The sequence below is a fragment of the Embiotoca jacksoni genome, unplaced genomic scaffold (assembly GCF_022577435.1).
Source record: "Embiotoca jacksoni isolate LCO1_2020_lvr unplaced genomic scaffold, fEmbJac1.0.p SCAF_36, whole genome shotgun sequence".
In the NCBI taxonomy this organism is placed as follows: domain Eukaryota; kingdom Metazoa; phylum Chordata; class Actinopteri; family Embiotocidae; genus Embiotoca; species Embiotoca jacksoni.
The window spans coordinates 3,419,932-3,563,501 of record NW_027185388.1 but is presented as its reverse complement, the minus strand read 5'-3'; the positions used below and the strand labels follow the sequence as shown (position 1 = coordinate 3,563,501).

The following is a 143,570-nucleotide window of genomic DNA, read 5'->3' as shown; positions in this document are numbered from 1 at the left end:
AAATGAACCAGCTGGTGATACAGCCAACACAATACAAACACATCGACTACCGCCACATTCTTAAATAAGAGGTCTTCCTATCACAAATAACCCTAATATGAACTTAATGCGGAGTAATGAATCTGTTGGAGTTTCATTCCGGCATACTGGGAAGTTAATAAAACAATATTGCGATTGGTAGTGAGAGAGAACTCTGCGGACCAAGCTTTAGATTAGGCCCCTAATGGCTCTGAAGCCGGAGGCTAAATTGAAATGTAAAACCCAGAGCGAGACCCTAATTCACCCTTATCTGTGTGAGTGACGAGCCTGCCTCCCCCGACTGAGATTGGGGCCATTGAGTTGGATGAACTGCAATTTGCTTTGTTAGGAGGTAGGTGTATATGCATGCGCGGCCCGAATCACAGTATGGAGATACAGAATGCGTGTTTGGAATGCGCCGCAATAAATGAATGAGGTTCAAAGGCGATCGCTCTTCTTTTTCTTTTCTTTTTTTCTCCGTCTTTCTTTCTTCACACTCCTCAGTGAAGCGAGACTGTTGCAAAGGGTCCATTACAACGCAACACGGGGGGGGGAAAGCAGCAGATTCAAATGATGAATTCAAAATAATTGTCCATAATAGCATCCAATACGATGTCAAAGGGAAGAATTGAATGTTTACTGTAGGCTAGACTGTGAAACCTTGAGATTTCGGATCTTTTTTCCAAGATACTGGCATGATTATATTTCATAATACACACAAGAACCGCCCCCCCACCGGTAGCTTACATTAAACATCTATAGGTTCGCTGTGGAGAACGCAGTCACGGCTGCAGTTGTCTGTACAACCAGTCCTTCAGTAGCTCCTGCAAAATTTCAAATGTCATCTTGTAGCGAACGGACCGAGAAACATTTATAAAGTCTTTTCATCAGCGTTTCAAAATAAATTGTGTCATCTTGAATTGTCCTTATTGAAATGCTCAACAACAAAAAAATAGAATTCCTTCCAATCACTTCAACCTCTCCATTTTAGTTGCTTTATTCTCAAACGTTACAAAGGAACAGGGCATGCTGGGAAGGGAAGGAGCCCAAGAATAACATGCACCAGGGGCCAATTACAATTATGCACATAGTTTCACTAAGAGACCGACTCATGCTGTTCTGCACAAACGTTACCGGCACAACACCATCATAAAACTCTGATTCGTCTGTTTACATCATAATGTTGCAGCAGCAACAAATATGACAGAATCTGCGGTTGTTATGATTTCATTTTCCAAAATGGATGTTTAAAAACTAACAAACAAACAAACAGAATCCTAAAAGAAAAGAAAACAATGCATGCACGGTGTGTGCAGGATTACGGCTAGAAGACTTTGTGGCCCTGAACTGGTTGCACTAAAACACACAAACACAACATCACCCCCCCCCCCCCCCCCCACCACCACCACCCCTCCTCCTCTTATTCCCTCAGTCAACAGGCCACTCATCCACCTGTTCCCATTATGTTACCTCGGTGATATCTCTCTCCTCCTCCTCCGCCTACGACTCCCTCCCTTTTCTAGTGCTCCTTCCTTCCTCCCCTCTCACCCCTAATATCCTCCTCTTCCTTTATCTCTCCTCCTTTTACCACCACCGGTGCCTCCATCGCTGACCGTTCATTACCCTAATCAAATCCAGCAGCTGAACAACCGCTCACTGCCACTCCACGGGCTGTTATTTTTTTTCTTTTTTCAAATCCCCGGACTCATTTGCATATGCGTCGAGTTAATTAGCGTGGGGGCGCAGGTGCGTGGTGATAATCATTATTAAACATGACAGTCACCTGTGACCGCACTGCCCTCCTCAACCACACACACACACACACACACACACACACACACACACACACACACACACACACACACACACACACAGGCTCTGCAGCCCAATCTCAGACCTGAATATCTGAGACCATCAACGGGCAAAGCGGCTGATGATGTAATTTCCTGTGTCTATTTTTGTTGTCAGCTTGTGCGTTGGATCAGTTATAACCACAGCTTATAGATTGTGGACACCATGAGCGGAGCAGCTTTAAGAGGTAGATCAGCCTGCAGACCAGTTTTGTATTCAGTGTCTTTTGGCAGAAAAAAAAAAAAAAAAAAAAAAAAGATAAAAGAAAGTCATTCCTACTGAGAGCGGTAGAGAGTGATGTGTGTGTGTTGGACCGCTGGTTCCTTTACTCCATTAACCAGTCCAGGATTTTTCTGTTGGTGCGTGCCAGTGTCAGCACTGTCTGCATGCAACTTAACATTTTGTATTTTTGTGTGTTTTCTCATATGTGTGCATATTGCTTGAACTACAGAGGTGTGTGTGTGTGTGTGTGTGTGTGTGTGTGTGTGTGTGTGTGTGTCTGTGTAATATATTACATTAAAATGTAATATATTACACAGACACACAAACAGAATTGGTCTGCTTAATTTATTCTATTAAAAATGTCAGGTCAGTGGCAGTGTTTTAATTAGTGCTCCTTTAGGTTGTGTAAGAACAGAGACTGGAGTGAATTATTTGTATGTTCAGCTGTTAAACTTTGTGCTGGTCCCATCATTAATTCTGTTGCATTTCAGGTAAATGAGTTCAAGAAACTTTTATATTGAAAATACATTCCTAGATAGAATTGACACATTTGCATATGAACCGTGCTAAAAATATATATCTAGGGGAATTTTTGTATGCATATCTGCAGAAATCAACGTTTACAGAAGCAAACCTAAAAGCATTCTTAATCTTGTTGATTTCTCTTTCAAATCATAAAGCAATATTACGAATTTCACGTCAGGTGTCTAAACTCAACAGCGTCTGTCTTTTTCTTTACTGAATTTCCCCACTGTGGGATTAATAAAGTCAATCTTATCTTTAAGTAGATCTGTACTGCCCTCTGCTGTATTGTTGTAGAAGTGCAGCACGTCGTTGTTGGACGTGAACACCTCATACTCCCCCCAATCTCAACGGTATCGTCTTAAATATCAATGTTTTCAGATGCTTTACACTTCCAAATACTTTCTCAGTTTGTGTTGACTACATTAGACTGTTCAAAATATGACCACACTGTTCATAAAACGCAGGAATCCTGTGTGACAGCTGACTCCTGGGATGGAAATTAAAGGTTTGTACATTTCAAATGTTGTAATCCTCAAAAGAAAACATCAATGTGATATCTAAAAACACAACAGGCAGCAATTTGGACATTGAGCTATCACCACTGAATACTCTCATACTCCCTGCAGCCCTGTTACAGTGATAAAGAGCGCCCTCTGGTGGGTCGAAGTTAAACAACTCATCAAATACACCACAGGAATACTAAAAAGAACAAATACAGACGCTTTTAACAATTAAATTATATATGATAAGTGTATAAACCATCTTCCCAGACCGCACGGGTTAAAAGAGCAAAACGGGAACACGGCAGCAAGACACACTTCCCCAACCGACCGATGGAAGAGAGAACTATCTGAAATAAATGTCATGCGCTCACTGTACAATGAACACGAATAAAGTCCACATTAGATCAAGTGCAATTAGTAACGTGCACAATCCGAGTCCACGAGGTTTCTCCGTCTCACCACTCGAAATAACACCATGTATGATGTCAGGCATTATAGGAACAATAAACAATAGATGTGCTGTAAAAATGCACATTTTTGTGCATGTTTTATTACATACATGATCAAATACGTTTCATGAACATAGAATATTTGTCTGTGTCAGAAATCACAAGAAAACATACACAAACTACAGCAGGGCACTGACTCACGGTAGGTCAGATTTACACAAACATTACATACACCACAGCAGGAGGCAGATTTATCAAATATATTGATGACAAGAGCATCGAGCAGAGACATAGTCGGTCCAACCTCTGGAGGACATTCATTTGGGAGGTCTCAAAGGGTTAAATGGCATTTAATGACATATAAAAGCACCTTGAAGTGCAGCTGTGTGTAATGTGTGCTGTATAAATGAGTCGGCCTCACCTTGTCTGTGTCTTGAGCCGCTAGTTTCCTCTTCTCCTCGAGCTTCATTAACTTTAGCGTCGCTGCTTTCACGTGTCCATCCACGTCCATCCGCGTGCAGGTGTTCCAGGTGCTCCAGGTGCTCCAAGAGGTTCTCCAGGTGTTCCAGGTGCTCCAGGAGGTTCTCCAGGTGTTCCAGGAGGTGCTCCAGGTGCTCCAGGAGGTTCTCCAGGTGTTCCAGGTGCTCCAGGAGGTTCTCCAGGTGTCCCAGGTGCTCCAGGTACTCCAGGAGGTTCTCCAGGTGTTCCAGGTGCTCCAGGAGGTTCTCCAGGTGTTCCAGGAGGTTCTCCAGGTGCTGCCTTCCGTTTTTATTTGTTTTTTAAAAAAATCCTGAGCCGCCAGTGCTTCGCTGTTCATCACAGCTTCATAAAGTAATCCGAGAGTCGCTTTTTTTCGGGTCGCCGTTTTCCTTCAGATGCTACAAATGTTTGTGCGTGATTACGTCACGTGACTTGATACGTTTTACCTGCCTGTCTCACCGTGAACGTCATTTCCCTCCGGTATTAACAAAAATCGAAATACCACTAGAATACAAACGTAACCAACAAAAGTTAAGTTAAAAAATGAAACTTAACTGAAAAAAATAAATAAATTGAAAACGTGTAGGTCCTCTCCCATCCGCCAGGGGGCGCTGCAGCTGGTTAACCTGCACACCCCTACTTTCTAAAGCCATGTTTGTGTGCTTTCATATAAATTTGTTCATCTGGTCAGTGTTTGTGTATTTTCTGTGCTTCACTTTACTTTGCTTGTGTATGCGTGCATTATTATCTCAGTCTTTTGCAGTAATCTGCCCACAGAGACGAAAATTTAATTACAAGAAAAAAAAATTAACAAAGCATATTCTTATTGTAGAAAAGGTCAAATTCATGATCAATAAACTTTTCAGTTAAACTTTTCAGACTGAACCATCTGACTTCCTCCAGCATGCTTCTTAGTGGCAGTGAATCTCCAAAGAAGATTAATGATGGAAACTATATCACGATATTTTATTAAAAACTAGAATTAGAATAACTATGTTCTCAAGTACTGTACCAACTACTGTATCATACAACTGCAAGGTCACTGCACAACACACACTCACAGGCTTTGATGTAGTCTTTTGTTGTATTATTTTGTTTAGTGTGGTGGATACTCAGTTTTATTTGTGACGTAGCAGTCGTGTTCATGACGTGCTCGATTCTTTCGTGTCTTCAGGAAGGGTCACTGTGTCTGTATCTCACCATATAAAGACGCTTCACCTCAAATCACAGCAACGAAGGTTCAACAAGTACAACAACAAAAAAAGTATATATTTTTAAAAGTAAAGTAAAAAAAAAAAAAAGATGATTTTTGTTAAAAAACTGAAAACACTTTCAACAGTCAAGATGTTGTTGCTTACGCAAGTAGTAGTTACGGTTTGTGGTAGGTTAAGTTTATATGACATAACTGTCTGCAGCTGTGTGGTTGCCATGGTGAAACACTGGCTGCCTCGGCCGGTGTTGAACCGGTGACCGTCTTGATAAGCTGTGACCATCACGCTCAGATCTGGAATACAGCAGCAGCATTCAGACTGATTACTGATTGGTACCTTTGTAAATGCTGCTCTGTAACCACTAGATGGCAGCATGTTTACTTCATCTCGCCCTGGCAGTTAAACCCAGGGGAGCCTCTCACCCCCCCCCCCCCCATCCCTCCCCCATCCCCCCCTTTCCCCTCCCCTCCTCGGAAGCTGTCTCTGATGCAAGTCATCTCTAAACTTCAAATACTAAAAACAAACACAATCTTTTCTTCACAAGTTTGAGTCTCACTGTGATTATTATCATAAACAAACAAGAGAGCGGAGGACTTATTTTATTTCAAAACAATTTCAAAAAAGAAAACCAAACAGTATCCAGGTTATATATTCTACAGGAGTGCACACATGTTTAATGGAGGCATTTCACTGTACATGACTGCTCCGTTACACTCGCAGCACTGTAACGTGGGTGTGCACCCATGCGTGGTGATGGACGCTCGGCTGGCTGGCTTCCATTCACATACACTATAATGTAGAGCTGAACCACAGGAGGAGGTGGCGTGGAGGAGCGTGGAGGAGGCGTGCAGGAGCGTGGAGGAGGCGTGCAGGAGCGTGTGTGGCAGCTGGGAAGGACAGACGTTATAAAAGTAGCTCTTGGGGGACTGAAGCTTTCGAGCCTTGTTAATTATTGAAGCAACAGCATTTGCTGTTGTGCCTCAGTCAGCAGTGTGTCGCTTCACCCCCCCCCCGCCCCCCCCTCACATATATACATATACTGTAAATACCAACAAGATGTTCTTTTGTTTGTCCTGTGTGTGTGTGTGTGTGTGTGTGTGTGTGTGTGTGTGTGTGTGAAAAGTAACGATGAATGGAAACACTGTTGTTTACAGTCAATTGGATGTCAATAGGGAAATTCGGTTTCCACCAGCCGTTGTGTAAAGGCACATTGATTACGTCCTCTGGCTGGTGTGTTTTGACTGATTCTGTTACAAAAGAGTCGATAGATCAATAAGTGATTTTTAGCAACTAAACATAACAATACAAGCAGATGGATTTCAGCAGCAAAGAGTGAAGAGAAAGTTGGACATGGCATGCAGCCTAGAACAAAGATCTTTTTGAATGTCAGCTTGTATCTTTTATTTATTTTTTTAATCGTATTTCTTTTTCAGAAGTGAATAAAACCGTCATTTCTGCCGGCTGAATATCTTCCTGCAGCCGTGGACAGCCTGACGGCCACAACCTCATCTCGGTCTGGTTCTGCGGTGCAGCGTGTTCTGGGATCTTTTCTTAGCCCTGTCCACCGGCGCCTCGGGCGGATCTTACTCAGGTGGAAAATGGAGGTTAGACCTAACTGGACAGAGCACACGAGGAGAGGAGAGAGGAGCGAGGAGAGAGGAGAGAGGAGCGGGGTGGTGGTGGGGGGAGGTGTGAGAGGAGAGGGGGCACACACCTTTTGTCTGCTTATAGCTGATGTTGGTGATTCTTGGTGGAAGTAGGTCACAGGTGGGTCAGCTTCCCCACTTCAGGAAGAGTCCATCCAGTCGGCATTATTAAGCGTTATGATCCCTGTGGGTGAGATGTGGAGGGGAGGAGGTCAGTACGTCATCCGTGGGATGTGATTGGATACCAGCAGGTGTATACGTTCATCCTCAGGCGGTGCCGGCTGCTGGACCAGATCACGTGTTGTCCCGTCGTTTCCTCATCCATCACCTCTCCACATTCAGACTCTGGGTCTTCACCAGCTGAAGCTCATTCCTGTGTTGGCAGATGTCGTAAACCAAAAGGGCTTCAGCATAATTTGCTGGTGACAGCAGGACTGTCTTTGAGTGCGTGACGAGGAAGGACAGATGGATTCACCGTCTTACCTGCGTCTCTTATTTCCGCTGCTGAAGACGTGCTGTAATCATGGAAGCAGGCGTTCCCTTTTCCAGGTGGCACTTAATGCGATGAGTGTGTATTTTCAGGGCTAAATTGTGGCACATCGCCGGGTATGAAAGTGGCTGTTTGAATACAGAGTGGGTTGTAATATCCTCCTCTATCATTATCTCCCTCTCCGAGACCGACACGTGTAACACTCAGCAAAACAACGGAGAACTTTGAATGAATCCACGCTATCGATCGCCTCGAGCCTTGAAACTAAATCCGGTTGTTTAGATTATTGATATTTATTATAAGATGTTTTTCCCATAAATAAGCAAAAAGTGAAATAGCCACGTTTTGGGCTACCTGGGCATGAAAGTTACACGTTTTGAAAGCCTGAAACTTACACGCACGTAAATGCCATGTAACACGGGATCATGTGACCAAGGTCCCAACAGAGGCAGTAAAACAACCATGTGCTTATTTTGCAACCACAACCACATGTTTTATTTATGAGGTTCATTTTCCTGTAAATCACATGGCTGTATGTATGCGGTTGGTTTCATTTTCATCCACTACAGGAAAAATGTGTAACTTTCACGCCTAGACTGTGAAAAGCGTGACTATTTCACATTTTGCTGTGATACTCCACTCTGCACTTTCACCTAAAGGTTAGCTTAGCATAGCTTAGCTTAAAGACAAAGTGACAAGGTTACAAAATCCACCTGCCAGGAGTCTGAGTCAGGTGATATTACATTTGTTTGATCTGAACAAACACTAAAGTGTAAAAATGATTCTTTAGCTGATAATTTCTTATGATGTATTTGAATTCGAGCTAATTTTACCCACATGTATAATATATATGTGTGTCTCCCCTGGTCAGAAAAATAATATAACGTTCCATAAGTCACAATAAAAGATGGAGTTTATGGAGCAAACAGCAGATGAGGTGGCCAGATAAGAAGATTCTGTCAACACATCCATATCTACTTACAGTGTGAAACTGATGGAGACAAAAACAGATTCCTTGTCTCCCCGGATGACCTTGGTGGCAGCCGAGCAGCGACTCGAGGGCAGAAACCCAAATAACCCAGCCATGAAAATAAAAATCAATGCAGGAAGCAGATCTGTTGCCAGAAGGTAGTCCTCCAAGGTCAACAGCCCCGGCTGGCTGGCGATCACATCCAGCTTTCCACCCGGTCACACAGATGTAGACAACAGACATGGGAAGAAAAAAAAAACAATATTCACTCCAAGTCAGATCAGCAGTTAACTTGTTCCTGGAAAGAAGAAGTGGGAATCGGTTTACCGCTCATGTTTGGACAGAAATAACCCAGTGAGATGCATGTCGCCTGTTTGTTGTTGTTCTATCACAGCTGAATACTTCAACTAACTCGTCCACTGGTGCTAAAAAAGTCACACAAGGCTGGTTAGAGAGTCTAAATGAAGAAGTAGCTCTTGTCGTCAATGTTTATTGGGTGTCTTTACTGAATGCATTACATTTTAACGTCACATTTTTTTTCTGTCTTTATGTCTTCCAGTGTGCTGCACTACACTAAAATATACAATTAAATATAATTGCATTGCTATATGTACTAGAATAGGAACCATAACCGTTATAGCAGAAATAACAGGCTTGTTTTGGTCATGAATATTTTTCAGTGTTGAAGTCAGAAGCAACTAACCAAAAGTTGCATGCAGCGTTGAAGAGAGGAAGCTGGATCTACTCAGTTATGTGTATATTTGAAAATGAATTATCCACTGATGTGAGACGTCACTAAACAAGGTTACGTTCCTAATCCTGCAGGTTTATACCTGTCACACAACAGATTAGCACCGTTTACACAAGCGGGGCTGTGTCCAAAATAACCTCCTCGTTTGCTTTGTATTTTTCTCTGAAGTCAGAGTGGGTGATTTATGCATTTTATCAAAACATTTTAAGTGTCTCAAGACTTAATTTGCAGCTACAATAAAGTATGATCGAATGAAGGAATAAATGAGGGAGTGGTTTCAGACACAATTTATGCCTTTTTAAAGACACGTATTTGGACCAGATGGATGACGTGTCACTTCCTCCCGCAGTACAAAAGCCTCATTGTTGTACAGTTGGAAGGTGCCATCTTGTGCTGGTGATGCCATTTGCAACAGTAACGTGGTATCAAGGTCTTAAAACAGCACCAATCAACTGACCTTCCTCACAGCTGACACTGATAGTTCCTTTACCCACAACAACTGATGAGCAAGTTTCATTGGTTTCCATCTGGGCTCATCAGCTTATAGGTTTGCATCCAGTACAAAACAACAAGGCAGAGATGAAGCAAAAAGCAAAATACAAAAAAAAGGCCGCGGTCAAAACGAATCAAAATGAAAGAAAACAGTATAAAAAAAACAACAGGAAATGACACCAGAACCGATGAGCTTGAGACAACGAACTGGCACCAGAAGTATGCAGACTATTTACACAAGAGGGTGGGCAGACAATTGGACACAGGTGGAAACAATCAGGGCAGAGGCATGTAATCACACGCATGAAGTCAAGACACCAGAAACGAAGCGGCGAGGACGAGAAACCAAAACACGACAGTAAATAAAGTAAACTGACAGAAAACTGCAGACTTTGTTGGCCGTGTTCCCAAACTCACGATTCATCCAGTTCACAAGAGGCTCCAAGTAGATTTTCTGCAGACTTCCAGACAGTCGGCTTGGGCTGCATGAACACTTCACATTACAAATGGGTAAAACTATTACTGTATCAAAACTTAACTTGAATAATGTAGGCTAGAAATATTATTCAACCACAGTCGACATCCTCCTCCCTTCTTGCTATCTGTCACCTTTTTTTTTTTCTTCCAAAGCAACTGGTTTTGGTTTAAAAAAAAAAAAAATACAGACAGGCCAGCACGTTTCCCCCCCAGAATGATATACTGGTGCAGCTACTATTCTCAGTGTGGTTCTGGTTATGTGAGACTAACAGTCGGGCTAAATAACATCTTAAAACTGACAAGCCTCTAACTGTGGGAGAATGATTTTCTCTATAATTTCTCTTTGGCTTAAACTGCATTACAGTAATCTTGATTTATCATTTTGTTTTGTTGTTCTGTCTGGAACGATGAATCCTGAAGCAGTTTTATTGATGCTGAAACAGAAGTTTTTCATTTGGTTGAATTGGCATCAGTTCTAGCAGTTAAACAATATTACGTTCTGCTTTAATCACCTGCCTCGCTTAACCCATCATTTCTCGGAGCAATTAACTCAGCAGCCCGACGCCCTCTCAGAGGAAACCTCGGGAAGACTCTTAAAACTGAGCGACAGAAATCTTCAGTCACTAATTATCTCAGTCATTATTGAAGGTCAGGTTAAGGTCACACTAGTAATTTGTTGGGGGTTAAAGTAAAGAAACGGAATAGTAAAGGTTAAGATGGGATTTAGAGGATGGACGGAGCAGTCTGAAGGAAATAATGGATTTATTGGGATTCGAGTCTCGAGTAGCTTTCGGGATAAATCTTTGGGAACTTTCATCTGAAGAGGATTTTCAACATAATTCCTTACTTACTTGCAGGCAAAAATACACTCTAGAAATCCTGTTTGGTCTTCAGGTACAGGTGTTTCACGTCTTATAAAGCGCTGTATGTTGACATGTTTGTCACGCCACTAAAACGTGTGCCAATCCTGCCGTAGCTTACAGAACAGAATGGACATTTTCGACAAGCGCGTGAGCAAGGCAGAGATAATAAAACCACTTAATGCGAAAATTCTTTAGAGTAGCTTAACAGGCACGGAGCCTGACAGAGCTTTATTACTGCCATTCATATTATCGCTCAGAAAGGGAATTCCAATTTAAAAGTCTGCTCCAATTTGGTTGTTTGGTTTGTCAGATGTTCTGCGCATAAGGTCAGAGCGAGACAGTGAGTGAGTGTTAAACACAGTGATGAAGCTCGTGCAGCACTGGAGGGGTCACAGCTGTCAGAGCAGCAGAGAGGACCTTTTCTCTGCAGAGACTTAGTCTCTCTTCAAATAGCTCTTCTCCGGGAAAAATGTTCTTTCTCCTTCAGAGAGAGGAGCGAGGAGAATTTGTATGAGATTTACACAGTAATGTTTTTTGTTTTTATTTGCATCAACCATAATCTGTAATTCTAACAGTAGAATAGTAGATCTAAGCTTCATTGGTTGTTTTTTTTTCACATACAATTCAACCTCATTTGTGGCTGAGAGGCGGACAGCTCACAGAGGTCCAGTGCAGCTCCGTGCAGCACATGAGCACTCAGCTCCTTTCAGCCAGCTCAGTCCCTTAATTACTTTTCAAAGGTCAAGACAGGCAGCCCTGAATATGCTTTGCTTATCTACCGGCATCTTTGGATGCTGCACAGGTGAGCACTCTGCAGCTGACAATCAATCACGGGCCACCTGGGACGGGCTCCCGAGTTCCTGCCCGCCACGTCACCGGCACAAAGCACGATGCCACGGCGGTGACGGAGCGAGGGGAGGCGCCGCTTCTCTGTGCAGTTTCTCCTGCACAGTAAATATCCTGATTTATATCAGTGTGTTGTCACTTGAAGGACATTATATTCACCAATCAGGTGACATCAGACAGATATATGATGATGGGCAGGCATTAGCAGGACAGTGTCAGCAACTGTGCCTTGTAGTTTTATAATAAATCCCAATCTTAAAAACACTCACACGGGTGTTTGCAGTCGCTTGATGTTTCACAGGCTCCACTTCCCCGTAGCTGCATTTTCAAAGCTGAATACAAAGCAAAACCATTTTCATTACCAGGACCGGAGCACGGCTCAGTGGACGCCATTATCAGTTATTCTGTCTTGACTGTTGTCTGGTCCACCGCTCTGCCCCGGACTCAACCACTATTAGAGAGTTCGCGTTGACATTTTGTCCAGATATTCGCAGTTCAAAGAGAATATGTCATCCTGACTTTGGTACTTCTGTGACTCCTCTGACACCAGCAGCAGATCAAACTTTTTCTCCCATCGTCCGAAATATAGATATTTCTGCACGATGGATTGGCACAGATGTTTGTACGAACATTCATGGTCCCCAGAGGATGAGCCCTGGTGTTTAACGGATCTTTGCTCCATCACAACCATGAGGTTAAAATGCCTTAATAACTGTCTGATAGATTAAAATGAAACCTGAAAAAAAAGTTGATCCTGCTGCATCTCAGACTTGTTTAAATGCACAACCTCAAAACAACTAATTTGCTACGTCGAAGCTCAAACACATGCAAATTCAATTCAAGTAAAAAAAAATTATGTTAAACTTGACTCAAAATAAATGCAGCTCAGTCATTTGGTATTTTAATCAAGCGTCGTGACCTCCATCAAACTGCACATCAAATGAAAAGAGAGCTGGCAGATATAAAAATGTGTGCCGTTTTTAGGGGGTTCATTCATTTAATGTATTAGTGCGCTAAGAAGTTTATAGGAAGTGGACAGGCAATCAGTCACATGGCGACAAGGTAATATCCAATGCACTGAGGGCTCCTGGTGGACAGACGTGCGAGAAAATAAGTTTTATTTCTGAACACCACCGTCCTGCAATCGCAGCGTGTCGAGGCTCATTGTGTCTTTTTTATTTCATTAGCAGCTGTTACAGGACGGTAAAGTCGACCCCCTACGTTTGATACAGATGCTTTAGGTCTAACATTCGTTGTTTTCTTTTTTTAATACTGTAAACGTGGTGCAACGGAGCAGCGTGTGATGCGTTAACAGACAATATGATGCAAAGGTCGGAGTCTCTGTCAGCAGTTAAGGTCACGTCTCCGGAGAGTTGTTTTCCAACTAGACAGAATGAACAATAGCTCTTCGGGGGCATGTAATCGTGACTCAGTGCTGTGTGTGGACGCCGTCCTCGCTGCATGTAAATGTGAATGCCTCCGTCACCCTGACTGACATTCTGATTCAGCAGGACCTCTGCACTGCGTGGGACGATGCAGTCAAACCCACACGTCACAGTTACAGTCCCGTTTTTTGCTTCAGTTGAGTGGATTTATATGTAAAACCACTACGATTTATATGCACATATTTTATGACAAGCTCATTTTTGCTAAATGAACAGACTCATTAGGTGACTAAGTGTGGTGTCACTACTGAATACTGATTGAATAAACCTTTCATTTAAAACGATAAATGACTGCAGAAACTTTTAAAGTAAAGTGGCACAAACTTTGAAAGACTGCTGAATGTTTGAAACACAGCAGAAAGTAAAGTGATACTAAATCCGGCCGTGTCCTTATTATCCTGTCCAAAATGAAGATATTTGAAAAGTAAATTAGGAAGTTAAAAATTCTACAATATCCTTGAAAAGTGGCAGAAGAATTGGATGTGCAGTCGGCTGCAGCTATAAATTCACTCATTAAAGTACATAATGTGAGCAAGATAAAGGACGCCACCTCTCATTTGCCCCGAATTCCCCCTGGACATAAAGAAGCTATATATAAAGTGAAGCTGAAGCACACTGTCTGTCTGTCTGAATGCATGTGCAGGGAGACTCACAGAGGGTTAACTGACCTGACTGCTGGACTATGATTCACACTCTGCTGGGTTAAAGACTACATGCAACTGAGCAGAACTGGCCCTCGGGGCCGGAGACGCCCACAGTGCACAGCTTGTGTGTGCATTTGTACGTTGGTGCACATGCTTATTCAATGCAACATTTGCATGTGTCACATTTTTTTGACGAGATTCTTTCCACTGGTCTCTAATGTAAAACTCAGTCCACTGACCAAACTGGAATATTCCCAGGATATAAACTTTATTCTTTTCTGATGAGCACACACTTATTGTTCTCCCCGGAGTGATGAGCTCGTACCTGTATGTAGACCAGCGTTCAGGAGCAGCCTCGTGCAAAGGATTGTGGGTCAGAACCGCCAGAGAAGCATGCTGGCCTGTAGACTGAAAAATAAGACCGGCTGCAGTAGGAACATCCTGGTACTTTTGGCATCCTGCATTTAACATAGTATGGACCGGGACGTACTAAATCTTTTTAATAGTATGGTAGTGTGGATACTGGAAGGCAGGATTGAGTTGCCTGCTGCTATCAGAGAGGAGCTGGAGAGTCAATCCCAATGTTAGATCATGTCAAAATGAAAGGGATAATCAATGAATGTATTAAAAGGAAAAAGAAATAAAGTCCTATTCAGAGAATATGAGACATTAAAATGAACAGAAAGAAAAGAGATACGAGAGAAGCCGAGCGGGAAGAGTAATTTACGGTCTCGGTGCGGCTCAGACATCCATTCGGACGGCCGTAACGAATGGTTGGTCCCTGGCAGTGACGCTCGGCTTGAGCTCGGGCTGATTGAGCTGTGATCACTCCAGCGATGCAACACGAACCTCAGCGGACGACATCTGAACACCACCGTGGTGAAGTGTCTCGCTGTCCCGCTGCTTTCTGTGTTTGTCTGTCTGCACCTGCTCCAGTATTACTGTTTCCGTCTGTGTGGATTAAGGTGTCTGTCTCTGTTTAAGTGCACGCTGTCCAGCTCCAAGGCGTGGCCCTCCAGCGACTCCGTTCACTTCCTTCCCTTCTGAGGTGCTGATTCTGACGGTTGCCATCTTTCTTCCTCTCCCGACTGTACATGATACCGAAGGTCAGGTTCCCTCGACTCCGTCCTCCTCGCACACCGACCGCTAACCTCTATTTATCTTCATTGATAGAAGTTAGTTAATCCCATAAACAGCGTATCATACAAAATGTAAGCGTTTTCCTGTTCAGTAGTCTTGAGATTTAAAGCCGAGACAAGAGATTTTCTTTTGGAGCCAGCCCCTGGTGGCCTTCAGTAGTATTACACTTTAAGGCACTTCTGCATTGGCTTCACTTCTCAGACCCAGAGAGTATAAAGGTTTTTATTTACAGTCTTTGCTACATACAAAGTGTGATAGACAGATTTTTTTGTGACCTTTCACCTTTGAAGCAACATCAACCCTCCTGGGTAGTTTGCTCTCAGCATCTTGGAGAACTTGCCACAGTTCTGTGGATTAATTATTAACAAGTAATTCATTATCTAATTGGGCTGTCTCTGCTGCTTCTGTCTGAAAAACGTTGCCGTAGAAAATTGTCCAGAAGCTGATCTTAAAGTTGCTTTAAGACTCGTTGACTTCCAGAAATAATGTCTCTTAAAAACGACTTGTTCTTGTTTAATATTCAAAAATGTTTCATTAGCTTTTGCCACCAAGTGCTAACGCAGCATCTGTGTCAAATGGAAGTGACATTGGTGGGCCGGATGCTTCACTTGCTGTTGATTCATTTGGGCAAAAAAAAAAAATTCAAATTAGTAAACAACATAAATCCCCTCCACCAAAAAAAAACCTGTCCATCATGATGTCGGCGGGGAGAAGTTATATATTTCTACTTAAAAATTTAATGTTGCCACAATCGTACTCCTCGCAGCCGAGGAAATGAAGCATTTCAAATATTTTGAAGCTCATGATGTTCCTTCAGCTCCCGCTGGATTCGGACATAAATGTCAAGAACTATCTTTCATCCTGTTCAGTGGCATTCGGTGTCGGAGCGTTGGGAGAGGAGCGAGCCAAAGGTTGGAGCCGGCACCTTCCTCTCCGGAGTCGCCCTGCCTCTTGTTTTATTTGTGTAATATGTGTTTTGGCCTTGGTCCAGAGCAGGGAAGTGCAGCAATAATACGATTATGAATGAGGCCAAACTTCATCACCTGTCTGCTGCAGTGCCAGGGGAGATGAATTGATGAGGTGATTTATGGTTTGATATGACACAGGGAGCACGGTTGTATTTGAGAAAATGATATTAATCCAGTTTATTAGGGAGATGAAAGAATATTGTGCATGCTAGACTTGTTTTTGTTTCTGCTGCAAGAATATTATGAAGAGAGAAAGAGAGGAATTGTTATGTTTTATATTCTACAGTCGCCACAAGCTTTTTATTTTACCCCCAAAACAATTAACCGGATAATTAGTTTTGTTTGTTTTGTGAATTCTGGTCTTTGCTTTTTGGCAAAAAGGATTTATTGTAGGAAACACTGAAAACAGCAGCTATAATTTAGGAGAATCCCAGTGATGTATTTAAAGTAATCAACACGATGAATTATGTGGGAAAAATGCTTTAGAAATTACTAACTTCCAAGACTCATTGATAATAAGAGAAACTCTCAGTAAGGACATAAATCCTTATATTATATTACATATCCCAAAATGTTAAATTTAAAAAAAGTATGAGTCAATGAATGCAATGAGCTCAAAATAAACAGCAGGCTGATGAATGATGTTCCTCATGACTCATTTAGATGTTTTTAATAGTTTGAGAAAGAATGGAGGTCTATGGCTCAGACGAATAAGCTCATCGGTTTCAGTCTGCTCATGGTCTCTCTTTTTTTTTTTTTACAATAATTATAATACCAATGAAATCCAAACCCTGTTTCCATTATCTAATTGTACCAACTGTCAGGAGGTTTTTGTTTCACAATCAAAAGTTACGCCATCAGAGGAATTTAAATGATTGTACAACCTCATAAAAATGAAAACGTGGAGCCTTCAGAAGACCAAACCATCATTCCCTCTTTGTGTGTGTGTCCCTGTTGCATGTGTCTGCATGTGTTTGTTCCTCCTCTGTGTACCTTCCAGTGGCTCCATACAGTAAGTAAATACAACGATCTGCCAAAAACAATTACCTGATTTTAAGATCCTACTCATCCACCGAGCTGACTTTGCCTTTGAGGAGAAAAGAAGCTGACATTCGGATTTGCATCCGAGCAGGGTTCTTTGCTGGTGGAGTGGAAGGGAACAGCAATCCCTCGCCCCCTCCACCCCCCTCCGCCCCCTCCACCCCCTCACCACCCCACCCCACCCCTGTCAGAGCGAGGCTTGTGTTTGTGTGCGTGTCAGGACCGATTGGTGCGTTGTGGCTCTGAGGAATGCACAATGTTTCCTCTATTTAAGCGTTAGACTGCGTGGCTTCGCTGGGAGAAGGGGTGGAGAGATAAATAGGAGTGGAAAGGTGGGAACGAGAAAGACTACCGGGGAAGAAGAAATAAAAGAAATGTTAACATTCACACAGAGAGAAGGAGGCAAAGACAAAACAAGGAGATAAACAGGTGAGAAGAATGTCCTTCATCAAAACACACGATTGTATTTGTGAACATCCTCTTTTTTCACCACCAGCGTTTTCCTCCGTAAATAAATAGCTCCATCACATACAGCAAAACTGCATGAAGCTATGAGAACGCGTGGCGTTGTTGTGTGCTTTGAAGAATATGGTTCTCTACGCGTTCATTTAGGAGCCAGTCTGCTCCAGCATGATATGTCACTCGTTACCAGGTTACTGCTGGTGTTATTTTATACCTTTTAAAGGCCTCATTAATATTCTAATATGGCAACAAGATGGTTTCACTTGAGTCTATTTCTACCTGTGCTGCTGTAAAAATGCTCACAGGATGTTTGAGTATTAAACACAACACTGTTGAATTGTCACAATTCAATCTGGCCAAGTTGTAAAAATGCAATTTTTTGGGAAGGTGTTGTTGATTAATTTGTGATTGAGTAGGACGGTGTGCTTTTCTTTGAGCTGCACTACCACCTCAGCAGTAGGACCGATCTCTCTCGCCCTTAATCACTTTTCTACCTCAAAACACCACATTCTTTTCTTCTGGTCATTCATTTTGTGGGAGTTCACGCTTGCCCACTGCAGCAAAAAAAATAAAAAATAAAAAATCAATACAGTCCAAGCTGAGCTCAGTGGGTGGACAGAAAATGGCTGTTTGGTTCTCACTGACCATGAATGACGGTGGAGAAGAGAGTCAGCTCTGCAGTCAAAATTCACCTCTGTTGTTTATCTTTTCAAAAAGATTTAAGTGGCTGAAATCCACCTAATCCTCACCACAAAGCTACCGACCAACCAAGAGGAGGATGAAACCTGTCATTAGTGGCAGAAGCAGAGTGAGATGCACAGCTCAGCTTGTGCAGCCAATTATCTCTAAAGCTCTTTCTCCGGAAACAACAGTCACCGAAGATTTCACGGTAAATGTTCAGAAACAGCTGCAGATAAAGAACGAGGCAAATCAGCAAAAACATCATTTTAACAGCTCACTCCCATTAGTAGATCCCCGAATTGCATGTTAGTATTTAGCTGTGGAACATGCTCTCAGGGAGTGTGACCTCTGTCGGAGTGAAGCCCAGTGGTGAGTGTGCTGTGTCGTAATGAGAGCTGGCTGTGGGATGAGGATGAGGAGAAGGAAGATCAGAACACAGCGTCTCAGAAGACCGACCCAGGCACACTGAGTAGGATAAAGAAAATATCTCTGGCTCCGCGATGACGGAGAGTTCTGTGTGTTTGTTAAAAGAGCTCAAACAGGTCCTCTTTAAGGACTGTTGTGGTAAAGGATCAATCATTTCATCTACAAGATCAATCATTTGATCTACAAGTTCCTGCTCTTCATTATGATGCTTTTTTTTTTGCTTCACTCTTTTTTACGTCATTGCAAATTGTCTTTAAGTTTTGAACTGCTGGACAGATTTGTTCATTAAATGATGAACTAAGGATGTAGCTGGTACAATAATCAATATAGAAAATAAATGTTAAAACATTTTAAAACAAATTAAAGTCATGGGAATAATGGGGGATATTTAAATTATGTAACACCTAATACAAGACTCAAAGTGAAGATTTCAGTTCTATTTATCAGCTGATGAGCAAAGCAATAAAAAAAAAAAAAAAAGAGATTTATTAGAGAAAGTCCTAATAAACTGTTTTCATATTATTATATACAACATTTAAAACAAAACATACTGTCAGGCAAAGTGATGGTTGAGGTTTATTGTGCTTGCCTGACAAAAGTGCAGATTAGTGGCAAACATTTTATTACAAAAAGGAAAAACAAACAACAAAGCTAATAAGCTCATTTGCAGGCTAATTGATGACGTAAGAGACAAATTAAATGTAGTTTTCTAAATCCAAGGTTGTAATTCATTTTCCCAATACAGAAAAAAACATATAAAAACATATATTTACCCAATGTCGAACAATAAAAGCTCAAATAATACAAAAAATATCATTAATTATTATTAACCGTTTAAAATACTTAAGTCACGTGACTGTTACGTCATCTCACTGCACCCCTTCGCTCCAATTTAACAGCTGATTGGACTGCGCTGCTGTTTTGTTTCAGAAAACCCGGAAACATTCACACAGGTAAGAAGACCAGCTGTAAATGTCACGTGCTGCAGGAATGAAAGCTTCACACAGCTTACCAGACAGACCAAAAATAAAGTTGGACTTTCTGTTGCTGTTGTAATAAGAGTGGAAATAGGTGAATTTTATTGCTGTACATTTTTATATTTAAATGTTTACCTACTTTACTTTTTTTTTTTTTTTTTTTTTTTTTTTTTTAACTTTATATGTATTGGCAAAAAAAACCCAACATGCTCCCAAACTTTGAAAGAGATTTTATCCAGATGAAATGTTCAATATGTAAAGCTTCATTGTGCACAAAAACCCAATACCTTAAGTGGTTGTAGCTGCAGGTTGATTGCCTTTATTTAACATTTTTGGATTTTGTGCTTTCATCAAAAAAGATAATTAATCACAATCAACTTATTTCCTCTCGTCAACTCTCCTTACTAACTACAATGTGCGCTCATTAGTGTGTCACTCTTAAAACTATATATCCTGCTCAAGTGATTTCAGATATTTTGCTCTCGCTGTCTTTTTTTTAAATTTAATTTTATCTTTTTTTTATAAAGAGTATTGGGACAATTTTAGTTTTGACCAGAAATGACCCCTTCCCCATTTCCTCAATTGCTCTTTATCGGCTACAGCAGGTAATAGGAAGGCGGCGGAACGAGCGAGCGTCAAGGTTGGCATCAGTGCCGTGTCGGGACCCTTTATTGCAGCAGACAGGCTATTTAGATGTGCCCCTCAACCCAACCTGATCTGTGATTGGTTAGGACTGGCTCGGTGGGCCGTCCTCCTCTGGCTGTCACCGAGAGGACAACATCCTCCTCAGAAACTACAAACGCCCCAAGTGAGAGAAGTAGTGGGATGCAGGAGTGAGGTGCACCCTGGGAGGAGGAGAAATCAGAACATGTGGTTTTTTTTTTAAGGATAATAATATGATCATATAAATAATAATGATAAGCTGTAGTTGCTGCGTAATTTTTTTTTAACACATTTCACAGAGAGAAACTTGCAATGAAAGCACAAAACCGCTTTATTTTTGCTCTTCTCAGGCAGACTCTAATATACAAGATAAAATATAGGAGACTCAAATAAGATAATGAGGAGAGTCATCAGAACAACGATTAATCAGAATATTGTGGTTTTGGATGGATGATGTTTATTGAAAACAGAAGAAAACTAAGAATAGATCCCTGAGGGACACCAGAGCTTTTAAAGGAAACCGACCTCGACTGTTGCAACACATATTTTGTTGTTTAAGTTGAGGAATTTGTCATTTGAGAAGAATCCAGCAGTCAAATAGAATTAGATTAAATAAACTAACAAAAAGTAGCAGGAACATTTGCTGAAACTGACAAAGGTTTGGAATGGTGGACACTTTGCAAAGTCAAAGGTCACCGTCTTGGCTGCTTTAAAAGGAGGGACCACCGACGTGAAGGATGTTAATGTTTCTCTAAATACCATCATACCGCTGCTGCATAGAAGGCATCAGTGTGTTTAAACGGAGGGCATGAAAACATGTTCATTTCTGGGTAAAATAATTCAAACTGGCAGATATGTTGGCGGATGATACGTTCAAATGCTGCAGTTATTTCCGGTAAGTATAGAAACAGCAGTGTGTGCGTTTTGTGACGACGCTTAACCTGTTGAAATTCAAGTAGGACACATGGAAGATTAGGGCACTATTTGTTTGTGTACTAAGGGAAGTATACGTCATTGGGAACACAGCCTATAACTTGAGATAGGAGAGACTATAAAAGCTCTTTGAGACAATAAGAACGGGTCGCTGAAAGCTATAAGACAACGAAGAATGGAAAGGCAGCAGGAAATGTTGTTTCTCATCGTTATTAATAGCCCTTTGTCATATTCATAATTAATATTTTGGTTGTAGCCCATTCATCTTCTCTGAATCCTTTGTATGTTGTTAAAAGTATGGGTCATTTTATTTTTGTACTAATGCATTCTGGGTGCTGCTTAAATAATGAACTCGTTACCTTTTTTTTCGCTTACCAGTCATTAATCATTTCTCTTAAACTAAAGCTTAGCATGTTTACTTCTTTTTTTGTAAAATATGTCAGCTTTGTCTTTCACCTAAAAATATCATTGTTTTTTTTTTTTGGGCCGTCACTGTAAAAAAATGGATTATTAATATATTTGCATGACTGAATAAAGGAGGAATGAATATGAGTTTTACTCTTCTAACCTTCCCTCCACCTGTCCTGCTCACTCCAGAGCTGCCGGTGATGCTGCAGACGTCCTCATCAACCAGTCAGCTCTACAAGCAGAAACGTAAGTGTGCCTGTAAAGCTAAAGGTTATATGTAAATGAATGCATCATAAGGTCAAGCATCACTCTCATGAGGGAGAGCGGGAGAGAGGGGGGAGTCGCATGTGTTTTTAATGTGGAGGAGAAATCCTTAAAAATCAGAGTGTAATTATCATGTTTAAATTTATCTTTTAATTTCTGAAGACGGCATTATCTGCTATTCTAGAATCTCAGAAATCTCTGCGTGCAGCTCCAGAACTGTTCGTCCCATCTGTCTCAATCTCGGTGGGCGTGTTTTGCTGGGGACAGGATATGAGAGCTCCTATTGGCCTCCGTGAGGTGTCAATCAAACCGGCAGCGTGCAGACTCAATCTGACTTCATTGCTAACTCCGTGAACAACTTGCAGGGAAATTTCAAATGTGTTTTGGACTAAATTCTTTACTGGATTTGATTTAGTGGACTTTTGCGGACCGTTGTTGAACTACGAGGGTTTGTAAAGTTTGGAAAGTCACTACTACATCGACCAGGTTTTTAATTTTCTTTATTCTGGGGCTTGTATGCAATCTACCAATCATGGCTCAACATGTAATGTGTTGGCACTTGCTGTAACAGAACATTTTGTTTGTTTGTTCGATTGTGGTCTGACAAAGCTGCACCTGCTACAACCTAGAACCATGTACATATAAATGTACTTTGTTAAAGTCTATCGCTGGTTATTTTAGGGGTAAAATGTTATTTTCAAAGTTAACTTTAACTTGTATGACCTGTTATAATGTTGTAAAGTTCTGCTGTAAGGACTTTAATGTGTTAAGTGCCATGAAATAACCTGTGTTGTGATTTAGCATTATATAAATAAAATTGAATTGAATTGAATTCTGCAGTAGCTGATGTTAAAAATATTGGTGGCTCCTCGATAAACATCAGACAGTGAAGCCTCTCCATCTCCACGATGAAATGCTCAAAATTACACAACATGAATATTTCTGGCCACGTAGTCGCGCTTGTCTTCACTTACATCTGCAGATCACACTGGACGAGAACGTTTAAACTCCACCAGCAACGTTTCCCCAATATTTTTATCTGCGGCTCTCAAACCGCAAAGTGCTCTTCTTCTAAAATGCAGTCTGAAATCTGTGCCAAGAGCAGACAGAGAGTGTATATCATTTCAATAAATCTGAGTGAAGGAGACAAATTCACAGCTCTCTATCACGACTCTGATGGATAAAGAGGAGGAGGAGGAGGAGGCAGGGAGCACTCACGGGTCTGTCTGCAGGAGCTCTAACTCACTGTCTGTATTGTAGGTGTGGTGATGCTGCAGGAAGAGACCTGATACGCACACACACACACACACACGCACACACACGCACACACATTGATAAAGTGAATACAAACGCGCAGACATGCACACACTTACACACACTTGAGTGCATATTTATGCTGGCAAAGCATCCATGTTGGACATGAATGTTAAACAATACACACCTGAAACGGTCGGTGTCTGCGATCATTTGGAGCCGTGTGTGTGTGTGTGTGTGTGTGTGCGTGTGTGCGTGTGTGTGTGCGTGTGTGTGTGCGTGCGTGTGTGTGTGTGAGGGGGGGGGGGGTTAATGAGTAGTGTATTATCTGGGAACTGCGCTCGGGAAGAAACTTGTAAATGTAGTGATTTACTCATTGAAAAAGTAGTTATATTATTTTTAGTTTTTTTTAAGGACTATGGAATCAACAGTTTGATCTCTTATGTATTGGTCTCCAACCTTTTTTCCCCTCTGAGAGCAACTCGTGTCTCATAACATTTCACATAGCTGAGCTCCACCCAAACCAGCTGAGTAAGCTTCTTTCATGTAAACAATAACAAATTGTCCCTCAACACACACTCACACACACTCGGCTCGTATGAGCGTTTGCACAGCCAACCAGTTAGAGACAAGTGTTGGTGCTTAACCGCGTTTGTCCCGCCCCTCCTTCACCGTGATTGGACGGCTGGTGACGGTGACGGGCGCGGCATTAACATTTTTAAACTGTCTGTGACCGGGGAAAAAAAATGGTTCAGCGCAGAATAAATGCTCAGCACCTCATTAAGCTGCTGTGCTGCTGGCCTCGGGTAGCTGCAGCGGTGGCAGAGTGTCAGCTGGTTTTGGCGCGTGCTGATTGGTTAAAATGAACCTGAGGTCGACCCCCAGTAGCATGGAAGGACTGCAAAACAGCAGGCTGGTATTTAACTGTAGAAAAGGAAGAGGAGACGCTGTAGTTCAACGAGCTTCCAGTCTTAAAGTAGGAGTCTAAGATCGGCTACATTTAGCATTGCTGTGATTAATTCTTGGTTAGAAGCTCAATTAAAGACAATGAAAAAATAACATTTGTTGCAAATAGGGCCCGAGTTATTAAGCTCATGTACACTGCCGGTCTGGGACTTTTCTGTACTTAACTGAAATGAACCAATAAGAGACTGAAACAACTACTGAACTGAAGACAGAATCGCTGTTTAAATACGAGTTAATGGTACAACGGTCTGTTCTGGGAGACGTTGTTAGTGTTGCACTCGGCTGCACTCACCAAAAAAAAAAAAAGCCCTGATAGTAGAAAACAGAGGCTGAGACCAGTTCATACTTATTTAACTACACACACACACACACACACACACACACACACACACACACACACACACACACACACACACACAGCTACTGCCATGAAATGAGTGTGAATGTCAGTTTGGCTGTTTTTGAAAGATTATTGAACATTTTCATAATAATCATAATAATAATAATGCATCGGCGTATATGGGAGTATCCTCTCCAATGAACTTACAGGGACGCTGAATGATATAAGAAGCACTGCGATCCAGCATGCTGTCATATTGAAACGTGTTGCTGTGATTAGTAGACTCTATAATGTACTTCATTTCAAATTATGAGTACGTTGCTGATAAAGTAACGGCACTGTGGGAAGGTTTTATTGTATTGTCTGGCTCATGACGCCTCCTAACTTCTTTTTATTTATGTAGGATCCCTTTACTGCCTTGTTGAGTGTTTTGAGGTTGTAATTATCAGATGAACATTAAATTAATATCAAATATTTGTAGACGTGTGTGTGTGTGTGTGTGTGTGTGAGTCCAGCCGGAGGTGTTGCAGTGTGATGGGTACTGAAGATACTCAAGAAAGTCTTTGTTTTGTATTTGCTTTCCAGTGCATTATGATATGATATTATATCTCCCGTTGCCTAGCAACACGAACATCACCAGAGGTAAACACGTCAGTCCAATTCATTGGCTCTACCGATGATTCACTAATAGTGACATGTTGCGACCCAGCTTTGGGGGTAAATGGATACCAAGTAAATTAAACCAGCTCCCGGGGGCTGGGGGGGCTGGGGGGGAAGGGGGGTCTGAGCCTGGCGACACACCAATGGAAATCAATCGGGGGTCTTTCTCATTAAAGCGATAGTCAAGTATGTTTGCCGAAGTAGCATTGATTGGAAAACGGTTTGAGTGACAGCCGCGCTAACCTCGGGGGCAGTCAGCGATGAGTCATGGTGAGTGAGACTTCTGAAGCGTCCTCCGTGTCACTTGTCATATTCGGCAGCGTCGCGTTGATCCGGGGGGACACGGCAGGGTCACGTGTCCTGAAACTGTCCAAACGATCCACGAGGTGACGACTGGAATCACACGCTTAGTTACTGCGTTTTATTATGAGGCGTTTGATGACGAGTGGGAGGAAAAAGACGCGAGTCTTACACACAGGTTGACTTTCTATACAGTTTGTTTTGAGGGGATGATGCTCGATGGGCTCTGAGGCGTGACGTGTGATCGGTTCTCCTCATGTTCCCGTTACTCTGCGTTTTATTTGCCACGTCTGCTTCGTCTTTGTGCCTTTTTCTTCTCCCTCCACCTGTCGAAGCTTCAGGCCACCGATCTCTCTCCGCCCACAGTTTACTGAGAAAGTTGCTTCCGCCCACCTACGGAAACACTTTTCCCCGACTAAGTTATTAAACACAGCCCCCCCCCCCCCCCCCCCCCCCCCCCCCCCCACCACCACCACCACCACCACCACCACCAACAACCTCTCCCCGGTCATGACAGTATTGGCTCATCACCTCTGTGTGTGCTTTCATTTCGCTTTCATAAAACTAAACAGAATTCCCCGCGGTGAGGAAAATATTTGTTCACCTTCTCGGTGTTTGGAGGAGGATGCATGTGTGTGTGTTTGTGCTGGTTGTCCATATTGTCCTGGGGGTGTAAATAAATGGAAATAAAAGCAATGTCAAGGCTCTGTGGTGACTTAAATCAGATCACAAATACAAAATCTGTATTATTTTTTATTTTTTTCTCAATGCCAAGTGTCTCCCTCTTAAAAAGTTGTTGTAAAATGCATTTGGCAGGAGTCCCAACACACAAGACAAATAACCACAGATTTTTAGGAGAGGCACATTAACGAGCTGTGAGTAACGAGCTGTGAGCCGTGTCGGTGTCTGAGCCGCCGTGAACAATAGCATCTGTCCAAGCCAACGTAAATGTTCTCTCAGCCAAGTGAAACCGGACTGCAGTCCTCTCATTGATTTCTCTTCCTGGATAGTGACTAACTACCTGAAGGCTGATGTTATTGCTGAGCGAGGGTGTAAAGTTTGCACTAAACTGTTGCTGTTTGAATTGAGCAGCTCGCAATTTACAGACTTGACAGGATGTTTGTTTCCTGAGTTCAGCAGGAAGTCTCCTGAAAACGCTCCCGTGTCTCTGCTGGGATGGAAAGAGAAGCAGAACATGTTGTCAAGTTTAATTTTTAATTCAGATTGGAGCTCTAATTTGTTTGTATTGAAGGAGTCTTTCTTTTTTTGTTTTGTTATTTTATTATCTGCTCGAACAAAGAAAAGTGAGTAAAATAAAAAGAATAGTAAATAATGCTGTTGCATGTTATGAAGAAGAATTGATTTGTTTTTTCTTTCTTTCTTTGTCAGCATTCATTTGCTGTTGATGCTTTATTCTTTTCTCTTTTATTGGTAATTTCTAAAGATCTCTGGTGTTTGGCCATAAATTAAAGAAACCAAAGCGTAACTGGAATTTTGACCTGATGGTGGCGCTACATGAAACGTCAGAGGATCACAGCAGTTACTATGATTCATCCTCTGGGAACCGTGAATATTTGTACCAAATTTAAAACCATTTAATGAGATCGTTGTTCCAGTTCCAGAGGTGACGTCGGCGTGACCAAAGCGGTCGACCGACATTAATCTGCTGCTAAAACATTGTTGAAGAGCTGTAAAGTTTCTGATGTATTTGTCTGTAATAACTCTCAGATTGATGATAATATCTTGACTAAATTATTTTCCTCTTGTTTTTACCCTCCTTAAAGTGATATGTTAGTGAATCTGTGTGAGACAGAGAGAAGCTCTATTTCAGTGTCTTGGTGTGTCCCGTCACCACCAGTAATCCCCTGGTCTCAAAGGCCCAGCGGAGGCTCACAGTCGCTGCCCCTGCAGGTGCCTGTCTGAATATTCCTTTTAAAGGACTCGGTGTTGTGCGCTCCCCAGGTCCCTGTGCAAGGAGAAGGCTTAACACGTGCAGAGCCAGACGCCTTATCGAGCCAGCGAGGGAGTTCGGTCAGGCAGTCGACAGATTGTTGCTATAACTTCTCTTAGAAAGAGGTGAGCTGGCCTGCCAGACATTTAGGGGTTGAACAGTGAGCCGAGGCAGCTATCCAAACACACCGGGGAGCCCGGCCGACGGGGATGGAGAAAAACCCGTAAAGGCAGGTGTAGGAGGTCCGTCTGTCCGGTTACCTGTCGGCCTGTCTGCTGGTTTTGTGTTTGGGTGGAGTGGGCGGATGGATGAGGGGGAGGGGGGAAGGGGGGGAGGGAGTCACATTGAGGTGACAGCTGCATAACAGCACACGAGAGAAATCACTGTCAGAGTGCAGGAGATGCGTGTCAGCTCCGACCTCGGAGATGACCAGTCGGATTAGCAGAGCCGCGTCATGGTTTACACTCTGGACACATGGGGGCCAGCCCTCGTTGTGTTGGTGTGTGTGTGTGTGTGTGTGTGTGTGTGTGTGTGTGTGTGTGTGTGTGTGTGTGTGTGCAAGGGATATGAATATCAACTTGTCACATTATTGACAGAGTGAAATGTTGGTTCCAAATTATCCTCAAGTGTATTGGTGCTCACGCATGTGTGTCTCCGGGGTAACATGTCAAATAAATAGCTGTTTGTTTGCTTCTAGTATTTCACAAACTAAACCTACCATCACATACACACACACACACACACACGCACGCACACGCGCACACACATACACACGCGCACACATATACACACACACACAAGCAGGCGATAAGCTCAGTGATGTCAATGTTGTGCACTTTGCTGTTTTAATGCTGTTTGCTGTGATTGCAGCGATCTTCAGCTCGGTGTGAGGTCACTACAGTATGTAAACTTAATGTTTAACCTTGTCCGCCGCCCTTCCTGCTGCCGCCAAGCAGCGTCACATGATGTAATATCTGTGAAGCAGGTTTGTTTCATCTGCAACGCGACCATAAGTGGTTCTAAAAAAAAAATAAAAAAAAAATACAGATTAATGAATTTGATGTGATGTTTTCCGTTAAAGATGATGACGCTGTGAGACCCGGAAACATCCAGCAATTTAATGTTTTGTACTGCAGAGCTAAAGTGGAGACTAAAAATCTAAATTTAATCTATAATACAGTTACTCAGAAGGGATTTACTAAGAAATATCTTTCTGTGGAAATGTTCATTTATAATACATTTATTTGTCTTTACACGCAAGCTTTTCTTGAAGTTGATTCACTCAAATCATAAAATAGCATATTTTCACTCATGCAAAGTGGGTTTTTTTCTTAATTCTCCAATTCATAACTTGATGCATGAAGTGTGAGAAGAAATGATCAAACCAGACGCCCTCTATAGGGCTTGAAGCTCGAGCCTTCATTTGCTGCTGCTGGCAAAACACTTAACTGTCAGTGGTTGTGTTGAACTGTGTTTTTTTTTAGATGACACCTTTTGACAAGGAAAAGGACTGGATGAAATAATAGATTTTAATACTTAATATTCTTAAGTTATTCTTTGGTATATACATGTCTTATTAGGGTGGCACGGTGGTGCAGTGGTTAGCACTGTCACCTCACAGCAAAAAAGGTTCCGGGTTTGAATCCGGTCCTGGCCCTTTCTGTGCGGAGTTTGCATGTTCTCCCTGCGCTTGCGTGGGTTCTCTCCGGGTTCTCCGGCTTCCTCCCATCATCCAAAAACATGCACCTCAGGTCAGGTTACCTGGCGCCGCGCTAGTGGCAGCCTGCTGCAGCAGCTCCCCCCTGAGAGCCCCCCTGCTGTAGTGAAGAAATTTCCCCTCGGGGATTAATAAAGTGTATAAAATAAAAAAATAAATAAAAAAAAGTCTTAAGATTCAGTGGAATATCAATGCTGCAGTTCTCTAACAATCACATTATGCAAAACGACGTCTTCTTAGTCTTCTTGTTAATGTCAACAGCAGCACAGCATTTTTACAATTCTTGAAAAGGCTTATACAAACATTCAGTCACTGCCTGCCTGCAAAAAGAAAGCTTCTGTTGAACTTCCTGTGAACTCTTTCTTACCTGAAGTTTCATGGATGTCTGCGACTCTTGGGGGGAGGATCAAGATTCAAGAGCGAAAATTTGCTCATGAAATACCCAGTGATGGAAAATGAGCGCCTGATGGCATAATAGATTCTATAATGCCTCGCTCTGTGGTACCCTGAGCTTGTCTGATAGAGCGAAAGTCTCTCAGACGTCATTGGACCAGCTGGTAGCTCTGTGTGCTATAAAAAAAAAAAACACACATTCTGTACGTTTGGTAAAAAAAGGAAAACGGCATGAAATGAATTTTAAGGAAAGGAAAAAAAGGAAGATGTCAGATTAAAGCCTGAAAGCCAGGCATCAAAACCAAATGTTGTAAAGCCTGAGTTGGTGTCTCGGTATGAGCACTGCGTCTGAATGTCCATAGAGGAGGTGTCAGGTAGCCTCTGCAGTAGTTCCTATCCAGCCCTCCACTGTTACTGGATACCTGCTACTGTCACAGCCTCCTCTCACTGTGTGTGTGTGTGTGTGTGTGTGTGTGTGTGTGTGTGTGTGTGTGTGTGTGTGTGTGTGTGTGTGTGTGTTCTGGTGTTTGTACTGATGTATGCTCCATTTCATATACACAAATATAATGCTGTCTTTGGAATACACTCCTGCAGTACGTGTACATGCGTTGTTGTTTTTAGCCCGCCGCTGGTAAACACTACCACTGGAGGACAATAAGCGATCTATGCTTTTTTTTCATGTGCTTACTGGGAAATATGTTTGAGTTTATGGACTTCATTTCCACCTCCCTCTGAAAGAGGCAATACGTCATAGAAGTATATCAACTCAGGCAGACTGTCGGCCCTGATGGTGAAACAGACAATAGCCAAGCCTCTTATAGCTCCTCTGGAGGGAAATAGCCATAAAAGGTTAACAAAAGTCACCTCTTAGACGGCTCTCACAGTCTATTAATCATGTTAAGATGATTACGTAAAAGGGAATTATCTATCGAAGTGGGCACAGTCGGGTCACAAGAGTAATTTAGGCTCCTTTTAGCCCAGGAACTTGGATGGACATGCTTTTCATTTGTACAGCAGGGCCCAGATTATCTATTCAAACAAAGCTGGCTTTGAACATCTCGCAGAAACCAAATGTTCAAAAAGTGGAAAGTGCAGAACATCGATCAGATCAATATCTTTAAGTTTAGTTACAAATTAGTTTGCAGATTATAGCTGCACCAATCAATACTTTAGTATTTAAAATTGATCAAATGCCAGCGCTTAATGTGAGACGAGCTAACCAGTGACAGACTGACAGAGTTCTCCTGCCTTTTAGCACCTTTCCTTGTTTTGGTTTTAGAGCCCTCTGCTGCCCTTATTATCAACCTATGCTGTGTCTTAAATCACGAATTTCCAGCGGCACACTAACATTTGTAGTTCGTAAATTTCGACATCTCTCAAATCACGCTCTACCATTTCGCCCTTACCAGAAATGACCGTAATGTTTTGTTATTTTATCAAAAATGAATGTGTATTCATGCCCACAGCAAACATACTGATGGACTCCATCCAACAGATGTGTAGCAGGATTTATTGGAAAAATAAACGCTTTGGTGTGGACGTGTTCAACTCGCATTGGTTCATTCTCCAGTAGCTAAAAGATCGGCCAGCGGTCCATAAAGGCTCCTGTCGATGATGTCCGGTGTTTCATGCTCAGTTTATGGATTCATATGAATACGCCATCCGGTTACAAGCGTCCGTCCTTTAAAGCGCAACCCGAGTGTCCAGCAGGAGCAGGCAGCTGTTTTCAGAGAACAAAGACATGACTCCAAATCAGTGCTTAATGTTTCAACATATGTCAGTGACATCGGCTTGTTCTGCCGGCTGCAGGTGGCCACGCTGCATACATGTTAATGCAGCAGTCGTAATAACTGAAGGATACATGAAGTTAGACGAATAAAACATTCTCCTTCAGTACTTTTATTTATGTACTAAAAATCTTCTTTTTTCCTTCTAATGCCAGTTTGGAAAAAAAAAGAAGTAAACGTAACCAGATATTAAATAAATACACCTTTCTTTAAATGTTTTTTTTTTCTTTATTCATTTGTTAACTTAAGTCCAGAAGCTTTAGTTTTAGTTTGTTGGTGATTCATTTGAAGTCTGGTTTAAAAAAAAAAAATTCTGTTGTCGAAACCAGCATCTAGTTTAGTTCCAATCTCTGGAGTTACTGCACAATCTGGTGAAATCTCATCTTCCTTCTATCCATGAAGTGTTGCCGTACAACCCCGTCGCAGAACATCGCCCTACTGCCCAACTAATGTGTCGCTTTATGAGAAAACATTTTCTTTGTCTTCCAGATTGTGTCTTTGCTTCCACAGTTCCTCTTAACTGCCATCTCTTAACGACATTTCAAACAGTCGAAACGGCGAACTAGAAAGGTTTTAATATCTTTTTATAGCCCCTCTGCTTTGTTGGCATCAATTAGCTTGACTTTCAGATCCTCAGCCTGTTGCCTGGTGGAGCCTGCGGTTGTTAAGTGTTGCCGGAAGGTTTGACGAGTGAAACAACCCACTTCTGGAAACGTCGTCCACCGACGATTCTTAATGACAAAACTCAACACGCTTCAAAGTCCCAACGAGTCCATCAGGACACGATGAGTTCATGTTATGAGACTTCAGAGATTTGACCGAACTTTGAGCACAATTACAGTTAAAGTTCATTAAGTAAGTCCAGACCGAGGTTTTCGGTAGATTGTACACATTTATCCAGTTAGTTTTGGTTTTTGCACTTTGCATGACATGCCAACGTCCTGTCGTCATCACCTGCATCTGCCTGAACTTGAACCTGATTGGTTTGTAGACAGGTGTTGTCAATTATTTCTGTTTGAATGGAAAAGTGGATGAACAGCTTCATTTTGCTTTAACTACGATTATTATTCTTATGATTATTATTCTGACATTTCTACCAGCACTTTTTTTTTGCTTTTTAAAGCATTTTAACAACTTGACTTTTGATTTCTTCGTCGGACCAGATTACATTGAAATACTTTGTCTTCTCTCCCCATGTGCTCATTTTTTACTTCACTTCCATTTATTTTCCTCTTTTGGCCGGACCAAATTTTGCTCCTTTTTTTCCACACTTGCTGTGACTGAAAAGTCCGAAGGTCCGGACCAAAGGAAGCAGGTGTGAAAGCAGCCTCAATGTGAGTCTCAGCACCCCCCCCCCCTCCAACCCCCCACCTCCACCCCCCCACAGCCTTCATCTGACTGCACGGTGAGAGTCAGCGGGCTGTTCCTGCTGCTTCTCTGATGTCATCACCACTCCCCCACAGAGCAATTGTCGTGGCATCCTCCTCCCTCTCCTCCCCCTCCTCCACCTCCTCCTCCTCCTCTTCCTCTTCTTCCTCCACACCATCTCTCCTCCATCTTTGACTTCTCAGTGACAGTCTGAGTTGACATTACCAGCCTGCCTGAAGGTTGTCAGCAGGACATTGTGTTCCTTCTCCACACAGGAGGGCTGATGAAAAGGGATCCCACCTCCACGTGCAGCAACACAAACAACACATCCTCAGGTTCATGATGATCTCAGATATGTTATTATAATGAGATAACACAAATGAGAAGAGACTGATCGTTATTCTGTTCATAGTTGACTTCTCACTGAAAGAGAAAGCCAGTACCTGCTGTGTGATCTGTGGATATTACTTGGAAAAAGACTCCATTATTGATTAAAAAAAAAAGAAGCTAATTGCTGTGTATTGAAGAGATCTTCTTTAATATTATACAGACATTAATATCTTTATCTTTAAAACCAATGATTTGAAGTGGACGGGGAGAAAAATAAACTACATTAATACTACATTAAAAACAAAACTGCAAAATGCGAAACATTGCATTATTCATGTTAGAAAACATACAGTTTATTCATGATTATCATCAGCTGGGACTGACCTCGTTTTCCTACTCACTGCTGATTTCAGTCACATAACTGCCCCCTTTGTTCCCCTCCCATGGGTTGTTTGCCTGATTGATATGAAATGCATTCCTTTTGAATCTTTAATTCTCATTAAACCAAAGCGTTCAAGGCCTGTATAATGGCCAGCAAATTAAAAATTGCCATTAATTATCTCTGTAAACCTCTCATTAGAGATTCTGGCCACAGATTTGGGCTACTACTGCTGCTGCTGCTGCTGCTGCTGTCGTCCCCGACAGGACACACTGGCAGGCCCGCCTCCACTAATAAGAAGAAAAGTGCAAAGTCATAGAGGAGGAGGGAGAGGGAGCACCACACCACACTGTTCCTTTCTTTTTCTCTCATTTACTCCTTTTTCTCTCTCTCAGTTGATGGTAGAGCTGTTACATTATGCCGGAAGAAGATAATAGTGGTTATAAGCTCATCATTAAGATGCTTGGTATTTGTTTTTAAAAGACATGAGGGTGGTTTCTGTTAAAAAAAAAAAGAAAAGTTAAATTTAGAATTTTAAAATCTGCCTGTCATATTTGACTGATGCTTCGTCAAAGCAGATCCTCTCGTAGAGCCGCTGGAAAAATCTGCCATCGGACGAAGCTGCGTCATTAAAGTAAGACGAGGCGTATCGTTGCACTTGTTTAGAGATATCATCGCAGGAATCACGCTGACTTATTTATTACCTCATTTTAAGATTTTATTTCCACACACTGACAGAATGTTTCACTCCACAGCCGGTGAGTTTCCTCGGAGAGGTCGTCGTCGAGCAGCCAACTCGTGATCCGTTGACTCACGGTCGTTCTGAATCGCAGTTACCAGACTAATTGGATACATCAGCTGAGGGCGATGTCCTCTGCTGACAGTCGGGACTTTCAGACGGGTTTCTGGGAACTTCTGAGAAGCGAATGGTCAAGACAAGTTGCAGAACGTTTGCCTTGATTTGGCTCCGGGGGTCCTGGATCGCCTCTCAGGACGCAGATCAGCATCACCACTTCTGTTACACACACACACACACACACACACACACACACACACACACACACACACACACACACTACACTGCCAAGCCCAATCAACAAGGCCCCCGGGGAGCATGGAGGGGAGAACCAAATTCAATCAGGCTATTGATTTGAGGGTGTGTTTGAAAATGGTGGGGAAGTGTGTGTGTGTGTGTGTGTGTGTGTGTGTGTGTGTGTGTGTGTGTGTGTGTGTGTGTGTGCGCGTCTCCTCACACTCAACACCATGTCAAGGCCCACTTTTGTCTAAAACAACCATAAGTACTTCTATTTAAAGCTCTATCAGAAGCCAGCGCGGCTGCAACTCGAGAGCCCTCTCGTCTTGTGCGCTGCAGCTGCACAGCGATTGTTGCGTCCCCGAGCGCCGTCCTCCAGGACACCGTGCGAGTTAAACTCGAGCTGACACGCTTAAACCCGAGCTTTTGTTGAATATCGGCATTAATGCGAACCATCGTGGCGTTAACAAAAGTCCGTCGTCGTGTCGTAGACACTGAAGGGGATTAAAGGACAAACGTGAACTGACAGCTGGTTTTCTGAACCTCCAGGATCGCTGCTGCGACCCGCTGCGTGTTCTTTTAGAGCGGCCCGTCTGCACAAGTCCTCCCTGATCTCTCTTTTCAGCCTCCTGAAGTCGGTGCTCGGATTTACCTCGACTACCGTGTCGTTTCGCCCGCGAGTCAGCATCAACCTGACCTGTGTGCATTTATGCAAATCCGACGCTAACTGTAACCGACGTTGTACGATTAGCCGTCACTGTGGCTCCTGTCCGACAAGACATCTGTAGCGATGCATAAAACCGAGCAGTAAATTTTCTTGTAACTACACAACAGCATGTCTGAGAAGTGGCAGAAAGTGTGCCGTGATAAATGTTGCACCCCTTCGGCATGACATACCAGTTTATGTACGAAGGAAGGGGGGAGAAAATGATCTCTTTTTACTCGTGTGCAGGTGGTGTGATAAATCTCCCACCCTGGTGGCCATTTTAAGAGCAGCTTGGCCTCTTTTTTTTTTCTTCTTTTTTTAATATTTTTACAGACCCTCCAGTCACGGCTCTCTGCAGAGGAACAGGCGGGAATCATCCTGCAGGAGAAAAATCCTCCTCATATTAGACGCGTTCTCTACAGTATTTTTTTAGACATTATGTTCAGATCGGATCCGAGGCCTTGTTGGTAATCACTTTACTCCACACTGTTGGCCTCATAAATACACCAAACAGGTCTCGCTTTACAGGCAGAGTGTTGGACTGTTGCCATAACAACAGCAGGACTCATTTACATGATGGAGTTTTGGGGTCTGGTTTCCCTTTGAAAAGTCCACATTCAGAGGAATTAAATAAAATGTAAGGCCACAGAGGACAGTTTTTCTAATCAATAAAGACCTTCAGAGGAATTATTTAACATCTTGGGAAATGGGGAGATATTAGCTCGTTTCCCAGAGTTAGATGAGAAGACGTACAAAGCTGCAGTGATTCGGGTTTTTAGCTGAGCAAGACATTGGTTTTTAAAAGTAATATTTAAACTTGTGTACTTTTATTTCCACCACTAATACGACTCTCGTATCTGTGTTAAATATCGGGTAGTCTCACGTGACCCGTTTCCACCAACGCTGGAGAATGGTCCGACTGAACCCAGATATCCCTGTATTGGGCCTCTGGTTTATTTAATATTTTTTTAAACCAATCCTCATCATCTTGGCCCAGGATGCAGCAAAATAGTGTTCTAGCATTAAATGAGCTAAATCCCCTGCAAAAGACCAAAAAGAATCAAACAGGACTGCGTTGTTGTATAAATCCAAATCTTTGTCAAACCTAACTTTATTCACCCTTCACATGTTTTTATGGACAAACTTGATTTTTGACTACAATGTGAGAAAATTGCTCTCTGCACTGTGTTTTTTTTTTCATGCTTGACTCAAAAAGACGCAAAAGTACTCTGACACAAAAACTTTTTGCTGTGTTTGTCTCAAGTACGTCATTGTGCTGTCATGGTCACATAATGTGACCTTTGCCACTTGACCCCTGATGTGAAGGTCACGATGACGTGACCTTCACATCAACTTCTGCTCTTTATTTGATGCATGTTCAGTGAGCTCAGTGTAGTCGCACAGATGTCCCAATAAAACAGTTGTCATTTAAAATGGGAGTTTGAGCCCAGCTATTAATTCCCAGGTGATAGAACAATGTACTTTCCACGCATGTTATTGATTCAAGATCTCCACATGTGTCCTATTCACTTGTTTACCTCTTTGGACTGGACACAAGGGGAAATCAATACTGCTCTCTGACAGGTTAGTAAACTGCCTCTGTCCAGTATTTACTGGTGCTGCCTTCCTCTTGCTACTGTCTCCATCTACCCCACCCGAGTTTAGATTTCTGCCGAGCCGAGTCACTCCATCACGGGGCCTCCTCCGCTGACATGTCCCTCCTTCTCCTCCTGCCGCTATCACCCATCACGGTGGCAGAGTCTTTAATCGATGTGGAGCCAAATGGGTCCTGGAAAAGGCCATTTAGTCTGGGCTGTTGACACCGCTGCTCAGACTAAATGATGAAGCTTCTTGTTTGAGATAAGAGGAGGCGAACATAATAGGGGATCTGGGCCGAGGCCTTTACTGTGTACAGTGTGTATGTTTTAACACGTTATTCGGGCTGCACAATTTATTGAATTAAAAACACGATCTTGATTCATGCTTCGATATGCTCTTATTTCTAAATGACAACGAAAAATACTTGTTAGGGCCCGAGCACCGAATACCTATTGTTATTCGTAAAATCATGATTCTTTTTATCTTTAAAGTTTAAATGCATTTTTGGAGGCTTTATCATATTCAAAAACTCATGAAAGTTGATCCAAAAATTTCGTATTTTAGTGGAGTTGCGAGTGGGCGTGGCCAGATGGCTTGCTAGCTCCCCCTGCTCAACAGGAAGTCCGCCATTTTGAATTTAGTCGTCATTTTTGGCGATTCACACGTTGTACTTTAACGAACTCCTTCTACAGATTTCGGACCGACTTGAAATTGAGTCTGTGCACTCTTAACATGTTTGGAATTAAAAGTTATCAAAATAATATGTTTTTGTCGATCGGTGTGGCCGTTGCGTGGCGGCCAAAAAGTGACCCAAAAGTCATGTCGTTCAAAAAATGACATACATTGTTTTTTAAGTCATGACGAGGGGGGGGGATTGAACCCCAAACCTTCTACCTGAGAGACAGCAGTGCTAACCACTGGACCATCTATGTCCCCAGGAGTTAGACAGCATTGTGACAAACTTTGGCTCACTGCAACCTATACCTCCACCATCCATAAATATTCATTCAAATGTGATCAAAATTCCTACAGACATTCTTTGGATAGTAGATATACGTGTTTTTAAGGAGGTCTGCAGTGATATTAAATATCTTCCTGTAATGTGTAGTGGATGCAAAACTTTTTCAATTTCTCCAAATGTTTCAACTTCACTAAAAGTTGAATCACCATCAACAGGTGGAATTTGAACCATTAATAGCGACCTTGGTGAAGTAGAATCCCCCTACGGTGAGTCCCTGTAAGGGTCAGCCACAGAGTGCTCAAGGTTTCAAGTTTCGAGTTCGTGTTGTACATAAAGTCCTAATAATACCAAACTAAAGGTACAAATACAAAAAACACAAACCCTACAAAAATACAAAAACCCTTATACAATTTTTTTTTTAAGTATACCTTTTTTTTTTAATTTTTTTTATAGAGTATAGAGTATAGAGTATAGCCAGGGGGGCAAATAAAACAATTTGGTTTCATATCAAGCAGAAGTGATTTGAAGTGTCATTACTGAGGGATGAAGCGCACGCACATTTTTCTGCAGAACTGATTTTAGCTGCCGAGGAACACATCCCGTTATTTCAACTTAGGTCATACATTTTTTTTTTTATTTATACGGTCGAGACAAAACGGCCTGAAAATGTATCTCGCAAGCTGCATGTAATTCTCAGGGGGCAAGCAGAGCTCTGTAATAGTCCGGTCCTGTATCAGGCATCGTTATATTTAGGTTTCTGCTGTATCTAGTAAACGAGTGCAATAAACATTTATATATATAAAAAAAATAAACAAATCAAGAAAATGCTAAATTTTAAGCAACATTTTTAAAATTTGATCCAGAATCGTGCAGCCCTAATATGTATACATGCGTATGTGTTACCTTTATTTAAAGCCTGATTAGCTGCATTTTCAAGATTTCAAAGGCATTTGTATTATTGATATGTAAACACAGATCCAGCTCATTTTTGGAGGATGAGTCTTTCCTTCAGAAAGAAGCTCAGTATGATGTTTGGTTTAACAATCAGAACCCTCCCTGCATGATAGATTGCTTCTTAAAGGATAACGTTGTTCTTCAGTGGTGTGTCAATTATAGTTATTATTTTTCTGATGTTCTGGACTCGTCTCCTATATTCAAATATAGGCATTCATTCTTCTGGCGGTAATGAACAGCTTTTTTTTTCCTGCTTTCACAGTCCTGCGTCCTGGTTTTATTGTTAGTTGCTGCCTGTTATCAGTGTCAATTTCCCTTTCTGGTTGCTGTCAATCAACTCACATCCACGGAGATAAATAGAAAATCTCTGCCTCCGAAAAACAATGTTGCCCAACTAACTTTATTTTCAGGCACACGCCTCACTCGGGGCACTGTTGTTGTTGTCAGAGCAGCTCGGTGTCACACTGTGAGCAACTGTGATCGGGACCCGACGACGCAGGCGTAGCAACGGCCAGGCTTTCATATGACAGGGACGACATGGGGAACGGTGCTACCTTGATCAAACGGAGGTCTGAGGTTTGTCACTGTCTGCACGGTGCCGTGGTGACATAACAGCCTCGGAGCTGCAGCTTATTACCTTCCTATCCTGCTTTCTGATCTACAGAGAACTGGCTGTCTTTCAAACGGTTGTTCTTCCGGTAGTACACTCGCATGTTAGGACTCCAACGTAAAACAGAAAGAGCCGTGACATTTGAATGCATCACCCACCAACATATCGGATACCTTTTATTATTTTACCCCAGAAATTAACATATTTTGTGCACTCTGTACACAATAAACACACCTGATGGATTCAATCCGACAGCAGTAAAAAAACAAACACATCTGGCAACCACGGATATCCAAATTTATGCCAATCCATTCAGTGGATATTTCGTAGGGTCATAAGTAAAAAAGATTTTTCCTCTAAAAGAAAAATCGGGATTCACTAGAATACATCTTCTTGGCAGTCTATCTAAGAGTAGTTGAGTTATTTCCGTCTGGTCCAACCATATCTTGATCCATCCGAGAGCCGTGCCAGCATCATTAAAAACGAACGGTTCCCAGTGTGTAACTTTTTTTTGTATGGCAGTAAACTTTGTATTTGCAAGTATTTTGTTACACTGAAAATAAATCTGAGGCAGATCAAGAAAATGAACCTGAAGGAAAGAACCAGGCGTCCGAAGTAGAAATGTGTCTGAGTAATCCCAGCGATACGCAGCGTCTTTCCAGTGGCTGACAGTTGAACTTTTAAAAAATAGCACCTCCACCCTTGTCAACTGCTTGACCACACACGTTGATGTTGAGCCAATCGGGTCACTGTGATGTCAACACCACTCACGCTGGCCAAAGATAGGCTGGAGTGCGGCCATTTTAGTGTGGGTCAGTGCATTAACCCTCTGCTGTGAGCGAGCAAAATACAGACGAATGCAGCCTAGTAGGACACACTATGGCATTTCTGCTTTTAAAAAACAATAAAGTTCAAGTAAAAGGCAGATTTATATACAGAGTGTGTGTTTTAAGAATAAGTGTGACGTAAACTAGGACAGCAGCTTTGAATAAAAAGGTCTTTATAACATCCAGAATCATAGACTGTTTATAAAAGTGTTTGAAGCTTCCAGGTCTGAAAAATGGTTCCAATACAGAAGTGTCTTCAGCTGCAATACCAGCGAGTGCCACTAGAGGTCGGCTCCAAAAAGCCTCCGGCTCCATAGACTCCCATTCAACTTCTCTCATCAAATCCAAAGTGAATAAAATGTGTCCATCAGTTATCTCGGTGTTGTTAGCTAAAGTCACTCCTTCTTATTAGTTTTCTGGAGGTCCATCTGAAAATAATCTCTCATTTATTAGAAAAGAAGATTCAAAAAGGTCTATTTTTGGGGGGGTGTCTGTTTGATTGACAGGCCTGTGATGCAGTCAGGTTACAGCTATCGGTGGGAAGTACTATCCACAACTCTTTCCCAATGGAAAACCAAAAAGAAGGGTGTGACGGGAGCTGATTGTGTTTGTGCATGGACGTTGTTTATTGGGCCTATTTAAAGTGAAAGCTCTGCGTATCAATTGTACATCTGCTGTTACATATATCACGAGCTGAAAGGGGCAAATAGGAGCGAGAGAGGCAGCATGCAGAGGCCTTACTCACAGAGAGATAACACACTCTGTTGGGGGAGCTTTGAGTGTGAGGATGGAGCATCTGCTGCTGCCCACTGGGCCTCCCAGCTAGTGCATGCAAACACTCGCACTCTCAGACACACACACACACACACACACACACACTCACACTCACACTCACTCACTCAGAAACCAAACTGCTGCTGAATCTAATGAGGCCGAGGCCTGTTGGGCTGCAGGACGGTTGCTCCAGCTTGTCTCTGGCTCTCTGATTCTTGTCCCAAAGCTCCTCACACGTCATCTGCTGTTTCACACCCTGCGCACTGTTTTAGACTCCAGTGTTTCCTCCCAGCGCATTAATACACCCAACTAAACTGAACAATGGAGTGAAATACAACACAAAAGGTATTTTGGATCTGTTATTTTCCGGTGTCGAAAACATTTTAGAGTGTAATTTAAATTTGCCCAAAAAAAAAAAAAGATTCACCCATTTTTTTATTTTACTTTTTTTGAACCAGTAATATAACATCAATGTAGTTGCTGTAAGAATGTGCAGTCTATGAAAAGCTTGACATTTTCAGAGGTGTGAGTGTCAAGTGAATGCATACATTAACAATGTAATAATCTGCTGTCATACCTCACACTATACGCCACTGATCTGTCTGTCACATGTTCATTTGATATATGTAAAATTGGGAGTTGAGTTTTTCACTGGCAGCCGTGTGAAAAGAAGTGCATAAAAACACCATGTATGTTTGAAGAAATAAATTTCTTATCCACGATAAATAATATTCCTCATTTTAAATTTATGTGTTCCAAATCTTATTGAGCTGATTTAAAAAATAAATATTCCAGATGACAAAATAATTTTCTCTGTCGTGGAAGTGCTCATCTAATTTTAAACTATCCATTTTTTCCCCCGAGCACTTGAAGTCTTTTAATCCACGTTGCTGATCATATATTATTTAGAAGTAGCTTTCAGGTCAGATAGAGTTTTGTAGTGGTCTGATTTTTGGACATGCTGGTCACATGGCTCCAGTTATGACGATGTTGATTGGTTTGTTCGTGAACCACTTTGGTCCAGACTGAAAACAGCTTAAAAACTGTTGGATGGATTGCCATGAAATTTGGTACAGCCATTCATTGTGTCCAGAGGATGAATCCCACTGAATTTGGTGATGTCCTGAATTATTTTTTCTCGAGTTTTACCAACAAGTTGACATTTTTGGTCATTGAAATACCTTAAAAAAAAACTATTGGAAGAATTGCATTCACAGTCCCGTCAGAAAACAAACATCTATTTAAATTGGATGCTTTGTTTCGATGCTTTGATTTATGACCAAATACCTACAAAACATTCCCATCAGCCTCAGTTGCATTATGCATTTTGTGGTACTTGTTAAACTTGTGTTAGAGACCAGTCTATTGCCATTGTGAGCATGTTATTTACCATTTAGCTCAATGCACCACTCTGCAGCCTCAGAGAGCCATGAGGATAGATGTGAGCTCTTAGTGTTGTTGTTGTATTTCTAGAAATCACAATAGTGTTGTTTCACCGACTAGCAGTTTATTTTGTTCGACGGTAGCTCTAGATTACAGAATATGTTGCTTGTTGACAGTAGGGGATTTATTTGCTGTGTCAAGCCTGAAGTTAGTCTTGAGAAAGCAGCAACAATGGCTGCAGTCTGGGGAAATCAAACAATAACTAAAAGCCTATTAAAAGAAATATCCTTTTCCCCCTTAGATATACAAGCCCCTTCTGCAGGCTCACTGATGTGTTGCAGTGCTCCACACAGACCCGCCTATCTCATTCAGCCTCTGAGCCTCCTTACTCATAATTCATTCACTGCAACTCTCTTTCCTTCTCTGTCTCAAAGTCTCTCCATCATCAGAGGGGATAAGCCCAAACAAATCTGCCTAAAGCTTTTCCCGGGGTGATAGTCTCATAGGAATGATACCTATTCCCGCTCATTTCAAACGACACTAATGGCATATTGACGCGCATGCAGATTAACAGATTATTGTATTTGTGTAGTGAGTGCACATTCATATCAGTGTAATTTAATCCAACTTTTCAGCCTTCTTTATCATTTGAGGTCTCAGAAAGATGTTGTCCTTTTTGCCCTCCCACAACAAACTGACCCACATTAGCATATTCTGTAAATTCAAAGAAGGTGATTCAAACTTTATTAATATTTCATCAGGACTTTTTTTCTTTTATTCACCGTTAACTGACTCCGATTCAAATCGGCTGAATCATAAACCATTCAGTGTCTCCTGAAAATCGGCACCGTGTGATCACAATAAACAATGCAAATTCAAGCATGAACAGTATTTTAAATTTTGCAAAATTCCTGCGATTTTCCTGCAAAATAATGTCGTCAACAGAGGCTCTGCTGAAAGTATTACGACATAAAGGAGTCTTTTCAAACAAAACACGCCATGGTTCTCTTAATTTCAATAAAAAGATTAGAATTGAAATATTGCTGTGGTCTGCACCAAGTTTATTATAACGGGAAGTGATAACATATTAGTCTTTATCAAGTAGTGTTTAAAAATCACATTATTTTTTTTTTCTAATTCCTGCAATTTTACAGCGAAAAACTAATTTACAGCTCCACAAATTAAACGGCAATTTTTTTTGAAAATCCGCCGCCAAATCAAACAGTTTTTAATGCAGCAATCACAAAAAACTTATTAAAATTTTATTTATTTATTCTATCACTTGTGTATTTATAATCATTACATAAAAACTTGAAATCAGCGCATTGCACGGATATCTAATCTGTTCTTGTTTCCTATAATCATGTTTGAACGTACATCTACTGATGCCAACCTTCTGCTTTTGTACATCGTTGCTGCGGCTCGGCTATTTTTAAAGTGATAATAAAACCACAGAAAAAAAAGGGGACTTGAAATGTCAATGTGGTAAAAAGCAAGATGGGACAAAGGCATCAAAAACATCCCCAAGGAGTCGTCTCATCCTTTATTTCAAGCCCTGTAGCTAAACTAATATAGTGAAACGATCCCAGATTGCCCTGTATTTCTCACCTCATCTTCTGGGTGAATGCGTGTGTTTGTGTGTGTGTTTGTGTGTGTGTGTGTGCATGTGTGTGTGTGTGCGTGTGCGTGTGTGTGTGTGTGCGTGTGCGTGAATCATGGACATGAGTGCACCCTTGTGCCTGGTCATTGTGAGAGATGAAATTGTACCCTCTCTGTTTCTGCTTTTTGTCCAAAGCTCACCTCTCTGCAGGAGAATAAACTTGATGGCAAACTGTGGAAACATTTTGCACTGAACTCTTGTTACATGTGACAACCTGAATTCATGATGTTTTAAATCATCGGAGATATTTTGCACTTAGTTTGAGCAGGTTATTTGTAAAAACGTATAAATATTCAGTTTTCAGAATAAGGACAAAGAATAGAACGATGAAAAGAGAGAGAGACATAAAAGACAGAAAGAACAAGAGGAACGGGCAGCGACCCTCATCAAACGCTGCCCGACCAGCATCTGTCGTCTCTTTGAAGTGACTGAAAAGCTGCACACATCCAGCTGCAGCTTGGCTGGCCAGTGTACGCGTTGTATTGGGTCAAATGATAATTACATTGTGTGTGTGTGTGTGTGTGTGTGTGTGTGTGTGTGTGTGTGTGTGTGTGTGTGTGTGTGTGTGTGTGCGGCTCACTTGGAAGGCCTTTTGCTGGCATCATTGCTCTGGTAGCGAAGGTCTTGCATTAATTTGATCTTTGACAGAGATAGATTGAGAGTAATAATGTCGGATGTTAGGAATTCACAATTTGCCAAGCCGATGCTACAAAACATGTGAACGATAACAAGCGAGCGATTAGACAGAGAATCATCTACCAGAGGCATTTCTTCCTTCACCGGAGAATTTGTCACTGTACCAGGTGCTGTTTGTGCATCTTAATACACAGCATGCCTTCCAGCGGTGCAGCGCATTCACATCCACCTCCTTCAGTCGCCGAGTCCAGCTGAGGCTCTCTCTGCCCGCTCTGTCCTGGTTCACCTCCTGAAAAATGTTCTCTACCAACAAGCAGGATTGTGGGTTTATTTTGGTGCCTCAGTTTTCTGTCAAAGTATTCAGATAATAAATATGTGCAACTGTCTATCACCAGCTGCACTACAACACTAGATAACTGCTCGGGCGTGCAGTTTACCTGAAGTAATTGCGTGCACTGAATGTTGTATATTATCACCCTGTTTGTTACCAAACAGTTGCCTATTTACACATTCAGCAGACACCGAGCAGAATTAGCATTCATTTAGAGTCGTGTTTCTGGCCGCCTCATTAATGCAAGTCCAATATTCACTTCTCTGTTTTTGGTGTCCACCAACTTTTGAGGCATTAGGCTCTTAAGTTTCTAAATCGTTCTCATCGTTCATCAGCTAGTTGCTAACTTTCTCTGTCAGGTAGCATACGGCGGGTTTTTATATTCTTCTTTTTTTTAATTTTTTTTTAACAAAAAGCGGCTGCCTGCTCTTTATGGAAATAGTGATGTGAGGGCCAGAAACCAAAACAAGCAGAAAGACGCTAAAATACTGAGTGAATCTGACCTATTATAAAGCCTGTTTCAAGTAATGTCACTCCAGATTGTGGTGGATGGATCTGAAGACTACATAAATCTAATAGTTTTGAAGAAATTAAATGATCGTCGATGATAACATGGATTTTCTTAATTTACTATTCTGCTGATTTGTTCAGAATTACTGAAAATGAGAGGATTTTTTATAACAACCTGCTCCATGTTGTTTCAGTCAACAATTATGTCTCCAGAACAAGAAATAGAACTACAGACTATATAGAAAAGTGGACGTAGCTTTGGGGTCTAAAAAAAAGTAGGCCGACGTAGAAGTGCCATAAAGTGCAATACCACCGAGGCCCACTAGGGATTGGCTCCAAAAAGCCTCCGGCTCCATAGACTCCCATTCAACTTCTCTCATTAAATACAAAGGCAATTAATTTTTTCCACAATTCATGTCAGTGTCATTCACTGAAGTCTCTCCTTCTTAATAGTTTTATGGCGGTCAATGTAAAAATAATTCCATCATTAATTAGATAGTAGGCCTCAAAAAGCTTAATGTTTGGGGGCGTGTGTTTGATTGACAGGCCTGTGGTGCGATCAGGTGTCCCCGGTTTTTCCGATCAGATCGATTCAGATTGACTTCTCGCTCGTCCCCAACTTGTCCAAATATGGTCACTTCTGGTCACAAAATCTGAACTCGAGGCTTCAGAACGGCTCACAAACCGTCACGGTTGGTTTCCACTTGAATAGAACAGAAAAAGCCTACAACGACAACTGAGGAGTTAAGATTCGAATAACTTTGAAACAAAAGAAATAAAAACAGCAGTGAAAACAGGAGGAACGTCAGTAGAAAAGATGTGGACAAGAGGTCACGGAAGTGGAGGCGGTTTCATGTGAGCTCGGCGTAAAGGTCCGGCCTCCCGTTCTCACCCCGTCTCAGTGAGTCACGCAGTGGGTCTCTACCTCCGCCTGCCTCCGCGGCTGTCACTGCACATCAGCTTTGTTTTAATGCCAACATCTCACTCCACCACTCTGGACTCGGCTCACCCACTCAGGAAACAAAAAAAACAAAAAAAAGAAACTGTGAAACAAAGAATGAATGATGAAGAATGCAGGAAATAATGCCAGATATCCCAAAAAGCTGCCAGATAAACTTTGTTGGATTGTAAGGGAACACATCTTCATGCATCTTTTCTTGTATTTCATGCTGCAAAAGGAAAAAGAATGAACAGATTTTGTGAGAAAAATCTCCATCATCTCCATTTTTGAAAAGCAGGTGCAGCTTGTGCAGGTACACACAGTGAAAGACAGAATTTAATTACGTTTTTAAACCACCCCCAAAAAAATCCGACTGGTACACTGTGAGCACATCACAAAAAGTCATTAGAGAACCGAGAAGACAGAAGCGGTTTTCACTTAAATCCCTCTGCTGAACTGCAGCGTTTCACCGTGAGCTCTGGTTGCGTAATTACCTGCTGCCTTTAGTAAATCAGAAGCTAATTACACACAGATTGCTACTGCAAATAGAATAAATGCTTTCTGGCACGAGTCCTCGCACATCCATCAGTCGGCCGCGCCCGTCTCTCAGTCACCGAAGGCCTGTAACACCAGTTGGTGCTCCGCCTCGTTGCCTCGGTATGTTTTGCCGGTTCGGTAGTTTCATGAAATGAAAGACTAAATTGTTTTAATACTTCTTCCTCCAACTCGACGCTCCGCCGGGGAACACGGTACTTTGCACACTTAACGTGAGACATTGAGGATTTTGGGGCAATTTTTTGGTGTCAATCTTTAGGATGCTCTTTTGCAACATGGCCACTGAGCAGTCTGGATTTTGATTGGCTGGAAGGTGTTGATTAACTTTTAGTTACCAGAAAGGTGATGCGAAGGTAGCACGACATGATTTTGGATAAAAACACAAATTCCTTTTTTTTCTATAGAAGTAGTTGTTGGATTTATTTACCTGATACAGAAGGGAAAGCAACAAAAAACAGCTGATGGTGTCTGATGTAGGAACGACCGGCAGAATCAACTTTGGACAACAGAAAAGAAACGCGTGCAGCAGCTGAACGTGAAAACACTCAACTTCCGCCTTCTCGTACTTACACAACCTTTTGAACGAGTATTTTTCGGTTTGTTTTTTGCCGCCGTCTCACTCACTCTCACGGTTTCTTTTTCTTCCTGTTGATTTCTGCTGCTCTGCATCACGTGATGTAACGTCGCATCGTAACCTGATGATGGAGAAAGTCGGAGCGTTTGTTTTGATGCACCGGACGTCCCCAAAGAAAAAACGTCGCATGTGATGTGGACGGAGACCAGCAGAAAAAAGTTGGTCGAGAGGTTTTATTGTGACACTAATATGTTTAGTGCTGATGAACAGCTGTTACAGATGTTGACTGTGGAGCAGGAGTTATTTTCATAAAGACTATGGACACACAAAAAAAGACATGCGAATTTAATTCATACCTGTTTGATATGTGAAATAAACTGGACATCTGAATCAACTAAAGTCAGGAGGAGAAAAAATACTTTCTAAGTAACATTTGACTAAGATGAGCTTCCAGCTTGTGATTTAAGGGAATGAACTGAAATCAAGTCAATGTTTTCACAGTATCTCATCCAAACAGAACTTTTTTTCTGTCCCTGTGTAGTTGTGAGTTTAGTCAGCAGAATATCTCAAATAATAACTCCCATAATACACTTTTGATGCATGTTTTTGTTACCAATCGAGTCAACGTTCAGTTACTTATCAATTACTAAACAGTTTTGCTCATAACGCCCCAAATATGACACATATTCACATTTTCAACACTTTTCATATTTCATTTACGCTTGTTTTCAACGATCCCACATATCAAAGTTATCAAAGTATTTTGATGCACAGTTGCGTGTAAATTTGTATTTCTTTTAACATTTTCTATTACTCAAAAAAACAATTGTGCTAATTGTGCAGTGTTGGCAGCGACATATGAATCTATGTTTCTTGTATTGTGCTCCATGTGTAAAGAGCAGCGTCACAGATTGTTTTTCTCGAATGTGAGTTGAAATATTTTGCTGGCTTTCCGTGTCTTAGCATCCAGCCGCTGCTGCGTCACTCCCCGTTATAAAGAATCGTAGTTACCTCGGTGAAATATGTGTTTCGGCGGCTCTATCGCTGCACGCCAGACAAACACATTAGTCACACTCTCTAAATGTTGCAAGATGTCCTCACAATGGAGCGCGAGCGGCCCGTTTAATACGTCCTCCGTTCCGGCGCAGATATGTGCAGAGTGGTAATGACAGATCCGTTATCTCTGTTGGCCATTCGCCTCAGTGTGTGAAGTCATTAGAGGATGTAATTAACTCCTATTGTTCCACAGACGGCTCGTTAGCAAATGAGTCGAAGACGTACGCGGCGTCGACTTGATTATCTGATGGTGACCTACGAGGAGGGAGAAGTTGAACACGCTCTGCTGTGAGGTTCTGCAAACTCAAACGAGTCTCCGTATGTATTTTTGGTTCGTGATGGCTTACGTTGTTTTCTCACTTCAAGATGCGAACACAGCAGAAAGACATTTATCACTTTGCAGAAGTGTCTGCGGTGAGAGAACGCTGTGATGTTGAGAGTCACAGATATATGGAAAACAATGAAATAAACAAAAATGCCTGCACAGGTCTTACGCTCGTGTGCACTTATTCAAATCAGTGTAGCTTCAGGAGGCAGAAAGAGTGCACGCAGAGCATCACAAATGATGTGATGTGGTTCACATGGTGCACCACGAGGCTCGCTGGCACGCCACACATTTACATAAATATACATGGATTTTTTTTTTTTTTTTCCTTTTTTTTTAATGCGAGGAAAATTTGAGAGTAATCTGTGTTACAGTAACTCACGGGGGAGGTGGTGGGATCCATTTGTTTGTTTCCGTTGTATCTGGATGACGAGTCACTGATAGCACCGTTGAAAATCCTGCTGCTGTTCCACGACAGTAATAAAACCTCAAACATCCTGGCAGATGAGCCGAGGCCGAGTAGTTGTACAACAAACCGCTCCTCATCAAAATGCTCCCTGAAGTCACATCGGCAGAGACGTACGGTCGGAGAGGCGACTCGCTCCGTCAGCTGTCGCAAAGCGCTTCTTGTTTCATGCATTCTTGTGACGGCACAAACTGAAGGACGTGAAGTTTGTGCTTAGCAACATTTCATGGACACTGAAGGAGATAGATGTGTTATAAATGGCTTGGTTTAAAAAATATATATTTTCTGAAGCAATAATCTGGTTTTGGTTCTTAAAATTCAGATACTGATCTTTTAGTACGTCCCTGAAAAGCTTTAATCATGTTAACATCACCTGACCAGCTGCTTCACACGAGGAGATCTGGAACGTGAGACTTAACAAACATGGCGGACGCTGTTCCAATGAAGGCGAGTCTAAATCGTTCTGTTTCATATGCAAGCAAAACTGGTATCGTATCTAAAATATCCTTCATATCCTCAATCAATACCTTGTTAATCAAAACTGAATTGATTTAAGAAATGGTCGAAGTCGTGGTTGCACCACGTCGTTTGCAGGATACTTGAAGTTTTATCATAACTTGAATTATTATGTTGATTATTCAACATTTTTCTCTTTTAGTTTCACCTCCAGCGGTTCGTTTATACCTCCTGGTGACGTTTTTTAACACTCGCTGATGTTTCAGCCGTCTGGTGAAGATCTGGAGGTCCAATTTTTAGTGGATATAAATTGAATACAAATTAAGAAAGCTTTTGGGTCTGTTTTAATTGTTCTGTGTTTAATCAGTCTTAATGTTTTAGGCTGTGTTTCAGCAGTGCAGAGAGGTTTAAAGGCTGTCAGGTTGTTTTGCTGTATCTTGTAGGTTATAGCAGAAATACTTGTGGAAAAAGTTCAAATAAACAGTTTCTTTTGATGGTGGTAGGTTGTGTTTACACCGAGAGCCGAGGTTTAAAGTCTGTCGACCTGAGGAAAAGAGAGAGAGAAGCTTTGAGTTAAAATGTGCCTTTAATGCTGCAGGCTTCCTGTTCAGGCTGCTCACAGTCCTGCAGTATGTTTTTCTGATTACATGTTGGTCCTCAGTCATCAGTCAGTTGCTTGTGACTACAAAATAATAGTTAAGTCTTAGTCTCCTGTTACCATTCGTGCTGGAAGAGAGAAACCCATCCAACACTTAGGTCCCTGTTATGGTACTAATTATATTTGCTGTACTAATGAGGTTTAATCAAAAAGTTCCCAGATAGTTCCTGTTGTGCATAAATGGCCTGCAGCACAGTGACGTGGACGGAGCAGGAGGAAGCAGTACGTTTTGTGTTACACACATTTTCGTCACCACTGGTGCATTTTTGTGAAACTTGAGCATCGAAACTCAAGAATTCAGGAATTACAGGAGGGGAAGAACGTCGCTGTCCGAGACTGATGACTGCACGTCACGTCGGGAACAACCAGTGGGGGTTGAGCACCATGAATTCATCCCCCAGACTCAGACTGTAAAGGGCGAAAACCTTCGGTACAAACGACCTGATCTCTGGTGTGATGCCAGTTTGGGTCTCTATTTTATGGCAATGTGAGTTTATGGCCAACAGTCCTCCCTCTCCGCCCTCCCTGCTCACCAGATCTGTCTCCCTGCGACGTCCTGTTCCTCTAATAGAAGGTCCGTCTGAAGAGTTTCACACTGTGGAGAAGATCCAGCACAAAGTCACAGCTGGTGCTCGATGCAGTTTACAGATCGGGACGTTCAGGAGCGCTGCATCGCTAAGCAACAGGATGCAAACAGATTTAAATCAAGTACAGTTTTTGCACCGTCTCTGAACTTTCCGATCGAACCTCGTATTTACTGTTTATATAATCTGCCATCAGAGAAATTTATCATTTAAATCGGCCAACATAAAGAGCACGTGAAGTCATCCCAAGTTAAAGAGCTGAAGTGAAGTCAACGGTGTCATTGAGTCATGTGACGTGAGCTCGTCTCTGGATGCGGATCATCGGAGATGAAGCATCACTCTGGAAACATTAATCACGTCCACGTTTGATTGATACTCAATAACAAAACAAACAGATACGACCGAACCGTTTCACCTCTCAGATCAGTTCAACTCACCTGAGACTAGTTCTGTGTTTTCAACCACGACGTGTTCGTGTTTGGAGCTCTTAGGGCTTTTGTGCTCAAACATTTCAAACGCGTCTCTCTTGTATGATTCTGTCCTTGAACTCGGAAACGTCCTCGACAGTAAAACCCACGAGGACGCCATCTGTTTTTACCGCTGCCACATTTACAGATTATTGCGCTCTTTCTGTTTGTTTTTTTTCAGCATGTGTTTTTCGAGAACTCAGCCGGATTTATTCTCTCTTCATTTTCTCTACGTTATGGCAGTTAGTAACATATGAGGCAATAATATTCTTTTGTTATAATACATTAAGGGCTGGGACGTTTGTGCAGGTCATAAAGCCTTGGCTTCATACGCCTGTTGACAGCTCCAATAAAAGTCTTCATCATCCCCAGATGGACAGTAAACTCCACCCGGCTAACAAGCTCCCCAGTCAAAGCGTCACTGCATCCGACTTCTGTTGCGTGCGCTGGATTTGCATGTCGAGCGTGTGCGCGCCGCAGCAGTTCATCTTGTGTTGACAGGTTTTCCCAGTTGATCGACTGGTCATCCAGGTGGATTACATGTTTGATCTCGGAGTTGATAGATTACTGTAACCACGCAGATCTCAAGGTCTGGTTCTTACTGGTGTCTCGTTGTTACAGCAGCCCGCAGATCTGGTGTGGCGTTTTATAGATTTCCCTTCGCAGCGGCTGGTTATGCAGATGGGGAGGATTGACCTGCTGCGACCTTGGAAGAGTGCCCTGGCGGAGGACGACGGCGACCTCGGGATGGGCAGGACGTGCTGCAATGCAGCAGAGCAGATCAGGGCGCTGCATGCTCTCACCCACGCAAACACACACACACACACACACACACACACACACACACACACACACACACACACACACACACATAAACTGCAGCCTTACTCCGTGAAACAGCAAAACCTGCACAGATGCACACAAATCAATATGAACACACACTTTGTCTTCGTGGAAGAGCCAGCAGGGGTGTGTCTTAATCAACCTGCCGCTGGCTGGCTGCTTGAAATGCACACACCACCCACATGACTGTGCATATTGAGCAGCGCACACACACACACACACACACACACACACACTTTTATTTCCACATCCTTTCGCAAGATCCCACATAGACACTGAGACAGGAAGCGTGTAGACGTTCACACAGGACTACAGAGTGGAAATAACAATAAGCTCGAGGAAAAACTGTCCTGCACGTCCTGAAAGTGAAAAACGACAAATAAACACATTTCAAAAACTTTCTTTCTCCTGCTGCTTCAGATGATGTAAAAACATCAGCAGCAGCATCAAAAATAATTGCTTTCCTCGCGTCAGTTTTTCTTTCCTGCACTGCAACAACACTCGCTGCATTACAGATCAGGCAATCACTCGATTCCATCAGCCACTATAGATCCCATAAGATGACAATATCCAACAGCAGCGCCAAGACACGTGATTGAAACAGCAGCACGGCGCAAAACCCTCATTAAGGAGATTTTCTGGGGTAAATAAATAAAACGCTAACGACAGAGCGATCCAATAAAACCAGTTTATTTTCTTTTGCACTGAGAGTGTAGCTGGTATTTATGACCTTGTAGTGACTCATTCATTCCCTGGAGGTGAAACCACACCTGACCTTCACTGACCTTGACTTACAGCACCTTACTTCAACACTAATATCAAAGAATAAGCCTCTTAGTGTCCACGAATCCCATTAAAACACCAAAAACTAACACGGAATTGTCTCATCTTCCTTCTCGGTGCCATAAAACACAGTTTATTGGAATTAAATGCGAAAAAAATACAACGGCTGACATTTCAGTTCATCTTACTGAAGATCCAAATGTGTGTTAATCCACCACTGAAAGTAGTCCCCAACAAATTCCCCATTTCGTCCTGTGTGATGTAACTGCTGCCACAAACTGCAGTGCTCAGCGGTTTCAGGAAATTGTTGAGCTTTGTGACTCATTTTTAAAGATTTATAAGTACAAACCAGTGTTTTGGAGGCTGAATGTCACAAGACAGAGAAGTCAGGAAGTAGTAAGATGGGTCTTTCATGGGATGTGTTGATGGAAAAACCAAAAAGAAGGTATCGCCACCCGTATCCTCTGATCAATACATGATCACACACACACACACACACACACACACACACACACACACACACACACACACACACACACACGCTCAGCGGTGTCGGAGATCCTCAGTCGTGCAGCAGATGTTGCAGGATGTGAGGGAAGGCGACGGGTTGCGGAGGAAGGAAGAGCCGGCTGCAACAGTTCCAGTGATTGAACAGGAAATTCCTTCCAGTTTGATGTTGTTGTTTCCATCTGGCAGGAAGAGATGTGACGACGTGGGATGGTCTGCACGCTGCTGATTGATTCCTTTAGTTCAACGCTTCGATGTTTGGTTTTGTCATCTTCGGGGGGGGAGGTTATTTTATTTGATCATCAAATCTTCTGAGAAACAACACGTTTTATGTCAGCTTGTATGCGACTTATATATTTGTTTGTAATATTTTAACTGGCTTCACAACACGTCCGATGTGACCTTTAACTGCAGAATCAGAGGTCATCTTCGGAAAAAAAACTCAAACAAACAACGCGCTTTTAGATAAAGAAGTCTGTTTATTATTTGATATATATATCATATGCATTTTCATATAATAGTTCTAATACCAGTAAGTCAAAAATAATAATCATATAATATTTGTATATATAGATATATAGAAAACTAATCCAATAATCTACTTTTTACTTGGACTTTATTTCCTTGTAAAAAAACAACATGGAGAAATGTAGAATCTTCTCCCCAGCTTCAATATAGGCGCTTTAAGGGAGCGAAGAAGATAATACAAAAAAGAAAAGTTACACCTGAACATTGCATCTCATAGAACTAGAACATCTGTCAGCAGCTAGTAATGTCGACCATCTCGGTTTAAGACACAGGAAGAGTTGTTTTTTTTTTTTTTTCTTTGCTAGAACATCTTTGACAATTTTTTTGTTTTGTTTTTACGTTCAGTTGAAATGGCAGAAAAAGTTGTGACTTTTTTTTTTCTTTTTTTTACGAGGAGGAGAGAGGAGACGGCAGCGATCGTGTGATGATCTGGATGTAGAGAGTCGGGGACGGAATTACACCAGTCTCATTACACACTTTGAAAGATGATGAATCTCTAAAGATGGAGAGGAAGAAATAGGGAAGGAAACAGTTAAAAGATTTCAAACAGCAGGTTTAGAAAGTTGGATGTGCTTCTCCACCAGTGATCTTCATTTGTAAACAGAAGGTAGCAGCACAAACGGTGCAAAGTCCTCTTCATCTCCTCTCGCTCGTCCTCGGCGTCCCTCCCTCTCTCTCTGTCGGTGCTCAGCGGGAGGCGGCCGTGTCGGGACAGATCTCCACTCTGATCCCTTTCACTGCGGCAGTCTTCACCAGTTTTATAAACCGTCGCGGTAGCTTCCCTCCAGAACAACAAAAACAAACCCTCTCTCGCCCTCAACCGCTCAGACTCTGGATATGTAGAAATGAAAACATGGAGGCAGGTTGTTTGTAAGGGCTGTGGACATGGATGAGGCCGTGGACTACGGAGCGTCCGGACCCGTGGAGGGCGGCGTCCGGGGGCCCTCGTGTCTATCAAGGCCAGAGACGCAGGAGGGCGGGGCCGCTGCAGCCCCTCCTCTCTGGGAGAGGCGCCGGCGGCTGAGTTGGGGTCAAGATGAAGCATCGAAGCTGTTCGGGGGAAACAGAAGGAGAAGAGATATTTTGATAAACACCTGAGTCGCCGCACGGTTTGAAGTGTAGGTGGTGTTTCGGTAGTTTGTGACCAGCTGGAGGAGAATAGAAAGAACGACAGAGTGTACGGAGGTCAAATAGAACAAACGGTGTTCGTGAGAAAGCACAAATAAACGCTGAATAGGTTCGTTACGTCAAATAACCTCAATGATGGAGATTACGTTATTTACATGAAACTACTTTATTTAACACAAACTCTCAAAATCTGTTCCAAAACCTAACCACGTCCTTCTGTGTGCTTTAACCTGAGGCTGTATTATAAGTACACACTTCTCACACTTCTGAGTTTGACCTTGACGGATGTCTTTTTGTGGGAGTTCCCATAAAATCTGCATTTGTAAATGTTAATAAGTTAATAATAAAAGTATTTTTATCCTGATTCTATACATCATAAACACCAACCAAAAAATATGTATTTCACATTAGCGTCTTACTGCATCATAAAGAAAGTGAGCAGGTGATTAATCAAGCATTAATGGAGCAGTTACAACTTGCCATGTCCTCATTAAAAAAAAGACAAAGATAGGTGAATAAACCTGCAGCAGTCTGCGGAGAGAAGTGAGACAGAGAGCGCTTGAGAGAGTAAGATGTTCATCTCTGCAGGCTTTTTCTGTTGGTTATCAATGACAGATCCTTTTGTTCTCGCCTGCGTCTGTCTTCGCTGCAGCCGAGAGCCGAGGGACGGCCGCGAGACCCGACTTCAGTCTGCGCCGTTAGCACATCCTTGATGCTTCCCTCTGAGCTCGCAAATCATACGCTGACACAAAGTACACTTTCTTCTTGCCCCTCTCACCTGAGTCATTGATATTTTTGTATGAGGGAAGTGGGAGTTGGCTCGGGCACATAGAGGAAGAGACGGATTGTAAATACTAACGTGAAGGCAAATATTAGAAAATGTCAGCATGTGTGGGAAAACACCCGTGTTACATGTGTTTATGTGTGCGTGCAACAACAGGAGTGTCCTGGGTGTGTGTGTGTGTGGGGGGGGGGGGGTCCCAACTGTCCTCCAGAGGGAGGTGTGTCTTGTCTTGCAGTCATTAAATATTAACTGAGCCATCTCGCCGTCCCGCTGGGGCCTGATTGAAGCTGTAAGATGGCACGAGAGGACAGGAAAGGGTCACCTCTAACTCTGTAGTCCCACTGTAAAGCCGCTACGATTACACCTGGGCCAGACCGAGCATGCAAACACATTACTCATCTGGAGGGGGACGGGGGGGGGACACCGGACTCACGCACACAACGACCCTGCAATGACACGGGATCACAACCAAATATATTTTGCTGATCACCTCCAGTGCAAATGTTCCCGTATTTGACGCGCAGAAAGATGTCACGGTTTAATGTAAAATCCCTCCAAAGCAATAAAATGTAAATAGGTTTCAGGACTCCAGCTAAAGGAAATAAAACAGAATAATAGGAGCTAATTACAGGATTACAGGGCCCTTGTGGAAAGAACAGACAATGACCTTCATTGGCTGTTCTTCTTCTTCTTCTTCTTCTTCTTCTTCCAAAGACTCTAATTAACACAAAAGAGGTTTATGAAAAACGAAACAAGCCGGTGAGGCTTTCTTACCTGTCCCAAAGCTTGACATTTCTACAGTTGTTGGTGCAGCAGCCGGCTGATATCAAAGCTGTGACAAAGAGACAGGAGGGAAGAGACAGAGGGAGAGACGAGGCTTAAATGTGTTGTTTTGACAAGAGAAGAGCGCCTCATTAATATAATGATTTACAGCTGACGTCTGTCTGTTTGGACTGCCAACACAAAGTAAAAAAATTAATTAAAAATAAGACTCGTGAATAAAACATGTTGATGGAAACCCAGCTTTTGTTATCGGATGAAAACATGTCAGATATGGAGGTCTGTTAGAGAGCATGTGCCCGTCACCACTCACTCAAAACTGGACATGTTGGAAAAGACCCTCGTTCACCTTCTTTTTGCTGAGTTAGATGACAAGATTGAATCCACTGGTATGTCTGTATTAAAGGAGCGATAGCTGAGCTCAGCCCAACGTGGCGTCAACCTTTGGGTTGTGAAATGTCATCTTGAAACCTCAAGTCTTTTGGGTTTTTTCGGGCCGTCGCCGTCTTAGTTTTTTGCAGCCAGACGTGACCATATTTGGACGAGCTGGGGGAGGAGCGAGGGGGACACTATGCCCGCCCACTTATACTCGAAACCTGACTACACCTGAGACATGTCAATCAAACACGGCACGCCCCCCCCAGACTCGGTCCAACGTTCAGTCACAGTGGTGTGTCTATTTCTTGACATGCAAAGAATGAAATTCAAGAAAGTTTTAATATCTTATTTTATGCTCATTCAACATTATTTCTCATTAAATACAAATAATCATGTGAAGCATCAAAATTCACTCGCTTATTAGACTTGTTTCAAGGTGGCTGGTCTCAATTTCAATCTATTTTTTTTTATTTTTTTAAGCTCAAGCTGAAAGGTGGATTTCACTTCATGTGAGTTGTAATGTCTGTGCATGAAAGGATTACTTTTCTTTAATAAGACAAACTGAGATTTATTCACCCTGAAATATGATATTATGACTTTCTTGAATTTCCTTTTTTTGTGTGTGCGTGAAGAGTACGAATGTTGTTGGTGTCTCATTTTAAGAGGAAGCAGCTTGTGAAATTGAATGTGTTAATGACTCTTTGTTATTGTCTTTGTTTGCATATTTCATTTTGTAAATGAACAAATGTTCTATATTTTGCTGTACTTTCAGATTGAGTCGCTTGTTGTCACGTCAAAAAAACAACAACCATAAAGATAGCTAAGATTACTTTAAAGACAAATAATACAAGTTTGAAGCATCTGCATATTGAATTTCTGACAGTTTATTGCTCATATGAGCCTAAACAGGCTTAAATTTGATCTTTTTGTGAGGCTGGATTGTTTTGTTTGGTTTGTTTTTTTATTTTACTCCTAGTTTCTTTCTCTTCTGCAGCGATGCACCTTTACAGGGTGAATAAATGGGAATCTCCTCCGTCACACCCCCACATGAACACCTGGAGGCCGACAGATTTATATGCACCTTAATCATCGGAGACCAAAGGGGGGGCGGAGGAGTTATGGTGGTTGAGGAGTGACAGACCGAACATGTTGTCCACTCGGACATCTCACTCAACTTTACTGTCCTTAAACACAAGGCGGGCTCTCGACTCCATCTTGACATCCTTTAACAAAGACGACTCCTCATTTCTGCCACTCGAGGAAAATGTTTTTTATTTTTTTAAAGCACATGATATCGTATTTACTTAGTCCGTGATTGACTTCTGAAGCCGCCGCCCAAGCTTTACAAAACAAAACAAAAAAATAGTTATCCCTCTTGCCCTTCAAAATTCTTTTATCCTTGCTCTTTCGCTTGATATCTCCATCTCTTTCTCTCTCAGCCAGCGGTTTCCTCCTCCCCAGGAGTCCATAATCATGTTTTCAGCACATTTCCTCTCCTTGGCGCGCTAACATCGCACATTAAAGATTCATGGCGCTCCTGTGACCGCCAAGTTGTGCAGAAGATTTCAGTGGCCACCTCCACTCTGTTCCTTTTGCTGTGTTTACGTTCACGAGGGAGGAGGTGGGGATGAGGCACGACGGCCCAAAGATATGAAAAACCCTTTTTTTTAAAAGGGTGAATGCGGCGGCCGCGGGGGGGATTTTCATTTGGAGGTCAGGGTTTGTGGAAAAGGGATCGATTTCACGGCTAAAAAGCTCAGGGTGAAAAATACACTATCGCATGCGCCTCGCTTCCTCCAAACACACGAACACAAGCACCCAGAACGTGTGCAGGAAGTGTGGCTGATAGCTGTTTAGGATGGTACGTGTGAAAGCAGCATTTAATCTGAGCATGGTCTCGTGGATCGATACAGAAGTGGTCGAACACTGACATCACAGCAGTTCCTGAATCTGCTCTTGTATCGATGCTAATTAGAAAAAGAAAAAAAAAAGTATCAATTCTAATAATGGGATTATCCATACAGATATATCAGCACAAAATGTAATAGGCCAGTGATTAGTTCCTTAATTATCCTTAATTAGATCCTTAAATCCACATGTTTGAGGTGCTCTATTCCTGCAGCTCTGAGCCTGAACTAATAATGTCAAAACAATAAGCTGCACTTTCATTTAACAGAGATGTTTGTGGCAAACATGTTTGCACAGGAACTGGCTTCGTCGTTTTTCGTCTCATCGTTTCACCTGCATCCCCGGAGGTGTCAAACGGACCGAAGGGTAAATAAGAAAATAGGCTAAATATAAAATCATAATTCAAAGTGAGAGGAAGGTTTACTGTCGGATCTCATAAGTAGGCAACAAGTGCAGCGCTTTAGTGCACCAATCAACGGGTCCATAGGAGTATTGGTTGGTCAGTAGGTGGTACTTTCTTACATCTTGATCTGATATCTCCAACATAACCTGCTCCGGACCAGGTTAAGTTTGCAGCATCAGTTACCATGGTGATCTAGCCAGCTTAAAGGAGAGCCAGCTTTGTGACACTGACAACCCTTTAGTCTCAACATACCTCACTAAACCCACTGATCTGGCTTCGTAGGACACCCCTCAGTATTCATGCCTTCACCTGTTTCCGTGGAGATATTCTGATTATGTTTAGTGCAAAATATATATATAACAGGCCAGTGCCCATTATATGCAGTATGATGAGTTCCAGATGTTTTCCAGAGGATTTCTAATGATAAACATGTGTCAGCAGATCTTTCTTTTTTTTATTATCACCCCTGCTGCATGAAGGTGAACGGCGGACTTCTGTTCCTGAGCTCCTTGTCTGAGATGTCCGGATCAGTTACGGTCGCTCTGTTATTTTACAGTATACATCTGTGGTGCATCCAAGCGGCAACCCAACCAACGGTTTGTGAGCCATCTGACTGGCCCCCCAAAACATAACTCTCTTTGATGCCTAATACTTCATTAATTATGGGATTATTTTCAGAGACACCAACAAAAAACAGACCTTTTTGGATTCGGCCCCTGGTGGCCCTCGGTGGTATTGCACTCGAAGACTCTTCCGCCATTGGCTTTACTTTTCAGACCCTGATGCTACGTCCATTTTTATATACAGTCTATGAGTGTATCACAACACAAACACAACTAGGAGTGCACGTAATATATGTCAGTAAAAAAAACAACAACACTACATTAAAGATTTGAAGCAACAACTGGTAGAAACGATACACTTCCTGGTTCACGCTAACTGTTCTGCTTTTCAACCACTGCACAAAAACAATTAGCTTGAATGGATTTGCTGTTTCAAGGACGCACACAGACACACACACAGGTCACAAGATTACAAGCAGCTGTCTTGTGATGGTCCGGTTCAGTTAACACTTCCAGCGGCGTAACAAAATCCAGGGAATCTGTCCAAAGAGCACTTGATCAACGTCTAATGAGACTCGCTCTTTCTGAATTCCAACCAGCCTCCGTGACCTCTTCAAGGAGAGTTAAGAAGCGAGAAAGCACACACGGTGCACTCGGACAGTGTTTGTTGATTTAGTTATGGGCAGGGTGCTAAAACCAAAATTGGATTTAATGGGATGTGTGAAGGGAAAGGGGGTTTGGTGTGGGTCAGAGCCAGAGTCTATAGATAATGTGATTACTCCAGAGTAATGTTGGTGGGGGGGGGGGGGGGCACTAAGCTCCCTTAAACTCCACCTCTGTTCACCAGGGCTCAAGTGAAAGGCTCTAAATTTCCCCCACAAAGGAGATGTGTGAGATTGGCTTGGGAGAAGCTGCTCCCCGACTGCATAAATCACTGAAGCGGATGGGGAAGCCTCATCCCGACCTGCAGCCAGCAGACACCACTTATTAACTCTGCGCAGATCATAATCTTATGGTTCATAAAGAAGAGTCAACACGCGTTTGAAGAACAACTAAGAAATAACGGTAAAATAATAAAAAAAAAAAAAAAAAAAAATCCCTTTTTGTTTGATGAAAACGGATGAAACAAGTGTGAAAAATGATTTGAGAAGACGCGTCTGACCAATAATAATAAAGCAGTTGTGTAATTTATCAAAAGCAATAATCAAGTTGTTATTGATGTCTGAATGAAGCCGGCGAACACATGAACCTGCTCTTCTTGGGGCTTCTCACCCCCCCTCCCCCTCCCCCTCCCTCACACACACACACACACACACACACACACACACACACACACACACACACACACACACACACACACACAATCTACTTCTCTCAATTTACAGGATCAATGCCAGGTAATTTCACATGGCTGTTCCCCTCAGATCTTCTAAAAAATCAGCCGTATAAATTATTCAGGCTGCCTGGGCAGGAAAGCCCGTGGAGATGCTCGGTAGATCGGTGACCTTCCGTTTAGCTGGCAGTCAGTCAGACAATCAGAATCAGTCAGTCAGTCAGTCGGCGAGGCTGCCTGGCAGGAGAGCTCCTCGTCTCAGCGTCCCTCCGGCCGCTGCAGTCAGTGCTGTTACGTGCAGCTCTGGAGCAGGAGGGGAAGTTGGGAATGCATAATACAGAGCGTACACACACACACACACACACACACACACACACACTTACACACACAGTGAGCGGAAAGAAGATGCAGGATATTTATGGAGTCGAGTCAGGGTTGGGTCAGTCCCCGGGCCAGACTTCAAGCTGATTCCACTTCGGTTCATCTGTTTGGTCGTCTCTGCAGCTCTAGACTGCGGCAGCCGCTTTCTGATTGGCTCCCGCTGACTGTCAATAATAAGATGAAATGGTTTTAAAAGTTGCAACGACTCGCAGTTTGATTAGTTCTTGTGTTCGGTAATGGAAGCGATGCTGCCTTTTTAAATGCCGTTGTTTTTTTTACTGTGTTAATGAGAAGAGTCCATATAAACAAACCCACCCTTTTTTATTGTTTTGAGGTATTCACGACCTCTGACCTTTTCTGAAATCTCACGAGTTTATGAATTGGGACGTGTTTGCTGAAATAATCTACTGTCATGAATTTTGGAAGTAACCAGCTGGCTGACATTATATTTGACATGAGAAAACTATAAACAAGGCGAATATAACATTTATGAAAGTAATTTCAAAGTATTGTTTAAATTAACTATGAAGTATTTTTACACAGAGCAAAATAGGAGCACAGATGTTAACACGTCAAACCTACTTCTCGGGTATCTGTCAAAAACAGACGGATGTTCCCAGTTCGAAAGGCTGTCAGGTGTATTTTACCGCCTCTGTGGCTTCGACACGGCGTCCGTGTTGCTGCTGCCTAGCAGCAATGTTCTCACAATTAATCCCGTGAATGCCAAACATATTTGGGTGTACACAAAGTACAGTGGGACTATCCAAAGTAAAAAATAAAAAAAAGAAGAGCAAAAGAAAACCTCTCTCCAGTACATCCTCTAAATTTCACTAATTAAAAACTCATATCTCATTTGATTTATCTGTGCTCTAACAGAACTGTAAAAACAACAGACTCTTCAATAAGACTGTTTGTATTTTTGCTGTTTTTGCTCTTTTTTAGAAAATATCCTTGTAACTTTCCAAATTGGTCACTCGTTGCTTTTAGGAGACAGCTTCATTGCTGTTCTTTATAGTTTTTTTAATGTATTTTAAACTGATTAAATCATTCAATTTGAACAGAAATCCAATATAGTGACGCTTTAACGACAATTACGTAACTTCAGCCGCCATTTGTTGTTAAATTACATTATGTAGAGTGTAAAGAAATACACGAATAAGAAAGCATTAACTGTCACGCTGCTGTAATTAATGCTAAGTGTCTGACTCGGGCTTAAGAACTGTAATAAAGCTAGTAAATGGCAGCAGGTAAAAAAACGGCGAATAACTGGAAGCCTGTGAGTCGGCAGCGCGGCTCGCTGTGTGGCTGAAGTAGACCGTGGAGAGATGAGAGCATGAAACTCACTGGAATAGAGTGGAATAATTGGCGCCCTGTAGGCTGATCAAGCCTACAAGAGCTGTGTGTGTGTGTGTGTGTGTGTGTGTGTGTGTGTGTGTGTGTGTGTGTGTGTGTGTGTGTGTGTGTGTGTGTGTATGCCTCAGGGAGAAAGACATACACACATCTACATCAAACAGAGTGCACACTCATGCAACCACATGCACAGATGTCCCATTTTGTGAATATTACCAGGAATTCTGGCGTTTTAAAAAAATAATAATTTCTTCGCAGTAATCGTACACGTGCTCATTTATCTTGATGGATGTGGCGTGAAAACTTGGGAAAGATTAAACAGAAGAGATAAACAGACACGCGGAGAAACTGAACACTGTCAGAAAGATTTATGGACACCGATGCTGAGACAACATCAGCCCTTAACTCTTGTTTTTGTTTTCTTTTGCTTTTGTCCTTCCGTGCTGAATCTTCGACGAGGGCCGGCGTCGTCCCGCGCATCTCTCTCGTACGCATTTAGCTATGATTCTCAAAGGTCAATTAAATATTTAAACAGACATTTGCAAGATAAACTGATGTTGTCCTATTTTAATGTGTCACCAACCACCACTGCTCTGCGCTGATGAATAATATAACGGACCGGGCGTACAGCAGCGGAGAGGATCGGGATGCGTGCGGCTCAGATGGGCGGAGATGAGATATAATATTTGGTAAAGTCAGACTTTCAAGCGTTCCCCTTTCTTCGCTGCTCCGTCTCACCCCGAAGGGGTTTCGGATTTAATGACTTCTGTCCTTTCAACTCCCGCAAACCGTCAGACATCTGATGACCCTTGTCCTGGGGCGGAAACTTGTTTACACATTTTTTTCGCACTGTTTTTGCCGTGTGAGAATAACAGTAATCCTCGTGTCGTGTTAACAGCGCTTTGGATTGAGTTAGAAATGATGCAATGTGTTGCATCAGATATGAAAATGAAATGTGTTGGCAGCATGTTTCAGAGCAATGCAAAGAAATATAGGATACAGGGAACATTTTGTCTCATTAAATGTGAAGGATGACGTGTTACCCAACACTCAGAGCCCCTTTTCTGCAGCCGGCACTGACTCGACTCCACTCTCTGTTGGAACAGGACACTTTCTGGATTTTGATACCCCTTTAATGTGGCATTGTTACTATAGTAACATGCTGTGACATCGTCTTCAATGAGACACACACACACACACACACAGGAAGAGTGGAGGATATCATTAGCAACCAAACAGTGGAACATCTTCAGTTCCTTCAGTGACTAATTGTTAACAATGGCAGGTTTTTTAAGGAAGTCCCAGGATGTCAAACATGTTGTAACCATTGACTGTAAATAAAAGTGTTCGTAGCTTCCGGGTCTGAAATTGAGGCCGATGCGGAAGCTGCAATACCAGCAAGTGCCACTAGAGGTCGGCTCCAAAAAGTGGGAAAAGGATCCTACTTTACGTGTGAACAATAATTTACACTCTGCTTTCTATATACTGCATATATCTCATAGCTTTTCTCACATGAAAAAAAAACACAAAAAAAAACTGCATCACCAGCATATTGAGAAATATCCATATACGGCTGTTTTTACTGGAGAATTCCCCTTCAATCCATCATTTAGAGAAACTATTGAAAATTTAACCTCGAGGCACCTCAAAAATTCTCTCAGACATGTTTCACCTGCAGCTACAGCTCTCAAAAAGCCAGATGAAAGAGATAATTAAATGTACCTTTTGCTGTAACAGTAAAGGAAATGAGCCAGTCGGTCTGGAGCACTGGGGAGGGTGTGGGGGAGGGGGGTGGGGGGATGTAATGAAATTGATTTCAATATCTCGGAGAGGAAATCTGACAGACCGAAAGACATCGCTGAAAGAGAACTAGTAAGAGATAATGACATAAATATAATGACGGTGGTGCCAATCATTTCATGTTGGGAGGATAAGCCCATCCATCGGCGGTAATGGGAGCCGCACACATGCCTCGCTGTCAGCCTTGTCAGGAAGAACATTACATCAAATGCACATAATGCACAATATGGGGCAGGAGATAAAAGTTATGCCCCCAGGAAATGGATAACTACATCCTTTGGACATGTTACATTCCCGACATGTTATCTCACTTTTGATCCTTCTTTAAACAGATGGTTGAGCTGTAAAAGCCATCACACTAATAGCAGCAGCAGCAAAGCAGCTGCTTGACCAGCGAAACAGCACAAAACCGAGCGGCTGGTTATCCGAGCATTATGCAAGACTATACAACATTTTACAGAAGAAATAAGACATTGTTCCACTGAAGGATTAAAAGTTGAATTCATGAACTGCACATTAATGAACTGAATAGACTCGGGGAGGGCTTCAGTAACTCAGCCGTGTTTGGTCTGGTTTGAATAGTGGCTTTGGGAGCTGATTGTTTAAAAGAAAACTTTTTACCACATTTCAGACATTTCCTGTCTTCTTTTAGAGAAAACTCCGCACGCTTGCACAATATTTGGCACCCAGTAGAAGCGAGGCAGCGACGTAACTGCTGGAGAGTAATCTCTTAAAAAAAAAAAAAAGAAGCTTATTCCCTGTGTTTCGAGGTATATTAAATGGATTTTATTTTCTCTGTGTGTAAGAGTTGATGAATAATTGACAAAGGTATTTTTCTGCCCTTAGGAAGGCAGAATGAAACATGAATTTAATTTCATCGGGTTTTACCCTCCGTTGCTGCAACCTTTATGTTAATCTTCCCTCCGTTTAGACGTTGGCAGCGTCGAAAGGTTTATAGAAATGTTGCATTGTCATCGTGACTTTTAGAAAGTGACTCGGGTGTTTTTTGTGACATCAAATCAATAAAAAAAGGGACATTATTGGGCTGCATTTCTGATTTAAGTCAGCTGTATTGAAGAAAATTTCACGACAGTACAGTAGACATCTTTAGTTTTCATGCAGTTTAGAGGGGGAGAGTGTAACCCGGGTTGTTTTCTGTGGATACAATTTACAGATGTCCTCTAAACGCCTCACATGAAAGCTATTGCGAGATAGACAGAGTGAAATAAGATGTTCTAATCTAATGTTTATTTACCTAAATTGAAACTGAGTTATTTTATTTAAATGGAGGAGTGGGGGGGTATCGTCTGGTAAACGCTGTGGCTCACTGACACTGATAAGATTTATTAATATTTAAACATAGCAAAGGTTATATCCCAAGTTAACACATCTTCTCCTTACGTGTGCATGTGTGTGTGTGTTTCATATTTCAGAGCGACTTTCGAATAGTATTTTTGCATGAAATGCTGATCTCTGCAAGAAACACAGATCTGTCAGTCAAACGAAGGTGACCTGAATATTCTTTCTGTTATTCTGTTAATGTTCCTTAGTGATCTATCCCACTGAATATATATTTGCTTTTCTTTTAATGATAATAAACATCATTTCTTCCGAGCCCAAAATAATGACACCCCAAATCTGTCAAAGGCCCGGCACACCGTCCGCCGTGCAATCAGCTCCATCCTCACATGTAATCACTTGACAACCCCTCAGACTTGCAGCTCTCAGCGTGGCTCTGATGCAGCTTCATAGTTAAATGTGGTTACCGCTGGTGACTTTGGGACTGACGGAGAGTCCCCCGGGCCCAGCCCTACCCCTCCAACATGGCAGCCGCTCAACTTCCAGTTAATTACCTGGCCTAGGAAGCTAATTTCCTCTCAGCTCAGTGGGCTGCTCCCCACTGGCGTGACATAAGAGTACAAAGACTGTTCTCCGTTCCACTGGGTTTGCGTGTCTACCGGATGACTGGGGCTACTGTGGAACATTTGTCACACACCTCTGGGGTTTTGGGGGGCTGAAGCGACGCTACACGGCAAGCAGCCTCCATCACAGCTCGAAGAGGAGCTGCTGATGGGGGTGGGGGCGGGGGCAGGGGGGACGTTCAGGAGCGTCCTGGAGCTGCTCTGATTGAATTATCTTCGTTGATATTTCATAACAGTATCAGTGTCAAAATGCCGTGCAAAATCCTGATGTTCATCTTCTTATTGCCTCTGCCTGATTTTTTATTTAGCCTGCCAGAAATAATTTTTGTTCTCGTTTGACACATTTCACACTCTGTTTCCCAACGACATCACTGCCGCCCCGAACATTTGGCGGGACTCACCGCCACAGGACCCCGAGAAAGTACGACACCACAAAGAGAAGATACACGAGCTTTAAAGACACGAAGCTAAACGCCGCCCTGATTAAAAAAATGACAACGATATGCACCAGAGGTAGATAAACAAAATGCCTCATCATGCAGTCCTCGGTTAATGGCGGTTCTGATGGGCTATCGGCAAGTGTGTTTGGGATAATTGGTCTCAGGTGTGATTACAAATTCAAATACCGTGATAACATTTAAAAAGTTGCGTGCTTTTTTTTTTTTTTTACCGTTCGCAGGGTTACGATAAAGACATCCACCTCAACTCTTAAGTGTCTCCAGAATGTTTAACTTCCTATATAAAACACATCAACGAGGGAATTCCTCCTCGACTTAAAAATGAGAAATACTACTTTTATATGCAGAAATGTGTGATAAATGATATTCTGAAAAGGGTTTAATGAGATTATGTGCCAGAACGAGTCCATCTACATGGCATTGTAGCATTTTAATGAGTTTAAGAAGTTGTGAAAGGTGAAGCTGGGATGTTAGCAGCACAGATGAGGCTGTCTGGTAATAATACTAATCCACTTGAGTTACAGCAGCCTAATGCTCCCATAAATCCTTTCACACCGAGCAGCTGTGACAAACATTCGAGTTTCCCCGAATCCCGCTTAGGCTGCTAGACTTCACAATATGTCAGGGGACGCTTTCCATCCATCGCCTTGGCAGAGGAGTGAGGAAGACGAGAGACGAGAGGAAGCCAGAGAAGGAAAAAAGAAGGAAGGCAGAGAAGAGGGAGACAACGAAGGGAGGAAAACAGCAAGTAATCCACTCGGATACTTCCTCCGGCCTCCTCCCAGAAACAGGGCTTTGTAATCAGAGTTTCTTCTCCGTCTGACAGCTGGTTGTTCAACACTGGCTGCCAATTAGGATGGAAGGAGGGAGGAAGACAGAGAGAAAGAGAGATCGCTTGGCTTTCTCCGTGATGCTGCAGAAGGGAGAACATTATCTGAGGTCACAGATTTCCTGTTTTCCTGACAGGCCAGCAGCACTTCTGAACAACAGCTAGAGGAGCTGGATGTCCTGAACTCAACTAACGCAACGAAGATTAACAGATGCATTGAGACGGAGGGATGATCTTTGCTAATTCGATCAGATAGTTTCAGCTCTCGATCGGAGGATCGGGCTCCCGGAGTTTGTCGGTTCGTTTTGAGGCAAAAGAAAAACAAATCGAGTTGGACGTGAACGTGTGACAAACATTTCTTTGTCCCTGATCTCCTCCCTCAATCAGCGACTGTCTAATCATGCGTCCAGGCAGCTGGAAATTAGGAAAGCTCCCATTTGGGAATGTCCCACTTCCTGGTTGAGAGCGTTCACATGAGGACAACAAACAGGCAGCATGGTGCTCTAATTCTGCTGTTAGCATACAGAAAAGTGACAGAAAAACCCTCATCACCATCCACATAAACCACAGGGACCAAAAGGAGCTCAGAAAGTCAACATTATTTCGACATGACTTCAAGTGTAGAATCGTGTCTATTAGTGTGTGAAACAAGTCGGCCGAGATTCCTGAACTAACATTCCCATGTAAGTCACGTCAAACCTTCTCTGAGCTCTCTAAAACCTTCCACTTTCCTAGAGGCAGGTTTCCTTTCTAAAAGGTGTAGAAATGATTTATAAACAGGTTTTACAAATGCAGCAGGGTAGTAAACATAAAAAACACCATTAACAGAGTGATGCGTTTTGTTTTGCAAATGCAAAACTTATCAAACACATACACGACATATTTTAAATACAGCACAAAAAGAAATATCACATGACTTTTCATAATCTTTCTGCCGTCATCGTGCAAAAGATTTACTGACAAATGTCGTCTGTAATTGATCCTCCACAGCAGCAGGTGGCGCTGTGAGTCAATTTAAAAAAAGAAAATCAATATGGTTTTCTGTACTGAGCAAAGCCTCCTAACAGGAAATGTTGTATTAACTTCTGGACAACTTGGATCTTGAAAATTCCCTTTCTTTTGCTTGAAAGTTAAAGTCGGAGCGCCAACTAGAAAACTGGAAAAGAGACATCATGACCTCGCTCAGAAGCTGCTGTATGTTGCACAAAGAAACGAACATTGTTTAGGCTATATTAGTAAAAAAAAGAAATATGTAACCTCAGTGGTAGAAAGGAGATTATTGTGTGTAATATTCTGTTGTTTTCCTCAGTTTTGTTGTAAATATTCATAAGACAAGTTTCTTGCATTCAGTCATTTTGATTTCAACCAACTCAGGAAAATAAGCGTTATTTATTTCGCTTTCTCTTTTGCTATGCAGCCTTCTTTTTTCTTTCTCCTCTCTCTCCTCCCGATCATCTGAGCAGCTTAAGCTAATATGCCGAGCTTGTGATTGCTAAAGCAGAAAACATGATTAAGTCGCTCCTCTTTTATGAAAAAGACCTGCAGTGCAGAGATCGTACAGGCTTAGCGAACAGTCCCCCCCAGTCTGGGTCAGGAGACTACAGGGTTCATGGCTGATTATTTCCACTGAGAGGAAATCACATTGAAAAAGACGGATATTTTTTTTATCTGAATCACCATTGAATTTAAAGTGTTTATTTATACATCTTAATATCACATACGGTGTCTTAACAGGCTTCACAGGAGCTCGTAGAATTCAGACGTGCCATGAAATCATTTTAATTTTAATTCTCTAAGTGTCTTTTCAGATACAGCACTTAGTGATTTTCTGCATTTACGTCGTGTTAAAATGAGCTGATTAGATTATGAATGCTTCTTTTTCTCTCGGCACAAAGCTACAAATTCTCTAATGTTTTACAACAAAATAGCTCAGTACCGGCACTGAGTCCGTTACGGCCTCCAGATCCTTTGTGTGTGTTGATGAGTTTAGTCTGTCCTGCCCAATCAGCACGCTTTCAATGCCGTTCATTCGTTCTGCTCGGTCACGTCGCTCCTTCTTTCCCAAAGTCACCGACTCGCCGACTTTGAGGAGCGTCCCCGGTAAGTCTGCGAGGGGTTTAGGACCGTCCCGCTGTCAGATCCTCGAGTCTGTGAGGACTATCTGGAGACATTTAGAGCCTTTTAAGGACCCTTTCCGTAAGTCTCTGCCTGAGGGAATTACCCACAGTTCATAGCAGAATTCGTGACGTATTAAACGCGGTTGTCTTCTATTCAATAAGGTGCGGCTGCAGCCGGACGCTTCTCGTCGTCCCGTCACAGAACGTAAACCAACAGAGCGTGGAGGTGTAAAAGGTGACATCACCGTCAAAGTTTTTTTATTTTTTTTTTATTTTAAGTTAAAAGTCTGCATTGGATTTACTGATGTCAACGCTTTCTGATTTCACCTCGGCTGTCATGAACTCAAACACTCAAACACTGGCCTTTGGGATTGGGTCCATCTCTCCCACCAATTATTTCTGTCCAAACTTTGTGCTCCTCCGGGTCTCCCGGGGCTTTTGTGATGTCTCCGGGACTGTTTGTCCTGCTTGCTCAGATTTCTCCAGTAGAATCACCACCAAACGCAAATGTAAGTCATTCCCAGATAATGGTTAGATGACGTCATTTTGGTGAGGTGTGTGTGTGTGTGTGTGTGTGTGTGGAGGGGGGGGGGGTATTTCTTTGTTCTCCCTCCTGTAACAACAACAGAATACACATTATAAGCTTCCCGAGCGATGCGGCGGTAGATTGTATTAAAAGGCTACGGAGGTCACGGTGTTGTTTTGCCTCCTTGTCGGATTTTGTCGGGAATTTAAACGGCCTGAGCTTCGGGGCCGTCGAGTGGAACGTTAATATGAGACGTTCATTTGTCTACAAAAATAAAGCTTCCCCTGCTACGCTGACCCTGGACGGGACACTTTAGCACATCCACCCAAATCACACACACACACAAGCGTACACGCAAGTACATCAAAAAAATGAAATAATACTGTGCAAAGGGCTTAGAGGATAATCCAAGCGAGCGGAGTGTACTACATCGTCACAGGAATTAAATTCCCTCTACGTCCAAAAAAAAAGGACACGGCAGTGAGGTTGGGTCAGCGGATGACACACACGGACACAAATCTCCTCTCTTTACGTCTCCTGCCTCCTCTTCATCTAATCATCGTCCTCAGCCGTTACCTTCTTCATCACTTCTACTTCGGTTAGTTTAAGTGGCGTTCCTCGGCGACTAACGGATGGTATATTAGTGTTCACATCAGAAACAATTAAGTCAGAATCTGCGCCACAAAAGCTAAAATCTCCGACCTGCGGCTGGGTGTTGATAGCTCGTCTTGTTCTGACTGTAAATATCCTGTCGTGACACTTGAAGTTAGTTCTCTTGTCAGGTCGGCGGAGGCCCTGTGGGGACGCGTTCGTGATGGAGATGCAGCCAGTCTGACAGATAACAAGCTTTGATACACTAATATGACTCCAAAACAGCACACAGTGGAACCGCTGTCGCACTCGGGCTTAACCAAGTCTTTACGGAGGCTGTTCGGTCACTCCGTCTCACTCCGTCTCACTCCGTCTCACTCCGCGCTAAGTTCACCACGGTTACGCCACAGCTGGCGAACCAGCAGGCCGGAGGAGCCGGTGCACTCACAACATTTTCCCGTTAAGGATTTGTGGGGCATTAAAGTGCTGTGGCCTCTGCAGACATCATATGGGTTTCAGGTTACATCAAGATTGAAATCTCTTATAGAGCTACACGGTGCACCGAGAGCGAAAATAGAAACAGAACGATGATCCAAATCAAAGTTGTGTCTGTTTTTATAATCCGCTGCAATCCATAGAGATTGCAAAATGGCTAAAGAGAGCATGTTTTCTACAATACTGTAATTTCAGCGGCTGCTCTGTTCTTAAAGGTTCGGCTTCAGCTTTTCAGTGTTTTAATTTCACATTGATAGCGTTGCTCCGGGTTGTGCACTTGAACTTGGGCCACAAATAGTTGATTATTAAAGCCCAGTTCAGACCAAAGAGTCGCAGGGAGACTAAACAGTTGTAGAAGGTAGCAGGGAAAACATCCGTCAGCACGACTCAGACCAGCTGATGGTGTCACCTGCAACTCGGCGTGTCAAGTCACCTGCAGCGGGCAGATTGAGAACATAAGACATGTCACCTCTCGACAGCCAATCAGCTTCTAGAATAGTAAACTGGTCACATCACTTACAAACCACCATCTGATTGAAATGGCAGAGTTTAGGAGGGAATGGGCGTAGGTAGCAAATTCCCTCCTGACAACACTCATCAGCCAACAGTTGCATTTTTACTCGTGATGCATTTATGAGCTTCCTGATTCATGTTTTAAAGATGCCACAAAAAAACAAAAAACAAACCTGAAAAGCCAGCAGTTCTAATGAAAGGACAGCGAGTCTTTTCTGTGGAGATTCATCACTGTCCAGATGCTTTTGTGTAACTTGTCAGGTTTCAGTATGTTGCAGACTGGAGAACTGCACGTAGTTCAAATCAACGTAGTTTTGGACTGATGTTGAGTTAAAGTCTTTGTTGTTTACAGCTTGACGAGTTCTGGTGCACAACGTACATTAAATAGTGATTGCTGATTGGTTAAAGGCTCAGGATGGAACAACTAGCCGGACTCTACCTATTCCCAAAATCTTTGACCTTCTGTCTCCAAACCACCACTGAAAGACCCGATGACTCCACGATGACATCACCAGGGTTATTTTCTTGAACATGAACTCTCCAGACCAACCAGTTCCTGAGTAAAATCTGTGTAGTACCCCTTTAAATTCATATAATATGAGCAAAGAGTGTACACTCTGTATCTGTAAGGTGTGTCTATGCTTGGTGTGTGTGTGTCTGTTTACAGGGAAGATTTCAATGTAACTGATAAACAAGCATAAATGACTCATCATTCGGTCACAATAGTCGATGAATTGCTTCCTGTGAGTGTTTGTACAGTGCCTGTGCTCTTTGCAGACTGTTTCTATCTGTCTTGTAATTTCAGCCTCACAGATCGCAGATATTTCACCTTGAGAAATTTGTCCTTTAGCATCTGAGAGCTCGGCGCTACTCAGCACTTTTTTCCCCCGGACTCCAGAAATCATTATCAGCCACTGTGGGGTATTTAAACAGCAGCCAAGTTGCTGCTTTGATTTCCCTCCTCCACCCGGACATCCTTAACGCCCACTGATCTCACTGAGATGGACACGACTGGGTGGGGGTGGGGGTGGGGTGGGGGTGGGGGTGGGGGGTTCCACCATCTAATAAGCATCCGTCTGTTGCAACAGTTGTGATGTTACAACATGAATCGTTTGAGCTGAATGTGTTCAACTATGATACAGAGCATGAAAGATGAATAATTCTACGCCCCGTGTTTTGTCTCTCATCCATCGAGCCGACCCACATCCCTCTGGAGATGCTAAAAGAAATCAATAATGCTGTAAATTTTGCAACAGTCAGAATGGGGGAGACTGTCTCTATTTTCTCAATCAAATAAATTCATTCCAATCACATATTGCATTTGGTAATACGTGACTGGAATTAATATAATCCGAGTTTTCACCGATAAATAAATCACCTGTGAATCCTCACAATGGACGAGCAAAACCTTGAGATGCTTTTGTGTCTCAGGTTTGAGTGAGTGTGTGTGTGTGTGTGTGTGTGTGTGTGTGTGTGTGTGTGTGTGTGTGTGTTTGAGTGTGTGAATGTGTGAATGTGTGTAACATGTTGTCCACTGTGTTTAAGGGTTTGCATGCATGAAAAAAATTGGATCATTTTAGTGCTTTTTGGATTTCTTTGCTGGAGGTTTGATGTTAAGTTGCTAAAAAAAACAACACCTGCCGATGACATCACAAGCACACACCTACCATTCATGCCGTTATAGATGCCGCGATGGTGTGGCGACAGCTCGTCTCCGGCCTGCCTCCTCTGCCCCTCCCTCACTGGGCTGTTGAACTTCACGTGGTCGGGGCTCATACTGTACTGGTGCCGGTGAGTTTCGGGGCTGCCCCCCTGGACCACGCAGCCCTTTTCGTGGTGCTCACCGGTCCCCAAATGTGCCTGCCGGGGCTCGGGGCTCCCGCAGCCGGTGCTGCTGATGCTGCTCCTCTTGTAGTGCCTCTGGTAGAGCTCCCCGCTGCCTCCCTGGCCCACGAAGAGCTGCCTCTGGCCCAGGAGGAGATCGGAGCCGTGGTGCTTGGGGTGTTGCTCCGGGCTACGTCGGCCAACGTTCCTCCCGTACTTTTCTGGGCTCAGGCCCCGCATGACTCGACTGTGGTCGGGCACAGATATGGAGCCGCAGCGGGGCCGGCAGAGCTGGGGCAGGGTGTACGGATACTCCAGGCTTGTACTCCGGTGGCGCCCGGCCGGGTGCTCGGGACTGGACACCTCCCTTTCTCCTGCACTTCCTCCTCCCACTCCGCTGATGCTGCTACACCTGGGTTTATGCACGAGCTCGGGGCTGCCTTTTTCCCCCCCAACTCCGCCCACCCCTGCAGCCAGGTGAGGCTGCTTGTGGTGAAGGTGGTCGGAGCTGTCGGCGCTCCCTGCGCTGGAGGTGCTGCTGCCGTCCCCCACGTCCCTCATGAGGAGCCCCTGCCCGGGCACCAGCAGCAAACTATTCTGGCTGTCTATGGAGTTGCGGCACCCTCCCATCCCTACGACCCCCACCCCCCCACTTCCACCGCCGCCGCCTCCTCCAACCGCCACCCCCTTCTCCTCGTCCAGCAGCAGGCAGAGCTCCTTCAGCTCCAGGTTCTCCCGGATCACCTCCTCTTGTCGGAGCTCCAGCTCCTTGAGCTTCTGGAGGTAGAGGGTCACCTCTTTGCGCATGATGCTGGCGCTGTAGCGTCCCAGGCGCTGCCACTCTCTGGAAACACGCTTCCCTTTCTGACGGTCGTCGTCGAGGAAGCAGCACAAGTCCCGCAGCTCACGATTGTCCTCCTGCAGCTTCTGGTTAATGTCCTGAGAGGGAACGAGAAATGAGTTTAACTGGGCTTTACGCCAATAGGAAGCATCATAAATTAAGATAACGCTTCAGGAATTCAAATGAGCTTTTGAATGGTTTCAAAACAAAATATTGTTTCTTCTATTAATTCAACTCCAAATAAATCCCTGCAGTCACTATTTGAATCCATCTCGCTGTTCTTTCAGATATCAGTCCGACAGCGTATGCAATCGCAATGAAATGAAATCCTAATCCTCTCTGTCTTTCAGGCTCACCGTGTACCATTTAAAGTGAAATGCATAATGTAGATTAGAGGCCTCTGTAGGAGGAGATGGAGGCCACACAGATTCAGACGAGGAACCTTCACTCACACGCCCCAAACATTTAACAAAATTTACTTAAACATCTCTTCTTCACCTCTACAAGACCTCCCTCTTTTCTCTTTCTCTCCCCTCCATCCCTCTGCAACAATTCACCTCTCCCTCCCGCTCTCCCTCTCCCTCTCATGCCCTCCAGCTCTTTCCTGTGTAATTAGGCCGCTCGGATTAGCAGAGAGGTGACGAGGTCTCCAAGAAAAGCAAACGATCCCAGTGTGCTTCGTGAGGCTACCTCGGGCTGGGTCCCAGCTTTCACTGTAAACACCGTGTCATATTTCTCTTATTAGAAATATGAAGGCGGCAGATAAAGGTTATACTGAGAGGGAGAAAGCCTCAAAAGTAAATGCCACGCTGGTCTAAAGGCTAGTTGGATGCAGTAGATTTATGTGGAGGAATCTTTCCAGGAATGTAAGATGTGTGCAGACAGAGAGAGATCTGGACGCCAGATTTGTGCAGTGGCATGTGAACGGAGGGAGATCCCCTCCTCCTCAGGAGGAGAGATCTGAAGCTGCCTTTCACTTCCTCTGTAGGATTTATAAGATAAGTGGAAAAGGTACAACTTGTCATTGATTTTTCTCCCTTTTAAAAACCTTAATTTCCCACCTCACACAGAAGTTGAAATGTTGAGCTGGCTTAGGTTCAGCATGTGCAAACAGACTCTACATTCATCCCCATCGCATCCTCACAAAGGCCTGCACAACGGCACAGTGAACTTCAGTGATACCATCCATCACCGTCTATTCTCACAGCACGTTAGCAGAGGCGCTCTCTCTCCTGCCATGCGCGCTCTCAGGTGCGCTCCAAACCTATGATCTCATCCTTCACCGATGCGCGCCCCCTCACCTTCAGCCCCCTGATCTCGTTTAAGTGCAGCTGGAGGCTGCGGTTGACCTCTCGGATGAGATTCCCGTGGTCCAGAATCACGCTCATCTTGTCGGCCTCGGACCGCCTCAGCCGGCGCACCAGATCCTCCTTAGTCCACTTGAGCAGCTCCTCGTCAGTCAGACCGGAGATGTCCTCCGCTGGACTTTCAGTCTTCGCTATCGACAGCTGGAGCTGGGGCTGGGGCGGCGGAGTCGCTTTCTCCATTGGCACGGCTCCTCCGGCACCGACAAAAGGGCAGAAAACACTTCGGGGGGCTCGTTGACAGCCTCTGCTCGCATCCGCTCCCCGGTCGACTTTGGGTGGAAAACGGTTACCGATTGGAAATCAGTGGCATAGTTTGGCCTTTCGCGTTGCTCCCCGACTCTTCCACTGTCTCCTAGAGCAACAGCTGACGATGCCGGCTGAGTGAGATACGGCGGAAAAGATGCTCTCTTACTATCACTGCAACATCCTCACAGCCCAGGTGGACTCGGTGCGGCCGACGTGCAGCGTGAGTGGTCGTCTTCGCCCAGCAGCCGATCCGAATCCGGTCCGGACCGTCAAAGTGAGAACACACCTGCCGCTCGTGGGCTCGGCGCACTGCAAGAGAGAGGAGAGTCCGCTGTGCACAGCAGAAACACAGGCAGAGGAAACTGTTCCTCCCCTCTCTCTCTCTCCCTCTCCCTCTCCCTCTCTCTCTCTCTCTACCTCGCTCCCTCCAGGGGTTTGAGCCTCTCCACAAAAAAAAAAAAAAAAAAAAAAAAAAAAAAAAAATATATATATATATATATATATATATATTGCTTGGTTGCAGCGCCACCTAATGTTCAAAATGACTCCAAGCAAGCTGTCTGAAATGATGAGTTCACGCCCTCTCGGATTTGGTTGAAATGCCCGCAGGGAAATTAAGATGCTGATACTTGCCACAGACGAGATGAAATATAAAAGTGATAATTTGGCAGGAAATATAATACAGGCTAAAAAAAATAAAATAATTCTACCAGCTTTACAAAAACAGACTATAAGAGTGAGCAACAGGCCGTCAGGTTTTTAAACTCTCATTATCCATCAACTGCAGCTTGTTTATTTGGCTGGTCTAATAAGATAATAATAATAATAATAATAATAATAAAATTGTATTGTAAGTGAAATGTCAGTTAAAAAAAAAAGTCCACACATAAAGACCTTGTAGCTGAGTGATTTCTAAACAGACACATGCCAAATTACTGTGCATTTTTATATTTAATATTTTTTACTGTTATTTTATTGCTTTCCTGTATCTATAAATGCTGCTGTAGCGGAAAAAAAAATTCCCCTTGGGGATTAATAAAGTAACTACCTACCTACAAATGTCCCAGTATGTGAGAATCACAATCAGCTTTATTGTCCAGGTATGTTTACACAAACAAGGAATTTGAGTCCAGCACCATGGACAGCTGCTGACGGGGAGAACCAGCGCCTCCATGACCTTTAGAAAACTGGAGCCTAAAAAACATATAGTGCTGCGTGGACAGGCCGCTGTGGCCTACTGGATTACAAACGGGACGGGAGCACAAAAGGTCAAGGCTGGCCAGAAACCCAACACTTTTCTGTGGCCATGTCGGTGACTGCGTCTGGCTGTGAGTGAATTAGAAAGAGGTTGACAAAATTGTTTGCTCAAAAACACAGAAAACAGACAACAACTACAAAACATTCTAATAGATAATTGCAATAATCTTTCTTTCCAATGTTAATTAATTCTGAATAAATATTATTGAAATATATTTCCAAAGAATTTTGAATTAAGCAGGTTAAATATTTATTCTCTGGCATTCAAAGAAAATAAATAAAGTGACTTAAAACTGTAGGTCTATCTAAGTTGCAGACAGCTACTCAATAGGAAATGTACTTAAAGCCAGTTTAAGAAACAGGAAGCTAACACATTGTCTTTTTTTACATCTCAAAAACTCACTATTTTTGACAAGCTTTTTTTTTTTTTTTTTTTAAATTGGTTTCACTGTTTTCTTGATTTTACAGTTTATTTTTCTGGATTTTTTTTTTCTGGATTTTTTTTAAATGTGTTGGTGCAAAAACAAAACAAGTGATATTTACAAAAGTGATTGGAACGAGAGCAGAACACATGGACAAATAAAAAAATATATTTTCTTGATTTTCATAGTTTGTTTTTTGTCGTAGGCCTATTTCATCACTGTTTTATTAACTGTCGGCTTTTTAAAAACATATAAAGGGCTGTGTAACTTGTTTTAAAAAAGCTCCATAAGGGTATTAACTTTATTATTTGTTATTATTGTTTTGCTGCTGCTATTATCAGGCCCTTTTGACTGCTATTAATATTAGGCACGTTTCAGGTTGTGTTCAAATGACAAATAGCTTGTTAGTAGTTGTCTGGATAGCCGAGAGACGGTCTGTCGTGATTACATGTTATCAGGCCGGAGATGAAGATCAATAGAAGATAACGACCTCCACGACTCTCTGATAAACACGGGAACATCCAGTACACTACGGCGACAGGGTGGACCCATTCAGCCAACCGCATTTCCCATAGTTCCCTGCTTCCGCAGGCAGCGACGTCACAGACAGAAGAGCCAATAGGAGACGAGCGAACTTGGAGTAACACGTCATCGTAGTGAAGCTGAAGCCGGCTGGAGGTCGCGAGTCCCCGTCGGTCCGTCTGTCCTCCTGTCCCACCCCGTCGGCTTACACATGCGGATGCTGGAGTTCGTTTCCAAGGAGAACACACATTTATCAAGTCAACCTGATTTAAAAGAAACCAAAGGTGAGTTTGACTTCGTTGAGCAGGAGGCCTCACCGAGGAGGACAGGGAATGCTACATTCCGTTAGCTAGCCGCCGGCAGCAGTGTGAAGTGGCGTTAGTGTTGTTGTTGTTGTTGTTGTTGTTGTTTTTAACAAAATAACGTTTGTTTTTAAACTATATTGTGCTTCTACAACCACTGATTTTGTTATACGGTGTTTGTAGCTGCCAGTAAATAGTCGTTACCGTTTCTGAGCAGGTTCCGTTAAAGACTGATTTAACGCGTGTTGAAGTGTCAGATTCATTAAAATTAAATAAAAGTCCAACTCTATTAAAATAGTGACTTTGGGGAGGATCGTCTTCTTTTGGTGTGAAACCGCCTGATGACAATCTGATAGTTGAGTGATTGATGGAAGGCCACACGATGACGTAACACCAACAGGAAATGAATCACCAGCTGTTTAGAGAAAGTAATCAATTCTCAAAACAAATGTCAAATATGCCAAAGACCCGTTGGTCCTGAGCTCCTCGGTTGTCCCGCTGTCTGTCTGTCTTTGTCCCGGTGACACACCGGTTATCTTTGGACTGTGAACGTGTCACTGTGGGGACGTACTGACATATAACATGACAACTGGCTGAGTAATGAAGGGAAACACGGTTGTAGATGACATAAGTAAGTAAAGTTTATTTGTATGGCACTTCACAAAGCGTTTCACAATAATAATAAAATAAAGAAAGAAAACGGCCCACAAGCAGCAAGATTTTAAACAGTTAAAATCACAAAACAACAAACACACGAGAAGCCGACAGAAGGATGATAAATAAAAGAAGCTTTATAGGCAGGCTCACCAAAATATCAGGTAAATACACAGCTGGCCAGTTTACGGTGATTTTAAACACTTTCTCAGGATCTTAATATGGAAATGAGTGTTTTTATTTGTCGTCTTTTCAAATGGAAATCATTTGTGCAGTGAGAAAGAGGGAGAGTAACAAGGTTCCTACGACAGGATGCAAAAGGCGTCATGAATGTTTCACTGGGAAAGGTAGAGGCTAAAAATACCTGCAGGAGTTCTTCCTCACTGAACTCCTCCTCAGCGAAACACGCAGGTCTGGTTTCATGACGACACCGCTGAGCGTCATGCTGTCATAGAGCCGTGTCTTCTTTTGTCATTGAGAGGAAAGTAATCGCCCGTATAAAAGAGCAGCAGGTAGACTGAAGACAGACAGACAGACAGACAGGAAGGTTGGACGAGCAGCGTCACGAGGATCATTTCTTCTCCTTTTCTCACCGGACTGTTCTTGGACTCTTTTCTTTTTTTGTTGTTTTTTTTCTGCTGAAGCTCGGTGATGGCGACCTACCAGGAGTTCATCCAACAGAACGAGGACCGGGACGGGGTGAGATTCAGCTGGAACCTCTGGCCCTCCAGCCGGCTGGAAGCCACCCGGCTCGTGGTCCCCGTCTCGTGTCTCTTCACGCCGCTCAAGGAGCGACCCAACCTGCCGCCGGTCCAGTACGAGCCGGTGATGTGCAGCCGGGCCAACTGCAAAGCCGTGCTCAACCCACTGTGGTGAGTCTCACAGGAAACCAACACTCAGGCTCACGTGTACACTTTACAATTATTTTAAGTTTATGCCACTAGAAACCAAACATTGTTGGTATCCAGCTTTAATTTAGATTTATGATGTTGCATTACTTTGTGTTTTCTCTTCATGTCTTTATATCACATCTGTTCTTGACACTTCTTCCCTGAAGTTTTCTTTTTGTAAATGTGAATTTTAAAAAGGTAAACGGGAGTGAAAGTGTGTGACGGGATGTCAAATGTTTTTACACTTCATATGTTTTATATGTACAGGGATGGGTGTGGTACATGAGAACTGCACTTTGTGTACCTTCTGTAAACAGTCACAGCAACACTCCTGAAAATTAAATACATATTTCTTTTTTTTTTTGCAGTCAAGTTGACTTCAGAGCAAAAATATGGGCGTGCAACTTCTGCTTCCAGAGGAACCCGGTGAGCACTGACGTCCATCATCTTTTATTGGACACCAATCGTTGCCATAACTTGTACACATGTTTATAACATAATGTGGACGAGCTGCATTCCTTTATCAGGCGGGTTAATCTGGATCTCTTTGTGTCTGTTTGTGCAGTTCCCTCCCTCTTATGCAGGAATATCAGAAGTGAACCAGCCAGCTGAACTCATGCCACAGTTTTCTACCATTGAGTACATAGTTCAGGTAAATACCACACATGCTCTCTGACCTCAGCCACGTGCATGAACTGCTGAAGATGTTCTGTGTAAATGTTAATAGTAACGATTTCCAATAGTAACGCACACAGATGGAGAGTTTCTTTTTTTTGTTCTCAGACCCAAGAAAAGAGTTCAGTATACTTTACTACTTTTTGTTCTTGGTTCATGAATTAAAGATCTTGACAAAATAACAAGGGGCACCTAATATGGTATTTTAGTGACAGATGAGCTTATAGTATGTTTGTTAAATTGTGAAGTCGGCTGCAATAAGTATTATTCATCGTAATTGGAAAGAAACATTCCTGAATTTGCAACCACTGGGCGCCTCACTGCTTCTGTTGTGGACAACCGTAACCTAATAAATAATGTATATTGTTTTCAAAGGTAATATGAGTTACTGACGATCATATGGTGTCTCTGTTAGTGCCAGTAGTACACACACACACACATATATATATATATATATATGCCTTCAGCAAGCAGCAAATGATTTAACGTTCGTCTGCTGCCTCTTTGCAGCGAGGACCCGCAGCACCGCTCATCTTCCTGTATGTGGTGGACACGTGTTTGGAGGAAGAGGACCTCCAGGCCCTGAAGGAGTCCCTCCAGATGTCCCTCAGCCTGCTGCCACCCAACGCCCTGGTGGGCCTCATCACGTTCGGACGCATGGTCCAAGTCCACGAGCTCAGCTGCGAGGGGATCGCCAAGAGTTACGTGTTCAGGGGCACCAAGGACCTCTCGGCCAAACAGATCCAGGTAGGTCTGGACATCGAGAAGATGAAAAAAAACTGATTATTGTGTGAAAAACACGAGATCAGGAAGTCTGTAAAAAAAACATTTAAACTTTCGCTTCAGCTTAATAATGTGTTGTTTTCTTCTTTCAGGAGATGCTGGGTTTAACGAAGCAGGCGGCATCGGGCCAACAAGGTCGCCCGCTGGGCCCTCAGGATGCTGCAGCCTCCTGCAGGTATGGAGGAACATGACCTCTTCCCCACTTGTCAGTCAACGGCAGCTGTTTCCAACAAGAGCCGACAGCACTTGTTGTTTTGTTTGTGTTTTTCTCTGTCTAAGATGTGTTTCCCTTCACATCCAGGTTCCTTCAGCCGGTTCACCGCGTCGATATGAATCTGACAGACTTGCTGGGAGAGCTTCAGAGAGACCCCTGGCCCGTCCCGCAGGGCAAGCGGCCGCTCCGCTCCACCGGGGTCGCCCTCTCCGTCGCCGTCGGCCTCCTGGAGGTACGGCAGAGTTAAAAAAAAAAAAAAATCCATTTCTAGGCTCAAACATCCTCATTTACACACTTTACATTCAAACAAAAGAAATGAACTACTGGCCATTACAGTGTTTCGTAGTCACCTGAACTTCAGCCTCTCGTGTTCCTGTTACTCATTATTATCTAACAGTAGATGTGGTCTGTCAGTTCAAAGGCTGTTTGCTGTTTGCCTTCTGTCTTCTCGCTCCACCATCATTATCCCGCTCTCGTCTCCTGCTGCTAATCTGCGCGGTTATATAAGCGATAGTGCAACAGATCATTCCCCGTCCTTCGGCCGACGGGAGATTTCATCCTGATTAGAATTCATCTTCCTCTTCCTGATTTGTCTGGCGGCGTTTCACTTGATGAATGAGTCGTTTACATTTAAATCAGAGATTAAAAACAACAACAAAAAGAAGCTTTTGGCTTCATCGGCAGGCTCGTTTGTTCTCTGTGACTCAGAACCCTTTGTTTGCCCCTTATGTGAATGAATCAGTGTTTAAGTGCCTTCACGTGATCACATTATGTTAAAGATGTTTGGTGGCTCGTTTCCAAACCTCCCCGTGTGTCTTGGACTTTCCCAGAACCTCAGACTCTGAACCGGACTGCTGAGCGTTGACAGCGATTGTTTGCACTTTGATTAAAACAACTCAGACCCGTTACACTTTTGTACTTTCAGTTTCAGTACATTTCTGCTCTTCCGGTTCAGTGTGGAAAAACTGTGTTGTTAGGATGGAAGTTATTTCAGGTGGAGCAGATAAAACAGACAAAATACTTATTTCAGAGTGTATTGAAATCTCATTTAGGTTGTTGACTCGCATTTAAATGGTTCTGTTCAGGATTAATAAGGTTGTATTTGAACAGGTGATCATAATTCATTTAATAATGCCTTCCTAACCATTACCCAGCCCCACCTCCCCCTCCCCTCCCTCTTCAATCTCTCTAAATGGTAAATTTGAGAAGTGGGTCACTAGTCTATTAGTGCTCATTATCCAAAGCCAACCAGGGAATCAGTACATGTGCTATTTATGAGCAATACAGATGTCCAATTAGTGTTATTAAATGAATATGGATATAAATGTGTGTGACTACGTTAATAGGAAAAAAGAAATCCTCAATAGCTGCTTGTAATGTTGCATTGTAATTCTTCCTCAGGGCACGTTCCCCAACACGGGGGCTCGCGTGATGCTGTTCATCGGGGGGCCGCCCACCCAGGGCCCCGGCATGGTGGTGGGAGACGAGCTGAAGACCCCCATCCGCTCCTGGCACGACATCCAGAAGGACAACGCGCGGCATCTGAAGAAAGCCACCAAGGTGAGCGGATTGCTTTTATCTTCTTTATCTTCTCCCCCCAAATAAACCCGTATTAAAATCAAAAGAATGTCTCCCACAGATGTGTATGATGTGCCAGCGTATAATGTTGTTGTTTTTCGTCACAGTACTATGAAGCCATGGCCAACCGCTCGGCGGTAAACGGCCACAGTATTGATATCTACGCCTGCGCCCTGGACCAGACCGGCCTGCTGGAGATGAAGTGCTTATCCAACCTCACCGGGTACGACCGCACTTCTTACACCCATTGAGTCTTTTTTTTTTAATTGTTTTGCATAATTAAGCAATTTAACAATTTGCTGCTGTGTATTTCAGGGGCCACATCGTGATGGGAGACTCCTTCAACACCTCCCTGTTCAAGCAGACCTTCCAGAGAGTCTTCAGTAAAGACTACAACGGAGACTTCCGCATGGCCTTCGGAGGCGTCCTGGAGGTCAAGGTGAAGAAGGGGTTTAGTCATTACTTATGTTGAGGCTCGTAACGTCAACCTGTAGGTATCAGTCGCTACTCTGACTTCAGCTGTCGGATTTACGGTGTGTTTGTTTCTGTTTTCTCCAGACGTCCCGGGAGCTGAAGGTTTGCGGCGCCATCGGACCGTGTGTTTCACTCGTCTCCAAAGGATCCTGTGTTTCAGAGAACGTGAGTCACCGCCTCAGATAAAACCCATGTGTAATGTTGATATTTTACAGGCACTCATCTCAGTGTGTTGTGTGTTGTGTAGGAGATGGGTATCGGAGGCACCAACCAGTGGAAAGTGTGCGGTCTCAACCCCTCCACCACGTTGGGCGTTTATTTTGAAGTCGTCAATCAGGTAAAAAAAAAAATGCACTTGAATCGTAGCTTTTGAGCTCTGATTGGATTTCAGCATGCTGATGAGAGTTCGTTTGTTAATCACATCAAAGACGTGAACAGTTGTGACGGAGAATAATGCCTTTGTTTACCGAGACTCTTCAAACAGTGGCTTTTTGTGTGGTTTTTATTTTTTTTCCCCCTTTGTGGTAAAATGCAGTTTATTCAGCTTGTGCAAAAAAGAAAAGAGGAATGATTGTGAACTGCAGTCTTACTGGCTCCATTGTTGTGTGTGTGCAGCACAATGCACCGGTGCCCCAGGGCGGCCGAGGGGCGGTCCAGTTCGTGACCCAGTACCAGCACTCCAACACGCAGAGGAGGATACGGGTCACCACCATCGCCAGGAAGTAAGACTCGGCTTTTTATTTTTGACACTGTTCAGTGATTTATTTGCCTAAAACTGTATTTTATTAAGAAAGTGGTACATTTTTACTAGAAATCTTTTACTTATTCACTGTAATGGATTTCCTAGAGCGAGTTAGTGCTTTAATGAGCCGAAGATAATGACGGCTTGAATCAATATTGGCCTCCCTAGAAAGGATGTTTGCATTCCTGCAATTCAGGGCGACACCTTCAGACAGCTGTATGTACGTGCGTCATTCACACCACACCCACGCTCACCTGTGCCTCCTCTTTCCCACCGTCCTCCCGAAGTTGGGCCGACGCACAGTCTCAGATTCAGCACATCGAGTCGTCGTTGGACCAGGAGGCGGCCGCCGTGCTCATGGCTCGCCTGGGAGTCTTCAGGGCGGAGTCGGAGGAGGGACCCGACGTGCTGCGTTGGCTCGACAGGCAGCTCATCCGCCTCGTGAGTAATCACCAACAATACATAGCTGGCATTTCTTAGGACAGCGTGTTGTGAATAGTGAGAGCGTTGTTCACCGCTGGGTTCCTCCCGGATGAAGCGACAGGTTATGTAAAATTCATTCTGAGTTATGTTCAGTATTTAAACCGTGTTTTTCCTCCTTTGTTTTCAGTGTCAGAAGTTCGGTCAGTTCAATAAAGACGATCCTACATCCTTCAAACTGTCAGAGTCTCTGTCCCTCTACCCACAGGTAAACCAATCAATCAATCAATCAATCATTTTATTGAGCATGAAAGAAAAAAAACCAAAAAAATTCTAAATATTCAAAGCAAATGAACAAACAATGAGGCTAGAAATAATGTTCAAAAGAGGTATGAAGAAGAACCTGCCACCTAGTGGAGAATTTTCAAATCTAAAAGCGCAATCTTTTTTTTTTAAATTATTATTATTTAATTTGAAATGTAATCCATTTTTCCTACGAGTGTTTATTTAAAAACTTTTTTAATTTTGTATAGTTTTTGATTAAATAAAAACTGAACCTGCATTAAAACAACATTTGTCCTTTTCCCTGCAGTTTATGTTCCACCTGCGGCGGTCGCCGTTCCTCCAGGTGTTCAACAACAGCCCCGATGAGTCCTCCTATTACAGGCACCACTTCGTCAGGCAGGACCTGACCCAGTCCCTGATCATGATCCAGCCCATCCTCTACTCCTACTCCTTCTACGGACCACCAGAGGTCAGCCTCTCCCCCTCCACTCCTCCCTCACCGCTGGTAGCAGAGCAGCTTCAGCACAACTGTTTTTAGACTCGTTGTAAACCGGGACCTGTTGTTTGTTTTGTTCGCAGCCTGTGCTGCTGGACAGCAGCAGCATCCTGCCGGATCGAATCCTGCTGATGGACACTTTCTTCCAGCTGGTCATCTACCACGGAGAGGTGAGGATCTGAAATAACACTCAAGAAATCTCCAGATTGGAAATTGGTTTAGGAAACGTCACTTCGTGAGACCAAACGCTGCTTATAACGTACATTATTCTTTTTTCTTTTTTTCAGACCATTGCCCAGTGGCGAAAGGCCGGCTACCAGGAAATGGCGGAGTACGAGAACTTCAAACAGCTGCTGCAGGCTCCGCTGGACGACGCCCAGGAGATCCTCCAGACACGGTTCCCCATGCCGCGCTACGTGGACACGGAGCACGGAGGCTCCCAGGCTCGCTTCCTGCTCTCCAAGGTCAACCCGTCGCAGACCCACAACAACCTCTACGCCTGGGGACAGGTACAGCACACGCCCTTGGTTGTTTCACTTGAAAATGTGGAGCTGAAATTCATTTTAAATGGTGATTCTCAGTGCAGTGAATATCATCAAATTCAGTGGATTTCCCTTCCCGGGCTGAGGTTATAAGTTATAGCACAACCTCCTGCAGAGCTTTCACAACCACTTACATGTGTAAAACAATTGGTTTTACCCCCCCTCCCCCTCCACCTCCCCCTCTTCCCCTTTGTCCAAATGTAGGCTTTAAAATCCCAGGGTTGTCCATTCTGTGGGGGAAAACAATCAAGCCTGTCAACTGTGAAGGTTTAAAGTCAAACTGTCAGTAAACACAGGTCCTGGATTAGCTGACCTCTGGTTCTAAATGGGAAAGATTAAAAACTGAAAATAGCATTAATCTCTTTATTTCCCAAGTCAAGGAAGAGTCAAACGATAACCGGCTGAATACAGCTGTTGCAAAACGCACGTATGTCAGTGTGAGAATGAGACTGTCACCAGAGGGGAGGTGTGACCGATGTCATGAAAAGATGTTTGTAAATGACGTCCTGTCTTCTGCCTGCAGGAGACGGGAGCCCCGATCCTCACCGACGACGTCAGCCTGCAGGTCTTCATGGACCACTTGAAGAAACTGGCCGTTTCCAGCTCTGCGTAGACGACTGAAAAGAGGAAGAGGAGCGTTCCTCTCTTCTCCCGCCAGGATCCATTAACATTTCCCCGGTTTTTTTTGGAAAGGAGCCGAAACCTCAAGACCGTCTACTGTACATGCTCGCTTGATTTTTACCGTCTCGAGACTTTTCTGTGACATTTCCTCGACACAAAGGGAACAACAACAAAAAAAAAAAAGAGGGGGGGGGGCGGGGAGGGGTAACACATTCCTAAAAATAGAACCAGTGGAAATGTCTTTTCATCTTCATGAAATAACTTGTTATTTATAAGAAAAGGCTCTAATTCTTGATAACCAGACTGTCTTCATGTCAGCAATATCGGAATCCTTATTTTATATTCACTGCTGTAGAAGAATTAGACTAATAATTTAATTTAGTTTTCTTTTTGTTTGTTTTTATCCTATGATATGTACCTGCTGCATCGGACCAGGTGTGATGGTTCTGCTTGATAGGATGCTTCAGTGTGTTTACTTTGTCCATAGCTAAAGATGATATGTCTAGAAATATTTCTCATGAATAAATCACAACGGTACCTCTGATGCTGTTTCACACGCTGATAACTCGTCAATCAGTGTATTTGACAGAGACGTGTTAAATTACGTGGATTATAAATGTTTTCCAAGAAAATTCCCTCCCCGAATCAATAAGGATTAATGTTCTGAGGAATGGAAGTCAAATCACAGCAGCTTAAGTGAGACTGACACGTTTCTTTTTTTCAATGACGAACGTTTGGCTTCATTTTGAACTTTATAAGGCCTCTATAGTTTAGTCTTCTTATCCCGTCTCCTTCATCATCTGGATGACTTCCCAAGTGTGTGTAATCAAACCTTAATACACTCTACGACTGTTGTTTGATTAATGATCCTTAATGATATCCATATAAAGGCCTGACAGCAGGACGCTGGTCTGTGTTGTCTTTCCTCGTGTTGGCATGTGACGGTAGCGTGTTTTTTTTTTAACGAGGCGTCCGTTTGTGACGCAGCAGGAAAAAAAAGTGTAATCATGATTAGCAGTGCAACAGAAAAATCCGTCTTCCCTCCTTGATGTCGGAGGTTAGCCGAGATGCTCACTTCAAACATCTGTTGGTCTGTGTGGAAGCAGAAGGAACGGCTTTACGCTTCCTGTCTGATCCTTTCAACGATTGCGTGCCAGCGTCAGCGCGACGAAGAGACACTTTCACGACCCCCCCTCCCCCGCCCCCCGCCTCATTCATCACCTTTGTATTAAAAGTCCACACAATCCCACTCATAAGACCACTCACACGCCATCTACTGTCACTGTAAGCTGATTTCAGAGCACCCAGACAGTATGATTTCGAGGATCAGTAAACGGCAGATTATGACGACTAATCCTCGGGGCGATCTGTCGAGAGGAAAATTTCTACTCTTGGCAGCTTTGGGTGGAAGTTGCCGCTGAAATACAGATGAAGTCTTGTGTCTATCAAGAGCTTAGAGCCTGACTGTGTTGCACTCCGACACCACATATGCTCCAAAGGTATTCGAGGCCAAATCAAAAGATGCAGTGCAACAGCTCTTAATCTCTTCTGACATGGATACTCGTACCAAAAGCGCCTTTTTAAATCCACGCGTTGTGCGGTCGCGTGTGACTTCAGACTCTGATTTAAAAATATTATCTCCTGAAGGGGAAATAATCACGTCTTGGTTTTTTTCATCTGCGCAGGCTGTTTGCTCGTCCGTCTTGATGCGTGTGAAAGCGCCAGCTGTGCGTGTTCGGTGACATCAAGTGGGACAAAAGTACCTTAAGATTTCTGTCCGTCCACTGTATGGACTATATATATATTTATTTCCCTGTAATCATTCATGATGCTCATGTCCATGTGATTTCTAGGCTTAGGCAAAGCTGTAAGGAAATGTGTTGTCTTATTATCTCCCATCAAATCCTAACGGATCAGTTCGAGTGCAGCGGCCACAGAGATCCGTTCTGGCTCCTGTCTCTGATAACTTATGTAAGATTTCGATATAGAATATGTCGTATACATGTTTATATAACTGTGACTGATACTATGCTGTCGTCCGATGACCCGCAATAACGAGAGTTCCTGTCCTGTTATTTAGCTCATAGGAGCTAACACTCCTCATCATCTTTTAGTGATAATATTACAGCATATTGCAGATGTCATGCAATTGGATACAGTTTGATCAACTTAATACAAGTTCAATTAAATTGTGGAGAATTTTATAGAGTAAACTACAGGCTCGTAAACAGGTGGAGGAAAACCATCGACTCAGAAATCAGTCTTCTTCGTCTCCGTCTTCTCTTCTGAACCTTTTTGCAGATGTTTCTCTCCAGAATTACATATTTTCTGATTCAGTTTTTGGCCCCAACTAACAACAACCGGTCGAGTCAGACGGCTGCCCCGCTTTGAGTCTGGTTCTGTCAGAGGTCAGAGGTCAGAGGTAGCTACATACTCACCTGATCCCAGATTGATGGTAGATTATGGATTTTCACTATAACCGTGATTCTTAACCAGAAGTGTTTGGAGAGCTTTTCTTTCAGTCCATTAGCAGGTGAGTTCTTGTCGTTAAATTTAACGTGAACGATAGCGGATAACGATCCAGTGTATGATGCTCACTGAGTTCTTGAAGGACCAGAAGATTATTTTATTGCATCTAAATCTACAACCCCGTTTCCAAAAAAGTAAATGAAAACAGAATGCGATGATCTTCAACCATATTTAACTACAAATAAACTTCACCTCAGTCCATCCGAAATGAGCTCGGGCTCAGAGGAGGCAGCTGTGTTCCTGAGCCCATGCAGTGATTTCCACGACAGCATTGTGTTTGTTTTTAATGCCGGAGGGCCCGAAGATCACGACCATCCAAAATACATTTTTTTGCATTGAGGAACCTTATTCTTAATTCTTGCACTGTTTGCCCACGCAGCCTTTAGCGGTGTTGAAGCTCTCACCATCTTCACTGCTGAGACTCGTCCTCTCTGAGATGCTCTTTTCATACTCAATCATGTTACTGATCTGTTGCCATGGTAACCGAATTAGTTGTGAAATGTTTGACCAGGTGTTACACAACTTTTCCAGTATTTTTTGACACTATCCCAACTTTTTAAATGTGTTAGTGCCAATAAATTAAGAAATGAGCGTATATTTTTTGTAAAAAAAACTTCTCAGTTTCAACATTTGATATGTTGTCTTTAATCTATTTACAATTAAATATTGATTTACATGATTAGCAATTCATCACATTTTGTTTTTATTTAAATGTTACACAGTTCCAACTTTTTTGGAAACAGGGTTTCCATATTATTTACGTGTAAATACTATTTTGAAATAGACGCTGAATGCATCTCCATTTATGCTGCGTGCACAGAACAATTTACAATGAATCTTCTCATTACAGGCTTTGTTGGACGTGTGAACATTAATTTCCTCACTGGAGCGAAAGAGTTTGTTAATTTGAGAGCAGGGATTAACTTCCTGTCATTCGTACTGACTCCGGAGATGACCATCCACACGGACGTCATAAGCAGCGGTCAACAGACTGCAGCCACGTATTTGGACTCCCAACGTGCTGCTGGTATTCCATAAGACTAGTCAGCTGTTGGCAAGAACCACTGGTTGACTTTCTGACGCGACACTATGGAGACCTGCAATATTTGGGTCTGTTTTCCCCCCGGAACAAAATCACACTCGAAGCAAATTCCATTTTTGTGTCTACAACAAATGGTGTTTGATGTTAATCCAATGTGACCAACAGCCCTTCATTATCCACACTTTAACCGAGGTGTTAATTACCTGCAGCTTGTTGTTCATCAGTATTTGGGGCACTTTGATGGAGAGTCTTGGCCCGATTTGTCATTTTTTCTCAGAGTCATGTTGACGTGCGGCTTAGCCTGCAGAGCCGAGGGCGACGACACGCTGCCGAGGTAACGGAGATGTCAGACCTTTCTGGCCTCATTTACTCTCCGGGGTTGGAAACACCGCTTTCACAGGGGATGAACTGATTTGTGTTTTTTAGCTCGAGAAGAATGTGTTGCAGCAAAGTTCAGAGTGGAAGACATTTACTGAAGACTGAAGAGTTCTTTCTACGTCTCACGGTGTGCAGAGCTCAACGGACCGCCGTTAGTTCGGTCTGACTACATCCGCAACTCTCAGGTTGTTTCATTAGTCGCTGCCTTCATGTCTGAGTGCTGTGAGGGGTTGAAAAGGGGAATTTCCTGCAGTTGCATTCAATGACATTTCATTAATTTTACTGGCTGATAAAAGTGGTTTTGTTGGTGCATTTTGAAAATAATTAGTTACTGTGTCATTTTTTTTTCTGAGTTTATCAGCCTGCATGCAGGAACTTACAGATGGAAATGAAGTTTTAGTTGTACCAGGTGGCAACAGTCCCTGGTGAACAAAGGGAAATAATGTTAAAATGAACTCAAAGTCCAAATCAAAATCAGAAATAAGAAACATACATGAAATCAAACGAAGTCACTATCTGGACTGTCCCCATTGTTCGAAGCTTTGGGTTACTTACGTTCACAGATATATGCCCCTCTGTAGGCCAGTGGAGAATCATATCATGTATAAATTGATTATCAATTCACTACATTAACCACGATGCAACTCAACCACTGTAAAATGCAGTTGTGTTACGGCAGCAGCAGCTAATGTGTCCTCGAGCAAACAGAGGAGGAGCAGCCTGCTGATGTTTTGTAATCTCATTTCTTTCCAACTCCACAGATCCTTTTTTTTAAACTCAGCCCCGACGGACGCTGCTTCACATAACAACACCGCTGACAAATTATCAGATTTCTCGGCGGGTCCTTCTGGGGCCACAAAAGGCTTTATATAACTTTTATTCAAGTATGTGATGGTAAAAGTCCCCAACAGCTGAAAACAGACTTTGATGTGCAAAAACAGTGGAGTTTTCCTTTAACCCTGGAAGCCCTTGTGTTAGTTTCAGTTACTTAACCTTTATCTCAACCGGTATTGTCATTCATTTCGTTTTCTAGAGATTTCACGAGGATATAAATGTAGACAAACTCCCTAAATCACAATTTAATAGCTTTTTTTCCGGCCTCTTTATCTGGACTTTCATTGGTTATGTTTGCTCTCTGTGGCCTTTTTTTTTTTTAGAATAATTTTATTGTTTTTAGTTGTGCAATCTGAATTTATGTTAAGCACTTTCTAATGTTTGTTTTTGAAAAATTCCTTTAGAATTAAAGTTATTACTAATTTACATGCAAAATATGCACTATACCTATATATATAAAAAAAATAAATACAGTTACAAGTGGCAAAAAAATGTATTAATGACAATTTAATTGAATTACTTTTGAAAACAGTTGGTCTGAGCTAAAGTCTCAGAAAACAGTGGAAACAAAGTGACTGGCTGTTTACAGTCAGGAACCAGTGAGTTGCGTTATGGGAAATGCAGGATCCTGTTTTAGAGTTTGAGTCAAAAAGTCAAGAAAAGTGTTTTTTTAATTGTCTGATAAGTTCTGCTGCTCTATGAAAACACAGAACTATGACTTGACTCTGTGGAGACTTCCTACACGTTGGCAGCCTGATAATCGCCTTGCAGTTGATAAGTTGTTTGTGAGGGAGGGATGGAGGGATGGGAGGCATCCCAGTGGGATGGGATGGGATGGGATGGGGGGAGGGGGGGTGGTGCATCATAAATCCTCTGACAACGTCACCTCCTATAGGCTGGGCGCTCGTGGGGTACCGCGTGTGAATATGATGCAAATGTGACAGTTTGGCACAAAGCTGAGGTCGATGGACATTTGTGCAATCTGTCGCACGCCACGCGGGACCCTTACCTCACCCGGTGTGTTTGGAAATGAACCGGGGCTCGTGCGTCTGTTCCACTTTGCACCCATGAACTTTTCGGTCCCCCGCGCGCCGCCGCTGCTGCTTCCTCCACACGGACAATGAAGACTTCTCGCAGATGCAGGACGCTCCTGTCGGTTACTTTGAACTTCTTCGCCCTGTTTTTCTCCATAACCGCGTTCATCACGACCTACTGGTGCGTCGGGACGCAGAGGGTCCCCAAGCCGAAGTGCAGCAAGCTGCGCACGCACCAGTGCATCGACTACGGAGTGAACGAGACGGACCCCAACAAGGTGGTGTACAGCTGGGAGACCGGGGACGACCGGTTCCTGTTCCGCCAGTTCCACACCGGCATCTGGTCCTCGTGCGAGGAAAACATCCACGATGAAAGTAAGAGAAAGTGTGTGTGTGTGTGTGTGTGTGTGTGTGTGTGTGTGCGCGTGCGCGCGCGCGCGTGGATGTGCTTGGTCTCATTGTTAACAAGTTACACACAATTAATTGAGAACAAAGAAAAGTTACACTGTCTTAACTATAATTATCTATAAGCTCTTGAAAAATGAGGAAAAAAATGGCTTCTGAGGTGAAGAAAAGTTAATTCTTTTTTTATTATTTTAAATTCTGTTTATTGGTGCCATTATTTTAAAAATCCTTATGAAACGCTTATAAAGCCATTTGGAGCTATTTGGGATTACAGTGGAGCTCCTGATGTTGCATTTGCAGGCACATGGCTGCTTTTTCTTCCTGTCACTGTTTCCTTTGTACTATCTTTTGTTTTAATTGTTACAGATCATAATTAATATCAGGCTGCTGTCATATAGCCACCAGGACTCATTGTTAAAGATTACCTCTGAAAATCTGTGATTTTAACTCCCTCCTTTGTCCCAATGGAAGAGTCCAAATAGAGATTACTCGCTCTTTTTGAGAAATTCCATTTCATGGCGATTTCAGGATAATCTTCCTCCATTTATATACTGATCATATTGCCTTGTCTTTTTAAAAAAAAAAAAAAAAATTTATATGGCATGAACCAGCAGCTCTTAGGAGCTCCAGTCTGGAGGAGCGACCGGGCCGAGTGTTCGTTAGAGAATACGACTGCTTCTCGGCTTACAATGAAATCAGAAAACAATAAAATGATGTTTGCGCGAGCTTTTTGATCATGCTGTAGTTTAAGGGTTCAAGAGGTAAGATTAGTTGTGAAGGTTGTGTGTGTGTGTGTGTGTGTGTGTGTGTGTGTGTGTGTGTGTGTGTGTGTGTGTGTGTGTCAGCGGGGTGAAAAGTTCAGGTCAAAGGTGTGATCGAGCCTTATGAGGCCTCTCAGAGCAGCTTGATGAGGAATCACTGCGTCATCCGTCCTTCAACTCGCTGATAAACCACCTCAGACGATAACTGTGCTAATAATAATAATACACTTTCTTTTTTTATCTGATTCAAACGAACAGAATCAAACCAAAGACTCAGATTATTAAGGGGAATGCCAGCACATCTCCATCTTAAGAGGGGGGGGGGGGGGGGGGGGGGCTGAGACAGCTTGAGTTAATAAGGATTATATAACAGGGGCCTTGATGAGTTTTTCCTCAAAACAGCTGTTGCCACCCTCTTGCCCACCTGATTAAACTCTTCCATCTGAAACAAATCCAGCGCCACACGCTGCTCGACAGATGACGGAGGGAAAACATCCCATCAGCAGGAATGAACCATGTCGGGGGTCTTTTTTTTTCATCCTCTTTGCTAAATTGACACAAACTCTCATTGCAGCTTTTGAGTCGTTTTCAGTCGTTTTAATGTTAATTGTCTGTTCATTTTTTAAACAATATTACTCTTCTGTTATTGTAACTTTACACAATGTACCTGTAATTCAAGAGGAGAAGCAGCAGATGGTCGGCAGCGGTGCCAACGCACCATCTGGTGACACCGAACCTGAAGTCCAAAAAGCTGCATTTGTAACACATGCCTCATATTAAACATTGACTTTTTTTTTTCACTGCGTGGCTTCACCGGGTCTCCACTGATCCTGTCAAACACACCTGGACAGAAATTCTGAATTAAAGCACAGATTAAAACTTGGACTGATGCCGGTTTCTCCAACAAATTACTGCCACCGCTCTATGTGCGGCGCTGAGTCTTGTTTTTTTGTGTTTCTGCTGCAGGTGAGCGATGCCGAAGTTTCATCGATTTAGCCCCTCCGTCAGAGAAAGGTGAGTCTCCACAGCTCATCATCGGGAGGAACGACCGCTGAACTACGATCAGAAGATCTTCACAAAGTCTCCTGACAACATTAATCAGACGATATAAACATGAAGAAAATGTTTTTAAGGTTGCAAATGAGACTTTGCTTTAATTTTTCACTACAGTGAAGGAATCATTGATAAGCAACGGCAGCACATTTCTGTCTTGTAATTTTTACCGGCTGCATTGTGCTTAAAGCCTATTTTACATCACTACACTACTATAGATGAGCTCCAGTGTGTTATCGTTGCGTCCTCACTCATCTTAAAGACGTTTGAGTAACATCGAGAAAGCACCCTAATGATTCAAAGTTTATGATCTTTGAAATTTCCAATCTCTAAAGTCATTTTTAGAAGATTACAGTATGATTATACAACAATTAATAGAAACTGAAGACTAACAAGTCATTTAAAACATTTTCTGAATGATCTTTTGACACCAAAAATGAACTAACTTCCAACTAAAGACAGTTTTTTTTGGTCCATTCTTTTAACCTCTCAGTTCTCAGATCATATGGTGCTTAATTTTCCAGTTTGGACATCTTTTAATGTGAAATCATGTAGAAACACATCATGGTCTTAAACTTTAGGACATCCAGTGGTGTTGACGCTGTTCCTTTGAGAAACATTCACTTCCTGTCAGGCCGGAAATATCTGGAGAAGATCTCGAGTCTTTACGTGCAGCCCGATTTTAAACCACTACATTCACTGGAAAGACAAATCAGGTTTAAAGTAGTTCAGCCTGAGGAACCACTGAGATGTCAGATTAAGATGAATCCAAATCATTTTCCATATAAAGAAATAATTATTTTCACATTTATCATCAGCAATCGTATGTGAAACCATAAATTCATTTGAAAGGACACAAATGACTTTTCCTACATTAAAGATGTCCATTAACGTCATGGTACTCTTTACATTTTTCAGGGATGCTGTGGCTGTCGCTGATCTCTGAGATGCTGTACATCGTTCTGCTGGTTGTCGGCTTCAGCCTCATGTGTTTGGATCTCGTCCACTCCAGCAACGTCATCGACGGACTCAAGCTCAATGCCTTCGCCGCTGTCTTCACGGTGCTCTCAGGTAGTCTGACTTCACTCAGTCATTTCATTTCAGAGATTGGTCGCAGCCTTAATCTTTATAAAACACTCTCTCATATATTAATTTCTATCCAGTAATAAAAAAAACAGAAGGGAAGAAGTAACAAAGCGAAGGCCATTTTCTTTGATTGAGTCGGAGGATGAAGTGAGCAGCCAAGAAAGAGGAGCTCTCAATGAAAATTGGATTGTAATCCTGAAGAGGTGTTTCCTTCGGTTTTTCTTGTAGTCATCAGAAATAAATCTAAACTAAATTGGAAATCTGTGACGTCAGAGGGTAATAAATAACCCTCATCGTCATAGTGACGAGCCTGAAGAAGACAGAACAGAGGACAAAGGCCTCAGAAAATGTCAGCATGAACACGTATGAACTATTTGTTCCAGCATTTGAGGCCACTGACACTGATGACATCACTTCATGTCGTAATTTTAGATTTGTGTGTTCACGAAAAGGCTTTGACTTCTGGGAACAAAGCATCCTGTTCCCGAAAAATTATTATCTTTAGTCTCTTTTTCTACCAAATATCGGACAACTTACTCTCTCTCTCCCTCTCTCTCTCTCATATATATAATTATAAATATATATATAAATCTTTGATTTCAGGTCTTCTTGGCATGGTAGCTCATGTGATGTACACGCAGGTCTTCCAGGTCACCGTCAGCCTCGGCCCTCCGGACTGGAGACCCTACAACTGGGACTACGGCTGGTCTTTCTGGTAGGACTACACACACACACACACACACACACACACACACACACACACACACACACACACACACACAGACACACACACACACACACACACACACACACACACACAGACACACACACACACACAGACACACACACACACACACACACACACACACACACACACACACACACACACACACACACACAGACACACACACACACACACACAGACACACACACACACACACACACACACACACACAGACACACACACACACACACACACACACACACACACACACACACACACACACACACACACACACACACAGCAGATCTCAGATATCATGGTGTTTATTTAAATTGTTAAGTCTGCATGTCACAGCCCCAAATTGTCATCTGTAGCTCCGCTGTCACCTCTCTCCAGCATCACTGTCTCTAATGAAAAAAGCCCAAAGCTCTCATGTCATGGTCGGATTAGGATTTGGTGTCCAAAGCCCCAATACAGGCATAATTGGAATTGCATAACAGGATAATATTTAACTCTTTTACAATGTGCACAGTATGCTGAAAATTCATCTTTGAGGCGAAACAATTCTTGAACCTTTGTGGGCATTATACAACCTGCATGAGAAGAACATGAGATGGTGATTTGATTGTCTGATCGTGACCGCGGCCTGCATGAGGGGAGCAGAGGGACTTAAAGTGATTGGCAGTAATCTCAGTGTCAAAGCAGTGAAGGTAAAAGTGCAGTTTGGGCTGCTTCGCTGCACTGAAGTTGTTTTTTTTTTTACAATTTATTTTTCATGTTTTTCCACATCTGATTAATTCTCGATTTTTTTTTTTACATTTTTTTTACATCAGCATGGCCTGGGCATCTTTCACCTGCTGTATGGGCGCATCTGTCACCACCCTCAACTCCTACACCAAGACCGTCATCGAGTTCAGACACAAGCGCAAGACCTTCGAGCAGAGCATCCGCGAGGAGAACGCCCGGGAGGCTTTCGGATACTTCCGGGAACGCTCCTTACACTCCATCTCCAAATCGGTGGAGGTGTACTCCAGCCAGAGCCTGAAGAGCGGCAGGAAAACTCCCATACCTGCCGACTCCCTGGACCTGAGTGACAGTGCCGGATCCCTGGGGGAAGAGCAGTGCTGAGACGGTGTTCAGCCGCTCTGGTTCACGCCGGGACGAACACCCCATCGGCTCCATGTAAAACATTTCAACACTGCCTTAACTGAAGCAGCACGGAGCTTCAAGTCACACGAGGGAAGTCCAGCGGCGAACTGGTGGACACGAGGACCGTTACGGGGCGATGGTGTTTTCTCTGTTTGTGTAACTTACCACAATGTAGATTTAAAAGTTAAGTCAACCCATAGAAGTAGAGTGAGTGTCTCTCAGATGCTAATTAGAGCCTTATCAAACAGTCAATCAGAAAATCAATGCAAAGACAGAGTGGCAGTTTAACTGGGTTCTCCATATCGTGAAATACAGCCATAAATACTTACTGCAAATGATGTGCCTATTTACAGTATGTACATTGTAAATAAGTTACGTTTGTACACAGACTGGTTGTGGAGATAGTGTATTATTTTTCTTTTGGATGTTAACAATAATTAACTTTTATCGTCTCACAAAGCCCGGAGGAGCATCCGCTTTTTTTGGACTAACGTGACTCACGAAAGACGGCAGAGAAACTTAACAACAAAGATCTTTTGAGGATGAAGAAAAAAAACAACCTACGAGGCACAGATTGGAACGATCCACGGTCGGGGTGTGATTTGAAATTCGAGCTTTCGTGCTTCAATTGGAGGAGAGGAAAACTCAATGCTGTCAAAATGTCTCTTTTCAGTGTTTCGGGTGAATCTGGTGAATATTAAATTCCCCCCCCTAAAAAAATGTGTTTTGATTCATTTCTATTTTACCCCCATTTCCCCTCAAAACACACAAACATGAACGTTTTCAGTGATTCACTCTAATTCAGGTTGAAAATGTTGTTAAGCAGCTATTACAGTTTTAACTTGAGTTAAAAGGTGTTGTTTCCAGAAAAAAGTAGATTTTAATACATTTTAACATTTCATGGACCTTTATTTTATACATTTAAAAAAGTGAATATTATTCACAGCATGGTCATTTCTTGTGTTTTGAGATGATGAGAAAACGTGGAGAACAGTCATTGTGTGATTAACCTAAAACTCAGCGTAACACTTTGTGCATAATCCCTATAGGGGGCAGTGTTGTCTTCACAGACCATGTTTGTGTAATTAAACGTCACTCCATTAATGATGGTGACGAAATTTGCAGGAACGTTTGGGTTTATTTTGCTTTCATTTTATTTTCATTTTGTATTCATTTACAATTTTCAAAGATTATTTACACTATTAACAACCTCTACATTACAAATGGCACAAAATTAGGCCTAGCTTTGACTTCTTGTCGTAGTTATTCATCATACAAGGATGTACACTGTCATAGAAATATACTATTAAAATATATTAGTATAAAAGGTGCCTAAAGAGGTGGACCCGCCGTCTCTCTGAGCCCCGCTGCAGTAGTTATCTGATTTTGGACGGATGCTCATTCATTATCGGTGACGACACAAAGTTTAATTTCAGTCCATTCGGATGTTCTTTTCCGTTCTTCTGAAGAGCTCTTGGTTCAGTACCCATCATCGTACTCATTCTGGGCCTGCTGTCGGGCCAGCATGGCCTGGGTGAGAGCACTGGAGCCGGGATGGGCCGGGTTCTGTGGAGGAACCGGCACCCGCTGGATCCCGTCCTCTTCCTCTGCTGCTCTCTGCATGACCTGCATCATAACGCTGGACAACGGAGACCGCAGGTCTTCCGCGTCGTCCTCCCAGTCCTCCTGCGCGCTGTGTCTGGCTTGCATGGCCTGCGTGACGGCTCTGGAGCTGCTGGCAGGGTTTTCAGAGAAAGCCTGCGCGCTGTCGTGTTCGTCCCTCCGTCGCCCCTCCCACGCCGTCGGCCTGGCTGCTGAGGCCTCAACGGGGGACGATAGGTGTCCGTCGGGCATCTGGTACGAATCTTCATGGTGTCTGTCAGCTCTCTGACGGGCCAACATGGCCTGCATGAGAGCGCTGGAGGTGGAAATGTCAGCAGGAACTGGCACGCCACCGGAGCTGCGTCTCTCATTCTCGTCTTCCAGCTGCTGGCGAGCGAGCAGAGCCTGAACCACGGCGTTGGAGTGGGACGGACCGCCGGAGGAGCGCTCGTCTGAACGTCGCTTTGTGTGCTGAAGAAACAGGAGAAACTAGTCAGAGAGGTCGATAACAAACCTCTGGATGCAGGAGAGACATTTCTCATAACAAACCCCTTTTTGTTTCTTCTGTTTGCTTTTGTTCGGGTGAGATTTCTGGAGGTTTTGCAGCTTGTCCAACAGGAAGTACTTGTCTTTCCCCTCCTGGTGAGAGAAAAACAGACAAACAGCAGCACAAAGTGTGAATTTCAAGTACATGTAAGGTTAAACAGGTACTGAATCCCAAAAGGGTGATAAAATGAAGTCAATACGAGACACTCACATGAACAATCTGTTGTCTCAGTAGGCCGATGAGCTCCTTACGACCCTGAGTGACTTGCCAGAAGATGTATATGATGATCCTGAACCGTAAAGACACCAGTTTGCACAATGACACAAAGATGCAAACATTTCTTTAGATCACACATATGTGACACATACAACTTCCTGAAAACATGCACCTACAGGATGATAAGTGTGACAAGAAAGTAGAAGATTTCACTCCTGATGACGTTTTGGTAGATCCAGACGACCCAATGAGAACTCAGGACTTCCTCCAGGTCGTCGATCCAGACGTCCACCACGCTGAAGGTGTTGTTAAGTCCTTGAAAAGGACCGCAGTGCTCCGAGGGAGTCAGTCTACGGAGCAAAACAACCCCGATGCAGGTTTTGTTGTATTTTTGTTCAGAAGGAAATTATCTTGGAGTATAAATTCTCTCTGAGCAGTTAAGGTGGTGTCGTCGTACCTCCAGGCAGTGTATGCGACCACTGACAGGGCTCCCACGAAGAAAGGGAAGAAGAGGACGAAGATGAAGATGGTTTGCATCTGAGCGGCTCTGCCTGATCTCCGCGGGGGCTGGCAGTTCTGGGTTAGGCTGACCTGGGGAGGTACAAAGACACACACATGTACAACTCCATATATACACAAACACACACACCATTTTTTTCACAAATTATTCCCGCAATGGTCCCATAATGCCATTAACCATAAACTCATTTCAGCTTTATCAATTTCATACCATAATAGAAAACATCTCCGCTTTGAAAAGCGTTGCTTCAAAGGTCATTGGGCATGTTCATGAAACATTCAGCAACACCAGATCCAGCCTGGATCAAATTACATGTCATACAGAAGTCATTTAATTTTCTGGGATTGGCTGACCTTGTCTGGTTCAACTCAACCAAACAGATTAGTCCATAAATCTGAAACCCTGGCTGTCTTTTCCATAACACAAAATAATGCGCGCTGTCGAGGTGATGAAAGGATTTTAATTAATTATTGACCACAGGGCACAAATAGAGTAACACGAGCCTCCAAAAGTATATGAAGCCGCTCTGGCAGCGGTGCCGTTGCACCACTTCTACTTTTGGCAGTTTAAACATTGAAAACTTGCATTTACCTTCTTTAAGTAAAACAAGATGAAGAATTTGAGAATCTGGATGGCAGGTAGCAGAGGGGAGAAGTAGATCCCGATCCTACGGACAGAAAATAATCTAACTTAAAAAAAAGGCAAACTAGCACAAAGACCGAGATTACACAGACAGGCCGAAGCATGTAATACACCTGTCAGTCCACTAGAGGGCACAGTGTCATGTTTTGTCCCATCAAGGTGTGAAAGGTAAGAAAGGTAACCCTAAACCCACATGGTCAGGGTTAGAAAAAGATCATCGTTTGGGTTCAAATAAATAATCGTATGTAGAAAACGTTACAGACGTCATTCATGACCAGACTGTTCTCCATGGGGAGTAAAATATTGCAGTTTTGTCAAAACCGTTAGCGTCAGAGAGACGAGGTGACAACCCGGCTCGAAGAGGGAGGTCATGTGACAAAGTTAAAAGAGTAATAAAGTCTGCGAAGGGACGACACGATGAGTGTTCGAGTCCGTTAGAAAGCAAAATTCAACTTTATTTTTCACGCATGGGTGAGGCAAAACGTGAAACTGACACGGTGTCCTCTAGTGGACAAACGGGTGTATTACACGCTTTGGTGTGATAGCGGGTTGCATTATATTTCCATTCAGTCTGTTGGATCCTTCAGTGAGTGTTGACTGTGTTTTTCTTACCAGGCCAGAGTCTGTGCGTTGATGAGTTCAAGGACGTTTCTGGCGACATCAAACTCTGGAACCCCGAGACGTGGAAATAATCTGGTCCCGATCACACTGTTACAAAGAACATTATTTCTTATTTCAGTGACTGTGAAGAACACACACAAATTAAAAATGGTTTAACTCACTTGCTAAGAAACTCTCCGAAGAAGGATCCCAACATCAGAAAAAGGAAATCAACGATCACCAGGCGGTACAAAGCCTGTCCAACCAGCGACTCCCAACACTGGCAGGAAGACAAGTTCATGAGTGTCTGTATTCATCTACAGATAGTTCTTATAATGGTGTATTTAAAAAAGTTTTTTTTTTTTTAAAAGACAATGGAGGAATATTTCTGGTCAAACGTACCGAAAGATTCTCATCCACTGCATTCATCCAATAATAACACAAAACAGCCAGAATTACCATCCTCAGTAGGACATTCCTGCAAAGGTGGAAAAGACAAAAAATGGAAAATATGCTTATTTGCTTTCTCTGACCTAGATAACATCATCTCACTGTGAATGTGGGTATCATTCGACCGCTGTTTACGCATTACATTTACTTATGATAAAACCCTCTACCCACTGGGTCAGTGTCACATTTTGCTTCGCCAAGGTGTGACGAGTAAAGTGCGTCAGATTTAGGCACCGAAAACCACGTAGTTACATTAAGGAAAAGATAAAGACTTGGCTTAAAATAAGTAATTTTATGCTTTAACGCTTTGTCCCGGACTCCAACATTTCGTCTCCCAGGTGGAAGTCCTGCGTTTGACGACCTCTCACCTACTTCCTGCACGGATTTTATGACCTTTTTATCGGGCTTGTCATACATACCAGTTGTATTACCTGGGCGAGGCCAAATGTGAGACTGACATGGGACCCTCTAGTGGACTGATGAATGTATTACACGCGTGATATCGGGCTGTAGCAGCAGACTAGCTGTTTCCAGTCTTCCTGCTAAGCGACTACTAAAAGTTCTATCGCTCTTCTAATCTAAATAACAGAAAAAATGTGTGTTCTTGATCTAATGTCCTAAGTCATGCACGAGCTATACGTATCCGCGCCATCTGACCTGACCACCAGAGCGTAGATCTGTCTCCGCTGGCTGGAGTAGTGCTCAAACTTGTTGAAGAGGGAGTAGAAGAGCGGGACGACCAAGTTCATCAGAGACACCACGAAGGGAACCAGAAGAGTCTCTGCCTCCTGAAGCAGAGACAAGCTGGCAGCATTTGTTGCCTGCTGTAAAGATAACACAGGTCAGATCAATGCAATGAGTCAAACCCCTGCGCTGCAGGTAAATAACATGACACATTACTTTCGGGTAAGTTTACGACAAAACACAGAGAATTGCATTTCCCAGACAGCAAAGAAACGTTTTTTGAATTGGCTGTGCAACAAAAACAAGTATTTCGATTCAACATTAAGACTAATTATTCCATCTGGATTCAAGTACCTGCTGTTCAAATTGGCAGAGAAAGTAGATGCTGGCTCCACAGCCAGCAGCCAAGCTGGTGGAGAGAAGCCAGGAACCCAAATAAACCCCAAAGTGCTTCAGTTTTTCAGAGTGAGTCAGCAGCTCCCTCTGGGCTTTTTCTGATAAAGACTCCTGGAGAAGCAGCAAGAAGAAAAAAAACATGGCAATTATAAATAATGATACACATTTAAATAGGAATCAACCTCTTAATTCTGCAGATATCATTTATTACGACAGTTCAACATGTCTTTTATGCCTTGCTATTTTAATCTATAGGAAACACAGTGACACTCACCTTGAGTTGGACACGAAGGTTGTCCTTTCGCAGTCTCACTGCTCTCTCATTGGTTACACTAAAATCCCAACTGCATAGAAGCTGCCACGAGCTGTTTGAAGCCGGGTTCGCTAGATTATAGTTCATCTTAAAAGACCTCGCCATGCTGCGTGAAGATAAATACAGACTCAGAAAATCGGAGTGTTACGGGAAGAAAAAGAGTGTCGGAAATGTTCTAAATCACAGCGAGGACTGAACTGACCTGAAAATGAGTGCGATTCCACAGAGCACCATATAGATCGCAATGGTGAAGAAATAGGCCAGCTGCATGTTGTACTCCACCAGACCTGCCAGAGTTGCATTGCTGTAGCCGCCATAGTACATCACAGTGTGGCCGAAGTAACCCTGGAGAAGCCAAAACACATGTAGTCACGCTGCCATCATCAAGTCAGCGCAGGGAATAGTTAAAAAAAAAAAAAAAATCTAATTATAAACATAAATTTAATTAGCGTCCAGATTAAATCTTTTAAAGTTTTTAGATGTTCCTCTCTTGAGGTGTAAAAATTATGCAGATGCGAGCAGTAAGAGGAAACCAAAAGATGTTAAAACCAAAACAATGAGCTAAAAGACACTAACTGCACCGTATACAGTCCGGTAAAACACCAAAGTGTGTAATACAACTGTCAGTTCACCAAAGGATAGTGCCTATTGATATTTTTTTTTAGTAGTGCAAGTAAATTACTTACATAGCCTCTAGTAAAGTATTGAACGTAAGTATGTAACATTACTGATGTAAAATGACTTATTTGAACCCAAACCATGATCTTTTCCTAAAAAAAAAAATCCACACGGCTTTTGGGGCCCAAAATTTAAGGCACTTTACCTTTCACACCTAGAGGAGCACAAATGTGACACGGTGACCTCTAGTGGGCTGATAGGTGTATTACATGCTTTGGTGAGATTTTGGGAAGTGGCCCCATATTATATATACAGTCATCTCATCATTGTTATTAAAAAAATATGTATTAGAGTAGCTTTACATTATATAATGATGTTGATGTTTGTGGTGTGTTCGCCTCCACTTACAGCTCCAGTCAGGATCTCCAGTCCTCTGAAGGTCACGTTCGGCGGTATGTTGGGCGAGGGGTCGTAGACAAGCAGCGGGATGGTGATGAAGCCGAAGTTGACCAGGAAGGAGAAGACGTTGAACATGAGAAGCCACTTAAGGAAGATGAAATAGGAGAGAACGCTGGAGCCGAACTTGCCACCGATCTCCTTCATGACGCCTTGCCACAGTTTCAGGGTCTGCCTGGCCGAACTCACGCTGTAACCGCACCTTCGTAAAGACTGCGAGGACGGCGTGTCACATAAAAAGAGGACAGAGGTTGTGACTCAGATGGCTCAACTCAAAAAGACGTTTTACGATCGACGACAAACTCACCAGTGACACATTTTCAGAGCAATCTGCAAAACACGTGAACTGGCGAGATCTCTTGGAAGACTTGAAGGCCAGCACTTGGCTCCTGTGGAGGTAATATAAAAGATGAATTAGTGTGATCATCACCCTTTAATGTCGACATCATTCAGGTCAATTAGAAGACCTGCATCAAAAAACCTTTTGGACTTTCACTGTCCGAGTTTCTTGTGTAACGTGTCTTGAAAGAAGGGAGGAGTGCATGTTTGTTTGCTCACATACCTCTTCCTCCAGAGGTTTAAATTACAGCACCAATAGGCCACATCACACACAAAGCCTTCTTTCCCGGTACGATGTAATGGTTAACCACAGTGAATGACGCTGATGAGGGTTGGCTTATCACCTTGAACTGTGTCATTTAAAACCTACCTGATATGTTTCTTCTCCTCGAAGCTCATTGGAAGGTCCCGGATGGCCCGGATTTGGTCTCGGGTTGACAGAGCGACGAGTTCCTTGACGAGGTTTTGTTCCTCTGTCAGACATTAGATGAGGAGACAAGATGCCGCCTGTTACCGTTGCGGAGGTGCTCCTCTCCAGAAAGCATATCAGGTATCAAACTTCACGTTCAGGTTATAATCTGACACCCGTCACAGGCGCTTACCGTTTTCCATCTCACTCCGGATGGCGCTCTCCGTGAAGGCCACACGGGCCGGATCTGCGTTAGGAAACATGCTCATCCTTCTCATTGTCATTCCTCTCCATCTCATCGTCATGTTTCCTGGATGAACACACAAAAATGTTTTTTTATTTTTTTTTATTTCATTGTGGTGAGGTTTCCCAACTCAGAGAGCAGATGAGGAACACATGAACAGGGTGACAGTCGCCAAATTAACTGCAGCTGCTCACATATTTCTTATAATTTCTTCTCTCAGTACAGAAAAACTGCATTTATTTCTTACTTTTGGCTCAGTATACAGTTTTCTCATTAACTGCACACTTCTGTGAGATATCAGCAGGAAATGCACTTACTGACAGCACAGGTGATAGCAGCACAGGATACTGTCTGAATTATCTTTACTTCTGATTAAATCTACGATAGTGAAGCTGTTGGCAGCACCGTCCATCAAACCCTCCCTGAGCCGCTTACGAACACGGCCTGCAGCTAAAACGCAGCATGCTGACATGTTCAGCAGGTATAAAGTTGACCATGTTCACCCTGAGTTCGGTGCATAATACCATTTGCTAATTAGCACTAAACACAACCCTTACAGAAAAGACCCCCACATGTTTTCCACATGTGACACGTGATCAGATGTATGATGCATGTTTAACATGGGGAACATCTGTGGAAAGGTTTTCACACTGGGATCTACATGGGCTGCACACATTACACCATGAAAATGGTCCAAAACCACGTTTCACACGAACAAAATACATGTAGGTCACATCAGGTTTTGCACATGTGACATGTAAACCTGTATAAATAACATTAAAGATTTGCAGTTAATTTGTAACTATTAGTCCGTAGTAATTTATTTGTATTGATTGTGTTGTCTGGCACGAATTCTATAATTGTTGATTCTTATTTTAGGTTGCTTTTTTTTTTTTTTTTTAAACTGGCCATATTAACATTTTAGTTTCTCTTGTTCATTTACATAAAATGTAAAAAGTTTCCACTGATGGGGAAATACATGTCTGCACCAATTCTGTGACGATCTATCCAACAGTTAAAACTCTTAGCATTCTGAACATTAGATAAGAAACTGACCCACAGATAATGCTGCTTGTTGAAATGATAAAGAAGTCCCTTCATGTTGAAAACTTGAGCTCCAAGTTAAAGACTTGGTTGTTAAATGTTGGAGGATTTAGTTCAAGTGGAGCCAAATGGACACAAAGCAAACATAAATTCCTGACAACAATAAATGTGCACTCAGATTTCTTTTTGTTTTGAACAACCCTGAGCTTGTGTTCTTCAGATGAAGACAACATTTCTACAACAATCCTCTTCCCCTCTGTTGTATTTTCTTTGCCAACTTCCTTGTCCTTTCTGTCATTTGTCATTGTCTGCAGCCTCCATTAATAATTATCCAGAGGGACTTTCTAAGTTGGTGGGTTATTTAAGTTAAAGGGTCAACATGACCATTCATATTTATTTGAAATGATTGTCCTGTGATGCGCTGAACAACTTTACATGTGTGTGGTAACACTGTACAGTAGCGACAGTGTGAGAGCTGACGTAACTTTGAAAAGACTACAAATAGAAACGACTATATCTGGAGTGAAACAGGTTCAACCATTACCTGAGGCTGAAGGAGGAGGTCGGACATCATACTGAGAGTCGGGGTCCATTTGAAATGTGCTGTTATCTGAATTTAACAAAACAAAACGGGTAGAAGCAGAGAGAAAGAGAGGAAGCGTCAACACAGCTGTTCCTCAGCAACAGCAGATATGCAAACAAATGCTAATTATATTTTTCTGGCACGCAAAGCGGCTGTAACTTCAGCTCGGCCACCCACGGAGGTCATGCTGCCTGGGAGGGTTCCCTGTGTGTGTGGAGAGGAGGTCCATGGGGAGGTTTTCTCCGCCCCTCCAGCTCTCCTCCTGCCAGCCGGGCCAAGGTGCTCTCACCGCAGCATCGTCCCTGCCGGTCATCTCCCCCCGCCAGGCTGCACTCTCCGTGGCGTACGGGTTGGTGTGGTGGGTTTTACTGGTCGACCTGCAGGCCGGACAGAACAAAAATACAACAATACATTATGGGAGAAAATAAAATGCACGTCATTCAGGTCGTGGAGATTGTGTTTACGGTAATGAAAGGAACAGAAGTTATCAGCTCACGGGAGGAACTGGGATTTCAAGCCATAGCTGATTTTGTTCAGGTGCCATATTGTGTTTTATTGGCAATAAAGTGACTTTTTCACAAATCCAAAGTCGTATAACTTGAATGTATTTAACGACGCTGTTGAGTTGATCAGGTTTAGTTAGAAGTGCTATCATTAAAACGTCACTCGTTTTAATAAGTTGGAACTATGATGTTTAGTTTGGTCTTACTAAATACATTTGAGTCGCTGGAGATCCAACAGTCAAGTTAAATTTACATTAGCAAATTATTTCAGTAAAATTAAATATTAAAAAGTTGGTTGTACAAAGTCAGTTAGTAATATTTAACACAACTTAGTTTGGTGGAAATAATTATTTTTTTCAATGATTATCATAATTTGTAATTGTGTAGTTGTTGTAGAGTTTTATTTTTTTCTGTAGTAGGTAATTTTAGGCAGATAGGATCCTACAAGAATTATTTTAAGAAAATTAGTCTCTGATGTTTAATCGATTGATTTTTTTTTTTTTTTTTAGAAACTTCCACAATCCTGAGACCTTAAAGTTCAAAGCTCCTTAAGGACAACCTGTTTATTCTTTCAGAGCAATATATTCCCTCTCACTCATACAAACAACACATAGATCAAACTCTTTCACAAACACATTCTTTGATCAATTATGATGACATTTTTCAGGATAAAATGTTGCACTGAAGACAAAAAGAACCAAACATATTTTCTGTATTTATATTCCCACAAACCTTCTATCAATTTCCAGAGTCTCGCTGTCATGGTAGGCAGGGTTGAAAAATCCTCCGCTGTTGTAACTTGTCATGAAATCCTTCAAAAGTGATCCTCTCACTCTTCTTCTGGAGACAGCAAAGATTCCTCAGCTCACTCTGCCACAGCCACTCTCCAATATGTAGAAGTGTCCATCCGGGTCTTGTAAGAAGAAACTTTGTCGATTTAATAAACAAACACATGTATTGTGCCTAAAGTTATCGTGAGGAAGGGAGCAGTCTTTGCCTTCATTTTCGATATGCTCTCATTTAAACGAGTAGCATCCCATGTTTAGTCCGTAGTGTGACAGTTATATTGTTGGAGGGAAGCATGTGTAATTTAATATCAGCCCCATCCCCATCTGTTCATCATTAATTCATGCAAAAGATTTGGTTTCCAACACATGAATCCTTTATATTCTCTCACAAAGCCACTAAAAAGTATAGAGAAGAGGATAAATCTCTATAACAATACACAGCAAACGAGAAAATCAACTCTATGGAAATAAGAACAAGGGAAACTATTCTTATGAAATCACTAAGCTTTAACGATAAAACATCCGATGACAATATATTCTGCTATCAAACTCCTCTTACCTGCTGACTGTGTTGTAACGGGCACATAAAACCAAGGATGGTCAGCCTACCAGGAAGCGTGATCTGAGCTCAGAGGTAAAAGTCCACTCCTTGTAATACAGGCTGAGCAAATCCTATGTGGACACTTTGTTTGGTGACATGAATAATTAAACCCCCGGGGATAACTTTTAATTGGGATAATCATTATCAAGATGTACAGTGCTTCTCCAAGAGTCCGTGTTAATGCAGATTGACCTGTGGTGGTGTTTAATGATTGAACACATCTACAGATATAAATGGAAAATTAATAAACAAGTAATCTGCAACCCCAGAAATTATGACCCCATGCTGTGAAATGTCCGTAGCAATTATGATCCTACACCGGATAGGGGCTTTTATTTTGTTGAATTTTGCCTGGGTTTTAAATATTTTTCAGCTACAGTGATTTCTGAGAAAGGTAATGAATTTTTATGGGAAATAACACGTTGACATTTTACCTTTTCTTGGTTTGCTTCTTCCTCTCATTTATTGTTTCCTCTGTTTGATCACCAGGGAGTGGTGGTGGAGAGTATTTATTCAGTAACTATACTTACTTTGTACTTTGCTTTCTAGTTTGTGCGACTTTGCTGATAGTACTTACATACTTTTACTTAAGTAGGGTTTTGAATATAAACACCTAAATACTTCTTTCTCTCTTCTTTTTTCTGGAAAGTCCAACAAAAAAACTAGAAAATAGGTCCCAAAGTCAAAATAACCAACATTGGCTTTTAGTCTTTTAAAAATGTGCATCTTGTAGTTTTTAATAACTTTGTAAAATTGCAATAATAAATTGGTTGTGTTAATATCTGCCAGTTTAAAAAAAAAAGAAGAGAGATTATAAAAGAGATATTAAAAACATGATAGTTAATGTTGTAAAAAATATAAATACAATAAGATGAAATTGAATAAAATACGGTGTGAAATAAGGTAAAAACATGAATGGGGATGAGCAGGAGGAGCAGGAGCAGGAGGAGGAGGAGCAGGAGGAGCAGGAGGAGGAGGAGAAAGAGGAGGAGGAGGAGGAGCAGGAGGAGCAGGAGGAGCAGGAGGAGGAGGAGAAAGAGGAGGAGGAGGAGGAGAAGGAGGTGCAGATCCAGATCCAGATTCTGATCCAGATCCTGATCCTGATCCAGATCCGGATCCTGATCCTGATCCAGATCCTGATCCAGATCCAGATCCTGATCCTGATCCTGATCCAGATTCTGATCCAGATCCTGATCCTGATCCAGATCCAGATCCTGATCCTGATCCGGATCCGGATCCAGGAAGTCTCTGGAGACGGTTGTTGTCTTCCTGACAGCCGCAGCTTCAGCTCCCATTGTTGGACGAAGTCTCCTTCGTTAATCGTTAGCTAATATCAGTATTATACCATAAATATCTGTATTTATTCTCCCGGACAGAGGATCGATGGAGGTGGACTCAGGTAACGCCGGACTTTGGTCGATATTTTGGTCTTTTCACACTTTTACGAACAAGTTGACCAAACTTAGTTCAGCTAACCAGCTAGCAGCGCTAGCCTCGGTTCTAATAACAGCTAACAGTTTGTTTTGTTTTGAAATGGTTTGTTCAAGGATTATTTTTTATTTATTTATTTATTTTGTTTGTTTGTTTGTTCCTGTCTCTTTATCTGATTCTCCCTGTCGAAACTCAGTGGTTGGCATTTTATTTAGCTGCGTGTGCCTCGGTGAGCTGCCGTCTGCTCCCCAACTCAGAGGCGCGTTGACGGTTCGTCACGGTTTGTTTTCTACAATCAAAAACGGATGAATTTATTCACGGAAACTTTCACTTCTTCCTCCTGAAAGTTTAAACTCTTTATCAGGAAAAATTCGGCTGTAATGATTCACTGAAAAAAACTATTTATTCACGCAAAACATTTCAGGATAAAGTTCGTGGAAACTCTGTAAATGTAAAGAGCGACTGATGCTGAGCTCAAGTTTAAACACGAAACACTGAAAGATCTTCTGGTCGGATCATCTGGACAACAAAACACCTTCAGGCCGACTGAAGATGTCATGATGAAGTCATAAAAGATCAAATCTCAGAAGAAAACAAAAAAATTCAAGGTCACTAAATAACAACATTTTATGGAAAAAAGGAAATCAGAAGTTCTTGGAAGGAGTTCAACTTTGTTCTAATGTTTACAAGAGATGGGAAAGTCTGAGTTGAATTAACAGCAAATAATAAAACTGCACGTATTATTAGGCCACAGTTCACCACAAACATATATTACTGCATCATATAATATAGATTTGGCACTTATGTTTAAGATTCAAGAACTTTAAATTAAATTATTTAAATCTTCACATATATTTACAAACAATAAATAATACTGGAATAAGATGAGATAGCTAAAATACAAACAATCAAAAAGTACAGAATCTAAATAATTGAGTAATAAAAAGTATTAGAAAAACAACTGACATCAGGATGTAAAGGTTGCAGTAAATACTGCACATAATTCAACATGTGGTGCCACAGCTGTTTTCCAGTATGTTTGTTTGTGTTGATCTGAAGCTGCCTGACGGGCGGAGCTTAAACAGATGGCGTCCAAGGGTGTGTGTCCTGTCTTATATGATGTTTTTTATTTTTTGTATCCCTCGTCACACAGCGAGTGCTGTGAAGATGTTCTCGTGATGGCAGCTGTATGCCAACAATGTCCTGAGCTGTTTTCACAACTCGCCGGAGGGCTTTTTCTGACAGCTTCGGTGCAGCTGCTGTAACCAGGCTGTCATGTAGTTTGTTAGGAGGCTCCCTGTGGTGCAGATGGAAAAGCTGACATGCTTTCGGGATGAAGCTGATTCTCCTTAGCCTCGTTGCTGCGCCTTCCCCACAACAACTGAGGTATTTTCAGACCACGATGAGGTCCGCGATGTGGACCCACAGGAATCCTGAGGTTCGGGAGTCTCTCCGCAGCCTCCTGAGTCTTTATGGGGTTTTAGACCAGCTGTTTGTTGTCTCATAGTTTGAGTTGTAGATGGGTTGGCAGACGTGTGAATGAAGTAGGGGTCTCAGCGTGGAGCCCTGGGGGCCGCCGGTGCTCAGGATGATGGTGGAGGTCACGTGCCCGTCCAGTCGAACGGTCTGAGGACCGTTAATGAGGAAGTCCAGCATCCAGTTGCAGATGGAGGCAGTTAGAAGTTTTTTCAGTCAAGCAACTTTCACTGAAGAGCTTAATGAATATGTTACAAATATTTTGCAGTTTAGGGGCAGAAAAAAATAATTTCACCAAAATTTGTGTTCGCCTCGATTACGACATTATCTGACACTTCTTTTGCTCGACTCTCCAAGTGTTCTACACCGAACGCAGCGGGTGGATCAACAGCAACCCGCTGCTGGACCAGCTGCCCAGCTACCAGTCGCTGCTGTACCGCAGGAAGTCGTCGATCGCCGCCGCCAAACGAAAAGGCAGCATCAGATTGCGGCTCGGCTCCTTCAGCAGCATGAAGTGGGGGCTGACCACGGTCGGCCGACACGAGGACAAACAGACGAGTCCGACGGAGGAGTGTCCCATCAGGGAACTGGCCAAACCCGTGGCTGAGAAACGCAGAGACAGGTAGGCAGAAACCTTCCTGAGCGACGTGCTCCGTTATTCGCCTGTTTCACTGAGAGCTGCTTGTGATAAGAAACCGTTTGGTTTGACTGTGATGGTTTTAAAGAGTGCAGCGCCTGGAGGAGGCTCGAGAGTTCAGCTGCTGGAGGCAGTGGAGTCAGAGCACCCGCAGGCTCCTGAGGAGGCTGAGGGACGACACCCACGTGTGGCTGAGCTCCCTGAAGCTGTGGAGGGGAGACATCCACCTGATCGAGGGTGAGACACGGACAATCAATAAATGTACTTGAGCTGGAAACAGAAAATGCGTTCTTGTGGTTTCCAAGTTCTCCCGTCTCGTCACCAGGGATGTTCGGCACCGGGATCCTGTCCTACTTCTCCTTCCTGCGCTTCCTGGTGACGCTCAACTTGGTCATCTTTCTAATCATGTTCAGCTTTGTCATGTTGCCCATCATCATCGCTCCTTACGCTTCAGGAAACACCACCTTTAACCCGCATGACGGTGAGAGGACGCTGGTTTTGTTTTCCACATAAAAATATAAAAACGAAGCGAGAAGCAGTCGTCAGGTCGTATTTGATTTTTTTTCCGTGTTTTTCTGCAGGCAGTGAGTGCAGCGTTTATCCGAGCAGCGCTCGTCGAGGTCTGGTCATCTTTCACGAACACATTACAGATCTGCTGTCTGGTGGAGTAAGTCGGTGCACTTTGCTTTTAATGGTCTCAACAGGGGAAAAAAAAAAGTTTCTTCACTCACCTGTTGGTCTTCATCTGCAGGGCTTCCTGGAACAGACTTATCTTTTCTACGGCTACTACACGGTGGACAAAATCCACTTTCCACACAGCACTTATAACCTGGCGCTGGCGTACCTGCTGGCCACGGTGGCGTACCTCTTCCTCAGCCTCATCTGGATCGTTAAAAGGTACCGACGAGGCGAGCTCACGGCGAATTACATTTTATACGAAGGGAAATGGTCCTAAGCGTTTCTTTTTCCTTCAAGGTCGGCTACAGGATTCAAACGTAACCTGGTTCAGGACGAGGATCGCTTTCAGAGTTTTTGCAACAAGATTTTTGCCGGCTGGGATTTCTGCATCACCAACGAGACCGCATCGACGCTGAAGAGATGCAGTCTGCTCTACGAGCTCAGGGTGAGTTTACACTGCGGGACCTGCTAGAAGCCGTGACACAAGATACACCAGCCCATTTGTTTTGTGATTGTTGTGGTCAGAAATGTCTGATTTTTTTTTTTTTCAGCAGCTTTTCTGAAAGTAAAATATCAAAAATGACGAGAAAAGGAAATTAGTTTTTACTCAAACTACTACCGAATAAAGAAAGAGTCATATGTAATCACTTCCTAATATGACGATAAGCATACTGCACATGTCAGAAGTAGCTGGAAATAAAGTTCTCATCTTTTAATTTTTTTAGTTTACTGATCCATGATCTTTTGTATAATAAGTGCTTTAAATGCTTTTGTAATAAAACATTTTCAATACACAGTAAAATCTCTTCCAACTGTAACAGTGTAAAACTGCATGTAATTCAACACAAACTGTAGGATCAGACTGATGCAGGAAATATTACAGAGATTGGTTGAATTTTAATTAATTGTTGTGATCACAAGGTTGTCATTTCCTGGAAGGATGAATTTTTACAAGCTGAGATTAATTAGTTTTAAACAACATAGTAAATCAGTTTTTGTTTGATAGGAATATTAACGGACAGTTTGGTAAATAGCTGTATTTTGTTTTACAGCCTGATTATCATCCAATAAGATTTTACATGTATCTTATTCTGTTTTTTTGGATCACTTAAAAACTAATTCTTCTCACTAAAGAGGAATTTTTAGTTCAGAAAATAGTTAATTCATGTTGTAAATCTGCTGCCATTCTTTTAAATGTTTACTTGCCTCATTTAAAAAAATCTCCAGACAGATTTGGAGGAGGAGAGGATCAAACAGAAAATAGCGGATCGCACCCGCAAAGAGAAATGCCAGATTTACGTCATCCGCTTCATCCTCAACCTCTTCGTCATCGGCGTGCTGGCCGGTTGCTTCTACGGCATTTACGTCGCCACCATCTTCTCCCAGGAGGCGCAAATGAACCAAATAAAGGTGATGAAAGGTCCTTTTTCTTCCATTACTTCTATTATTTCTCTCTTTCTCACATTAAAAAGAAAAACTCCACTTTTACCGTTTTGTAGGAGAACTTCATCGTGGATCTCATCTACGAGTATCTGCCCTCCATCGTTATCACTTTGGCCAACTTCATCACCCCCGTCCTGTTCGCCGTCATCATCAACTACGAGGACTACTCTCCGGCCTTCGAGATCCGCTTCACTCTCATGAGGTGGATTTTACGATGCAAACACGGAGCTCAAGAAAGATGAAATGAGACTAAAAGTGTGAATCTTCCTCCCCAGGTGCGTCTTCATGCGGTTGACCAGCATCGGGGTTCTGCTCTTCTCTCTCTGGTCTCAGATCACTAAATGTCCGGAGGAGCCGTGCATCTGCGGCTACAACCACTTACTTTACTCCGTGAGTTACATTCTTTTGCTCTAATATGAAGTGTTTCCGGCGTCTAACTGCAGTATTAAATCTGCTGTAACCGTCCGTGTGTCGTTGCAGTGCTGGGAGACCCGCGTGGGCCAGGAGATGTACAAACTCACCATCTTCGACTTCATCATCATTGTTGCGGTCACCATCTTTGTGGAGTTTCCCCGAATGTAAGTCCTCACTCCCCTTTTTCTGAATTTATTTGAACCAATCGGAATAATCTGGTTGCTGCCCGGAGGAGGTCGTCGTTGTCATTTCCTGTTGCCATGGAGATTTTCTAGCGGTCGGCCTCGACTCTCCTCTGTGCCGAATCGTAACGGTGTCCCGGCGCTGCTCCGTGTCGTGTCCCCGCCCCAGGCTGATCGTGAGGCACTGTAACTGCGGCCTGGCCAAGTGGTGGGGCCAGCAGGAGTTTGGGATTCCTCAGAACGTGCTGGAGATCGTCTACGGTCAGACCATCTGCTGGATCGGCACTTTCTACTGCCCGATGCTGCCGGCCATCTGCACCATCAAGTACTTCTTCATCTTCTACATCAAAAAGGTCCGTTTTGGTTCTCGTGTAAAAAGAAAGAAGAAGTCTTTTATGCCTCCTTGCCAGTGGAATTATTTACTTAGGGTTGTTTGTCTGTCTGTCCGTCCCGTTGTCATGGAGACAATGTGTCAGGAGTTCACTTGAGGGAATTTCCTCAAATTCGGCACAACATCAACAATTCATATGATAAACTTCCACGTTATTCTCAAACATACGTGATAGCATTTTATATATCCAAAAGGTCAAAGGTCATCTTCGCTGTGACGTCCAATTCGATCTGAAAACACACTTTTCTGTCCGATATTTAACATAATAACTCCGAAACAGAACAGAACAGAACAGAACAGAACAGAAGGGGAGACTGAACCACATTTCATATTTGGTTGGATACTGAGTTGGTGACTGATGTTATGTTATGTGTTAAATAACCAGTTAATAAATACATTCTTTTGCTCCTCGTTATTTAGGTATCTTTAATCTACAACTGCCGTCCGGCCACGCGTCCGTTCAGAGCGTCGAGCTCCAACTTCTTCTTCCTGGTGGTGCTGCTGATCGGCCTCGGCCTCGCCTGTCTGCCCGTCACCGTCAGCGTCGCCCAGTGAGTGACGACCACGTTATGTCGTAACCTCGGTCTGTCGGGTGACATCACGTCTGCTTTCTCTGCGGCTTTAATAGAAATTTCAGTGGAAGCATTCACGTCAGAGCCAATATGTTTACTTGTAGTTAAGTACATGTGTTTATAGTTTTCTGGCTATGAATAAGTGCCGGACATCTTATTCCTTTTTTTCTCTCCACAGAATCAACTGTTCCCAGGCCTGCGGACCGTTTGTTAACTACAGCACGTCCTGGGAGGTTCTGCCCACTTCGGTCTCCCATCTACCCACCGGACTCCAAAAACTGCTCTTCGGTCTCTCGTCGGAGGCCTTCGCTGTCTCCTTCTTTGTTTTGACATGGTGTGTGTTTCACTTTTTTATTTTTTTTTACCTTTTAACAAAATTATTTCTTTGTCCTGCTTTAGTATTAATTTTTTTTCCCATCCCCCCCCCCCCACAGTTTGGTCATGTTTTACGTGATTGCACTAGCTGGAGCACACAAGAGAGTCATTAACCAACTGAGGGAGCAGCTGGCAATGGTATGTTTGATTGTGGTCAAGTTTTCCTGCTTTTCCTATTTTATAAAATGACCAACATTTGATTTATCATTTCAACTATCGTGAGCTGAAATCCACCATCTTTGTGACTCCAGGAGGGCCGCGACAAACATTTCCTGATCCAGAAGCTGTCCCAGGCTCAGAGGCGCCCGGGCGTCAGATCTCCGGTGTCTAAATTTAAGCCCCGCACCGGCAGCAGGAGCAGCCCGAGCTACCACACCAGCTTCTCCAACAACTTCAATGAGGGACTGTTTCTGGCAAATTCGCCTCCAGACTCCTCCACACATGTGTGAGGCCGGGACCTAAAAGTGCAGAACAAAAACCTGGATTCAAAACTGTTTATTAATATCCTTAAATGTTTTTTTTTTTAATTTTTTTTTTATTTTACTGTGAAAACACTACAGCTTGGGAGGTTCTGTGCACATGGTGACATTAATGCGTTGTGCGTTTTCAGTGTTCTTTTGTTGACATTAATGTAAAACTATTAAGAAGCCGCGGCGATCAAGTATTCTGTCGGGCTGCTGTGGCGTTTTCACTACTGTATGTACCGTCATCTTTTCCTTCTAAGAAGGACTTATGTCGCTTTAAACTACTGGACTTTTTGTTGTTGTTGTAAAACTTTAAATATGAATATATATGCACTTTAAATGTATTAACACTTATCTTTTTTTACTTTTGACCTGTGTTTTCATATTATTTGTGGTTTTACATCAAAAATTTATAACAGTATGAATCACTCTGTTATAAAGTCATTAAAAATGACATTTCAAAATACTAAACTGTAAACATTATTTCTTACCATAACTGTAACCCTGTTCTTGTAACTCTAAAATAACTATTGTGGATGATGTTTTGTTTGTAGTCAGATTAGGGGGGGGTAGGAGTATTGACTTTATTGTGATGCCTTTATATGACTGCAGTGACTGGTACGATGTACATGAAAAATAAATAGTTTCGTCGTTTTCATCACTCTTCATTTTCCCGTTTTTTGCCGTCACTAGTGTCGGGTGTGTTTGGGTGTTATACTCCCTCCCAGCCGCCAGAGGTCGCTCCGCTCAGCGGCGGCGCTGCCGTTCATTGACAGCAGCTCAGCTGGTACGGAACCGGAGGCAGCGTGCTAGAAGAGAGGTCCCGTCAAAAAAATGTTGAGAATTACGATCCGGGCAGACATGGGAGCCCTCTGGGTTTTCTTCTGCCTCGTCTACTCTCAGCTGTCGGCCGTGTCCTCTGACGACATCGTGGTCGCGTGCGGCGGATTCGTGAAATCCGACGTTGAAATCAATTATTCTCTGATCGAGGTGAGCGGACGTCCTGCGAGCATGCTAGCTCGGTTAGCCGGTTTATCGTAGTGAAGCTAAAGGTGAGGCGGAAGGTGTTTGCTCGGGTTTGAATTAAATCACCACAACAGAGGTCTGTTTGAACTCACCACGAAAAAACGCACCTCTCAGTTGCTGGGAAACATCATTTGTTTGCCAGATTTCATGAAGTTAAACGGTTAAATTCAGTCCGGTGGGTTTGTTTTCTGTGAGCAGCCTGAAAACTCGTTCATCGTTCCCGTTAATTTAAAACCGGTGTCACGTTAATCCGGAACCGGTCAACGTGGAGGAGGAACACGTTAAATGCTCTTAATCCCGTCTCACTCGCAGACTCTCGGATTAGCCATTTGTTTTAATCAAAGTAGTGTAATGGACTTAAATCCGCGATGGACTGGTTGTTGTTTGTAACGAGTTACTCACCTGATCACAGCCGTAACGAGTTACTCACCTGGTTACAGCCATAACGAGTTACTCACCTGATCACAGCTGTAACGAGTTACGAGTTACTCACCTGGTTACAGCCGTAACGAGTTACTCACCTGATTACAACAGTAACGAGTTACTCACCTGATCACAGCCGTAACGAGTTACGAGTTACTCACCTGGTTACAACAGTAACGAGTTACTCACCTGGTTACAGCCGTAACGAGTTACTCCCCTGGTTACAGCTGTAACGAGTTACTCCCCTGATCACAGCCGTAACGAGTTACTCACCTGATCACAGCTGTAACGAGTTACGAGTTACTCACCTGATCACAGCTGTAACGAGTTACTCACCTGGTTACAGCCATAACGAGTTACTCACCTGATTACAGCCGTAACGAGTTACTCCCCTGATCACAGCCGTAACGAGTTACGAGTTACTCCCCTGATCACAGCTGTAACGAGTTACGAGTTACTCACCTGATCACAGCCGTAACGAGTTACGAGTTACTCACCTGATCACAGCTGTAACGAGTTACGAGTTACTCACCTGATCACAGCTGTAACGAGTTACTCACCTGGTTACAGCTGTAACGAGTTACTCCCCTGATCACAGCCGTAACGAGTTACGAGTTACTCACCTGATCACAGCTGTAACGAGTTACGAGTTACTCACCTGATCACAGCTGTAACGAGTTACTCACCTGGTTACAGCCATAACGAGTTACTCACCTGATTACAGCCGTAACGAGTTACTCACCTGGTTACAGCTGTAACGAGTTACTCACCTGATTACAGCCGTAACGAGTTACTCCCCTGATTACAGCTGTAACGAGTTACGAGTTACTCACCTGATTACAGCTGTAACGAGTTACTCACCTGATTACAGCCATAACGAGTTACTCACCTGATTACAGCCGTAACGAGTTACTCCCCTGATTACAGCTGTAACGAGTTACTCCCCTGATTACAGCTGTAACGAGTTACGAGTTACTCACCTGGTTACAGCTGTAACGAGTTACTCCCCTGATTACAGCTGTAACGAGTTACGAGTTACTCACCTGGTTACAGCTGTAACGAGTTACTCCCCTGATTACAGCCGTAACGAGTTACTCCCCTGATTACAGCCGTAACGAGTTACTCACCTGATCACAGCTGTAACGAGTTACGAGTTACTCACCTGATCACAGCTGTAACGAGTTACGAGTTACTTGCCTGGTTACAGCCGTAACGAGTTACTCACCTGATCACAGCTGTAACGAGTTACTCACCTGATCACAGCTGTAACGAGTTACGAGTTACTCACCTGGTTATAGCTGTAACGAGTTACTCCCCTGATTACAGCCGTAACGAGTTACTCCCCTGATTACAGCCGTAACGAGTTACTCACCTGATCACAGCTGTAACGAGTTACGAGTTACTCACCTGGTTACAGCCGTAACGAGTTACTCACCTGATCACAGCTGTAACGAGTTACGAGTTACTCACCTGATCACAGCTGTAACGAGTTACGAGTTACTTGCCTGGTTACAGCCGTAACGAGTTACTCGCCTGATTGTTTCCCCTTCAGGTTTATCCATCAGTGATCAGTGTTTTTTTTCCTCTTTCTTTCCACAGATTAAACTCTACACCAAACAAGGATCCTTGAAGTACCAGACGGATTGTGCTCCCATCAACGGCTACTTCATGATCCCTCTTTATGACAAGGTGCGAATACACAATTCATTTAAGTAATTCTAACTAAATGTCTCTAAATGTCTCTGAATGTCTCTGCTGCTGGTTTGTAATCTATAGACTTTGTAATTTAATTTAATTTAATTTTTATTTTTACCCAGGGGGACTTTGTGCTGAAGATTGAGCCTCCTATCGGGTGGAGCTTTGGTGAGACATCACAGATAATAATAATAATAATAATAATACATTTGATTTTGTATGGCACCTTTCATATAAGAAATGCTGCTCAACGTGCTTTACAGCAAGATAATTACATGCAGTGTTTCACATAAAAACAAGATATAAAGGAACATTTAAATATATAGAAAATACATGAGATGCATAAGAATGGATAACATGCATAAACCTTCAATAGAAAATGATGACAAACAAGTTCACAAACTTAATTATTCCATATGTTAAAGCTTTTTTTTTTTTTAACTCTACGTTTGTTTCGCTTCAGAGCCGACGAGCGTCGACCTGCATGTGGACGGAGTCAGTGACATCTGCACCAAAGAAGAGGACATCAATTTTGTTTTTACGGGTTTCTCCGTCTCAGGAACGGTGAGAGGATTGTTTTAAAAAAAAAAAAAACATGGTCAAGAAAAATAGTCGAGCAGTGTTCAGATGGAGGAAAAATATGAGCTGCAAACATGTGAAAACAAAGAAACTTGTGACTTTTTAAAGCCTCTCTTTTCCACGAATTGCTGATAATGTCAGTCTTGATTTAAGCTTCGTACGGTATCAAACAAGCAGTTAACAAACATCACAAAACGATCTCCGTAGCTGGTGTCGGTTTTCCTCTTTTCTAATGTGGTGTGTGCCGTTCTGGTTCTGGTACTCAGGTTCTGAGTAAAGGCCACCTCTTGGGCCCGGCGGGAGTCGAAGTCAAACTGAGTCCAACAGGGACGGAGGAGAAACTCCAGAGTGTCGTCACGCAGCCTGGAGGAAAGTAAGCAGCCTTTTCTGTTTATCAGTGTTTTAAACCAGGAAACACACGTTTGAAATGATCTGCTGATTCAATACTTTGGTCTCGATAACACAGGTTCACCTTCCTCGAAGTGCTTCCTGGAAGTTATGACATCACAGCCTCCCACCCGTCTTGGACTCTGGAGCAGGTTGGTTTAGTGTGTCACCGGGACGTCGATAGTTTATTTACAGTAAACGAACCCATTTAAACACGACGTTCAACAGCTTCAGACAGATTAAAATATCATTAAAAAAAAATAAAATCAGGACATCCAAACCAACAAACAAGCAATAATAACAAAACAAAAGCAAATTAAAGACAAAAATTCAAAAAAATAATGTGAGGACGTTCTTATTTCTGTGAGTTTTGTCATTCGTTGAAGCTGTTAATAGTTTAATAGTGCAGAGAACGTGTGATCTCAGAGCTCTTTTTAATTCTGCATCACTCGAGGTTGGAAAACGTCATTATTCATCGCTGATCAGGTTCTTTGTCGGGTTCGAACTAACGACCTCCTTCAGCAGTAATCACGGTTCCCCCTGACGGCGCCGTTACTCCGTCCCTCACCACTACTTATGTGCCGACCTTCCCCCCCTTTCCCCCCCTCCCTCCCCCCTCATCTTCCTATAGAGTGCAACCTCGGTGCACGTGTCCAATGCCAACGCCCCGGCCGCCGACCATCTGGTGGTCGGAGGCTACGACGTCTCGGGGGAGGTCCGCAGTGATGGAGAGCCCATGAAGGAGGTCACCTTCCTGCTGTACTCGGCCGCCGTCAGGAGAGAGGTGAAACAAACATTATTATATGTTTACAGAAGCAGCGAGGAGACGAACTAGATCGAGTTTTCGTCGCGCTTCTCTCATCCATCGTTTTATTATTTGAGGAAGTCAGGGAACGTCAGTATATTTTATGTATCTATATAACACTGTATTTGTTTGTTGTGATTTTTCCAGGACATCAGTGGCTGTAACATGTCCCCGGTGGAGGGCGCTGACTCTGGGGACAGCTCGCTGCTCTACCTCTGCAGCTCTCTGTCCAGAGAGGACGGCACCTTCGTCTTTCCCTCGCTGGCCAGCGGCGAGTACACCGTGGTGAGGAAAAACGAAAGAAGGCCGCCCTTCTTTATTTCTGATCTCACTTCCATCTTTTTAAGATTTCAGTCCTGCTTGATTTTACGACACCGCTGGTTACCGTGGTAACGGGTGTGGGTTTTACCGCCACAGACCGTATATGAATTAATTAGATATCAGGACGGCACGACATGAAGGACTGTTTGACATGTTATCCACAATATGCTCCCCAAACATCCCCATGCTTAGAAAGGTCATTTGAATCCACTGAGGTTATAATCGTACTGAATGGAAACACACTGAATTGCTTTTGCTCGTCTCTCATATAAATGTGATTATTTTTTGGGATGTAATTCTGCTTCCTGCAGGTGCCTTTCTACAGGGGAGAGAGGATCACGTTCGATGTTGCACCTTCGAGGATGAATTTCAAAGTGGAACATAACAGCTTGAAACTGGAGGTATATTCGATATATTTCGTAACGTGTGGTCACAATCAACGCAAAATATTTAACGCAGAGAGTCACAGTTTGACGTGTGTCATGCTGTTTCTGCTGCTCTGCTTGCAGCCCATCTTCCGCGTGATGGGCTTCTCCGTGACGGGCCGAGTTCTCAACAGCATCGGAGGGGAGGGCGTGTCGGATGCTGCCGTCTCCCTCAACAACCAGATCAAAGGTAACGACCCGAGAAGACCCCCGTTAAAAAAACAACCAGGCCTCCGTGAGCAACGGTAGTTCGAACATTCACGGTTTCTTATTGTATTCGCCGTTCTGTCGCCGCAGTTGTCAGCAAGGAGGACGGGTCTTTCCGCTTGGAGAACATGACGGCTGGAACCTACACCATCCGCGTCAACAAGGAGCTCATGTTCTTCGAGCCGATCACGGTGAAGATCGCCCCCAACACGCCTCAACTCCCCGACATCATCACAGCAGGGTACAAAACGTCCTTTAAACTCAATCCCAGAGGTTTAGCGTTGTTGTCACGTGTTGTCGCATTTCCTAACGAGCCGTGCGATTTGTTGACGTTGGTCCCGAACGCAGGTTCAGCGTTTGTGGGCAGATCTCCATCAGTCGCCTGCCCGAGGGCATGAAGCAGCAAGGTCGTTACAAGGTCACTCTGACGCACCAGGACAAGACCTCCAGTCGGACCATCGACTCCGACCCTCAGGGGGCCTTCTGCTTCCAGGCCAAACCAGGAGACTACAGCGTCCATGTAAGACTCCAGCAGCACGCACTTTTTATTAGGAAATATAATAGTGTTATTTGTCTTAATGTATTGAAAATATAGGTTTTAAATTGTGAGTTTAAGCTGCTCTTTCTGCAAGGTGAACAGATGAGTTTGTTAAATCCACAGACAAGAAGCTCTAATAGTCAATAATTTAAATGGAAATATCTCAAAACCAAAATTTGATCAGCTCTTGTACATTTTTTTTTTAATTTGTCTGTTTAAACATAAAGCATCACACCACAAAAAAACACAAAACCAAATCTTTAACTTTGAAATTTCAGAAACAGTCCAGAACGCTTGAATATCATGAAACCAGGAGGATTTTCGAAGTATTGACAAAGTCAGAATTGATTTCAGTGTCTTTCTAGTTGTGTGAGAAAACCATCCTACTCGATAACTTTGGTTTTTACCTGCATGTGTTCAGGTGTCTCTCCCTGAAGCGGAGGTGAAAGCTGGGCTGGCGCTGCAGCCTCAGGCCCTGGAGGTCTCCCTCGTGGACCGGCCCTTCACAGACCTACTTTTCACCCAGTTCATGGCTTCGGTTTCTGGAAAAGTCTTCTGTCTCGGTAAAAGCTCGGCACTTTAAACTTTTCTGTCGTTTCTCAGTTCATGGCTGTACGTGAGGGATTTATTAGAACCGGTAAATAGAGCGCTTTACTCTCCGGATCAGATCTCTGTTCACCACCACAGCGACCGCATTTCTTCTGCTGCTTCTTCCAGTCTAATGAGAATAAAAGTAGAGTCAGACCTATCAAAAAAATATCGGTATCACCGTGTATGTTGGCAGATATCGGTGATACAGAAACTGTTTTTACAGAACTTAATCTAAAAAAAGATTATTGGGGTGAATTTGAAATTTTGTATAAATATTAAATTCCCAGTAATTTCAGTAAACTATAAACTGTAAAATGTTCTGCCTCCATCCCATATCTTTGGAGCAGCTCTGAAATTTGAAATAACTACATTTTGATGGATCATTGTAAAAACGTGTTTATTTATATATGTAAATTTTGGAATTTTTTTAGTCCCTAACATCTGCATCAAGCCCTCATTTCAAATTAAAAGTCCCCATTTCAAATTAAAAGCTCTCCAGTCTTTTCAGAATAAAAATGTCTTTATATGAAATGCAGCCAAAACCCATAAAGATATTATGTTTGCGTAGTTGGTTGTTCATATCTTCACATAATCCGACCTTGTTTTCCGGCTGACCTCCAGCTTCCTGTGACGACCTCTCCGTGACCCTCCAACCGGTGAGTCGGCAGGGGGAGAGGAGGGTGGTGAGTCTGTCCGGCAGCAGCGACATCCTCAGCTTCTCTTTCGACAACGTTTTACCGGGGAAATACAAAGGTTGGCATTTATATTTATATATTGAATGTATATTTACTCTTTCCTTTTCGTCCTTATCGTTAGTGGTGTAAATCAGATGTCAGGATGTAAGTTTCCACTGGAAGAACTCATGGTGGACTAATTCCCTCATCCTATATGCGCTTCTGTTCAGAAAATTACACTAATTACTCTCTAATGAGTGCAGCGAAATCAATTGGTAATTACCAGCTTTCGATCATAGCCGGCGTTATCGTAGCAGCTTCCAGGAGGCGCGGCGTCGTTCAGCCGGTGTCTCCGTCCCTTCTGGCGCTGCAGCCATCTCGCTGCTCGATGCACACAATCTGTTAGCGTGTCTGCAAGCTCTCTGCACACGCAGCGTCTCGGAGGCCTGTTTACTCAGCCGCCACCGTCGGCCGGCCGGAGGAGAGCGAGAAGTTTACTTTGTTGAGCGTTTGTTTAAAGATTAGATCATTAAAAAGATCCCCTCCGCATCGACTCCATCTGATCGCGGCTCCTGAGCCGTTTCCACCGAGGCTACTTCCACAGATTTAATCTCCCTCAACAAACGTTCACACTTTTTGTTTCTCCTCCTTTTTTTTTTGTGAATAATCGTCTCCTCTTTGCTTCCGTCAGTGAGCATTTCTCACGAGGAGTGGTGCTGGAAACACAAGTCCATGGAGGTGGAGGTTCTGGACTCGGACGTCCTGGGGGTGGAGTTCAGGCAGATCGGCTACATCCTGCGCTGCTCGCTCTCTCACGCCATCACTCTGGTTTGTAAATAACCAACCTACATTTGCAGGAAGTTTATTCAGACATGTGCGCTGACAGATTTCTCATCATATGTGTGTTACTGTGCAGGAATTCTTCCAAGATGGCAGCAAACCCGAGAACGTCGGCGTGTACAACCTCTCCAAGGGAGTCAACCGCTTCTGCCTCTCTAAGCCTGGTGAGCGTCGCCCTCCCGACCGCTCGTTAGCTAAACATAGTATCAATTAGCATATTGAGAGGAAGTACGACTGTTCCCCGGTGTACAGTTAGAGCGCAGCGATGGGAGCCAAAAGGTCCGTGTCAGACTTACCCAAATATAAAAACTGGAGCGAAGTAATTAATCAACTGAAAACCGGCTTGTGTTGCAGGTGTTTACAAAGTCACCCCGCGCTCCTGCCACCAGTTCGAGCAGGACTTCTACACCTACGACACGTAAGTCACGAGATGCCGCGTCTGTTTTTTTTCTCCTGGGTTGCAACGACGCGTCCTCGTACGAGTTCGTTCTAACGTTGTTCACCTGCGTGCGACAGCTCGGCTCCGAGCATCCTGACGCTCACCGCGGTGCGACATCACATGACGGGACTCATCACCACCGACAAGCTGCTGGACGTCACCGTCACCATCAAGTAATTCCGACCCGCCGACCCGCCGGGCTGTTTTCAGCTGCTGCACATCTGTCTGTTCATGTTTTGTTTTTGTTTTTTTTAATCGTCCTTTCTCCCCGTCTACTCGGTCAGGTCGTCCATCGAGAGCGAGCCGGCGCTGGTGCTCGGCCCGCTGCGCAGCCTGGAGGAGCAGCGGCAGGAGCACCAGCTGCAGGAGATCCAAGTTCGCCGTCAGGAACGAGAGCGCCGCGCCGCCGAGGAGGACGGAGGCGCCAGAGACGACAGTCCTCCCATCCAGGAGAAGGCCGACGACCTGACGGGCCCTTTCCACTACGAGTTCTCCTACTGGGCGAGGTCAGAATTTACATTTACGCTCTTTCGCTCTTTGCGGCGTTAAACAGAAACTGAACGGGCCTCTCGCTGCTGCTGGTCTGTAAAACGCTGCAAAGTTGGAGGAGCTGCAGCTCGTTTCTTCAAGTTTGCATTTCTACATTTTTCTTTTCATGATATTAAAAATGTTCCTAAAAAACAGAACCGCAGCCTTTCATTTGTTTTGTTTGGCCGAAGCTGAACTTTTCTTTAAGCGCTCATGTTTGAGTGCCGACGACGTGGTGAACTTCTCTATTTACATTTTTATTACAGCGAACAATGCTGGATTTTTGGGGCCGACGTCGACACCGATGTTAGAAAGTAAAAAAATAAGAATAATTCTGATATCGGTTTAACAATAAACTTTATTGGATAAAATGACATCAGTTATAATTATAAACAAACAAACGAGACAACAATTTCTAAACTACCTCAATCATTTGTTTCTGCTTTTATGTTCTTTTAGAACGGACGAATAAGTCCGGCTGAAATCTTTGTGCTGTTGCTACTTTTTATGAAAGGACCTGATATTTTATTTTAGGTTTTTGTCTTTTCTCTTGATGGTTTAACTGGAAGAGTCCAAGTTTTTTTAGAAACTTTGGAAGTGCTTCAAATATTACTTGATTTTGCAGAAAATGAACGTGACTTCAAAACACAATCCACAAATATTAAACATCCGATGTGAGAGGCTTGTTGAGTCCTGACCTCGTGTGATAATACGCTGAGTTAACATTTCCCATGTGACTGTACAGGGCTGGTGAGAAGATCACAGTGACTCCCTCCTCCAAGGAGCTGTTGTTCTACCCTCCTGAAGTGGAGGCAACTATCACCGGAGGTCAGAGCTTCTCGCAGGCTGCAGTCTAAACGACCTGCTTTGTTTTCGCTGCTTTATTCTCTGCTGAAAGACAAAATCAGCCTGAAACTATGAAATAAGACTAAAATGAAGTGCAACCGTCTGTGTTGACAGAGTCGTGTCCGGGCCGGCTGGTGGACATCATCGGGCGCGCGGGGCTCTTCTTAGAAGGCAAGGTGTCCCCAGAGCTGCAGGGCGTGGAGATATCCATCAGCGAGAAGGGAGCTGCTGCACCGCTCATCACCGTGGCAACGAACGAGATGGGAGCATACAGGTAGGAGAACGCCAGGAAATACAGGGTGAATAAAATATATATATATATATTCTTCCGGCTAATGCTGCCTTTGGGTTCTGCTATGAATGTTACGGTCTTATGGGCTCATTATACTAACAGGCTGGACCATAAATATATTAAATAGCCCAGAAGAAGAAGCAGAAGTGAAGTGTGGGTTTGTGTTAAAGCTCTGGTGAATAATTAGCTATTAGAGAGCAGAAAGTAAAAGAAGGGTAACTAATGATGGCTTGGTTTCATTAAATGTCCCAAAGCCACAACGTCCGCTGCGCTAAGTACAAACTCCGAGCAGCTGGTGCGACTCTTTGTCGTGTTCAAGCTTAGAGCAAGAAAACCTGTTAGAAAGTGAGAGGAAAAATAAAATGTTATTTTGTTGCGTCTCTAAATGACGTAACGATTTTATTTATTTCAATAAATCTGTGATCTTGGAAGTCCTGTTCTGCTGTGCTCCATGTGTTACACTTCGTATTAGAAGTTATGGTCACGCTTAAGGTTGAATGAATTATCATGCATGACTTCAAGCATTAACACCTCATGAAATCACCAGGAAGTAACTTGGGTTCAAAGTCTTTCATTTATGATCTCATGCGTGAACAACGCATTAATTAAAGCGTCGATACGGTGAACACGTCATCAATGATCATGATTTATCAAACAGGATATTGATGAACTCTTTGCTGAACCTTTTGGACCACTGAACCAACGTCGGCAGCACAGAGGACGTCCAACATCATCTTTTTGGGGTTTTTTTGCGCTCAATACCTCATAAATCATAATCATGGACTCGTGTTACTTCCTGCTCATTCGTGAGGTATTACTGCATTAATTCATGTCCCTTCACCGTGAAGCGTCTGACCTCATTTCCTGTCTCCGCCCCTCAGCGTCGGTCCGCTGCACAGCGACCGGCAGTACGACATCACCGCCAGCAAAGAAGGTTTCGTCCTGAGTCCCGTGGAGGGAACGCCAGGAGATTTCAAGGCGTTCGCTCTGGCCGGTGTCACCTTCAAGGTACGAGGACGTGAACGGCCTTTTTCTTTTTTCTGTTATTTTTTTACTCTTAGATTTTACATCCCAGTGATCAGCAGCCCCGTTTGATATTTGCACTAATTAGCCGACCCTTTGATGCAGAGTCCCTTTTCTCGTTCCTGAAACGCCTTTCTTGGTTCCCGCTGTTTGTTTGTGATTAAAAGAGAAGATCAGTGGGTTTGAGAGTTGAATCAGTTTTGTGCTTCGCCGTGTGCTCTGTTGTTGAAAGACTCTGCAATTACCGACAGCGGCCGTGAGATCCCGGCACAAATGATCAGTATTAGTTTCCCCTTCAGACTGTGTGATGAATTACTTTGAAATCATCGGCGCAGCACTCGCAGACTTCTTGCCCTTGTTTATCCTCCTCGTGTGCATCCTCTGTGAAACAGAACATTAGACGCTAAACTCACCTGTCACTCTGATTACACCCACAATTTCACAATTTCAGCCATGACAGTGTGTTTTTTTTTCTTCACATTTCTCCGTGCTAACTCTCCTTAATCGTAGCAGACATCGAGTCCGTGAGGTGTTTTATTGCGAAAGGATTAACGGAGCTGTTACGTCACCGTCCGCTGTTCTGTCTGTGCTGCAGATCAGGTCCGAGGACGGTCAGCCGCTGTCCGGCGTCCTACTGTCTCTGAGCGGAGGACAGTTTCGGTCCAACCTCCTGACTCAGGACTCGGGTCTCCTCACCTTCAACAACCTGGTGAGAAAACGAGCAAAAACAAAAAGCGGGCCCTTCGTTTGTTACCCCTCGGCCCGGTCCGCACAGCTGCGTTGACATGAGGAAAGAAAATATTTATAGGTAAGCGTTGACCTTTGTGTGTGTATATTAATCTGCTTTGATTCATCTCCCCTCAGAGTCCGGGTCAGTACTACTTCAAGCCCATGATGAAGGAGTTCCGCTTCGAGCCGGCGTCTCAGATGATCACGGTGGAGGAGGGTGAAAACCTCGGCATCGATATAACCGGCATCAAGACGGCCTACAGGTACGTGAGTAGACGGCAGCGTCGCCGAGGGCAAGTCGCTGAACTGTCGTGACCTCGTCCTTCTGTCCCCAGCTGCTACGGAGCGGTCCAGTCTCTGAGCGGAGACGCGGAGCGGGACGTGGCCGTGGAGGCGGTCGGACAGGGAGACTGCAGCCTCTACAGCGAGGACACCGTCACCGACGAGGACGGACGCTTCAGACTCAGGGGTCTGCTGGTGAGGACGCCGTCGGACGCTTTAAGTTACACTGGAGAAGCTTTTAATCACCGTCTCCTGGTTTCTTACATCACAACGACTTCTGGTGGCTCGGCCTCACAAAATAGATTTAAGCAGGCAGAATTAACTGTCTCGGTCTCTCCAGGGTTGTCTTGTGATAATTGAGCTAAAATAAAATGATGGATTCACCTCAGGTTATTATTTAAAACAACAATGTTACTTGCAGAGTTTTTTGGGAGGATTTTTTTTGCGTGCGTGTGATAAAATTGTGTGAATTGGCAAAATAGTTGAAGTACAACGTATTCAATGTCTCCTGAATCTTTACTGTGCTCCTCGTATGACTTCGTCTGGTTTTTCTTGCAGCCCAGTTGCAAGTATCTGATTCAGCTGCGAGCCGAAGGCAACGACCACATCGAGAGAGCGCTGCCTCAACACAGAGCTATAGAGGTGGGAAGCAGCTCGGCGCAACTTCGTACAAAACTCGGCACATGTCCAGAGGGGTTGGACAAACATCGGCTTTTTAAAAAAAGTTTAGGAATCATCATTTTACCAAGTTTTCTACTATGTTGAATATTAACGAGTATTTCAGTGTTCAGCTCAGACTTTTGGCGTCGCATATCTCTACAAATGAAAAATGCATCTGCAGATGCAACAGTTTTTTGATTAATAGAGTCACCCAGTGGTCACGAATATGCACACATTTTAATTTCTCTAGCATGTTGAGGATGCTTCAGCCACGTTGGTGCTAAAGAGCCCACATTTTACACTTCTGGTGTTTTATTTGCAGTCTTGCAATTTTAATGTAGTTTCACATCTTTACAGATTCTCTGCCGACAATAGGCTGTTTTTAATGACTCCCTCTTCTGATTGGCTGACTTCCCTAAGTTTGTAATGTCACAGACTTAGGGAAGTCCAAAGGGCACATTTGATTAAATACTGCTCGTTTATCTTATCTCTCTTCTTTCAGAGTATTTATACAGAACCTCGACCTGCTTATAACAAAGAAAGGAAAATAAAATCGTAATTTATGCAACATGGGACCTTTAAAGCTGTTGAGTGATTGTTGACTTCAGAGTCAACGAACATCACCGAAAGTTCAAACATATTTTCAAAGTCATAGTTTTTTGGTGTCTGCGTGACACTGCTGTAACGCAGATATGAAAACTACACGTGAGAGTATGAAAACTTGGGTAATTGAATTGTTGAAATAACTGTGGGAACCCTGTGAATACGACCTATCAGCGGCCTCATCGCATTGGGCCTTTTCTATAAGCAGAACAAAAGCAGCGATAATCCCGTTGCCAAAGCTGAAACCTCTCCGTTCATAATTTGAGCTCGTCTGAAACAGTGCAGCTCTCTTAATCTCTCTTGCGAGGCTGAAAATGCCTCAAATCCACTTAATTCTCTGTTGTTATCACAACCGTGTGACTCGTACAAAAGCTTTATCCACAGTTCCCATTTTGATATTTTCTTCACCGGTAAAAAGTTTGTTTCTGAACGTTAACGTCTGCGTTCCCTCTCAGGTCGGCAGCGATGACATCGAAGGGGTCAACATCATCGCCTTCAGGCAGATCCATCAGTTTGACCTCAGCGGAAACATCGTCACGACCCCCGAACATCTCCCAACGCTATCGGTACCACTTCTTATCCCCCTATTTTTGGTCTGTTTTATTAATTACAATGTTGATATTACTACTTTCTCTCCTTGTATTTATGCAGGTGAAACTATACAAGAGCGACAACCTGGACAACCCGATCAACAGCGTGTCTCTGGGACAGTCCCTTTTCTTCCACTTCCCTCCTCTGGACAGAGACGGAGAGGTATCGGCTCGTAGCTCCAGTGTTGTGGGATTTAGAGGGAATCTCCTGGCAGAAATAATATAAATATCCATAATTATGTTTTGATTAGTGTGTAATCATCTTGAAACTTAAGAATCGTTTTGTTACCTCAGAGTGACGCCTTCAGATCTACAATTACTTTGCATCTAATTTACTTCATTTTAAGGCCGAACATCAAACAACAACGCGTCGTTTAATCAGTGCAGGAGTGTATGAAGTCGCTTCTGTCCTCCTGTGTACTCCTCTGTCCTCCTGTGTCCCACTTGACCTCCTGTGTCCCCCTTGATCTCCTCTGTCCTCCTCTGAACTCCTCCGTCCTCCGGTGTCCTCCTCTGAACTCCTCCGTCCTCCGGTGTCCTCCTCTGAACTCCTCCGTCCTCCTCCGTCCTCTCCAGAGCTACGTGTTGATGCTGTACTCCACGCTGTCGCGCTCCCAGTACGACTTCACTCTGCCTCAGGTCTCCTTCACCTCCTCCGGATACCACAAACACATCACGCTCACCTTCAACCCCGCCGTAAGACGCGCCGGACTTTAAATCTTTTAGGAGTCACAATTATTTAAATACAGATTCTGAATACGGTTTCTCTTGAAGCGGCCTCGTCTCAGGTTGTGTTTCTGTTTGTTGCAGCGTAAAGTGCCTGACCAGGATGTTGCCCAGGGCTCCTACATCGCTCTGCCCCTCACGCTTCTCCTCCTGCTGGCAGCCTACAACCACGAGAGGGTACGTCTTCTAGTTTTCGTGTTTTATATTCTTCCTCGTGTATTTTTTTTTAATTTTTTTTTTTGCATGAATGGTTTTAATAGTTCAACTTTCCCATCCATGCATTTGTTTAATACCTTTTTCTGCCGCCCTGTTTCGCAGGTGATTCCCCTCCTGTTACAGTTGGCGAACCGCATCCAGGGCGTGAGGAGCATGGCCCAGGCCGGCGGCGACAGCGCCGCTCTGGATGAAGCCAAACGTCAGGCCAAGAGACAGAAAGCCAGGCGCACATGAAGGGGCACCTCAAACCACATCTTAGCACTCTTAAATTGTACAGTAGCATCCCAGCCTCTGAGAGCACTGGGTTACCAGGGCAACACTTCTTCAGTGTTAACACCCGTGTCTTACGTGCGCTAGTGAGCTATTCAGCTTGCTAAGGTGTGATTTGAAAACGGGGCTGAGGTGAAGCCCGACACGAACCACTCCACAAGCATTACCACCACCTCATCAGCCAATCGGATTCACCGAACTGATTGCTGCCATTTTACAGGTTGATGATTTTTTTTTTTTTTTTTTTTTTTTTTTTTTTTCCCACAACTGTCATTGTCTGAGAAAATTGTTATTTGTAATAGAATATGAGCCATTTTTATACATTTGTAATTTATTTAGGTCAACTAAAATCTTTTGCTTGTGTGTTTGAAAGCACTTGTGATATCAGCCCTAAATATTGTTGAATACTACGAGCAGTGGGGTCAAATCCAGACAAATACACAAAGTGGATTCTACATCAGAATGTGTCTTGAATTTGATAAGATCTGATCAGACCTTAGAGATTTAACATTTCTAAAACTATGGGCTCGGCAGAGGTCAACTACTAAACATTGTTTCTCAAGCTTAAAAGCCTTTTGACCCTTACGTGACCCCGTGTGTTTGATATTAAACCGAACCATCGCAAACAGGAGATTCTGTAACTGACTGAAAGACAGCCGAAGACGAGCTCGTAACCGCTTCATATCGTCATCAGTCAACTTGAATGCAAAAATCACCAACGAGATACTGTAATGCACCCCACTTCTGATGGTGTTTTATAAGCTGATAAGTGTCTGTTTTTTTCCCATTAGCTCAGGAAAGTGGTGGCGAATAAGATGCTGGACGAGTGTTTGAGGAGAAATTTTAGTTTTCTTTGAGGGCGGGGCAGGAGGGGGTTAGAGATCTACAGGGCTAACTAATAGTTGATTAATTTATTAACATGTGTTTAATCAAATGTGAATGATAACCTAGTTTCTATGCTAAGAAATGTCTTTCAGAAGTGTGGTTGATTTAAAAAAAAAAAAAAAAAATATCTGTCAGATAACGCGTGTCTGATTTGATATTTTAACCAGCGACAAAAATTTAAGAAGACTCTCATCCACAGACGTGACAATGACTGAGAATATGTACAAAGGGTGTGTCGCGACCTTGACGTAAAGTGAGGAAGATAAGGCAGAATTGTAATTTCATGAGCTCGTTGTCTTGCCGTGGAGCTGTGTAATGCACTGTGAAAACTGTGGACCCCAATTATTTCTCTGTATTTAATTCATCAGCTCTCAGTTGTGGCTGACTTTCACGGCGAAGATGAAAAGGCCACTGACTATTTACCGAGTTGAAAGATATTCCAATTAGTCCACATTTAGAGGGAGTTGATTAGTTTGGTTGGGGAGGGAGGAGGGAGCATGATGGAGGTGGGGTGTGACTGTCATTTGGTCAGAATCTGTTCATTTTTTTTGGGGAGATAATGAATAAAGTTTTGACTGGAATTAAAGTGGACTGTAGGGGGCAGTGTAATTCCAGACATGAACAATAGCATAAAGATGCCAAGAACTGTGGTCTACATCTTCTAAGTGTTGAAGTACATGATAATAATTGTGGATCACATAAAGTTGACTATCCTCAGAAAATCAATAGGTACGAGTCTCGTTACTCTTCGTCTTCACCGGATCTGAACATCAAGTGCTTGATGGTTCATTCACCACCACCACCACCACCACCCTCTGTATGTCGATCTGCTGCCAACAGCCAAACCGGGCATTTTACCAATAGAAAACAAAAATATATTTTTGTTTGTTTGTGTCTGACTAAGACCCCTAGACTATATAAAAAGCCAGAACCATTGAACAGGTGGATCGTAGCATTTGTGGGGTTTTTTCTGTATATTTTTTCTTTAAGCCCCTCCCTCTTTTGCTGATTGGTGAAACAGCCATGTAAAGGGACCGCCATGGAATTGCGGGCAAAAGTTTTTTATAAAAAAAAGACATTACAAGGGCAGATGCTGCCAAACGTGTAAACAAACATCCCTCAAGATCCGATCTCGATAAAACAGCAAAAAATAAGGCGTGACGGGTGAACAAACAAACAATAAAACAAACTTCCTTCAATATATAAGTTAAGTAAGTAAAATGTTTTGATTTTTGAAGCAAAAACAAAAATCGCGTACGTAGATCAGAATTGACATTGGTAAAAAAAAAACCTTCAACCTCCAACCAAGTGACGATCGAACTATCAAACGGAACTCGTTTGAATTCAAGCAAGACGACTGAATCAAAAACAAAGGCTTAAAAATACGAGCATAAGGAGCATAATTATCTTTAACCCCTTTATAATCACCGTTTAAATCGTAAAGTATTTGATTTCATAGCAACTGTAACATTAATATGATGAATTTTGAATTTATTTTGTATTTCTTGTTTAGTTCATTTTTATATTGAGCTGTAGCGTGAACTCTCTTGGAACTGGTGTTTAGGAGCCATCTTCTGTGTGTTGGGTTTCATGTGGAAGACACTGATCATCTGATTTATCATCTCTGCTCTCATAAACAGGAAGCCCTCCCTTGTTTTTTTTTTTTAAGGATTTTGTCCAAAGAGTTCACAGACATCCTCTGGACTTGGTGAGTTTACGATTTATTCAAAGGTACTTTATGTGGAAGACACAGACCCGTCCAATCAATCATTAACTTTGTTTGCTTACTCTCTCGCACACACACACACACACACACACACACACACACACACACACACACACACACACTTACATTACTTACTGCTGTATCTTTTCTTGCTATACATCAAAACTGGTACGACGTCATCTCTCGTCACCGTGTCCTTTTCTGGGAATAAACAATCCTCCAATACGCCGTCGACAACAGCGACATGAACAGAGGAAGTTGAGTCATGTCTCCAAATTATACTTTAAACTAACCGGCTTTAGTTGCTTTTTGGTTGGTTGTGCCAAAAATGATAATCTCCGATTTGTTTCATTCATTCATTCATTCAACTTTTATTTATACTCGAGAAATCATTGAGGGTGACAGCAATAAGACGAGCTGACGGAAATGAGATTGTTCCACAGTTGAGCTTCCAGTTAACCATTTAACTGTCAGATGAGGGAAGATGAATCAAAATCAACGAAACATAAAATAAGAAAGTTATAAGAAGCATTAAAATATAAGTGAAGTAGTTTGAGTAGATAAAACAGTGAAATACAATTAAAAGGATGTGAGTGAAGAGGGATCAAATTCAACTGTTTGATTTATCAAGTTGTTTCTTATATAAAAACCATCATGTTGTCAAACCAGCGTTCATGTCAAGCGAAATTATCCAACGTGAAGTTAGTTTACAAACTATACTGACTCTATAAGGCCTCATCTTTTATTCCGAACGCATGCTTTGGTACGTTTTCTATCCAGAAAAATGAGCACGATGGCACAAAGGTGTTCGTGGTTGACGTCTGATGCGGCACAATAACAACAAGGAAAGTTTTTCACAATACGAGAGCTGTAAGGTTGATTGCTATTTTCTGTTGAACTGACTTCCTTTAAGAAGAAAACACACAAAGATTTCTTTTCTGCTGCTCATCAGTCTGACATTTGTCTGTTTTCACTTTCAGAGGTGAACTTTTTTTTTCGCCCCTCGTTATTTCTTATCTGTTTCAACGTTGTTAGTCTGTGTTCCCTCTCAGAGATTTGACTGAGTCCTGCGGAGGACGGTTGACCCTTCGTGTCCACTGCTGGAGCGTGTTGGCCGGAGCTTTCGTCGTTTAGCGTGCAGCCTGTCTGACGGTAGCTTGAAATGCTTCGCCGTGTTTCCTCGCTGGCATTTTGACTCGGTGAGATTGAGATGCAGCCAATTAGTGTGAGCCGTTCAGCGTCTGTCAGGAGCGACCCGGGGAATGAAAGCAGCAGCAACAACAACAACAACAACAACAACACACACCAGGGTCAGCAGTTTAATCAGATAACCTCGTCACTCAAGTTCATCGCGTTCGGCAGCTGCTTGTCGACGCCGGTCTTCGTTCTCCTTTATTCTCAACGTGTTTATTTATTAGGAAAATGCTTTCTTCTTTCTTCTACTGTTCCTTTCACCAGCAGAGATCGTTATCATACAATATGCTGACAATCTAGTGTGATTTTTATGTGCTGTTTCATTTGCATATATCACTCACGGTCATGAATATGCTTATGAGCAGGAGCAGCTACCTGATTGTCCTCCGAGGATCGCCGTTGATCCACGAGGTCTTTTAAGATGACACTACCAAACCGTGGTATTAGTGGCAGGGCTTTAAGACAACCTTACAATACCACAAATAACACCGTTTATTCACAAACAACGTATTACATACATATGTGTGTTTGTGCTTCCTTCTTTTTGCAATGATGATATGAAAAGTGCAAGACTGTCTAGTATAGGCAGACACCATCGATAGATATTAAAAAAAAAACATGGCCGTAGCCTCCGTGACGTCACACATAGATTTCCTGAAGAGCGTTTTTCGAGGCTCAGTCTTGGTGCCTCCAATCGTGGCCATCTTGGCGGTGGCCGGCTGTGCCGAACTCCAGGCTGATCCAAAAAATGGGCCAACAGTGGGTGTGTGGGTGCAGCCGAGGCGGCCAGATGAAGCCTGGTTGCTTGAAACCAGTGCTGAAGAGAGTGTAAACTACTATAGACCGACTCGCTTTTAGAGCCGAACTCAAGTGGCTGTTTGAGGATTTTTCAGCTCCAAAGATTGCAGCTCGGCTGAGACGCGTCTGGGCAATAGCACTTACCAGCAAAATGGTCCACTGGTCCACACTTAGATGCAAAGGCCACTGTTTCATACTGCAAGACAAGGTCAAGACCTGGAACACGGCTGGAGCGTGTATGAAAGGCTACGGGGCTTTTAATTTGAAACGAGGTCTTTTAATTTAAAAAAAGAAAATGCAGGAAGTCGTGACATTTGGCCGACCAATGGTGTGTAACGTTGATCCCTCAGTTAGTGACAGACATTTATGATTAAATGGCTGCTCTGGCTGTTGCAGTAAAAAAACCAAGAAGGTTTCCTTTGGTAAAACAGCGAAAGGCTTTTATTTTGAAGCAGCTGCAGGAAACGCTGTTTGTTTGCATTTCAGCAAAAACAGGTACTTTTATATAACCACATATTTTGGTCTTTGTGTTTTAAGCCACTTCACAAACCGCTCAGGTTTAATAACCGCAGCTGTCTTGCATTTATCGGATTTATTACATTTTTAACAAAATGATTACAGTGGGTTACAATCTTTACTCACACACTGTGCTCCTTAATTATTTTTCCAACTCCCACATTTCTAATTTTAGGCACGTATGAGAGTGAAATACTTGAACTGAAGAGCCCCTTAGTGGAAGCTTTTAAAATCAGTTGTGTTGTATTTGCTGTCTCGTGAGAGGTTTCCACACCTAAAATAAAACAGCTAAATTCTTGTCACAAAAAAAACCCTTTCAAAATGAAGGTTTGTGTTCTTTCTGAGTAAAGACAAGCTCTTCCAAAAATAAAAAAGGCAAGTTCATTATTAAAGAATCATGACTTGCTCTCTGTCTGCTGCATTTGCATTGCTGTGTCACCTAAAATAACCCTCTCCATTCATGTCACCCCACACTCTCGTGGCTTGCTGCCCAGCCTGAGTCACCCCTACCAGTCGTAATGCATTGGCTAGGACACAAGTCATCGTAGAGAGAGAGAGGCGGGTGGGGGGGGGGGGAGGGGAGGGGGGCGCAGCACACCGTCTGTAGCACATTAATACCAGACGTTTGATGAGAGGGCCAGAGAGAGGGGGCATGGGTTGGTGGGATTAAATATTCATAGGGCACGATGACAAGATGGGCAGCGGTGAGGATGATGTGTAATAGTATCTAGTGGCTGCCTTTTCTGTGGGAGCCGAGGTCTCTGTGTGTGTGTGTGTGTGTGTGTGTGTGTGTGTGTGTGTGTGTGTGTGTCGACATAAACCAGACCAACTCTTAAGTGCCAGTTTCTATCAGTACAAGAGGTGTGTCACGTCACCCTTTTATGAAACCTAATGCCTACTTACTGCGTGCCAGATGTGATGACAGCTGAGGTGTCTGCGTCCGCTAATGTAATCAGAGAGAGCAGGAGAGCACAGAAGGCATTAAAAGTCTCACATCATTCATACAAATTATGACCCAGAATAGGAATATTGTTCTTAAGGCTTTAGCAGCCACCAGCCTTCAATCATGTAACTGCAGTTGAATGTCGTCATCGTGCTCCCTGATGGCTCCTCCTCCTCCTCCTTTTCCTCCTCCTCTTCCTCCTCCTCCTCCTTTTCCTCCTCCGATGAAGTCGTGTTTGTGGTGCAGTTTTGTTCGTCTGTTTGTCGGCAGGATTGCGAAAAAACGACGCCCTCAATTTTCCTGAAAGTTGGTGGAAAGGTGTCGCACGGTCTGAGGAGGATCCCGGTACATTTTGGAACACATCCGAATATCCAACAAATTCATTTTCACTTTTATCATTATTGCCGCACTTTAGTCCCGACTGATTGCGTCACACTGTGTCGTGTTGTTGTTGTTGTTCACGGATTCCTCTTGGCTCATAAATTTGAGCTAAGCAACAACAAACATCTCTGTACAGCTGCTACTTAGTGCTCCCGAGGTTTTGTTTTCCTCTGTCTCTTTTGTGACGATGGTATTTGTTTTAAATGTGGTCTTTTCGTGGCATTTGAGGCGAAGCGTACTGAATTGGACGGGCTGCTCTGCTCTATGGAAAACAAACTATTAGCTGTGCTAGTTAATCGGGGCCCGGTAGCCTGGCAGATGACCTCCGACCTCTGAGACTGTTTCTGTCTGAGCTTTCTTCCTGTTAAATGTCTGCTCATGTGGGAATTGTTGAATTGTTGAGTTTCTCTCTATAATATTTGAAGGTCTTAAACTTGGCATGCAAAAGCATCCTGAAATGATTTATGTTGTGATTTGGTTGAATTGAATTGAAATGTCCAGTAGATGGTATTCAAGGTTCCCCCAGATGTTGGTGATGAGACACACAACATCAAACATATGCTAAAGATACGATTAATTATTCATGTACAGAATGAATCTCCTGCCCGTTAGTGGCTAGAAATTCAGATTTTCCGGGGTTTAGTTTTTTGGTCCACTACGGTCCAGTTCGTCTGTCACCCGATTAAGCACCGTCCATGTTGCTTCGGGTTAGGACGCCTGAATGAATATCGCTTCCTTGGTGTGCTTCAGCATTTAGTTACGTTACAGCAGCTCCTCGAAAATCAATAACAAAAATCAATAATTCAATGCGCTTCACACTCTCTTGTTTGGAAGTATTTAGCAACTCTTCAGCGAGACGGGACGCGTGCAGGTTTATTTCTCGGGGTGTTTTTACACAATGCTTCGAGAATCGACTGTAAAGAGATGACAGGAAATGACTGGAGAGAGAGAAAGATGGAGGACGACGAAGGTTCATGGAGCAAAAGGTTCCCGGTTGGACTCGAAGTAGAGATGTGGTTCGCACCTTAAACACAAAGTGCTCTATTGAATTTAAGACATACAGCACTGTTCTGTAACACTTTAACTCCATTACGTTTAGCTTTGTAGATTACGGAGGAAGGTTAGCTCAATTTTCTTTCTTTCTTTCCTTGTCTGATTGAGTTTTTACTCAGACACATGATTTCCTCGTTGCCAGCGGTTCCCAGTAAAAGGTGATCCATGTACCTGCGCCGTCTTCTGATCCGCTGCCCGTCCACCAGTCTCTCCTCCAACACGTGCGTGACCCGGACCGCCGTCGCCGCCTGCCTGGACATGTCCGTTCCCCCGTCCCTCCATCCTGCAGCAGCGATGCTCTGCAGATGGAGCGAGTGTCCTGGCCCGCTCGCCGTTCAGCCGGCTCTCCGTACAGCTGCCGCCCCATTGGCTTTTAAGAGATTTTTGTTGGCGGGTACGGTGATAAAAGCACAGACATCATGGTAATAAAAAGGCTGACAGGCTCTGGGAAGGACCGACTCTCTTTCTCTCCTCCTCTCCATCCATCTCGTTTTGTCTCGTAACCCCCCCTTCCCCATCCTCCTCCTCCCCCTCCTCCCCCTCCTCCTCCTCGTCGCTCTTGGTTCCAACACACTGGTGCTGTAGTCTATATACTGTCATGTGTTTGGTCTTTGGAGCCTGACGGTGGGGGAGGGAGGTGGGGGGAGGGGGGGGGGGGGGGGGTCAGTGAGACGGAGGGATGTCTGGTGTGTGCGTACCGGAGAGAAGTTGATCAGACTGGAGTTGTAGAAGTCCTTCAGCAAAGTCACGTTACAGAGGAGGACAAAAGAAGCCGGCGTGTCTGCTGACACCTCGGAGGAAGCCTCGACCAAAAAGCTTCCACAGAACCAAGAGCTTTCTGGAGTACATCAGCAGGATGAGCTCTGAATGTTAAATATGTAACATCGGCTTGCAGCACTAGCAGTATTGATTATTGCCCGACTGGTCATTAGAGCTGCCCTTCCAGGACAGGTGAGGGCTTGACTTAATTCAAACGCAGCACGGTGATGGGCGCGCTAACATTATTTTAATGCAAATTATTCATTACATTCAATCGCGTTGCATATCGTCTGTTCTGTGAAATGTCTGCTCTGCTTTGGTTATCTATGTTCTACACAGCCGACAAATAGGAAAACACAATTCTAATGAGGTTTTTTATTAATTATCTTTAAGACACAGCTATGCTTCACATTAAATAAACAAACAAAAACATCATTTGTGGACTCATAATCGCTCATTCACGCATCTGTCAGCATCTGCCCGTTCAGAAAGGAGCTACAGAATCTGTAGAAGCTGCAGCGACAACCTGTGGAAAATGTCATGTTTCGAGATGATTGAGGATAATGAAAGGAGGATGAAAACCCGAATTAAAGTTTCATCGTCTCGTCTCACCCTTCACACTTTGCTGAGCAGTGGCAGCAGGATACTGATGACAGCGCCAGATACGACACAGATGTTTTGATCTGCCAGATATACCTTTTCAGATTAATTAGATTAATTAAGTGGGTGAATAGTCAGCCAAGTGATAGCATAAGAGGGTTTTGTGTGCAAATTGAATTTGATAGGTGTGTGCTGCATACAATTAGGAGAGTTGTGTGGATGTGGGTGTGCAGCAGAGAGGCTGTTAAACATCTGAGTGAGGAAAAGGAGGCGGTAGAAAGGGTGTGAGAGAGGCGAGAGGAGAGTGAAATCCTCACTGACCTCCACCGCTGGCTAGCCTGAGGATGAACAGATGACACGGTGGGAATGGGTAAGCTCGTGTGGGCGGTCTTTGGTGCAAGAGGGAAGATGAATGGATGGAACACTGATATCATTTAAATGCACAGTGTGCAGCTTTTACCATCAAAAAAAAATCATTAGCACTTTATTTTGGAGACATTTATATATCAAGTGAGACAATAGCTGGTATTTACAGTGAGCCACTATGGTGCATTTTAAGTAGATCTCTTAACGCCTTTAAATACCCATCTCTGTTCTTCAAGATTCGATTTTTAGAAGTTGTTTCCAAGAGAGAAAAAAATACCCTAATAAAATACCCTAAAAGTGGCTTAGAGGTAGCTTTGTATTTTTTAATACAAATTTGTACATTTTGAATATGCAAATTGTCCCCACATCTTTCTTTCTCCATCCCCCCCTCCGTAGTTCACTTCCTGTTGGCAACTTCATGATGTGGAAAGCCCATAGACTGTAGATATAAAAGTGGATGCAGCTTCTGGGTCTGATCAGTTTGGCCGCTGCAGAAGAGCCGTAAAGTTTTGATACCAAGGTGTTCCCTCCAAAAAGATGCAAAATACTATAACACTAAATAATGCAAAAATTCAACTTCTCATGAAATA

General features: G+C 43.2%; 6 protein-coding genes across 6 annotated transcripts; 4 read left to right on the top strand and 2 right to left on the bottom strand.

Annotated features, from left to right (window-relative positions):
- Window positions 1-53,945: 53,945 nt before the first annotated feature.
- On the bottom strand, window positions 53,946-76,936 carry ccdc85al (coiled-coil domain containing 85A, like). Its single transcript, XM_069165937.1, has 4 exons — window positions 76,243-76,936; window positions 73,944-75,039; window positions 56,704-56,761; window positions 53,946-55,067 (listed from the first exon to the last, which is right to left on the bottom strand). Exons 1-4 carry the CDS (start codon window positions 76,486-76,488, stop codon window positions 55,049-55,051), a joined length of 1,419 nt encoding a protein of 472 aa, XP_069022038.1. The 5' UTR covers window positions 76,489-76,936; the 3' UTR covers window positions 53,946-55,048.
- A 1,943-nt stretch (window positions 76,937-78,879) lies between these two features.
- On the top strand, window positions 78,880-88,335 carry sec23b (SEC23 homolog B, coat complex II component). The gene is made up of 19 exons (XM_069165928.1): window positions 78,880-79,039; window positions 80,356-80,583; window positions 80,970-81,027; window positions 81,167-81,253; window positions 81,787-82,023; window positions 82,152-82,234; window positions 82,361-82,505; window positions 83,675-83,833; window positions 83,959-84,074; window positions 84,167-84,290; window positions 84,410-84,490; window positions 84,573-84,662; window positions 84,941-85,047; window positions 85,355-85,508; window positions 85,678-85,755; window positions 86,080-86,241; window positions 86,352-86,438; window positions 86,556-86,777; window positions 87,334-88,335. Exons 2-19 carry the CDS (start codon window positions 80,363-80,365, stop codon window positions 87,421-87,423), a joined length of 2,301 nt encoding a protein of 766 aa, XP_069022029.1. The 5' UTR covers window positions 78,880-79,039; window positions 80,356-80,362; the 3' UTR covers window positions 87,424-88,335.
- Window positions 88,336-93,334: 4,999 nt separating this feature from the next.
- Window positions 93,335-98,405, top strand: LOC138208177 (germ cell-specific gene 1-like protein). The gene is made up of 5 exons (XM_069165901.1): window positions 93,335-93,623; window positions 95,381-95,428; window positions 96,386-96,538; window positions 97,157-97,268; window positions 98,111-98,405. The coding sequence occupies exons 1-5, from the start codon at window positions 93,335-93,337 to the stop codon at window positions 98,403-98,405; spliced, it is 897 nt and encodes a 298-aa protein (XP_069022002.1).
- A 992-nt stretch (window positions 98,406-99,397) lies between these two features.
- Window positions 99,398-111,276, bottom strand: tmc5 (transmembrane channel like 5). The gene is made up of 20 exons (XM_069165836.1): window positions 111,047-111,276; window positions 108,267-108,466; window positions 108,051-108,116; window positions 106,412-106,528; window positions 106,180-106,282; window positions 105,778-105,859; window positions 105,423-105,683; window positions 104,599-104,741; window positions 104,358-104,502; window positions 104,042-104,194; window positions 103,661-103,827; window positions 102,956-103,031; window positions 102,736-102,833; window positions 102,566-102,661; window positions 101,903-101,978; window positions 101,249-101,382; window positions 100,968-101,141; window positions 100,786-100,864; window positions 100,578-100,667; window positions 99,398-100,499 (listed from the first exon to the last, which is right to left on the bottom strand). The coding sequence occupies exons 1-20, from the start codon at window positions 111,274-111,276 to the stop codon at window positions 99,906-99,908; spliced, it is 3,084 nt and encodes a 1,027-aa protein (XP_069021937.1). The 3' UTR covers window positions 99,398-99,905.
- On the top strand, window positions 111,258-118,702 carry LOC138208137 (transmembrane channel-like protein 7). Its single transcript, XM_069165840.1, has 16 exons — window positions 111,258-111,380; window positions 113,246-113,510; window positions 113,614-113,762; window positions 113,851-114,006; window positions 114,107-114,192; window positions 114,277-114,422; window positions 114,501-114,648; window positions 115,431-115,613; window positions 115,703-115,848; window positions 115,922-116,036; window positions 116,127-116,224; window positions 116,412-116,595; window positions 117,054-117,184; window positions 117,384-117,539; window positions 117,640-117,718; window positions 117,832-118,702. Exons 1-16 carry the CDS (start codon window positions 111,365-111,367, stop codon window positions 118,027-118,029), a joined length of 2,256 nt encoding a protein of 751 aa, XP_069021941.1. The 5' UTR covers window positions 111,258-111,364; the 3' UTR covers window positions 118,030-118,702.
- Window positions 118,703-118,851: 149 nt separating this feature from the next.
- Window positions 118,852-135,230, top strand: nomo (nodal modulator). Its single transcript, XM_069165839.1, has 31 exons — window positions 118,852-119,034; window positions 121,093-121,182; window positions 121,311-121,356; window positions 121,652-121,752; window positions 122,034-122,140; window positions 122,234-122,306; window positions 122,786-122,938; window positions 123,107-123,244; window positions 123,592-123,681; window positions 123,790-123,895; window positions 124,003-124,153; window positions 124,261-124,432; window positions 124,872-125,013; window positions 125,663-125,794; window positions 126,407-126,543; window positions 126,632-126,719; window positions 126,910-126,973; window positions 127,072-127,167; window positions 127,279-127,500; window positions 128,268-128,350; window positions 128,483-128,642; window positions 129,542-129,668; window positions 130,279-130,392; window positions 130,548-130,675; window positions 130,748-130,889; window positions 131,253-131,336; window positions 132,413-132,523; window positions 132,609-132,710; window positions 133,124-133,243; window positions 133,358-133,450; window positions 133,592-135,230. Exons 1-31 carry the CDS (start codon window positions 118,879-118,881, stop codon window positions 133,721-133,723), a joined length of 3,660 nt encoding a protein of 1,219 aa, XP_069021940.1. The 5' UTR covers window positions 118,852-118,878; the 3' UTR covers window positions 133,724-135,230.
- The last annotated feature ends 8,340 nt before the right edge of the window (window positions 135,231-143,570 follow it).

Coding starts and splice junctions, on each gene's coding strand:
- ccdc85al (XM_069165937.1), bottom strand. CDS start 76,488: ATGGAGAAAGCGACTCCGCCGCCCCAGCCCCAGCTCCAGCTGTCGATA. Junction 75,040..76,242: donor ACGAGATCAGGGGGCTGAAG/GTGAGGGGGCGC, acceptor GTTCCCTCTCAG/GACATTAACCAGAAGCTGCA. Junction 56,762..73,943: donor CATCTATAACGGCATGAATG/GTAGGTGTGTGC, acceptor TCTTTGTCACAG/CTTTGATATCAGCCGGCTGC.
- sec23b (XM_069165928.1), top strand. CDS start 80,363: ATGGCGACCTACCAGGAGTTCATCCAACAGAACGAGGACCGGGACGGG. Junction 85,509..85,677: donor ACAGGCAGCTCATCCGCCTC/GTGAGTAATCAC, acceptor CTTTGTTTTCAG/TGTCAGAAGTTCGGTCAGTT. Junction 86,439..86,555: donor TGGTCATCTACCACGGAGAG/GTGAGGATCTGA, acceptor TCTTTTTTTCAG/ACCATTGCCCAGTGGCGAAA.
- LOC138208177 (XM_069165901.1), top strand. CDS start 93,335: ATGAAGACTTCTCGCAGATGCAGGACGCTCCTGTCGGTTACTTTGAAC. Junction 93,624..95,380: donor GGAAAACATCCACGATGAAA/GTAAGAGAAAGT, acceptor TTTCTGCTGCAG/GTGAGCGATGCCGAAGTTTC. Junction 95,429..96,385: donor AGCCCCTCCGTCAGAGAAAG/GTGAGTCTCCAC, acceptor TACATTTTTCAG/GGATGCTGTGGCTGTCGCTG.
- tmc5 (XM_069165836.1), bottom strand. CDS start 111,276: ATGGGAGCTGAAGCTGCGGCTGTCAGGAAGACAACAACCGTCTCCAGA. Junction 106,283..106,411: donor CCGGAGTGAGATGGAAAACG/GTAAGCGCCTGT, acceptor AATGTCTGACAG/AGGAACAAAACCTCGTCAAG. Junction 100,865..100,967: donor CTTGTCACACTTATCATCCT/GTAGGTGCATGT, acceptor TTTACGGTTCAG/GATCATCATATACATCTTCT.
- LOC138208137 (XM_069165840.1), top strand. Junction 114,193..114,276: donor CAGATCTGCTGTCTGGTGGA/GTAAGTCGGTGC, acceptor CTTCATCTGCAG/GGCTTCCTGGAACAGACTTA. Junction 117,185..117,383: donor GTCACCGTCAGCGTCGCCCA/GTGAGTGACGAC, acceptor TTCTCTCCACAG/AATCAACTGTTCCCAGGCCT.
- nomo (XM_069165839.1), top strand. CDS start 118,879: ATGTTGAGAATTACGATCCGGGCAGACATGGGAGCCCTCTGGGTTTTC. Junction 125,014..125,662: donor TGGAAAAGTCTTCTGTCTCG/GTAAAAGCTCGG, acceptor GCTGACCTCCAG/CTTCCTGTGACGACCTCTCC. Junction 126,544..126,631: donor TCTCTCACGCCATCACTCTG/GTTTGTAAATAA, acceptor GTTACTGTGCAG/GAATTCTTCCAAGATGGCAG.